General features: G+C 41.7%; 2 protein-coding genes across 9 annotated transcripts; both read left to right on the top strand.

The window, feature by feature from the left end:
- The first annotated feature begins 11,947 nt into the window (after nt 1-11,947).
- Nucleotides 11,948-131,574, top strand: CHRDL1 (chordin like 1). Of its 8 annotated transcripts, none has more exons than XM_057495220.1 (13): nt 11,951-12,365; nt 15,861-16,009; nt 47,712-47,824; nt 50,412-50,505; nt 85,991-86,136; nt 87,595-87,688; nt 101,861-101,928; nt 114,656-114,824; nt 118,231-118,425; nt 123,716-123,883; nt 125,950-126,039; nt 129,192-129,300; nt 130,119-131,574. In XM_057495220.1, exons 1-13 carry the CDS (start codon nt 12,214-12,216, stop codon nt 130,189-130,191), a joined length of 1,620 nt encoding a protein of 539 aa, XP_057351203.1. In that variant the 5' UTR covers nt 11,951-12,213; the 3' UTR covers nt 130,192-131,574. The 8 variants fall into 8 exon arrangements, with proteins under 8 accessions (XP_057351204.1, XP_057351203.1, XP_036768540.2 ...); XM_036912645.2 differs by having other exon boundaries at nt 11,953-12,365; nt 118,231-118,440; XM_036912646.2 differs by having other exon boundaries at nt 11,954-12,365; nt 85,994-86,136; nt 118,231-118,440.
- Nucleotides 28,775-30,622, top strand: LOC130681734 (ubiquitin-fold modifier 1-like). Its single transcript, XM_057495222.1, has one exon. The coding sequence runs from the start codon at nt 30,100-30,102 to the stop codon at nt 30,352-30,354; it is 255 nt and encodes an 84-aa protein (XP_057351205.1). The 5' UTR covers nt 28,775-30,099; the 3' UTR covers nt 30,355-30,622.
- Nucleotides 131,575-133,258: the final 1,684 nt, after the last annotated feature.

Below are 133,258 nucleotides of genomic sequence, written 5' to 3'. Positions count from 1 at the left end.
TCCTCTGGTTTCACTAACTATTAATATGAAGATAACTCTTATTTTCTTCTAAAAAGTTTACAGCCAAATTGGTTTGTACAGGGTCATTTTTCCAGATCTATAGCCTGTCACTCAGATGGCCAGAAACAGCTGAGATGTTAATATTTAATCATGAAAAACCAGCAGGATTCCTCTGCAGAGCTAAATACAGTCAATTTTTGTTATTTTTCTAAATATTATTGGCTTGGCTGTTTCTGCTTGAGAATGGTTTCTAGGGTCATGAATATAATCAGACAGCCCTCTTCTTCTAATCCAACCTCTAAAGAGAGAAGGTGAGTCTATTTATTTTTTTAGGAGTCTGTGTATAATTTTTGGCTCCCTGCCTATTTTATTTATTTGCCTGTGAAACACCACGAAGATGGGGAGGTGGGGAGAATGAAACATGGTGGGCACAGATCTGGTGGACTAGGACACTGGCGAAAGGGGAGTCAGGGGATTCATTATCAGGAATTGTGGGGGACAGGAAAATAAAGGCAATAGTGTGCGCCAAGACATGTGTATACCCGTGGCCTGCAGTCTTGAACTCATGGAGCCACAAAATGGGTGGGACAGTGAGGGGGGTTAGAGGACAGGTCTTAGGTGCGTATAGATGTGGGTCTGCCTCCTGGCTATACCCCTTCCTAGCTGTTTGACCTTTCTGATTTGTAAAAGTGGGTGACAATAATAGTACTTACCTCATAGGGTTGTTCTGAGAATAAAATAATACATGTAAAAGTCCTTAGCATCATGCTCAACACTCAGTGAGTACCTAATAAATAGTAGTGGTTTGATTATTAATAATAATCACAACTCCACAGAATCCCAAAGCTAGAAGGAACCCCTGAGATTATTTAACTCAGTTCTTTGGTCATATAGATGAAAATGCCAAGCCCCAGAGAGGTGAAGAGACTTTGGCAAAATTGTGCTGAGGGTCACCTTGGTCCTCTGTAGTCTTACTCCCTGCCTTTCCCCATTCTTGTCCAGGTACAAAAAGCTCAGGTGATTCCTACTGGGGGAAGATTTCAAACCCTAAGAACCGCCTACCCTTTGGGAAGATCATGGCCTACAAGAGTAGCAAGCGCCGCTGGAGTTACCTTTTTCCTTGCACACTTCCTGCCCGCCCACTGCATGCCGGCCTTGTACTGGATGCCGTGCTCTCTACTCAGGGAGCCTGCAGCAGGGAGTGCTCCTGGCTTCAGGGCCCCCCTTTGTAGAGCAACAGATTGGTTTTGTTTTTCTCATGAAGATAACATGATGCTTTTTCAATAAGTTTCTCCTCACCACCACTAGCAATGATGATTGCATTTTGTGATGTACTTAGTGTGTTCATTTCTGATCCAGCCTGACCAATAATCAAATAGAAAAGATGCCAGAAGGCCCAGTGGCACAGGGGACTGTAGGCCTTCTGCTGGGCCCGCCACTAACCCTTTCACTGTGGATTGTGGGGAGAGCCCAAGGGCCCCAAGGGAGGGGTAGGAGTGGTGGAGGCTGCAGGGGACCCTTGGGGAAGCTTGAGATGGCAGCAATTTACCCAGAGGCAAGGAAGTATTTCACTGCTTTAGCAATGGTCCAGTTGCACACTGCTGAATGTCAGCTTGGATGTATTCAGGCACGGCTTTCGGTCTGGGGCTGACAAAAGGAATCAGCCAGAAGCCAGAGCTGGGCCTGGTACTCTAGAAGCTCACATGTTAGGCATCTATGCCCATGCCAGGGTTCTAACACAGCTGGGCAGAAGCTTCAAACCTCTATATGCTGACAAGTGAGCAATTGACAGCGATGCATCGTCCCCAGGGCTGAGATGTCTCCTTGCTCCCACCGCCTAGCCTTCAGGGGTTTGACTGGCAAACACCTTTGGGCAAGGAGCCTTTAGATCTTGTACTTTCTGCTTTTAGATGAGGTGCGTTTGTTTGCAATGGATTGATCTAGTTTTGTTTTGAATAAGAACTGAAGGGAAAGGCGCTGGTCTGTGGCGAACACCAGTATTTTTTTTAACCCTAATGATTTGCCTTATAGTCACTCTCATGTTGTAAGTTCTTCCAAGCAACTGCAGAAGCTCGGGGTCTCAACAATGCCTCTCCAAAGGCATATTTAGCCCATGTTATTTTGAAAACAGTCGAGCTTGTCAAATGGGCTGCCTGAAGATGATAATTAAATTAAATTAAATTAATCCCAAGGACTACTATTATGGGACTGGCTGATTACATAAGTAGCTAAGACCCACTACCATTTTCCCTGCTGGACTTGGAAAGGATATTTTTATTAGGTATGAATAACTATAAGAACAGCATAGGTCTGTCCACGGAAGGAACTCTTCTTCATATGCAGCTTGAACTGAGAGGCAGGATAGAGTCCCCACATGTGCTCTGGCCTGATGGCCTCCCCCCTCCCAGTGCTCCTTGCTGTGCTGTGCCACAATTAATCAAGCTTTCTAGGTTTTTAGTTAATTTCAGGATCCCAATAAATTGGTTTGTACTGGCATCAGTCCAGCTCTGATAATTTCACAGCCGTGTGCTTGGAAACTGCTGCAAGTTTGCACAGGACTTAGCAAGCAGGGAGCAGGGGGAGAAAGCATAAAAGAAACTCTTGTTTGGCTTAAGTTCCATTAATATTGGGGTGAGCTGAACTCTAAGTGACAGAAAAACATGGCTGAGCACATGGACTTTGTAGCTGGGAGTGGGTTTCTCTGTGTTCTTTATGCCCTCCCCCAACTCATGGTGGATTCGAAAACAATAAAATTAAATAAACCCGAAGCTTAGTTTGACATTTCTCTTTGTCTGATTGTTCTCAAGTTTTTGTCTCTGATTTCACAAGAGTCCCTTGAGGAGTAAGCTCTGGAGCCCATAATCTAGTAAAAGGTTCGTTTGGGTTTAGGCCTTTTATTTTTAAAGATAGGACTCTTGGAGATTTTTTTTTTCAATTACAGGCAGTTTCTATGACTGAGAGCTTACCAGGAAAATTTAAAGGCTGCAAGAGGAGGGGTCTAGTAAGAATAGACTTTTGAGGCCCCCTGTGTAAATTGCTGCTGTGGAGAACAACCCCAACCCCCAAGTCTTGCAGGCTTTCAGAGGTTCAGCAATATTTCTGGTACTTTGGTTCTAGAATGCCCTGTAGCCAGAGAAACACAGTCTAGAAGGGGCCAATAGGCTGAGGGAGCAGGTACCTGGAATATGATTTTACAATCAAAGACTGCTAGAGCATAACAGAACCTGAGAGGCTATGGAGTTCAACTCCTGCATTTTACAAACGGGGCAGCTGAGGCCCACGAAATGCAGGAGGGTGACATGAGACCCATCCAAGGCAGAGGCAGAGACAGAACAAGAGCCAAGAGTCCTAATTCTCTGTTCAAGGACCAGTCGAAGTTCTGAGGCTGCTTCTCTTGTTGCAAGAACACCATATTTTCTCTAACATGAAGAGGGGAAAAGACTGATTTCTCCTCTTGGAAAAGACTTGGACACTTGGTTAGAGGGCCAATGTGAGAGTGGCTGTTTAGATTTTCAGATTTTCTTGGCAACACTCCCTGGACGTGCAGATTCCCTGCTAGGTTTTAAAATCATCCAAACACAGAGAAAACTGGAGATGAGTGTTTGACTGTGTCTACATGATGCCTAAACAGACAGTTGATTCAGTCAAAAAATATTATTCATGTTGCTGGTTTGGCAGCACAGCCAGTTGGTGGACTGAATCTTTCACTTTTTAACTCCTTGAGAGGCAGTATGGGGTAGAAGGAAAAGCCCCAGGCTGGCTGTCAGAAAACTTGGCTTCCAGACCCAGTAGAGCCACTGACCCCCACACCCTCTGGGCCTCAGTTTCTCCTTCTGTAAGTGAATCAGATTTGGACTCGTTGTCTGTAAGGTACCTTAGAGTTTTGACCTTCTAGGGTACTATTCTGTGCTCACTCAGTCATTTTTCATTCTGGGATGGCAGAAGGTGATGTCCTTGCTTGTGGCCTTTGCCATCTGCACAAGGTCAGCAGACCCACAGTTCTCAGTTTGAGGAGAGATTTCTGGATGTAATTCATGCCCTATTTCTATTTCGCTCCCAATTTGGCTTCTAAATAGGCAGCTCACTGCTCTCCCTGGTCCCTTTGGTTAGTCTCCTTCTCATAAGAAGAAAAGGAGTCCAGTAGTCAGTTGACAGGACAGACTGAGCAGAACCGTCAGGGGTCTGTACTTTCTCATCTGACCTCAGCAAGCTAGTGCCAACCCTTCATCAGCCCATACCTTCCAGATTATCCGTGCCCAAAAGCTGAATAATTGGCCTGTGGGATTTTAAAAAAGAGGTAGGGAACAAGAAAGTAGTGTTGTCTTAATGACGGGTTCTCTGTCAGGTGTTGCATCTGACTCTTTCTGGGTTGAATTTTGACTCTCAGCCTGTGAATAAGATCCCCTGGCTCATGCCCCTGACCATCCCATTTACTTGCTGAAGCTTTTTCGAGTGGATTCAAGCCAGTGGTGTTCAGGAGCCAGCGCTCACCAGCTTGTGAGAGGCAATTGTTCATATCTCTGACCAACTCCACATTAAGTGACAACATATTGGTAGTTTGAAGTTGGCCATCTTGGGGATATTTATGTAACAGAAATGGGAAATTGCTACAAATGAGGATTGTTTTTCTCCCTAGAGAGACGGTTGTCAAACAGTTATCACTATACACCGTGGTTTAAGCTCAAATGCTCTAGGGGCTAGACAGGTCATCTGAATGAGTAAAATAGGCCTAAGGGTAACAATAGGGATACAACAGAGAGTGGTGGGGACTGTGGCAATTGGTGTAAAAGCAGCAGCCACTACTCTGTTCCAGCCTATATTACCATGCAGAGAGATGTTAGCCCAGTGTTGCCAGCAATTCCAATTTTTCAGAGGAACTGGAAATCAAGGCTTTTGTGTGAAATCTCCTAATAGCAAAAATTAGGTTTGGAACTAATTCAAAATTTGAAACAAAAGTCCCTTTTCAGTCCAGGAAAAACATGTGGACAGGCTCTCCTCGGCCTTTAGGTCAGCAGTTTGCCATCTTTGCTTTCTGGATCCTCTGTTTCCTGCTCTTATTCCCTGGGTAATAGCTCCTATGCTGAGTTCCGGCATCATTTCCTAATGAGAAACAAACTTTCTTTCCTTGAGAACTGAAAGAACAGAGAATTCGGATCTGAGACTATCCAGGTGGCTTCTTATGATCCTACTCTGGCTTGTGTCCTGTTTTCTAGTCCATGTGCCATGAAGCTGCAGAGGAAGATCTTAGGCTCTATTTGCATCTAACATTCGGTGATATTTTCCCAGCACCAGGACAATACCCAGTGCTTATGCACCTGTGTGTGAGGAGAGAGAAACTTCCATTTTGTCACCATTCTCTTTACTGTTCCACTTGAAGTCATGCTGGCACTCTCCTCTCTAACTCACTCCCTGCCTGGAAGAATAGAGTAGGAAACTGGGCTAATTATTGGTTTTCTCTACATGCTTCTATTCCCACTTTCTTCTAATGACGGGCAAACTGAAGCATGAGTAGCTAATAAAGGACATCACTGAATGTGGAATAGCTCTCCCATTTGGACTAAGTGAATGGGGGCAGGGAGGGAAAAGTGAGTATGGAAACAACTCATGAACATGTACTATGTGTCAGGCATTACGCCACATACTTCATTGTGGGGATTCATTATGGGGATTCAATGAATCCCCACAGCAACAGTGTTATCATGCCCTTTTTACGTATAAGGAAACAGACGCAGTGAAGTTATATGACTTGTTGGGACTCAAATTCAGCTATGCTTGACTCTGAAGTCTTGGCTCCTTTGAATGTATCATGCTACCTCCCATAGGAGAGTTAGATGCTGTGGTTAAGACAATGAGAAAGTCACTTCTGCTGGTTCTGCTGAAAAATAATAATGCTACCTAGCTTTGGAGTCAAAGCAAATATGCTGGGAAGTTCATGGTGATTCTAGGGAACTGTGCGTGCCTTGGGATCCTGTAGTGAGCTAAGTCAATGCAATTTAAAGTGCTTAAATATTCCACAGCAATAGAACTTCTGGGGAAGGTAGTATCTATCCAGCCATATTGCATTTTTCTATGCACAGTATAACACTTGGACAAATTCTATTTCCAGTTTGTTTTTTATATGACATCTCTGGTTAACAAGTTTTACACACCTTTGTAAGACTGTTCAAAAATGTACTTAAATTATGTAAAACAAATCTTCAGTCAGAAGTGGGTGTGTGTCCATTTGACTCATTCACGGTAATTGTGGGCTCACTACAATTTGGGTCCAGGAATGCACTCCCTTTCATCTTTCAGATATTTACTATAATCTACACACTGTAATGAGTTTACCTTGATTTTTAAAATAAATAGGTTTCTGAAATTGTCTATAAGCCAAATCTTGCTTTTTCAATGGCCTTACAATAAATCTGGAGATGTGTCCTTTGGGAAAAGATCACTTAAAATGTTCCCACAAGTATCTTAAAATCCCTTAAAAGGAAAATCATCTCTATAAAAATACTATTCAGATATAACACCAAGCACAAATTGAAAATACCTTGGGTCTTTTTGTTTGATACTGAAAAGCATAAATTGAAAATGACAGCTTAAATAAAAAGAATACATTGAACCGTATAATAGCCGCTTCGATTAACTCTGTTTCCAAGATACCATAAGCTACTCTCTCTGTTTACTTATCTGGTTTTCAGAAAGCACTAGGAATCAGAATTGTTTTCACTGGTGGTATCAGGCAGGATTGGTCAGGCTGTGTTGCATAAATAAGCAACCTCCAAATCTCAGAAGCTTAACATACAAAGTTTCATTTATCACTCACTTTAGGTACCCAAAATGTGTCTGCTGGGACAGAGAAAGACAATACTATATGAATTTAGTTACATATGGAATCTAAAAAAACAAAACAAAGGAACAAACAAACACAACACAAACAGACTCATAGACACAGAGAACAGAGTGATGGTTGCCATAGGGGAGAGGGTAAGGGAATGGGTGAAACAGGTGAAGGGGAAAAAAAAAGTAGTAAGAATATTTGATATCTTGATCTGGGTGATGGTCAATGAGTGTATACACAGGTGAAAATTCTTCAGTCTGTACACCAAGTAAGATTTGTGAATTTTATTGTATGTACCTCAGTTTAAACACACACACACACAGTGAGTCTGCTGGGGACTTTGTTCATCTTATTCACTCAGAAACCCAGGCTTCATTAAAATATATGTTTTTATGATTCCCATGGTAGAAGGAAGGAAATGGGACAAATCATGCACTGGTTCTTAAAGTTTCCACTCAGAAGTTACACATCACTTGTGCTAAGATTTCAATGGCCAAAGCAAAATTAGATGGCCATGCTCACCCCCAAAGAGGGAATGGGGATAAAGTTCTACCATGTACCTGAAAGGGAGAAAACTGGAAATATAAGATGACCTATACTAATGACAACCCATCCGGTACTCCAGCACTTTTTAGAAATGACTAGCAGGAAGAAAATACAACAAAGAGATAAAAATTCAGTAACAAACAAGAATACAAGATCAACACACAACTATCAGTTGCATTAATATATATGAGCAATGGACAATGGAAAATGAAATTGAAAACACAGTAACATTTACAATTGCATCAAAGAAAATGAAATACATAGGTATGAATCTAACAAAAGTGCATACAGGATCTACATGCTAGAAACTACTAAGTATTGATGAATGAAATTAAGGAAGACCTAAATAAATGGAGAGCCATACTGTGTTTGTGGACTGGAAAGATTCCACACATCAAAGGTGTCAATTCTCCCCAAACTGATCTATATGTTTAATGCAATTCTTATCCTAATATGAACAGTTTTTTGTGAACATAGATAAGCTTATTCTAAAATTTATACAGTAAGGTACAGGACCTAGAATAGCTAAAATAATTTTGAAAAAGAAGAATAAAATGGGAAGAGCCACTCTACTTGATATTAAGTATCTGTGTGCGTCTGTAAGACTATAATAATTAAGGCCATGTGTTATTGATGGAGGAATAGACACAAAGACCAATAGAACAGAATAAAGAAACCAGAAATAGACCCACACAAATATGCCCAATTGATGTCTGACTAAGTTATGAAAGCAATTCAGTGGAAAAAAGATTTTTTTTCAACAAATGATGCTGGATATCATAAGCAAAAAAAGTCAACCTTGACCTAAACCTTATATAAAATTGACTCAGAATGGAACATAGATTTAAATGTAAAACTTAAAACTATAATACTTTTAGAACAAAAACATGAGAGAAAATATTTGGGATCTAGGGCAAAGCAAAGAATTCTTAGCCTTAACATCAAAACATGATTCATAAAAGGAAAAATTAATAAATTGGACCTTATCAAGATTAAAAACTTTGGTTCTCTGAAAGCCTATGGGAAGAGGACCAAAAGACAAACTATAGACTGAGAGAAGATATTTGCAAACCACATAAGCAACAAAGGGCTACTATCTAGAATATATAGAGAACTCTCAAAACTCAACTCTAAGATAACAATCCAAATAAAAAATGTGCAAAGTATATAAAGAGACATTTCACTGAAGAGGACATACAGATGACAAATCAATACATGAAAAGATGGGAGCTATCACTAGGTATTAGGGAACTGCAAATTAAAACCACAATGAGATATCACTAGATACCTGAAAGAACGACTAAAATTAAAAATAATAACAACAAATTCTGACAAGGATGCAGAGAAACAGGATCTCTCATGCATTGCTGGTGGGAATGAATATAAATAGTGCAGCTACTCTGAGAAAGCATATGGTGGCCCTTCTTACAAAACTAAACATGTAGTTACCATATAATCCAGACACTGTTTGGGCACTTATCTCAGAGAAATGAGAACTTACGTTCATGCAAAATCTGTAGACAAATGTTCATAGCAGCCTTATTTGTAACTGCCAAAATCTGGAATCACCCCAGGTTCCTTGCAATAGGGGTTAAATAAGCTGTAACACATCCATACCATGGAATACTACTCAACAATAAAAGGAACAAACTCTTGATACCTGGAACAACTTCAATGGATCTCCAGAGAATTACGCTGAGTGAAAAAAGCCAATCCCAAAGGGTTACATACTGTATGATTTCATGTAATATTCTTAAATGACAAAATTATAGAAATGGAGAACAGTTTAGAGGTTGCTAGCAAGTAGGAAGAGAGGGAGAGGAGATGGGTGAGATTTATCAGAGTAATGCTGGGGATCCTTGTGGTGGTGGTGCTGTTTGGTATCTTGACTGCAGTGGTGGTCACATGAGCCTAACGGTGATAAAATTTCATAGAACTACACACACAGGCAAATGGATACATGTAAAACTGGTGAAATTGGGATAAGGTGGATGGATCATAGTGATGTCAATTTCCTGTTTGTGATATTGTACTACAGTTATGCATGATATTATCACTGAGGGTGAAGGATGTTCTGCATCTCTGAATTATTTCTTATAACTGCATGTAAATCTATAATTACAGTTGACCCATGAGCAACAGTGGGGGTTAAGGGCAGTGCATTGAAAATCCATGTATAACTTTTGACTCCCCCAAAACTTAACTACTAATAGTTAATACTAATAGTTAATGCTAATACTATAATACTAATAGGTAATACTACTATTGACTGGAAGGTTTACCGATAACATAAACAGTTTATTAACACATTTTACGTTATGTGTATTATATACTGTATTCTAACAATAAAGTAAGCTAGAGAAAGGAAAACGTTTTTTTCAAATTGTTGTAAATCCCCCCAAAATTTCCCAATATACTTATTGAAAAAAATCTATGTATAAGTGGACCCATGCTGTTCAAACCCATGTTGTTCAAGGGTCAACAGTATCTCAAAATAAAAAGCTTTTAAAAAATGAATATGAGATGATCTATGCTCTAATCCCCAATTCATAAATTCAAAAAAATAAAGCATGAAGATAATCAACAGTTTATTTTGAATAAAACCTGGTAGGAAGTCTAGGTTAGGGCTCACCCAAATTGGAGGAGAAATCAAGACTGGAACTAATACAAGGACCACCAGCATTTCTACTAGTGAAGAACTGTTCAGGGAATTTCAGCAGCCCCCTATACAGTTGCCAAGTGTATAAGAGATCCTGAGCAAAAACTGCCCAGTTGAAAGGCACCATTTGATCATAATAAATTGTTTTAGTCTTTTAAGCCAATAGGTTTGGGGATGGTTTATTATGCTGTAATCAGAATATGACATCAAGCAAGGGGAGTGCATAGTTGCAGCCAAATAGAAGAGCTTTGAAATCTCAGTGAGTCTACCGATTTTAAATGCTCAGATCTGTGTTTGTCCCAGGCTGTTCCTTAAAACCCATTTTCCTGAATACTGTCTAAACATGTTGGGAGTGATGAGGGGCGTTGGGGAATGCAGATACAAAGGAAATTGAACCACCAGTCCTTGCCCTTGAAGAACTCAAATCTAGTGAGAAAAAACATCAGTGCATTAAATGGCTCGAGAACAGTTATAAGGCAACAAGTCAGCAAGTTCAAACTAATATACTACAGCACAAATTGAATGCATGTGGCAATGTATGGCTACCCAAGCAGCAGGACAGAGCTAGACATTTTGGGCCCTGAAGGCAACATTTCAGAAAGGGCCCCCTTTCCTTTGTTCACAGTGAAATCAATGTCTTCAGCAATGCAGGAACTGGTTGGAAGATATTAACACTTCTGAAAAAAGACAAAGGAGGTAAGTTCCAGAGACAGTGATTCTTGTTTTAATTTTCCTTTGTTCTCTGTTCCTGATATGTGTGTTTCTGTGACAATTTCCCTGAGCATCAGTTTCCTCCTCTATAGACAGGAGATAACAACCAGAGAGTAGTGGGTCAGAAAGTCAGGAAATCAAATTTGAATCTCAAATCTATCATTTACCAGCTGTGTGTGACTTTGGATACATTACCTGCACCCTGTCCCCCCACCAATTTCTTCCTCTTCAGTGACTTGAAGAGGTTGAGCTGAGTAGTCCAGAAGATCCCCACCGACACCGACATAGAAGGCCGTAGTAGACAGTTCACAGTTTGTTGCGAGGGCTTAAAAGTAATGAGGTATATGAAAGTACTCTGTACGCCATAAAGTGGTATATGGATGTTAGGAATATCAGTCATACCCAGTTACGGCCAAAAAAAAGCCCTGCAGCTCTCCTTCAAATTTAGGGGCTTAAAATGTAAATAGGCATTGTCTGTCAAGGCAGCGCCAGTGCTTTCGGGCCCTTAGAGGCTTCTGATGATCCTTTGTAACTATTATTAATCGAATAAACACAAATCTGGACTACGCTGTCTCAGGCTCACCAAGGCATCAGCAGTGCTGTTTTGATTTCAAGGCTGGGTTCTTGGCCCAACTCGGAATCATAGGGACTGCTAGACCAGTGGTGGTGGCTCTGTGGGTCACTTTAAGTTTTCTTCAAGACCCTTAACAGTAGAGACTGTCTCCATGGTGCTTGGGAACCCTCTTTGTGGGAGAAAGCAGATTTCTAAGTGGTCCCCTCTCCAGACACACACGTGTGCACGCAGAGACACACACGCATCTCCACCATGTCTTTAAGGACACCAACACTTTGTCACTTAACTAGTTGCAATGTGGATTTGGGAAACTCCTCGAAATAAGTAGCTTGCTAGGGCATAATTTGCGAGGCCAGCTCATCCTGCGATCCACGCGCACCAGCTCAGGACCCAACCAGGTGCACCCAGAGAGGCCTTGTGCCAGAGAAGAGGGGTTGCATGCTTCCAGGCAGGGAAGTCGGGGGGTAACCGGGGTCTTCAGCGAGGGCGTGAGGGGTGGGGAGCTCCTAGGTGCATCCAGCGCAGAGGGGGAGGAGGGGCCGGAGGAGATGTGCGGTCCCTTTAAGACCCCGACGCTCGCTTAGCCAGAGGAAGGGGGTGCAGTGGGGGCGCTGCGTGATGGGAAAGTCGCCGGCTGAGTCTCACACTTTCTCCGGATTTCTTAACTTTCGGGTCGGGGGAGCAGGAATAAAGCCGCCGAGCGGGGCGCGGAGGGGGCGCGGGCTCGCAGCGGCTGCGTGCTCGCAGACTTCCCGCCTGCGCCCAGCGGCCGGCCTCTGGGGCCAAGTGGGGAACGGGCGGCGGGCAGGCAGGTGGCCCCGGGCCGCCGCGCCCGCGCCTTGGCTCTGCCCCCGGGAGCCGAGCTAGCCGCTGCTCCCTCGTGGTGTGAGGGCGGTGATGTTTTTCCTCCCACCCACTTTTGAGTTCCCCCTCCCCCCTCGCGCGCACTCTAGCTCTCGCCACAACCTGCGAGCCCCAGACCTCGGAGGAGCGTCCCGACGAGCTCGGAGCGCGTGCACGCGTGGAAGACGGAGGAGGCCAGTGGCCAGGTCAGTGTGCAGTGCCCGGCGTCCACTTCCCCTAGCCATCCTTTCCAGCCTTTGCACAGGTGGGGTATCTTCTGTTGATAGGAGCCGCCCCTGTAAGTTCCCCCAGGGCGCCCTGGACTCCCCGGACCTGCAATCCCAACTCGCCGTCGGGTCCAGCTGCCGGCGTCCGGCTGGAGGTGGGGTCCAGGGCGCCCCACCAAGGCAGGTTGGGGACCTCGAATTCGAACTCACCACTTGCCACTCCCCGCCTGCCTACATATCTCCATGCTCTGACGCTTCGGGGAGGCCACTGGGGTAAGCTACCTAACGGGTTCTATAGTCTCCTTAGTGATCGCCTGTGTCCCCAGCCTTTTTTCTCTCTTGCTGAAGTGCCCTGGACCAATGGGTGATTAATTCGTGCTAAAGTTAATGAAACAGGAGGACGGGTGAGAGGCTTCTCTATCCCAGGGACATCTGCCTCACTTTCCGGCCGAAACATCGGGGTCAGAGTTTGAGACACTAGGCTCATAAAGCAAAGAAAAATTGCCAGAGTTTAGGGCCTGGAAGGCCTGTCTTCTAGTCCCTCCCGGTTCTGCCACTAACTCTGAGTGAATGGGTAATTGAATTCTCTGGCCTCCGGGGTGCCCATTTTGAAGGTGGAGCTGTTGTGGGGAATAAAATGAAATGATAGATGATAGCAAGGTGTTTTGCAAGTCAAACGCAAGACATTGTTTGTCAGTCCTGGCAGCAAGGAAGGCAGACGTTGACTCTGACAGGAGACACCCTGGGCTCCCAACTGCCTCTTTTCAGTGGCAACCCCACAGCCAGTGAACTGAGCGTTTCTTGTTGGGTGGTAGAGTGGGGAGAGGATTTCAGTTGATGGACTCGGGCCTGAGACTCCAGTGTCGTCCTACTGTTTCTCAGAAAGAGATGGCTGTCCTGGAGGTTGTCCCACAGACGGTAGTGAATGAGATTACAAGGTCAGTCAAGCCTCTTGGGAGGATTAAAGAGACACTGTGGTGCGTGAAGAACTGGCTGACAACGCTCATCATCCCTTAGCCTTACTTTGGGAGTGCCTTTTTGGTTCTGTTCTACCCAGGAGACCTCTTCTGAGAATGGATGGGCTCCGGATATTTGATGGCCCAAACTGCCTTGCAGTTACAGCCGAGTGAGGAGCCCTGGCTCCCTTTGCTTGATACAAATGAACAATGTGATTGCTTATTTCATGGAGGCACCTTAGTCAACACATTTCTTTAGGTTCTGAGTTGTTTCTTGTTCTCCTATAAAGCCAACTCTCTACCACTTCCCCACTGTTAATTGCAGGGTTTTGTTTTCTTTGTAGCTTTCTTGTTGGGGCCTGGATTCCCCCCCAAAGTGTCATTGGCTACATTTCTAAGTAACCTGTAAAAAAGCCAGTGCAAGTTCAGTGGCACAATGGCCTGTGTGAAGCAGACAGAGAGTTAATGCAGAAATAACTCCAGTTAACTGGGTCAAAGTATAATTTGAAAAATTAAGGACAGTTTGGCTCTTTGCAAATATAAGAGTCAGTATGTTTGCTGAGCAATACTTGCTTGTGTTTATTGCTGCAGTCCCACAAAATGCCTTGAACCACTGTCCTCCCCCAAAATAAAAAGTTAAAGGGATAAAGAGAAATAGAACGGTAAGGAGGCCTGAGGAGGGAACCCTTCTTGGTTTATATTTCTGCACAGAATACAAAGGCAGGACTTCAGGATCTTGTAAATCACAAGCGAATATTTATAAAGCCATTCATTTTGTGATATTCTCTATCATAGCCTGGGAGGCCACACAGATGACAGGAGGACTGAAAGAGATTAATTGCTCTCTCGTCCCCAACTTTTCTGTTTGCTCATAACATTAGTGGGGACCCAAGAAAAGCAAAAAAAAAAAAAATCTAGGAGCTGTTTTTTTGCCAGGTTGAGCTCTGAAGCAATGCTACTGTTCACCAAATTGCCCAACCATGGTGTAAGAAAAACTACCCTTTTGGTTTTTACGTGGGGAGACCCAAAAACTGTGGTCTCAAAAATACCTGCTGAGATCCATATGTGATTGTGATAAATTGGATTTCGGTGGTTAAAATATCCTTCTCATTTGGAGCCTTGGGGGATAAACTTATTAAAGTAGGGTCAGGGAGAACCTCGCTGGGGTAGGTAGCTGCGTTACACTGTTCATGGAATGATTTGCTTCCAGGGAACCTAGTAGCTCTCAGAGGACAGTGGCATTCTGAATGATTGAAGGCGGACCACAAGCTTCCAGAGGGGACTAAGACGGCAGAACCCAGGCCTTTGGAAGGCTAGCAACATGTCCTAGGAGAATTTAGTCGTAGTTTAAGGAGCAGGGAGGAGGTAGAGAAGGCAGGTGGTGCTGCCAATTCTCACCGATAGCACAAATTATTCTCTATGATCAGTTCTTTTATTTGAAATGATGGATTTCAAGTTATGCAGACAACTTCATAGCATTTAAGGTAGGAGCTGTGGATTCCACATCATGGCCCGAAGACAATTCAATTCTCTAGAATAATCATCTTGCGTTCTTTGTAACTCTTTATACCCAGTTTGTAGGTCAGGCTCTACAAAAAGATGAATGAGCTTGGATCCCATCCAAGTTTAACCCAATTTTTGAAATGTGTTGCTTCTCAAATATTTAAATAGTTTCAAATCACCCATTGGAAGGGTTTTGCAAATTCTGAAGTCCGTGGCAATGACCTGTGACTGTAACAAACTTTCTGTCTTGAAAGGTTCAGAAGGGTTAAAATTGCCACCCCTTAGACTGGAAATGCAAATCTCATATTATTAAGAATTGTAATTGCTTGGATGGTCGTTCTCACGGCAGTGCAGTATGAACACATTACCTATTTAAATCTGCCTAACTTCCCTTAAAAATGGCCCATTTGAAATTTCCATTTCACAAGGGACTTCATGTGAGAGGACTATGTCCGAACCATTCATATGTTTAATTGCACCGTTTGCTCACTACAGCTGTCTTTTCTAGCATAAGTCGTCTAACTGCAGAGCCTTATGTATCGCATATAAGACTCAGGCGAAACATTGATCAACTTGTGCCTCCTCCCTGCAGGATTAGTAATAGTAGTCTTGATGCTAAGATTAGTTAACTTTCATTTCAGAAATTGGGTCTCACGCCTATCATTTGTATCTTGTTTGGCAAACTAGCTGTTTTGCAAGCCCCAGTTTCCCTTTTCTACCAAAGCAAATCTCTTGAGAAACCAACTCTAATTCTCCTAGAAAGGAAGATTTCAACGTTTATTTTTGTTTTCCTATGACTTGCCTCTAAGAATTGAGCCTTAGCATTGGATAGGAATGCATGTTCATCTGTTTGAATTTCTCCCCACAGCACTTGCAAGGCAGGAGAGGCAATTTCTCTCTTACACGGGAAAACAATGCTTGCAATTTTTCTTCCTAGCAAGTTAGAAGCCTAAGCATCAGTGATCTCCCTCTGTTTCAGAGGATTTAAGTCTTTCTTCTGCTTTCTTCCCAACAGCTTGAGTACATCCGGCCCTGAAAGTTTTGAGTTACCTTTCGCAGTGGCCAAAATGAGGAAAAAGTGGAAAATGGGAGGCATGAAATGCATCTTTCCCTTGTTGCTGTTCTTTCTTTTCCTAGAAGGAAGCAAAACAGAGCAAGTAAAACGTAAGTGTCTTGAGTTTAAATAACAAGATACTTTCTTGTAATATCTTTGAAAAATGTGATTATAATCTGTAGGGACTGTGATTTAGCCCAAGTGTGGCCATGCCATTATTCTAAGTGAAGGAAGTGAATGTCACTGGTTTATGCATGAGTTGATGAAAGAATGAGAACTTTGAATTGGGCCAACTGAATTTGGGGCTGTTTTTCTGATTATCATATAGTTTTCATCTCATAGAACACATGCCACATTAGCCTATTTTCCTTCTCCTGTTCTAAACTATACAACTCTCATTCCATTTTACGTAACTCTAGAAATATCTGACAGATGAGCTGGATTTTTTCCCAAATTTCAGACTCTTCAGCAAAGGTTTTCAGTTTATGAGAAAGAGTAACACAGAGAAGGAAAAAAAACAAACAAAAAAAAGCAGGCCCTGCCTATTCCCTATGCCGAAAAACGAGGAAGGCAAAAACCTTTGCACGAACTGGATTCCAATGAAAAATCCTTTGAGGAAATTGGGAGTCCAGGGACCGTGAGCAAACTGGATGCAATTTATTGAAAAAGAACGTCCCCACAAAGCCAGGGAATATTTCTAGAAAGTCAGCGATCCGTGTGATGGGCTAACATATGGGAGAAAGCAGAGTGGCAGCAAGGGGGCATAATTATGTGGGAGATTTCTGAGTCCCCATTGACATTGCTGCTCCTGTTATTTAGGAGCTTTCCACCATCTTTACGAAGTATGAGCCTCTCCTCTGGGCCACTTGCAACCACCTTTGAGGTAGACATTTGCTCTAAATTTGAAGGAAAAGCCATAGCTCCAGTTCCCCTTTTCTTCTATGCCAGAAGAAGCATGAAGTGGAACTGGTCCAAGAGGGGAATTCTCTGCTCTGATGAACTTACTCATGAGGAGAAACTGTGCGGCTATTCTTGGTGGGAGCTGAAGGCAGCATATGAAGCCCATAACTTATAAACATTTCTCTCATCAGCTTACATTAAATATATCAGGCATGAGTCTTGGTGACAGGGAGAACAGTGCCAAACCTATTTTATCCTTACATGTGTTTGTTTCTGTCCTGCTACGATTTTCATAGTAAACTTAGTCTTCTTCCTGGGAGAAATGAGGCTTTTGATTAGGCTTTTAAGGGTGAGTGATCTGTGGTGATACCTAGCATGATCGAGACACACAAGGAAGTTTAGCAGGGCAGCATATCAGCAAGGAAGCTCCGATCAGCCTCTCGCCTTGTAGTCCTCAAATAACTTCCTTCTCCTTCCACTTGAATATATAGTCCATCTCAGAGCCCTCTTCTTCAGAAGTCCTCTTTGATTTAAGTGGATGTGACAGAAAAGTCCATCTACTCTCAGTCCAGCTCACAATTAGTTGGGCTTAAAATCCTTCCTCTCTTAGGAAGAAACATTCCTATGACCTGTTACTGAGGGCTCCTTGGGGGAAGCTTGCAAGTCTTAGAAGCCCGTCTCTTCTGGGGAGTCTTCCATATTTATGAAGAATTGAGGAGTGTCCATGCAACTTAAAGCTTAACTGACAAACCAAAGAAAAATACAACTTAAAAATTATTTAGAGACCCCAAACCATCATTTTCTAACATTTCTTGCTGCCTATGAATTTGTCTGAAGCCCTTTAGATATTCAGTTGTTGTCAAAATGATTGTTTAACAGATGGCCTAGGGCAGCAGCATTGGCCTAGTGTTGCAGGCATATAGCCAGATAATGAGGCTAAGGTTGTGGTCATTCCCTGAATTGAGCCACTCAGCATCATTCATTGTGGCCACACCCAAGCTATCTGGAAGACATGTGCAAAGTAATCTCCACTAAAGGGGAAATCTCAAAGCATATGCCTTATGTATGTTGCCTTGATAGACACACATACACACACACACACACACACAAAATGCATGCATAGAGACTTGTTATAGTTCTAACAGTGAGAAGTTAGAAGCAGTGGAAATGTTAACCCATTGGAGAATGGTTAGATAAATGACCCAGGTAGTATAATATCAATGCTGCCATTAAAAACAGTATGTATTAAAAATCTGATAGCCTTAGAAAATGCTGATATTAACTTACTTTTTAATTTCCTAAATTAGAAAATTAATAATATTCATACAAAATGATATGGAAGTATCTATCTGAGCTTTATAAAGAACATGTATCCCTCATCTCCCATCCTACTCCCCAAGGGGGCAGGCATTGCTAATAGGTTGCTATGTGTTCTTCCAAACTTTTTTTCTGTTACAAAAACATACGTACATGTCTATAGGGTTTTTTCTTTGGCAAAGTGGGATATTATGTGTATTTTTTTGTCACTTGCTTTTATTCAGTAATGTGTCTAGGATATCCTTCCGTGTCAGAACATTGGAATATAACAGTGCCATATTTTTTCTAATGCCTGCATAGTTTCCAATTGCATAAGTTTATTATGCCATGATTTATTTAACTGGTCCCTATTTATAGATACTAAGGTTGTTTCCAGTTTTTGCTATTACAAGTAAGGCATTAATGAACACCTTTAGGCACTTAGGCCAATACGTGTGAGAAATTATTGGGACAAAGTGTATGTTCAGTTTTAATCTTGGTAATAACTGTCGAATTGTCAAATTGACTTTCAAAAAGTTGTGTCAATTTATACTCCTACCATCTATGTAGGTGTGTCCATTTCTAATTCCTTCACCAAAACTATTATTATTATTAGTCTTTGTATCTTGGGGCCAATTTAAAAGCAGAAATCATATTTCAGTTTTGCTGTGATATTTTCCTACTACTGGAGCTTATTTTCAATTATTTTTCATCCAGTTGCATTTCTTCAGAGAGTTGCCTGTTCTTTCATTTGGGTCGCTTGTCTTACTGATTTGTAGAAGCTTATTTATTAACATTTTGTTATTTCAGATGTTATTAACCTTTTGTATTTCATATATTATTTTCCCAGTCTGCCATTTGCTTTAAACTTTAAATTGTATTTTCCCATACAGAAGTTTAAAACTTTAAAAATTTTTGTGTAATCAGATCTGTCATTTGTGGCCTCTGGATTTCTTCTTATTCCTAGGAAGGTCTTTCCCACTCCATAGTCTTATATTTTCTTCTACTGCTTCTGTAATTTGCAATTTGACCCATAGTTCTCTATTCCATCTGAAATTTATGTTTCTGTGTGATGTGTAATAGAGAACTAACTTTTTAAATCTTGGGGTAGTATGTTCATGATTGTTTGTCTTTATGTTCTGTTTATTCCAAAGTTCCAATTGTCAAGTATTACTTTTAAAACAGGGAAAAAGTTCTTTAATGTAAAAACGACATCTTATTTCCTATATTTTACTATCAAGTTCTATAGAAGGGTAGGTATGGGGGTGAAAGAAAGAAGAATTTTTTAAAACACGGGGGAAACTTTGGAAAATGTGTACATGCAAGGGATAACCTGCATGTCTCTCCTTGCTCCCTGATACCATTGTGCCCAAGGAAGCCAAGATTTTTTTATCTTTCATGGGCTGGTTCATACGTAAGTTTCTAGGTCAAAGTGAATGTTCTGTAGCCTGCTTGCTCTCCTGTGTTGGGCAGCAGGGTGGAATGAGGGGGTTGCCATTATAGTCAAAGATGTTCACTCAGTGTAGAATCTGAAGAGTTCTGGAGAAAATGCTGTATTTGCAGAAAGCTGTTTTCACAAAGGAAGGTAGAGATGAGTGCTGCCACTTGCTAGTAGCTCATTAAGCATAGTTACCTTGCTCTCATAGGAGGGAAAACAGGCTCAGGAACCCAGGAAATGCTGCTGGTGCATTACAATGGATGAAGGAGCCATGTGTGGTTTATATAAAAGTTTGTTACTGTCTAGAATCTGCAAGGTTTGAGGTCTTTAGCTGGGAAAAGGTCTTTCTGTTCAATTCTATTATGCTGTGCTGCTAAAGCTGTAGTCAAAGAGGCTAGGAAGCTCTTTTGAAGCTCAAAGGAGCATAGCATTTAGTGCCTAATATTCATGCAGATATGGGACAAATAGGCTGAAGAGTTTGTCTCTTTTGGCAGATCTAACTTAGGTAATGAACTATTGATTGACATGATATAGAAGAATTGAATTTTTAGGAATATTCAGTTATGTATTTCGAATGGATCAGCCTGTGCCAAGTCTAGCAAAGGTTCTGAGGAGAGAAATTCATGTATTACATGGAGCCCATTCCTGCTTTACAAAGTGAGTTAACTAGATCTTTCAAGGGACTAGGTTCTCACTCATTTTTCTCCTCAGGAGAAAGGCTTCCAACATTCATATTTGGCTGAAAATAGGCCTCTGACCTTCTGACGCAGGGTGAGTCACCATGAGATTGAAGAGAAGGAAGAAGATACTTAGAAAATTTGTCACATGTGAAATAACATGGCCCTATGGAGCCTACCCAGAGCCTCTCTATTGTGAAAGCCAACCAGAAATGCTTGAGTTTTCCTCCTCCAGATTCTGGCTTGGACATTTCAGGTGATGAGTGGACAGTAGAAAGCAGCAAGCAAAAGAGTAGACCGATTCCCATCTTAGAAGTTTATGCAAGTGGAAGTAAAAAAGGGGAGAACGCCTGAAAATCAAAGCTTAATGCTTTTTGAAGCACATTCCCAATTAATTTTTAGGTTGGGTGTGGAGACACTGGAGTCAAGCTTAGATCCAAACCCCAGCTCCATGATTTTCTTATGTACCTTAGGAATGTTTCTCTACTTTGCCAGCTTTAGTTTTCTTATTGGTACACTGGGGAAGATAATAACATAATGACTGTCACTGTGGTCATTTGAAGAAGAAATGAAAGTGTGTACATCCGGTGTTTTGCTGGGGCTGGCACTTAATTAGCTTTTGATAAGTGGTAGCTATTAGAGCAAGTCTCACCAGCCAAATACTATATGTCCTTAATTCTGAGATGAGAAACTTGAAACCCAATGACAAGTGATTGTTTACAAAGATAGACAGACAGTAAGGCCAAGTCAGCACCAGAACTAAAACTCAGGTCTCCAAATTCAGCGTTCAGCTTGCCTCGAGCAGTTCTCTGAGGAAGCCAGTTCATTCTCTTGAATAGAAGCCCCATCCTTTGTACATGGCAGCAGCTTAACACATTAGAGATGATCCAAGTGAATGAATAAAGAGTTTTGTAACCAGAATTCCTAAGAGAGGTAGAATCCTATTTGGGAGTTAAGAGATGGAGAGTAGGACTAAAGTTATTCAGGAACCTAAATAAACTAAGCCAAAGGAAATTTGTGAGGAAGGTTAAAAATATATGCCTTTATATCCATGCTTCTTATATTTCCCTGACTTCTCAGTAGGATTGGAATGTCCTCATTGTCTAATGGAAAGAGGACTGTGCTTTAAGTCAGGAGACCTGGTTGTTGGTCTGTTTTGTGACTTCTTGTGTGGTATTGGTTGATTCATTCATGTTCTCTGAACTTTTAAAGATTCTCTACTCAGAAACTGAGAAGAACTCTCACTTTATGCACAGCAAACTAAAAGGCTAAGGAGGTGGGACAAGGGAAACCAAGGCTCTGGCTTTAGGTACATGGAGCACATCTGGACTTTTATCACTGTCACAAGGTCGTTGCAAAGAGTATATTATTCATTTAAGATTTATAGCCTGCCTGCTTCTAAAATGATTAGATGCAGGTTATCTATGAAAAAATAGTTGCAAGATAACATTTTTAAAGATGAAACAAAAGAGAGACCATCTCAAGAGAGTAGAAAGAGTAGATGTTTTTAACACCTGGTTGAGTATATTATAGTAGTCATACTCTTAATTTAGCTATGCTTCCTGAAAAGATAAAAAGAGAAACTTTGGATTTGCAGACAAGATAAAATTAAAGTTTGTTCTGAAGAGATTATTCCCACCTCCCACCCGCTCAAACAGTATTGACTGTGGGATGTTTGAATAAAGCATATTCTGAGTGGTACAAGGACACCATGTATAACCTTGGTTTTATAGAAGAAAGAAGAATTGTGTCTGGCATTTCTTTATTGACTCTGTAAAGGAAGAGGGCAAATAATAAATTATAACTCAAAGATCTTTCTGTAAGAGCTAAGGAAATGTGGTATTTTAAAGTAGATGTTCATTGCTAAATATTCAGAAGATAATAAAAGTGTAAGGAAAACAAAAGTCACTGGTAATCTGAACATGTAAGCTTACCCAGGTTAATTGGTATATATACTTTGTCTTTTTTTCTGTGCTTAGCTATACATACATATTATTTTACAAAAAGGAAGCACTACCTTTTAACCAATTTTGTTTATTACATCAATTCACAATTGAGTGTCTAAAATCCACCTGTAGTGATTTAGCTCATGTTGTCTGAAGTGAAAGCTGGGTGTTTTAGACATCAGTTGCAGGGCATGCAAAACTGATTCTGTTGTGAAAAGTTCAAGAGCACAACTTGAATTCTTGACCAAACAGAAAGTGAACCTCCTTTAGCAGAGACTTGCCCAGCTGAGGTGCTGATAAGAAGAACAATTTGTTTTTTCAAACAAAAGCTTTGATTTCTGCCCAAAGTCCTATGCCAGATGACATGTAAGATATAATTTTAGCTAGAAAAATATTCGGATCAGGTTTCACCAGCCAAGCATCCTCTCTGTAAAAGGATCTCTCCATGGCCTTGTTAGTAAAGACTAATGAGAATACCACCAACTCCCAGTTATCCATGCTAATGGGAGATAGAAGGCCACAAGGAATTGGAATTTCATAGAAGTCTCCAGTTCTCATCTTAGCCAATGGTGCTACCTTGTTTAACTGTCAAACCTCTTTGAAATATGGACCCTTTTCTTCTCATTGAGTTTGCCCACCCTCTACTAGAAAAATGAAATAGCCACAAGGCAGGTAGTGGGAGGGCCATGCTGTGCATAGGCCACTCAATATATATTAAGTTGAATTAACTTTGAGCAAACAATACAAGAAGTAGGAATAAGACAATTAACTCCTGGGTAAAGGAAAATAAGCTGTTATTCTCAGGATGGAGAATTTGGCTTCTTCCTGGTTTTCCTTTTTCACTGGTGTTCACAGCATGGAAATAAAGTCTTAAAGCCCTGAGCAAATCTGAGTCTTCAGTGCTAGAAATCCAATTGCCAAAGAAACAGAAGATATTTTTCTGTAACTACTATATCTTGCCCTCCCTCCATTCTGCTTCAAGCTTGATAAATGATGGAAGAGAAGTACTTGTGTTTTTTATTTCTATTCACTATTATAGTAGCCTTTTGAAAAACAGTTAAAAAGGAATTTGTTTACTTGATTTGTTCACTCATATAATGAACAGCAAAAATTCATCTCTCCCTTTCCACTGACTGTATGTGTTATAATGAAATAAATATTATTGCAATCCTTATGTGATGATGTGTTTACAGCAATAGCACTTATCAAGAACAGTTCATGGGAATGTTTTCTTGCTTTTAGACTGGTGATGAAGTTATTGACCTTTTGACCTAGTCCTGAACACTAGACAGCAATGACTAGGCAAAACTTTGACGGCGTAGTGGCACATCTGTGTTGTTTACTTTTCCTCATTGTTCCTGTTAACAGGGGCCCCTAAAGTAGCAGGGATTCCCACTTCCAATTAGGAGCAGCTGACCATTTGAAAAATAGCTATGATGATGCAGGTTGAAGGTCCATCTCAAATTTTAGTTGGAATTCCTTTGGGACCAAGTTATATTTGCAGATACCATTAGTTAGTTGTAAGTCACGCATTCTCCAGCTGGTATTCTCAGTTACTGGCAAGCTATAGGTTTACTTTTCTTGCCTGTGTGTCCTAGAATTTGGTGAGGCCTCATTGCTTCAATAAAATCAGCTCAGTTGTACTTCTTGTCCAGAATGATATACTGGGACCTTAGGTGTGGTCGACTACGGTGTGTAACTCAAATTTCTCCCCTGTGTGATGCCAAAACCTTTTTGAAAGTTCAAACATACAGGCATGTGCTGAAATTGACTTTACGGTAGCTTCTGAAAATTGGTAATTGTTCAGCATACTCATGTTAAAATCAGCTGTAATTGTGCTACCCACTCAATCTTGAACAACCATGGTAAAATATGCCTTCAAAATTAGACTGTTTGCTTCTGTTAGATGCTTGAAAAAAATCAGTATTAGTAATTGCAGAAACATTGTTTAATAGCACCAGTGGTGATACTTACTGTTCAGCTCCTTGTCTGCCTCCAGTTCCTGATTTGCTCCTTCCAGGAGTTTGCGGATTTCTGTCTGGGGCATAATTGCTCAGATCCCATATTGCTGAAATGATAGAACCAGTGTATTTGATGAAAGACAATTGCTTGCATTTACGGTCAGGTTTCCATCAGAAGTTAGTGTTTGAGGAAGACAGTTTCATCCTCAAGAAGCATAGTTTGCAAGGCACTGGTGCCCTAATGTGGGGTAAATGCTGTGTGAGGATTATGAGGAAATGCTCTTAGGTGTACAGATAATGAAACAGGGCTTTCAGCTGGGGTGATCTGTCTTCCAACTAGATTTCAAACCCCTTCATATCATGGGTGCTATTTTATACTCTATGCCTTATTACTGCAGTAGATACCAAAAAATGCAAAAGTGGGAGACCTACATCTTACAGCCATGTAGCAAGCAGGAGGGGCAGAATTCTGTAATGGTTACAGTCTTTGGTTCTGAAGCCAGACTACTTAGGTTTGAATCCCTTGACCAGTCCTGTAAGTTTTTGCAAATTACCAAACCTCCCTGTGCCTGAGACTCCTCATCTGTAAAATACCATGAATAATGGGACCTGCCTTATAGGCTTGTTCCGGGAATTTTGTGAATTCATCTATGTAAAACCCTTAGAACAGAGCCTGGCTGAGAGGAAGTGTTCAACAAATGTTAGTTGTTTTTGTTGTTGTTATTACCATTCTCATCTGGTTCTGTGTTGTTGAAGACTTGGTTCCCTGGCTGCTTTTTATGTGTATCACCTACCAAAACTGGAGCAAGAAAGTTCAGAACACTCAGTCTACACACTTTGTCTGACAATACTCTTTAGAGTCTGAACTTAGGGGAAATTAAATATATTGGCTGAGATGAGTTATTTGGATTGTCTGTGGATTTCATGAATCATGGTGAGCTCAGATATATTGGAAGGATCCATTTCATAGTGTTTGTGAAATAACCTGTTGTAAAGACATTTCAGAGAAGAGATGGCAACTTGCTTACAAGTGATATATAAAGAACACCTTCCTTGTGGCAAAAGTATACACTGTTTCTTGGGAAACAGACTTTCCTACAAGTTAGAATCTTCAGCAATTTGGATGTGCATTTAAAAAATATGTAAATGCACTTGAAAGCCACATTTTGATAGCTTATTTCAGCACTTGCTTAGTCTTTCAGAGATCTTTATTTTTCATTATCCCATTTCTTATTTATCAAGTAACAAAGGGATAAATCACCCAACCGTCTAGATCACAAAACTGGTAGTTGAAAGCTCATCCAGTTTCATACTTTAAGTAGGTACATCAGATGTCAACCTCTAGGTGAGCTAATCCAAGCAAGCAAAGTAATCCAGAATCAAATGGGTAACACGCAAGGTCCCATCTTACTTTGCAATGTGGATTTAAATTGACAAAGTAACTTCTGGTTTACCTCCATTCAAGAGTTAGTGGCTGTAGACCCAAATGAACAGAACATTTATTCTAACCTACTAATGCCATTTAAATAGCCCCCTTCATGGATTTGCTTCTAAGGGTATATTCAGATTCTTTCTGAAATGTCTAGGTAAGTTGTATATGTGAAATGCAAATCACTTATGCTTGAGAATCAGGCTATAAATTTAATCTCCTCTTACCAACACGTAGAAGGTAGCAAATGGTGCCTCATTTAGGTGTTTGTTTGGGAAATTCATGATCATCTCTCATCAGTTAAAGATGCTGGGATTATTAAAATTTGTAAAGTATTTCCTACTCCATTCTAGAATATTGTGGAGCAGAAGTCTAATTTGTGACTGTACCAAGAAAATTGTATTTCTAAGACTTGGCTAAAAAACACATAGTTTTGCCTAAAAAGTAATTTTGATTTTCGGAGTTCTTTCAGTGAATAAATGGCTTTGAGCACCCACTCTTAGCCCAAAAATGTAGATTAAAATAACAATGTTAACAATAATGGTAGTATCATGAAAAGGGAAATAAAAATACTTATTAAAAACAAATATATATTCAACCTTCCTGATAAAGAAAGAAAGAAATACTGGTTCCATTTTTCTCTACCAATTTAACAGTTTTAAACAATTAAAATATCCACTTGTGGGCATTCTCACCTACTGCTAATGGGAAGGTAAATTAGGGTAGCTTTTCTGGGAGGCAGTTTTACATATAGATCAAGAATTTGAAAGCATTCAAAACATTTGACCCAGTAACTCTGTTTCTAAGAATTTGTATTAAGAAAATAACCAGTGCTGCATACAGAGGCTTATATACAAGGAATTTACTTAAATTTTTATCATGGACTTTTTTTAGAAAAAGAAAAGGAAGCAACCTACTACCCCCAAGTAGGGGATCAGTAATAAATTATGGTTTTTACTGTATTGGTTGTAGAATCATGGAGGAAATATTTAGTGGCACAAAAATGTTCATGATATTTTAATTTTCCAATATAGTTTACAAAATGTATATACTAAATGCTGTTAATTTTGTAAGGAGACCCTTTTACACACATTTTGTAGAAAAAAGACTGAAAAGAGCTTCCAGTTTCTGGTCTGACATCTAAAGAGCTTAGAAGTTTTCACTCCCATTATCACAAGAAAAAAGGTGAAGGAACTGAAATTCAGCAACTCCTTAAATCAATCAGAAAATTGAAGTCACAGGGCAAACTGCCCTGTGTTTTTTACCTGAAAACTGGAAAGACAGGCAAATATATTCACCACTGCTAGATCCTGGTAGGAGCACTTAAAGAGAAATTGGCAAACTGCTGGAAAGGATGTACGAGCTTGAGAAATAAAAACCCCTTTTCATGAATTTTACCTCCAGGAACCCCACCAGTTTCTTAGGTAGATTGGAGAAAAACTCCTTCCTGATTCAAGCAGGGTAGGGAAACTAGCCATTGTGAAATAAGCCCAAAGCTGTTTGTTCTCCTGAACTAAGACCTGCCTTCAAGGGAAATGATTTTACCAGAGCATAATTGATTTGCATTTTATCATAGCCTAACCAACCTGGGAGAAAGAAAATACCCAATTCCACTAGCCTTCCTGTCTTACCTACAGTGTGTGGGTGAGAAAAGCTAATTAGCACTTTTGAAGGTCACAGCTCAAGGTCACAGGCTTGCTAAAAGAGTGAAAGCTAATCATAGGATTATAGAATCCCCTTACAGTCTACTACCATATCAGTAGGGCCCCTGTGTAAAGACAGGAGATTGCAGCTGAAAGAACTGCAAACCCCAGGATTTAAGAAGGAATATCTTCTTAAACCTTCTGAAACCAACAGAATTTGGGGGGGATAAACAAGGGTATTAGAGCAAATTTTAGCCTCTGACACCACAGCTACAACAAATCATAAAATTAGCCTAACTTCTAGCTAGATTAGCACAAAACCTCATAGTAAAGGCCTTTTTACCTCAATCTCTTTTACCCAATACATCACGTTTGACTTTCAACTTTCAAAAAAGTATAAGGCATGTTAAAAGCCAAAAAGTACAAACCAAAGGACAAATCATCCTTCAGAACCAGTCTCAGATATGGGCAGATATTTTGAAATTATCACACCAGAAATTTAACTATGATTAATATGCTAAAGACTCTCATGGAAAAAGTGGATAATATGTGAGAATATATGGGTAATGTAAGTAGGGAGATGGAAACTCTAAAAAAGAATCAAAAGGAAATGTTAGAAATCAGAAATGCTGTAACAGGAGTGAAGAATGGGCTCATGAGTAGACTGCACATGATTGAGGAAAGAATCACTGAACTGAAAATACACCAGTAGAAACTTCCCAAAATGAAATAAAAAGGAAAAGAATGAAGAAAATGACACAGAATATCCTAGAACTGAGGGGAAATTACAAAATGTTTAACATGTATAATAGGAATACCAGAAGGAAAAGAAAGGAAGAAACAAATGTCTGAAGTAATAATGGCTGAGAATTTTCCAGAATCAATGACAGATACCAAAGCATAGATCTAAGAAGGTCAGAGAACACACAGCAGGATAAATATTAAAAAGATCTGCACCTAGGCATATCATATTCGAACTGTAAAAAATCAGAGACAAAGAGAAATCTTGAAAGAAGCCAGAATAAAAACACATTACCCGTAGAGGAACAAGGGTAAGAATTACATCTGATTTCTCTTCAGAAACCATGCAAGCAGGAAGAGAGTGAAGTGAAATACAATTGACCTTTGAACAACATGGAGGTTAGGGGTACTGACCTGTGCTGTCTGTCAGAATCTGCATATAACTCTTGACTCTCCAAAAACTTCACTGCTAATAGCCTTACTGGAAGCCTTACCAATAACATACACAGTCAATTAACATATTTTTGTATGTTATATGTATTATATACTGTATTATTACAAAAAAGTATGCTAAATAAAAGAAAATGTTTTTTCAAATTATTGCAAATCTCAAAAAAAATTTCCAGTGTATTTATTGAAAAAAAAAACCCTGCATATAAAACCCCACACAGTTCAAACCTATGTTGTTCAACAACTGTATTTAAATAGTTGAAAGAAAATCCCAAGTTAGAATTCTGTATCCAGCAAAATTATCCTTCAAAACTGAATGAGACATTGTTAAAAATTGAAGGAATTTGTCACCTGCTAAATGTTAAAAAAAGAATTCTCCAGAAAGAAGGAAAATTATATAGGTCAGAAACTTAGGTCTCCATAAAGAAAGGAAGACCATTAAAGAAGGAATAAATGAAGATAAAACAAAATCTTTTATTTTTCTTATTTTTCATTGATCCAACAATAAAGTTTGTTCAAAATAATATATTATTCATAAAATGTGTTGAGTAATTATAGTCTATGAAAAAGTGAAACGAATGATAGCAGTCTTACAAAGGGTAAGAAAGAAGAATTGGCTGTACTCTGTTATGAGGTACCTGCACTCCCTGTGAAATGGTAGTGTTATTTGAACATGGACTTGGATTAGTTGTAAGTGTATATTGCAAACTCTAAGACTACCAGTAAAAGTTTTAAAAAGTATAATTGATGTGCTAAGAAAGAAGTGGAATAATAGAAAATACTCAATTAAAGCCAGAGAAGGCAAAAAATAAAAATAAAAAATGGAACACACACAAAAGAAAAAAATAAAGGTCAATGAATATAAAAAAGTTACAAATATGGTCAATATTAACCCACCTTGTCAATAATCACTTTAAATGTGAATGGTTTGTACACACCAATTAAAAAACTCTAGAGACTATCACAGTGGATAAAGAAACAAGACCCAACTCTAAGTTGTCTACAAGAAACCCACTTTAAATATGAAGGTACATACAGATTAAAAATAAAGGGTGGAATGGAGAGAGATACAGCATGCTAACACTAACCAAAAGAAAGTGGACATAGCTGTATTAATTTAATTAATTAAGTGTATGCACTTAACAAGGGCAACAAAATATGAGGCAAAAACTGTTAGAACTGTAAAGAGAAACAAATCTATTATAGCTGGAGATTTTACACCCTTCTATTAGTAATTAACATATCTAGATGGCAGAAAATCAGTAAGGGTATAATTATACCAAATAGCACCATCAATCAACTAGATCTAATTGACATCTACAGAATATTTCATCCAGCAATAGGGGAATACACATTCTTCTCAAGTTCACATGGAACATTTACAAGCTAGATCACATTCATGGGTCATTAAAATACACCTTAACGAATTTAAAAGAATAGAAATGACACAAAATATCATCTCAGATCATGGTGGAATTAAAATAGACATCAGTAACAGATAGCTGTAAAATCCCAAAATATTTATAGAGATTAAACAATATGCCTCTAAATAGTACATGGGTCAAAGAAATAGAAATCTCATGAGAAATTTTAAAATACTTTGAATCACATGAAAATAAAAATACAATTTTTCAAAATTAATTGAATGCAGCAAAAGTTGTGCTTAGTGGGTGCCACCGGCAGTGTTGGCAGGGACTCTCCATCCAGACTGGCTTCACCATGTCCAAGGTTTCCTTTAAAATTATGCTGATGTTGGAACCACGGCTGCCATACAAAGTACTCACTGTTCCTGAAAGTACACCTTTTACAGCAGTCTTAAAGTTTTCAGCAGAATTTAAAATTCCTGCAACAACAAGTGCAATCATTACCAATGATGGACTAGGAATGAATCCTACACAGACCACTGGAAATGTTTTTCTAAAGCATGCTTCCAAACTGGGAATTATTCCTAGAGATCGTATTGGAAGTAGATAATACCAGCTATTTGGAACGTAGGATTACCTTTCAAAATAAATATTAGTATTGTTGTAAACACCAATAGTATATGAAATAGTGAAAGGTGACTCTGTCATTCTGTATTCACACTCTTCATGTGAAAAAGATTAATGCTTGTGTGTTGAAGGTACCATCTCAGAAGATCATAGTCTTTTCATTGATACCTCTCAGCACACACAAGTAGTTCATTTGGGGTCAATGGATTATCCAACTGTGTTTTATATCTGGAGGATGCTTCTGAAAATTCTTTTTGAGAACATTTGGAAAAATTTTTAAAGTTTGCTGAATCTTCCTATTCGTCTTTGACTTAAAATTCATAAAGGATTATGGATTATACATAGAAGTTTGCTTGATAGCATATGACTTGCAGACTGAAAAATAGTTGAATTCTTAATTATAGATTGTTTATGATAAAGAATATAGCACATCAATGAAAACTTAATATCTTAACTTTCTATCAGTGGGTTTTTTAAGTTTCAAATTCATGTATTCATACAAATTTTAATTTAATATCAAAGTGCCAGAAATTGAATTTTTTGATCTAACCCTTATGTCCAGAATTGTTATCTAATACCAAACAATTTTAACTATGATCTTACAAAATCCAATACTTGTAATGGTGGGAATTGAAAATAAAGTTGAAGCAATCTTTACTGAATTATGCATTCCTTTATCAGTCTCTTTTAATACAACCTTTAAAAACAGGAATACTCAAGAAACCATTGTCTTTTTTTTTATTTTGAGAGGGCATTTCTCATATTTATTGATCAAATGGTTGTTAACAACAATAAAATTCAGTATAGGGGACTCAATGCACAATCATTAATCAACCCCAAGCCTAATTCTCAACAGTCTCCAATCTTCTGAAGCATAATGAACAAGTTCTTAGATGGTGAACAAATTCTTACATAGTGAATAATTTCTTACATGGTGAACAGGGCAAGGGCAATCATCACAGAAACTTTTGGTTTTGATCACGCATTATGAACTATAAACAATCAGGTCAAATATGAATATTCATTTGATTTTTATACTTGATTAATATGTGAATCCCACATTTCTCCCTTATTATTATTATTATTATTTTTTTTAAATAAAATGCTGAGGTGAAACCATTGTCTTTTTGAGGAGAATATTTCTAAATAACATTCAGGAAGAGATTATTGTAAAGGAGATCTTAAGTTCAAAACAAAGCTCAAGGAAATGCTAATTGCAAATGCTGATTAATTATCCTTACTGAAAACCCAATGCTGAGGAAGTGTTAAGATGAGTCACTCAAGTGAATGAGAAGCCAGGAAAGGGAAGATGGTGAAGCCCAGATGACTAGGCTTCCAATAAGGAGAAAGAAACAAAAGACAACAGTGAAGGAGAACAGAAAGCTGAAACAGTCTCACAGAAAAAGCCAAATGGATAGGCAACACTGCAGAGGTTATGTTGGAAAGAATGAATGGGAAGACAAAATATTTTCCATTGTCATAAGGAGAAGGCAATTAGAGAAAGTAAAGTATAGGCTTCATCAACATTAGTTTTCAAAATTCCCCTTACGAGAATCTAAAGAATGATAGGCAGGAGAGAAGATTTTATTTGCCCTTACAGAGGAAACCAATGTGTATGCAACTCCGTAAGATGAAATGAAAGCTCATAGTGATTGAGAACTAGTGCTTGACCTACTCTGTTCTAGATAGTGAGCTCTCTAGCCTTGTGTCTGGCAGGCCTTTTGTCTGTCATGCACTTTCTAGACCTGGAAATGTAGTAGGTTTCAATAAATATTTGCCTACTATATAACGTATTCCTAAGACAAGTTTTTATCTAAGTATGTTTCAGTGTCTTCCCTATCATAGGCCCTAAGTTCACTGGAAAAAAGCTTTTGAGGAAATGTAACAGAATAAGCATCTGAAGGGTGAAATTGGTAGTTGAGTTAAAAAATTAAACCAGATACTGTTCATATATTTGACAGATGAACAGCAGGATTCTGAATTGTAAAGGAAAAAAGTCTTTGCTGAGGTAGAAAAGTCTACTTCTCATGTTTGGGGAAGTTTTTGTTTTCATAAACAAAATTTGATGCTCAGAGACCCCTGGTCCCTAACAATATTAAACATCAGTTAACCAGAAATTGATGAATATCATTTCTGAATTTTTTGTTAAGTTTAGGTTTCCCCGCATTCTGTTTCTAACACAAAATCTGCCTGCTGTGTTACATAAATATGTTTATGATGTCCTGTACCATAAAGTAACTTATTTAGTATTTTTTGTTTAGTTTTGAAAATTTTATTGTAGTAAGTTCTTAAATTAAATATATTTTTGTAAAGAACTAGACATTTTATTAAATAAGTGTGATCTATAAGTTCTTTATGCAGAATGTTTTGAAGTATTATATTTAGTTTAAATGCACTACTGGTACTAATTAATATCAAAATATTTTGTTATACCATAAAAAAGTTGTACTTACGGAAATTTATATCAGAGTCAATATATAGAAAAAAGAAAGATCTAATGTCAACAATCTAAGCTTCACCTTAGAAGCTAGCAAAAGAAGAGTACATCAAGTCCAAAGTAAGTGGAAGAAATGAAATTTTTAAAAATTAAAGCAGAATCAATGAAAGTGAAACCAGGAAAATAATGGAGAAAAAACAGTGAAACCAAAAGCTGATTCTTTGAAGAGATCCATCAAATTAACCTCTAACCAGTTTAACTGAGAAAGAAAAAAAGAGAAGACTCAGGTTGTTAATCTCAGAAATGAAAGAAAGGTCATCACCACTGATCCCATGGAAGTAAAACAGATAATAAAAATATATTATGAACAACTCTGTCCACAAATTACAAAATATGGACCAATAACTTGGAAGATAGAACTTACCAAAACTCACACAAGAGATAGACAGTTTGAATAGGCTTATATCTATTAAAGTAATTGAACAGACGTAACTCTGGGGGGAAGATCCCAGGGCAAAATACCTTTGAAACTGAAATCAGTCAAAGGGAGAAATAAAGTGGGAGGAACCCATTTATTGCTTACATCCATTTATGCTCGCCCGTGTCTCTCACAACCCGACTGCAGAAGAACGGACCCCACTCAACCTCTCCAGTCCAGATATGCCCTCCTTGCCATTGTAATTAGCTATTGATATGGAGCTGGACTACTCCTTTCCACCCCTTGGAAACACCTATTGATCTAGAGATGCATTAAGGCCAGGCAAGAGATTCTGGAAATATTGCAGTTTTACCCCAATGGATAATTCATAACTTTCCAAAACATAAAGCGCTTGGCTGAGATGATAAACTGGTAAATTTTACCAAGCATTTGAGGAAGAAATAACACCAATACTGTATAGCCTGTTAAAGAAGATAGAAGCAGAAGGAACACTCCCTAATTAATTCTATGAAAGCAACATTACCCTAATACCAAAACCAGACAAAGACATTACAAGAAAGGAAAACTAAAGATCAATATGTCCCATGCAAAAATCCTCAACAAAATAATAGCAAGTTGAATCCAAAAATGTAGGAAAAATCCACAGACAAGCGTGATTTCCATGTATGCAATGCTCTTTCAACATTCAAAAATAAATTAATGTAATCCATTACATCAACAGGCTAAAGAAGAAAAATCACATGATCATATCAATAGATGCAGAAAAAGCATTTGACAAAATCCATCATTATCCAACAAACTAGGAATAGATGGTAATTTCAACTTCATAAAGAACATCTACAGAAATCTACAGCTAACATAATACTCAATGGAGAGAAACTAGATGCTTTCCCTTAAGATCACCAGCAAGGCAATGATGTCCCCTCTCACTACTCCAATTCAACATTGTACTTGAAGTTCTAGTTAATGTAATAAGCTGGGAAATGGAAAAAGGACACATAGATTTGGAAGGAAGAACTAAAACTTCCTTTGTTCACAGATGACATGAGTATCTATGTTAAAAAACAAAAACAAAGAATCAATAAAAAACCCTGCTGGAGTTGATAAGCAATTATAGCAAGGTTGAAGATACACATTAATATATAAAAGTCAATTGCTTTCCTATATGGCAGCAAGGAACAACTAGAATTTGTAATTAAAAACACAATGCCATTTATATTAGCACTAAAAGACCTGACATTCCTAGCATAAAAATCTAGCAAAATGTATATAAGAGCTATATGAGGAAGACTACAAACCTTTCAGGAAAGAAATTGAATAAATGGAAAGATATTTTATGTTCATGGATAAGAAGACACAATATTGTTAAGATTACCAGTTTTCCCAACTTGATCTGTAGATTGAATATAATAGCAATCAAAATTCCATCATTTTACTTTGTGGAAATTAACTAAAAGATTCTAAAGTTTATATGGAAAGGTGAAAGATCCAGAATTGCCAACACAATATTGAGAAAGAAAATAAAGTTGGAGGACTGACACTACCCACCTCCAAGACTTGCTATAAAACTTCAGTAATCGGGACAGTGTGGTGTTGTTGAAATAACAGATGGATCAGTGGAACGTAATAAAGAGTCCAGAAAGAGACCCACACAAATAAAGTCTACTGACCTTTGACAAAACGAGCAAAGACAGTTCTTTGGAAAAAGGATAATCTTTTTAACAAGTGATGCTGGAACAGATAGACATCAACTTGCAAGAAAATGAATGCAGACAGTGACCTTAAATCTTTCACAAAAAATAACTCAAAATGGATCAAAGGCCTAAATATAAATTTAAAAAGTATAAAACATGTAAAAGACAACAGGAGAAGAAAATCTGGGTGATCTTGGGTTTGGTAGTGAGTTTTTAACATCAAAAGCATGCTCCATGAAAGAAAAAAGTTGATAAATTTGATTTCATTAAAAGTAAAAAATTCTTCTCTGGCAAAGACACTGTTAAAAGAGTGAAAAGACAAGCCACAGACTGAGGAAAAATATTTGTAAAACACATATCTGAGGGAGGACTTGTGTCCAAAATATACAAAGAACTCTTAAATCTCAACAATAAGAAAATGAACAACCCAAACAATAAATGGGCAAAAGAGCTAAACAGACACCTCACAGAAGAAGATACAGATGGCAAATAAATATATGAAAAGATGCTTAACATCAGATATCATTAGGATATTGCAATTTAAATCAACAAATGAGAAGACACTATACACCTATTAGGATGGCTAATACCCAAAATACAGATACCACCAAATACTGGTGAGGATGTGGAACAACCAGAACTCTCCTTCATTGCTGGTGGGAATGCAAAATGTTTCAGTCACTTTGGAAGACAGTTTGGCAATTTCTTATAAAGCTAAACATAGCCTTACTATACAATCCAGCAGCCATACTCCTCTAAGTATTATCCAAATGAGCTGAAAACTTATGTCCATACAAAAACCTGCATACAAGGATTACAGCAACCTTATCCACAATTCCAACAATTGGAAGCAGCCAAGATGTCCTTCAGTAGGTAGATTTATAAACAAGCTGTACATCTATACAATGGAATATTATTTAATGATAAAATACCTGGTCCGTCAAGCTATAAAAAAACATGGAGGAACCTTAAATGCATATTGCTAACTGAAAGAAGCCAGTCTAAAAAGACTGCATGCACTATGATTCCAAGTATGTGACATCTTGAAAAGAGAAAGGTTTAGAGACAGTAAAATGCTTAAGAGTTTTCAGGAGTTCGGGGAACTGAACGTGGAAAGAGATGAATAGGCAGAGTAGAGGGGATATTTATGTCAGTGAAGTTATTCTATATGATGCTGTAATGGTGGATATGTCATATACTTGTCATAACACGTCAAACTATACAAAACAGAGTGAAGGCTCATGTAAACTATGTGCTTCAGTGAATATATCAATGTTGGTTCATTAATTATAACAAATGTACCACACCTAGTGCAAGATGTTAAGGGGAAAGTAGGGGTGGGGGCCACGAGGGGGTATATGGGAACTCTGTACCTTCTGAGTTGCTTCCAGGGTTTGCTGACTATGAATGGAGCCACCTTAAACTTTTATGTACAACTTTTTGTTTGAATATACATTCAAACTTAAAACTGCTCTAAAAAATAAAGTCTATTAATTTAAAAAAAGAAAAAAAAGACTGGAGGGATAGTACCCTAATACTGAAAGGGGTTATCTTCTGTTGGTGGAATTGTGAGTGATTTTTCTTTCCTCTATGTCTTTTTTATTGTTTTATTAAGGTATAATCTACATGCAACAATATTCACACTTTTTCTAGAGTAGTTTTATGAGCTTTGACGAAACATTTTGTTTTGTAGGCACTAGCATAATCAAGATATAAAATGGTTCCATCACCCCCAAAATTTACTCTGTGCCCTTTTGTAATAAAATCCTTCCTGCACCTCAGTCCTTGGCAGCTATGGATCTGTTTTCTGTTCCTATATTTTTGCACTTTCCAGAATGAAAATAATTGGAATCATATAGTATGGAGACTTCAAGTCTGGCTTTTTCCACTTAACACAATACCTTTGAAATTCATCCATATTTCTGTGTTATCAGTCTTTCATTTCTTTTTATTGCTCATATTCCATCGTTTGGATGTTTGTAAATTCATTAGTTGAAGGACATCTGAGTTGCTTCCAGGGTTTACTGACTATGAATGGAGCCACTTCAGACTTTTATGTGCAAGTTTTTGTTTAAATATACATTTTTATTTCACTTGAGAAAATACCTAGGAATAGGATTGTGGAGTTGTACAGAAAGTGTATTTTTAACTTTATAAGAAACTGCCAAGTTGTTTTCCAGAGTGGCTGTATTATTTTTCATTTCCACCAGCAAAATATGAGGATAGTTCCAGTTGCTTTGCATCCTCACCAGCACTTAGTATTGTCAACTTGTTTGAATTTAACCATTCTAATAGGTGGGTAGTGATACCTCATTGCACTTCCCAATGACTAATGATAATCTGTACAACTTCTCTGGTGAAGTGTCTATTAAAATTATATTCCCATCTTAAAAATTGGATTATTTCCTTATTCTTAAGTTTTGAGATTTCTTTATGTATTCTGGATAAATGTCCTTTATCAGAAATGTGATTTGCAAATAATTTCTCTCAGTCCATGGCTTTTCTTTTTATTCTCCTAGCACTGTTTTTCAAAAGCAGAAGCTCTTAATTTTGATAAAGTCCATTTTATATGGATTGTGCTTTTGGTGTCATATCTAAGAAATCTTTACCTAACCCAAGATCACAAATCAGTGTTTTCGTCTAGAAGTTTTAAAGTACTAGGGTTTACATTAAAGTCTATTGATGATCCGTCTTGAGTTAATTTTTGTATATGGTATGTTATATGGATTAAGGGTCATTTTCTATTATGTTTTGCATAGGACTAGACATATGTTTCAGCAGCATTTGTTGAAACGATTATTGTTTCTCCATTGACTGGCCTTTGCACTGTTGTTGAAAATCAATTGACCATATAAGTTTGGGTCTATTTTTTAACTCTTCATTCTATTCTGTTGATATTGTTGTCTGACCTTTTGGCAACTACATTGTCTTGAAAACTATGTTTTACATGAAGTCTTGAAATCACATAATGTGTGTCCTCCAACATCTTTCTTTTTCAAAATTGTTTTGGCTGTTCTACTTCCTTTGCCTTTCCACATACATTTTTGAATTAGATTACCAATTTTTACAAGCTGTTCTGCTCATGTTTGGATTTGAATTGCATTGAATCTGTAAATCGCTTTGGGGAGAATTGACATCTTAACAATATTGTGTCTTCAGTCCACAAACAAGATATGTCTCCAATTTTTTAGACTTTCTTTGATTTCTCTTATCAGTGTTTTGTAGTTTTCTGAGTGCAGATATTATACATATTTTGTTAGATTTATACCTCAGTATTTCCATGTTTTGGAGGACCTATTGCAAATGATTAAAATCTAACTTTTAAATAGATTTTTGGGATTTTTCTTTATAGACAATCATATCATCTATAAATAGAAACAGTTTTATGTTTTATTTTCCAATATGTATGCCTTTTACTTCTTTTCCTTTCCTGCTTTCACTGGCTGGAATTTCCAAGAGTGGTGGAGCAGACATCCTTGCCTGTATAATTACCAATCTTAGGGGAAAAACATTGTCTATTGCCATTAAGTATGATGTTAGCTGTAGGTTTCTTGTAGATATCCTTTATCAGGTAGAAGTAGGCCCCTTCCTAGTTTTTTGAGGGTTTTTGTCATGAATGGATATAGAATTTTGTCAAATACATTTTCTCTACCTATTGTAATAATTACATGGTTTTTCTTCTCCAGTTTGTTCATATGGTGAATTACATTGATCCAGTTGTGAATGTTCACTTAATCTTTAATTTCCAGGATAAATCCCACTTGCTCAAAAAGTATTATCTTTTTTTTATGTATTATTGGATTCAGTATCTACGTTCATGGAGAGATTGGTCTGTAGTTTTTTTTCTTGTCATATCTTTATCTGGTGCTTGGTATCAGTGTAATGCTTATTGAATCAAAGGTTCAGTTGGGAAGCACTGCCTCTTCTTCATTTTTGGCAGAATGCGTGATAGAATTCATCAGTGAAACCATCTGGCCCTGGAGTTTTCTTTGTGAGAAAGTTTTTAACTACAAAATAAATTTCTCTAAGAGATATAGGACTATTCAGGTTATCGATCTCTTCTCAAGGGAGCTTTGGTAATTTGTATCTTTCAAAGAATTCATCCATTTCATCTAAGTTGTTAAGTGGTATAAAGTTATTCATAGTAGTCCCTTCTTATCATTTTAATGTCTGTAGGATCTATAATGAAGAAGTGCTCTCTGTTGTCCCAAATATTGGTAACTTGCATCTTCTTTTTATCTTTGTTAGTCTTGCTAGAAGTTTATCAATTTTTTTGTTTTCTTTTTGGAATTTTCCTCACTTCTTTTTTTTTGGTATCATTAATCTATAATTACATGAGAAACATTATGTTTACTAGGCTCCCCCCTTCACCAAGTCCCCCCCACAAACCCCATTAGAGTCACTGTCCATCAGCGTAGTAGGATACTGTAGAGTCACCACTTGTCTTCTCTGTGTTGCACAGCCTTCCCCATGCCTCCCCCCAGATTATGCATGCTAATCATAATGCCCCCATTCTTTTTCCCCCCGCTTATCCCTCCCTTCCCACCCATCCTCCCCAGTCCCTTTCCCTTTGGTAACTGTTAGTCCATTCTTGAGTTCTGTGATTCTGCTGCTGTTTTGTTCCTTCAGTTTTTTCTTTGTTCTTATACTCCACATATGATTGAAATCATTTGGTACTTGTCTTTCTCCGCCTGGCTTATTTCACTGAGCATAATACCCTCTAGTTCCATCCATGTTGTTGCAAATGGTAGGACTTGTTTTCTTCTTATGGCTGAATAATATTCCATTTGTATATGTACCATTTCTTCTTTATCCATTCATCTACTGATGGACACTTAGGTTGCTTCCATATTTGACTATTGTAAATAGTGCTGTGATAAACATAGGTGTGCATATGTCTTTTTGAAACCGGACTCCTGCATTCTTAGGGAAAATTCCTAGGAGTGGAATTTCTGGGTCAAATGGTATTTCAATTTGAGTTTTTGAGGAACCTCCATACTGCTTTCCACAATCGTTGAACTAATTTACATTCCCACCAGCAGTGTAGGAGGGTTCCCCTTTCTCCACAACCTTGCCAACATTTGTTGTTTGTCTTTTGAATGACGGCGATCCTTACTGGTGTGAGGTGATATCTCATTGTGGTTTTAATTTGCATTTCTCTGATAACTAGTGATGTGGCACATCTTTTCATCTGTCTGTCGGCCATCTGAATTTCTTCTTTGGAGAACTGTCTGTTCATATTCTCTGCCCATTTTTTAATTGGATTATTTGCTTTTTGTTTGTTGAGGTGCGTGAGCTTTTATATATTTTGGTTGTCAACCCTTTGTCGGATCTGTCATTTATGAATATATTCTCCCATACTGTAGGATGCCTTTTTGTTCTATTGCTGGTGTCCTTTTCTGTACAGAAGCTTTTCAGCTTGATATAGTCCCACTTGTTAATTTTTGCTTTTGTTTCCCTTGCCTGGGGAGATATGTTCATGAATAAGTTGCTCATGTTATGTTCAAGAGATTTTTGCCTACATTTTTTTCTAAGAGTTTTCTGGTTTCATGACTTACATTCAGGTCTTGAATCCATTTCAAATTTACTTTTGTGTATATGGTTAGACAATGATCCAGTTTCATTCTCTTATGTGTAGCTGTCCAGTTTCGCAAACACCAGCTATTGAAGAGGCTGTCATTTTCCCATTGTATATCCATGGCTCCTTTATCATATATTAATTGACTGTATATGTTTGGGTTAATATCTGGACTCTCTATTCTATTCCGCTGGTCTATGGGTCTGTTCTTGTGCCAGTACCAAATTATCTTGATTACTGTGGCTTTGTAGTAGAGCTTGAAGATGGGAAGCGAGATCCCCCCTGCTTTATTCTTCCTTCTCAGGACTGCTTTGCCTATTTGGGGTCTTTTGTGGTTCCATATGAAATTTTAAACTATTTGTTCCAGTTCGTTGAAGAATGTTGTTGGTATTTTGATAGGGATTGTATTGAATCTGTAGATTGTTTTGGGCAGGATGGCCATTTTGACAATATTAATTCTTCCTAGCCAAGAGCATGGAATGAGTGTCCATTTGTTAGGGTCCTCTTTAATTTCTCTTAAGAGTGTCTTGTAGTTTTCAGGGTATAGGTATTTTCACTCCCTTGGTTTGGTTTATTCCGAGGTATTTTATTCTTTCTGATGCAATTGTGAATGGAATTGTTTTCCTGATTTCTCTTTCTGTTAGTTCATCATTAGTGTATAGGAAAGCAACAGATTTCTGGGTAATAATTTTGTATCCTGCAACTTTGCTTAATTCCAATATTAGTTCTAGTAGTTTTGGAGTGGAGTCTTTAGGGTTTTTTTTGTACAATATCATGTCATCTGCAAATAGTGACAGTTTGACATCTTTGTTACCAATCTGGATGCCTTTTATTTCTTTGTTTTGCGTGATTGCCGTGGCTAGGACCTCCAGTACTATGTTGAATAACAGTGGGGAGAGTGGGCATCCCTGTCTTTTTCCCAATCTTAGAGGAAAAGCTTTCAGCTTCTCACTGCTAAGTGTCATGTTGGCTGTGGGTTTGTCTTATATGGCCTTTATTATGTTGAGGTACTTGCCCTGTATGCCCATTTTATTGAGAGTTTTTATCATGAATGGATGTTGAATTTTGTCGAATACTTTTTCAGCGTCTATGGAGATAATCATGTGGTTTCTGTCCTTCTTTTTGTTGATGTGGTTGATGTTGATGGATTTTCAAATGTTGTACCACCCATCCTTGCATCCCTGAGATGAATCCCACTTGATCATGGTGTATGATCCTCTTGATGTATTTTTGAATTCAGTTTGCTAATATTTTGTTGAGTATTTTTGCATCTATGTTCATCAGGGATATTGGTCTGTAATTTTCTTTTTTTGTGGTGTCTTTGCCTGGTTTTGGTATTAGAGTGATGCTGGCTTCATAGAATGAATTTTGAAGTATTCCCTCTACTTCTATTTTTTGGAAAACTTTATGGAGGATGGGCATTATGTCTTCTATACATGTCTGATAAAATTCACCGGTGAATCCATCTGGCCCAGGGGTTTTGTTCTTGGGTAGTTTTTTGATTACCGATTCAATTTCTTTGCTGGTAATTGGTCTGTTTGGATTTTCTGTTTCTTCCTTGGTCAGTTTTGGAAGGTTGTATTTTTCTAGGAAGTTGTCCATTTCTTCTATGTTTTCCAGCTTGTTAGCATGTAGATTTTCATAGTATTCTCTAATAATTTTTTGTATTTCTGTGCAGTCTGTCGTGATTTTTCCTTTCTCATGTCTGAATCTGTTGATGTGTATATATTCTCTTTTTCTCTTAATAAGTCTGGCTAGGGGCTTATCTATTTTCTTTTTCTTTTCAAAGAATCAGCTCTTGGTTTCATTGATTTTTTCTATTGTTTTATTCTTCTCAATTTCATTTATTTCCTCTCTGATCTTTATTATGTTCCTCCTTCTGCTGACTTTGGACCTCATTTGTTCTTCTTTTTCTAGTTTCCATAACTGTGACTTTAGACTATTCATTTGGGATTGTTCTTCCTTCTTTAAATAGGCCTGGATGCTATACACTTTCTTCTTAGAACTGCCTTTGCTGCTTCCCACAGAAGTTGGGGCTTTATGCTGTTGTTGTCATTTGTCTCCATACATTGCTACATCTCTGTTTTAATTTGGTCATTGATCCATTGATTATTTAAAAGCATGTTGTTAAGCCTCCATGTGTTTGTGAGCCTTTTTGTTTTCTTTGTACAATTTTTTTTCTAGTTTTATGCCTTTGTGGTCTGAGAAGTTGGTTGGTAGAATTTCAATCTTTTTTAATTTACTGAGGCTCTTCTTGTGGCCTAGTATTGGTCTATTCTGGAAAATGTCCCATGTGCACTCAGTGCCTCTGTGTCCTTACTTATTTTCTGTCTGGTGGATCTGTCCTTTGGAGTGAGTGGTGTGTTTGAAATATCCTAGAATGAATATATTGCATTCTATTTCCTCCTTTAATTCTGTTAGTATTTGTTTCGAATATGTCGGTGCTCCTGTATTGGGTGCATATATATTTATAATGGTTATATCCTCTTATTGGACTGACCCTTTTATCATTATGTAATGTCCTTCTTTATCTCTTGTTACTTTCTTTGTTTTGAAGTCTATTTTTTCTGATACAAGTACTGCAACACCTGCTTTTTTCTCCCTATTGTTTGCATGAAATATCTTTTTCTATCCCTTGACTTTTAGTCTGTGCATTTCTTTGGGTTTGAGGTGAGTCTCTTGTAGGCAGCATATAGATAGGTCCTGCTTTTTTATCCATTCTGTTACTTTCTGTCTTTTGATTGGTTCTTTCAGTCCATTTACATTTAGGGTGATTATTGAAAGATATGTACTTATTGCCATTGTAGGCTTTAGATTCGTGGTTACCAGAGGTTCAAGGGTAGCTTCTTTACTATCTAGCCGTCTAATTTAACTCTCTTATTAAGCCATTATAAACACAGTGTGATGATTCTTTATTTCTCTCCCTTCTTATTCCTCCTCCTCCATTCTTTATATGTTAGGTGTTCTATTCTGTACTCTTTTGTGTTTCCTTTGACTGCTTTTGTGAGTAGTTGATTTTATTTTTTGCCTTTGGTTAGTATTTGGTTGTTCTGCTTTCTTTGCTGTGATTTTATTTTCTCTGGTGACATCTATTTAGCCTTAGGAGTGCTTCCATCTGGAGCAGTCCCTTTAAAGTATCCTGTAGAGGTGGTTTGTGGGAGGCAAAATTCCCTTAACTTTTGTTTGTCTGGGAATTGTTTAATCCCTCCTTCATATTTAAATGATAATCGTGCTAGATACAGTATTCTTAGTTCAAGGCCCTTTTGTTTCATTGTATGAAATATATCATGCCATTCTCTTCTGGCCTATAAGGTTTCTGTTGAGAAGTGTGATGACAGACTGATGGGTTTTCCTGGGTAGGTGACCTTTTTCCTCTCTCTGGCTGCCTTTAATACTCTGTCCTTGTCTTTGATCTTTGCCATTTTAATTATTATCCGTGTTGGTATTGTCCTCCTTGGGTCCCTTGTGTTGGGAGTTCTGTGTGCTTCCGTGGTTCTGAGAGACTATTTCCTCCCCCAGTTTGGGGAATTTTTCAGCAATTATTTCTTCAAAGACACTTTCTATCCCTTTATCTCTCTCTTCTTCTGCTGCTACTCCTATTATGCAAATATTGTTCCATTTGTATTGGTCACACAATTCTCTTAATATTCTTTCATTCCTGAAGATCCTTTTATCTCTCTCTGCCTCACATTTTCTGTATTCCTGTTCTCTGATTTCTATTCCATTATCAGCCTCTTGCACCTCATCCAGTCTGCTCTTAAGTCCTTCCAGACATTGTTTTATTTCTGTATTCTCCTTCCCTACGTGCTCATTTAGCTGTTGCATATTTCTCCGCAGGTCCATCAGCATGGTTATGACCTTTATTTTGAATTCTTTTTCAGCAAGAGTGGTTAAATCTATCTCCCCAGGCCCTCACTCGGGGTTTGTCTGAGTAATTCTGGACTGGGCCAAATTCTTCTGCCTTTTCATGGCGATAGAGGTAGCTGTAGGCAGGTTGCACGTGTGTCAGCTGGGAGAACAAAGTCCTTTCCTGTTTACTGGTTGCCTTGCCCTTGTCCGTTTCCTGTGTGTTGGTTACCCGCACTCTTGTAGCAGCGTCTGGATTAATCCCCTAAGCTGCCATGGGCAGGGTCGCCGTCAGGGTAGCCCAGAGCCCTGAGGGGCATGGCAGGCACGCCGGGTGTGCTCTCCTGTGAGAGCAGTGCACCTTCACGCCTTGCCCTGGTTTATTCTGCCTGTGCTGGGCAGCTACACACTGGCGCTGTCCTTTGGGTCTGGCCCTGGTGGCTGTGCACAGGGAGGAGATTCTGGGTGGCTTCTAGGGGCGCAGCCACTCCTGGGCTGCTCCGCCGCTGCAGCCACCATGCCACTGCCGCGGGTGTGCGCGGCTGCTCCTGGGCCGCCCCGCCACTGTCACTGTCTTGCGCGGCCACTCCCGGGTTGCCCCGCCACTGCCTCAGGCGCGCGCAGCTTCTCCCCGCCGCCGGCGCACGCTGCCACTCTCAGGCTACTGGGATGCTGCGGGGGCTGCGCCGTCTGGGGGAATGACTGGCAGGCTGTTTGTCACCATGTGAGGCTTCAGAACTGTGCTGCCTCCCAGGGGATTAGGGCACCTGGATTTCCCTGGGATTCCCAGCTGCTTGGCAGCGTGTGCTGGGATGATTCCATCCAGCTGTGAGGTCCCTGTCCCTTTAAGACTTTCAAAAAGCACTCGCTTTTCACTTGTCCCAGGGGAGCTGGTTGCGGAGATGCGCTCGCCGATTTTGCTTTTCCGTTTCTCTAATATCCAGCATACTGTGTATCTGCGCTCCCGGTACGGATTTCCAGGGCTGGTTATTTAACAGTCCTGCACTTCCACTCCCTCCCCACTCTGACTCCTTTCCTTCTGCTGGTGAGCTGGGGTTGGGGGCACGCTCAGGTCCCACCGGTATGCGGCTTGTATCTTACCCCCTTCGTGAGGCGCTGGGTTCTCGTAGGTGTAGATGTAGCCTGGCTGTTGTACTGTATCCATTGGTCTCTCTTTTAGGAATAGTTCTATTTGTTGTATTTTCAAAAATATATATGGTTTTGGGAGGAGACTTCCGCTGCCCTACTCACACCACCATCTTGGCTCCTCTCTTCAAAGTTTATCAATTTTATTGGTCATCTTAAAAACACAGGTTTTGATCTCATGGATTTTTTTCTATTGATTTTCTGTCTTCAGTTTAATTGATTTCTGTTCTTTATTACACCTTCCTTCTGTTCACTTTTGGTTTATTTTGCTGTATTTTTCTAGTTTCTTGAGCTGTTGATTTGAGACTTTTCCCCTTTTCTAATATAGGTACATAGTGATATAAATTAACTCTAAATACTTCTTCAGTTGAATCCCACCAACTTTGATATGCTGTGCTTTCGTTTCATTTAATACAAAGTACTTTCTAATGGTCGTTTTGGCTTTTTTCTTCAACCGACAGGCTATTTATAAATTGCCAGAATGTTCTTGTGCTGTAATTGTCTGTAATGTTTCTTCCCTCTCTATACATTTAGGTTTTTGTTTTGTTCTTTTTGTGTTTGTGAATGTTTTCTGATTTTATACATGGAGTATGCACTACTTTTCTAATTAGAAAATAATCAATTAATATACAGTAACACTCCATAAAGAGCTTCATTTAATCCTCCAACATCTGCTTGAGAAACATAGAATCCATATTTAACAGATGTTGAAAACTGAGATGGAGAGAGTTCAAATGCTTTGCTCAGTGCCACAAACTAAAGCTCGTTAGGATTAAAACCCAGATTTTCTGATTTCTGGTTCATCATTCTGAAGAATCTGGAAGTAAAGACTTGAAAAGTAAATCGGAGTTTATCTTATGAGTAGTTGGAAAGAATCAGTGGAACCGTTGAAGCAGGAGTGTCTTCCGACAATTATCTTGGTGTAATTTTAGTGTGAAGTTTTGGTTACTAGTGAGGTTGAACATCTTTTCTTGTTTATGGCCTTTTCCCATTTCTTCTTCTCTTAATAGCTATTCAGGACCTTAGATCATTTTTCCATTGGATTGGTTGGTCCTTTACTTATTCATTTAAATGACTTAAAAATATTAACAGATACCAATACTTTATTTGTTGAAATACCTTCTTCTGGAGTCTTGCTTGCCTACCTTTTCTTTATTGTTTCAGTTTTGATTAGGGAAAACTGTACTAGAGAATGAGGGAAACTAGTGTTTGCTATAGAGAAATCTTGATTTATTTTGACCTTGTGTAATGGGAAGCAGCAAATAGAAAAGGATGGGATTAGAAGACAAATCTCATGGTTTGAAAATTCATTTACCAATCATCTTTCAGTTGCTTATATTTGTTGGCCACAGTGTGCTAGGCCATGTGATAGAGTAGAAAATAAAAGTTGCTTACTTTTGAGGACCTACCCTGAAGGAGAAATAAGGCATGTAAAAGTAAGACAAGTAACATAGTATGTGCTTAAGTAACCATGGTACAAGATAAGCTATGACTATCAAAACTTCTATTCCAATAAAGGGAAGGAGCCTTTACTTTTAAGTTAATAGGGAACTGTGTATGTAAGAAGGCTATAGAATGAATGATAGCCAGGACTATGGGTATTTTTTGCTCACCATTTTACCTGCAGCACTTAGCATAGTGCCTGACAAAGAATAAGGACCCAGATATTTGTTTAATGATTGCATGATGTTAGCATGTGTGGGCAAAGCCTTTTATAGGGACCTAACATAATGTGTTCAGTCCATGACTCCTACATCACAATCCAGCATGTCTGGGAATGATAGATCAGCATTTCAGACATTACCTTGCATTTCTAAAGCAAGGGAGCACATCCTATTCCAAAAGGACACATGACACGCTTCCTTTTCTTACCATTGTAACAGAGCAGTAGTCAGGATTTTGGCTTCGCTTAGGCAATGCTGGGTTTGACTATCATGTCTGTTACTGGTTATATGACCCTTGATTTCTCTTATCTATAAAATGAGACTGACAATAGTGCCTACCTTGCTAGGCCATTGTCCGATGAAATGAGCAAAACATGTAAACCACTGAGCCCATAGAGGGGATTCTATAAATACTCCCTGTGCCTCTTCTCTTGATATGCATTAAAACAAATGGAGCCTGTGATTGCCTTTGTATTTTATGACTTGGTCTATGTTTTCTAACATGGAGGCATATTCTCCATCTCTTCCCCTCACAGATTCAGAGACGTATTGTGTGTTTCAAGACAAGAAGTACAGAGTGGGTGAGAGATGGCATCCTTACCTGGAACCTTATGGGTTGGTTTACTGTGTCAACTGCATCTGCTCGGAGGTACAATTGCTCATGGCATGTGATTTCCCAGTTTGTTCCTCAGCCTGCCGCGGTGCTTTCAGTGCCCAGATGGCCAGTAGGCACGGGTGATGAAAGCCAGGAAGGAGTTAAGAAGCAGATTGTAAGAAAAAGTATACATCTCCTGTCCTTTTTCTCTATTGCCTTTTGGCTTGATTTTCACGGGGCCTCTGAGTATTTGCTGAGAACAGATGCTTATGGTCTCTTAGGTGAATAATGTGGGACGTATTGGGAGAAGGTAGAATACTTTGATAGTGAAAACGGGGGAAATATAGCTCAATATAATGCCTGGCTTACAAGACAATTGTTTTTGAAAGCCATTTTGAAGGCTGGCCTTTTAGAGAAGAGAGGACAGAGCACATACCAGGTCATTGGCAGAGCACAGTTTAAAGTTGTCTTAGTCAGTAATTATAATTAGGATTGAGGATGTGAAACCTTGGCCTGTACCTGGAGAGGACTACAGTTCTCTTGGCTTGGCCTTGGCTCCTATCCAGTCACTCAGAGAGGCATTTGGACACTGTAAATGCCATCTTTACAGTAGACAAAGTGGGTAGTCTCATCTTTCCATGGCCCAGGACTGCAGCTGTGGTCTGTCTTTCTGAGCAAGCCTCTACTGTCATCTGCTAGGCCAGGGTTTCTCAGCCTCTGCACTGCTGACATTTGGGAACAGATAATTCCTTGCTGTAGGGGCTGCACCTTATAGGATTTTCAGCAGCATCCTGGCCTCTACCTCCTAGATGCCAACCATACAAGCCCAAATTGTGACAACCCAAAGTGCCACTAGACATGGCCAGAGTTGCTTGGGGAGCAAAATGAGCTCTGATGGAGAACCAATGTCCTGTCCAGTTGGGATGAGAGGCCTTGTACTAGGCCTTGAGAAGTGAGAACTCTGAACACATAGAAAGAATCTTCAAGACCAGCCTGTCACTTGAGACCTCGTGGAATCACTGCAATATGCCCAGGTGGAACAGAGGCAGCCACTTGCAAGGCCAATTCTTTTGCCATTTAAATCCAGAATATTAAGCCTGTGGAAACCTAACCTTCAGGCAGCATCCCGAGGTGTTAAGAGGCTGCAGGGCTCTAGAGTTTAAGACCAAACTTCCATTCCTGGCCCTGCCTGCTCTGAGCCATGTTACGGTGGACACCCTACCTAACCTCTCCGAGATTCCTTCAGCTTCTTTTTCTTTAAGATGGGATAATGCTGTTACCTATTTCTCAAGGTTGTGGTAAGGATTAAATTCACGAATCCATTTCAATCACTTAAAACAGTGCTTGGTCACAGTCAACATTCAAGAAATATTAACTGCTCTTGCCGTTATCATCATCATAACGATCATTATGGTGTTCATTACCTCTGTTCATCTGTTAGCTCTAGAACAGAATTCAGTACAAAGCATTAAGCAGGAATCAGTTTAGATCTCAGCCAGGAACGGTTGTTTCTGATGGGCTTTGGTGATTTCCCTTCAGGGTGATAGCACCTGTCTCAGAGGAGTGTGACCCTTAAGGAAGTTCTGCAGTGTTTCCAAATGTAACACTCCGAATGTTTATTGGAGAAGGTACATGAGAAAAGAAACAGGTTTGTAAGGTGGTTCTGATTTGGATAAAAGAAGTCTGCCCCTTTAAGTGGCTGGAGTAGGTACTTGATAGAGCCTCTTGGGATTGATTAACTGCCTGGTGTGGCATGACTGTGTCCTATTCTTGACCCAACACATTGGAAATGGACAGCTAACCCCTGGGGGCGGAAGCTTATCTGTCTGCAGGGCAGTGAAAATGTTAATATGGTCCCAAGGCCAACAGCTCATGTGCTAGGCATCTCTTCATCCTTTTCATCACCCTATTCCCTGACAAGAGCCTTGACAGATGCACATAACCCTTGCTTCAAATGAATTATGGATGGAAAATGTTAATGCAAAATTGATTTCCAAAGTCTTCCTTTGTTGTAACAATGGATGAGAGCTGTCAGAGCTGGGGATCTTGGCACTGTAAGTCAGGCAAGGACCCAGTCGCCCCACCCAGGCACACTGGGCAGTCAGTTCGATTCCAGACTCCAGCTTGTTCTCAGAAAAATTTGGGCTGGAAATGAGAAGAGGCATTCAGCCTACCAGACCAAGGCAGAGTTATATGGAATCCAGGATCCATGTGCTAGGGATATCGCCTTGCCCAGGGGTGGGTAGCGACTCAAGGACCCATTGCTCACCATCCCTTCCCTTTCCTTCCATGGCACTGGGTAGGTGATTATGAAATCAGACTAGGCTCTTGGAAAAGGCAGGCAGCTAGAGCTGGGGGATGGTAGAAATGCTACAGATCCAGGCCAGAAGAAGCATGAGGCTTTGAAAACTGGAGCAGTAATGATCCCAGCCTTAGAAAAATATGCCAGTAAGCTATCAAACAACCCAGCAGAGGTGCTAGTGATGAGAAGAAGAAAGAAAATGCTGATTTCATTCTGCTTCTTGGGAATGCATTATTCACTGTCTTGATGAGTCCCTACATGACTGTTTCCTGAGCTGACATGATCCCAGTGACCTTTGAAAGACATTAATTCTTTTTCTTGGTTGCACCTCTCTTTTAGAATGGCAATGTGCTTTGCAGCCGAGTCAGATGTCCAAGCCTTCATTGCCTCTCTCCTGTGCATATTCCTCATCTCTGTTGCCCTCGTTGCCCAGGTAAACCAGTTCACCTTTTTTTTGTCCCAGCTGTGGTTCTCCTTCCTCTTCCACCCAACCCACTCCATCTTCCTAATTCCCCAGAAGGGAAACTTCCAGACAGAAATAACAATAGGACACTTTTAGGCAGCCTGCACTGGCCCCTAAATACTCTTTATAGCCCAAGTGGGGCACATTCTAGGCTCTAATAAGTTATTGGGTACCCAGTAATAGATTTTCATTGGGCTTTTAATCATTTGAAGATGGATATCAATTGGGGGAAGGGAATTGTGGCCCAGAGATTTCTGCCGTAAACAGCCTCTTCCTGCCATGGGCACAGGGCACCAGGGGAGTTGTAGCAGCATGGCATGTGTCCTCTGCAATTAGTGCTGGAATTGCATCTGAGCATAGCTTCTAAATGACGAGGGGCTGTTCATAAATCATAGGAGCTGAACCAGTGAGGTTTATGACAGTATAAAGCTGCCTGCCTGCGTGCTGCATAGGCACCTCCTCCAGACTGCACAGTTATTATGTACACGTTGTTAAAAGCAAATCTAAGGGGGAAGTGGGCAGTGACTTTTTCACAAGGTTGTTAGGACGTCTACTTTCATGGTTTGCGGCTAAGGTGTTTGTCTGAGGCAGGGGCTCCCTCAATGACACTTTGTTCACATCTGACTGAGGCCTGGCCCCCACACCAGAGGCGTGCAAGCATGGAATGATTCACAGAATGCCTGTGGGCCCGACAGCAGTCTTAGGAAAAGCTAAGTGACAGTCTTGTGAGCTGGGCAGCAGCAGCTTTGTAGTCCTGTAAGTCAATTCTCTTTCCCCTTGGGACAGAGGTTCTTGGGTTGGGGTCTGTGGGTGGGCTTTACAGGGTCAGCAAACCCTTTAAAGTTGTTGGCAGTTTTTACCGTAACTATGTATATGTGTAAATTACTTTAGAGAGGATCCATAGCTTTATTGGTATTCCTGAAGGGGGCATACATGATCCTAAAGACATGAAGAGCCACTACTCTAGGGCATAAATGATGCTTTTGTAAGTAGTACAGAATTTCCAGAACTTGTAAGAGAGAAACCAAAAGTGTCAGGGCAACAATGGTAGGAATGAGGTTCCATGAAAGTTCAATTAACTGAAATGTTACAGGAAAGGAGTTTTTGTTCAATGGAGAAGAAATGCTCAAACCCTTTTTGCCACCACTTTCATAAAGTATACTTTCCCGTGTCAGTAAATAGACTCCGATGAACACAGGGTTCTTTCCCAGCTGGCAGATCATGCCCTATCACAGGCTGATCATTTAGAGTATTGGTGATAATAACATATGCTTCAAGATGTAAAAGACTCACCTGGCATATAATCAGTCCAAAAGCTGTCCTTTGGAAGAAATCCCTAAATGAGGCTTAATTATTTTTGTACATGTTTATTTGCTTCTTCTACTTAAAGAGTGTGGTATGGGAGGGGTTTTGGTAGATAGGAACACAATTTCTTAAAAAAAGACTAACTGGACAGCTTTTTAAAAAATCTGCCAGGTTGCCTGTCAAGTAGCATAATAAAAGCTTTTTTCCTCAGAAGTCAACAAAAGTGGTCTAATGTCATAGGAATTTATCTAAACTATGTAGAGATTGATCCACCCTGGGAAAGAGATTGAGGCATGTCCCAGACACAAAGCAAAGGCAAAAGAACATAGAGTGGAATATGGCTGTCACCTACATAACAGGTGCATAACAGGAGGCAGGTATTGAGGAAAAGGTAAAGTATAAACTGGCAGTTCTTTTCATAGAAAAAGAAAGTGTTAAAAAAAATTGAGGTCATAAGTACCAGAAAATTGAGAGATAAACATATTGTCTTTAAGTCTGAAAAAGCCCATTTTATGGAGCATAGAAACCAGCTGTTCATTTTCTTTCCCTTCTTGTTCTTGCATGTCACTTCCTTGTGAGTTCATTTTTCTTCTTCTTAACTATAACCATTAATGGTTCTTTCTGTGGGTAATGGCACCAAATTCCCTAATACTTATATGCAAAAATGTCTTCATTTTGTCCTCATCTGTGAATGATAATTTGGCTGGGTATAAAATTTTAGGTGCCTGTTTATTTTTCTTCAGCACTTTGAAGATATTACCAAATGGTTTGTTGACTTCCTTTGTTTATGGATATTCTGCTGTTTGATTGTAATTCTTTTGTAAGTAACCTGTTTTCTCTTTGTATCTTTTAAGATTTTTCTTTTTTTCTTTGATGAGGTATGTAGATATGTGGTTTATTTTTATTTAGCCTGCTTAACACATTATTTTTTTCAGTCAAAGGACTCAAGATTCTCTAAAATTTTTAGTTATTATTTTTATGAAAATGACCTCATCGCCTTCTTTTCTATTATCTCAAAGATGCTTTTGGCATATGTTGTTACGGCTCATTTAATTTATCCTCTCTGTCTCTTACTGTCTCCTTTATTTTTTCTATCTTGGTATACTCCCTGTAATGGTGAATTACTTTACTTCTGCCCTCCATTTCATAAATTCTTTCTCCAGCCTTTCCATGCCTAACATTTAGGCCATCTTTTGGGTTTTGTTTGTTGTTTTATTTTCAATAACTCTATTTCCCCCCACGGTTTTGAAGTATATTTAAAAATGTCTACATGTTGCTGTTTAATAATCCCTTGTTATTATTTCTTGGGATTTTATTCTTTTCTTTATTTCTTAATGTCATTTAAAGTTCAGTTCAGATTGTTCAAATATCTATAGTTTTTCAAGTTTGAATTCTTGACAGAATTTCCCCATTTTCAGAAATTTTTGTTTAAAGTTCCCAGGCCACTTGCAGACTGTAGTTCTTGCTCAGCTATCTGGCCCCAACTGTCTGTATCCAGTCCTAGCTGCCAGTGGATCATATGTCTTTGGGCCCCATTTATTGCTATACTTTCTTTCTATATTTCATTCCACAGAGTCTTCTTTTGTTTCTGAGTGTGATTTTGCAATTTTAAAGTTTGATTGATTGATTGATTGATTGTTAGTTGTACATTTCATCTCTCCCTCTTCTTTGTTTGGAAAGAGCAGGGAGTTTTCTCATGTGCTCTCTCTGCCATATTGTACTGGAATGCAAACCAGCTATTCTTTCTTTCTACTGAAGATAAAACAAGAGTAAACAGGTTTAAACCATAGCAGAGAAGAATGGAGTTTGATAAAAGGATGAACTTTGGCACAGAGTAGTTGTTAAATCCTAGAATAAATGACTAAGGAGAATTTTAGTCTCTTTACAGCATATTTCTGGAAATAAAAAGGTACCCACCCATCTGAGATAGAGTTGTCACTGATCTGCTTTGAGACAGGGCAATGGCTTTGATGACTTCTCTGTATTCCTTCCACCCCAGTGATTATTCAGCATGAGGAAACTCATGCCTTCAAGGCCACAGGAATGTTTGGTCAAAGGAAAGCACTCTAATTTTCTATCTTAACCCAGTGGAAGTCACTGTGATGGAAATGTCCTCACTTTAAAACAGAAGGTTTAAAGCAAAGATGATGAACAAACTGTATCAAAAAGAGACACAAACAAGGAAATCATATACCCAAGGTTTTGGCTTTACATACTATCCTTTAGCAGTATTGACTTCTGGGAATATTCACCTGGGAGGACCTGGTGGGAGGGTTCTACTAGCCACTCCTAGAGCTCATCTTCCATTGGAGGAGACAGAGGAGGTTTTGTCACCCCCGCCCCATTTGTTTCTGTGTTTGCCGTGACTTATGCTTTCCAAACTTCCTACCTTTGAAATTTCCAAGGTTCCCACCTGCATTTGAGGTTGTCTCCTGCAGCTCCCGCTGAACCGTAGAAATCAGAGGATGCAGACAGTTTCTCCAGAATTACCAGAGAGAAATCTATGCTGATACCCATGAAGAGCAAATGAAAATTTTTTCATCAGCTCTTCCTCAAGTCTCTCTGGCAGAGGTCCAGTCTTGGTCACATACATCAGGGCTCTACAGGGCCCAAAGAGGCTGTTGCCACATGGAGGCTAGAACATTCTTAATGGAAAATTCAAGACTGTGCAGAAGTCAGAAAGGGCACTAAATCCATCCCAGTCTTTAAGCAGGTCTCTCTTTAGTCCCCAGTAATGACAGATTTATAGGAATGAAATTCCTTATCTTCTTTTTTGGGGGAAGTGGAGTAGTTAAAGGGAGAGGGAGAGAAAGAATATGATTTATTTTCTTTTGTTCTTTATACTTAAGTTCATTATCAAAAGGAGACTTACATAGTGATTAGTGACCAACAGCCTAAACCATGATATTATCTAACAGGGATTTATATGCCATTCTTAATGAATTTGCTATTCAGAATTAATATATTTGGGTTTCCTTGGAGGTATTCCAGCATTCCTGGGTCATTAAAGAGTTGTTATAAAATTTCCAAAATAACTATTTGATCTGTTACCAGATATCTGTTAATCCACCATGTGCCCTTTTGGCTAGATGTAAAAATATTTAGTTCTATGGTAAGATTTTATCAGGGACAGTGATACTGTGGTTTTACCAAGAGAAGCATCCCAGGCTTTTAAATTACTGCTAGGTTAAGGAAACAATCTTTCCAATGATGCCCTGCAGTCTGTGTGTTCCCATAAGGAGAAGCTGGGACCTCTCTGCCATTTCTCTAGACAGTAGTTGGGTTGTGAGCTAAACAGTGAATGTAGGCATTTTTGCTATAATGCAATGTATGCATTTCTGAATATCCTCACATTCTGCAAAATTGTACACTGAAAAATAACATGGCTTAAGGAAAAAACAGGGTTGGAGACAGCAACTTGAAACTTCATGCAACTTTGTAACCAGAGTACTAATAAAACAACTACATTAATAAAATAACTAACATGATTTAAAAAGGCATCTTAGATTTCTAAAAAATAAGAGGCTATTACAGAAAGTAAAAGCTTCACCTTTTAAAATGGTGACATTAGCTTGAAGGAAGGGTTGAAGCTGCTGAATTATAGAGACAAGAGAAAAAGGCACAAAGATCAGACAGAATCATGGAATAAACACTTTTAAGACAGACTGTATGGCCAAACTGAGCCAACAGGAAGAATGTGGGGTGAATGGGAATAGGGTAGAGTAGTGTATTCCTTCGTGGTTTGCTGATTTCAGTTGTGTTAGTGTACTTGGCATTAAGCTATTATCACTTGATGGCATAAAATATTAATTTGCTGGGAAAAATCATGTGTGAACTGATGCAATTTCTATTTTGTACCAACATCATTCTCTTATTTGCCGCTTGCCTCTGAACAAGTTGGGATTGCACAGACCTGTGCTATGGTAGAAACAGAGTATAAGATGAAGTAGATACATGGCATTTGGCCTTTGACAGTTTCAACTGAGGGCTGCAAGTCACTCACCCACTCTGAATCTGCTTTTGGGTCTGTAATCACTGACCTGTCTGCATGTGGTGTCCCCCTTGCCTCCCATCCCATACATTTATATAAAAAGGAGGTCTAGATCCATCACTATGTCTGTGTCCATGCCTATGACTTCTTGTCTTATAGTAATCAAGTAAACAGGCCTGTTTTGCGCCTTTCAGTTTTTTTTGTTTCTTACAGCAAAAGTTCAAGGGGGGATTTATTTAGTTATTTTATTATGGTAAAGAATGCATAACATAAAATTTATGATTTTAAAGCTGCAATTCAGTGACATTAAGAACATACACAATATTGTGCAATCATCACCACTAATCTAGTTCCCCAAGTTTTTCATTACCCCAGAAGGAAACCCTGTGCCCATTAAACAATCACTCCCCATTACCCTCTCTGCCTGCCAGCCTCTGGCAGCCACTAATCTGCTTTCTGTTTCTAGGAATTTTCCTATTCTAGACATTTCATATAAATGGGCTCATACAATATATGGCCTATATTGTGCCCAGCTTCTTTCACTTAGCATAAAGTTTTCAAGATTTATCCATGTTGTAGTATGTATCAGTACTTTGTTCCTTTTCATGGCTGAATAATATTCCAGTGTATGGACAGACCACAGTTGGTTTTATCCATTCATCAGTTGATTGGCATTAGAGTTGTTTCCCCTTTTTGGCTATCATATTGACTAGTACTGCTATGAACAAGTTTTTGTGTGGCATATGTTTTTGATTATTTTGGTTATATACCTTGGAGTGGAATTTCTGAGTCATGCTAATTCTATGTTTACCTTATTGAGGAATGTCTTCCAAATTTAAATTTAAATTAATTGGAATTTTTAAAATGCCAAATTTTAAAGCTGCTCCATTTACTTTGGTTCATCTCTTTGAGTACCCACTGCCTGCCATCCTCGTGGTTGCCACTGATTGCTGCTGTTGCCATTATCCATGTCTGATCTCCACTGCTCTCTCCTCTGTTCTTTTGTTCTTTTTTGAATTCTTTATTTACTTGCCTCTTGGATTTTATTGGCAAAAGCCAATTCCTTTCAAACAGCAACAGCTCATTAGCATATTCTTTTCTCTCAAGGCAGCTAGGATAGCTAGAATAAAAGCAAGATGGTCAATCAGGCCATTTTTTTGCCTGCAAAAATTAATATATGGTTTAAAAAAACCTCTTTCTGGGTCTAGAGCTCTTCAAAAGCCCGAGGAATCTGGAATGTTGGTCTCTGGATAGCAGAGATTTTACTTTTTTATTATTATTGTTATTTCATTACTAGTATTCCTATACTGATTGTTGAGAGGTAGCCACACATACATTCACTGTTGATCACTAGACCCTCTGTGTCTCTACTGTCTGCTTTTTTACCTTTTCGACCCCTTTCACTCTCTTCCACGCTTTATTTCTATTATTTGGCTCATATACTTGGTCCTTCAACACTGTACAGGGTATGAAGGGTTAAAACCTTCTTCAGGAAAGTGGACCCAACCTGCCTCCTGCCAGGTGAGGTGATCTTTGTCTCTGGTAAACCCTGGGGATTTAGTTGCTTTTTGAAAAGAATGTGATTTCCTGTTGACATGCTAGAGGCCCTTATGTTATATAAAAACAAGACTTTTGGGAAAGCTATGATTTTCCTTTGTAGTAGAGCAGAACTCAGTGGATGTTAACCAAAGCTGGCCCTATGCAAAGGTGAAAAAGGTGGCACTTCATTGAGGGATACCAAGAAGCCCCATTTGTCCCAGAGAACTCTTCCATTTGCTTTCTATATTTAAAAATACTGCCACCATTACAATGACTCTTCTGGGTTAAAGCAGTGTTTCCCAAAGTTTGTTGCGAGGAATACAATTTTATGGGATGATGATGGGGTTTACAAGGGAGAACATCTATGGGCCAATGAACTTAAGAGTTTCCGGATTAGAGAAAGTTAAACAGGCTTCTTTTAATGCAGGGCTTCTCAGAGCCTTCAACAGATTAATGTGCATTATGAATCTACAGAGAGCTGTATGGGATGTAGTATTTTCTGAATTTTCTCAGCCATGGAATCCATTTTCTGTTGAGTACTTTAAAGGATTAGTGTTCTTTAATATATGTTTTAGGAAGCCTTGGATTCTGCCATTCACTTTGCAGAAATTATTTATATTATAGCAATTAGCTGTTGGTATATGCAGAATCTTAGTTTGGAAAAGTTCATTAGGGTAGCAGGCCATTTTAGAACAAGACCCCAAAGCAATGTCACTCAAACTTTAGTGTGCTAAAGGATCACTTTGGGAGAGTTGATAAAATTTTTTTAGGATTCCCAGATCCTACACTAAAAATTCTAAGTCATTTCAGTTGTAATGGGTATTCTGCACTTTAAACAAGCACCAATTAATTCTGATGCACTCGGACTGTGGACTGAACTGTGGTAATAGATCCCAGGGAAGATCTTGGTAAAGGAGGACAAGAGCACTGCCTACAGAGAGCTGTGCTGACCAATATCTTGGAGTAGAGGGCGCTGCAAAGGGCCAGGGGCAACATGACAACATTGTTTCTCTGATAATGGGGAGCACAAGCACCCCAAAAACATACTTTGGCTGTGTGACACTTCCCTAGGACCAACCCTGCAGTAATATGCATACTGTGTTCTATCTGGCCGACCTCGCTGCTTTCCCAGAGCTCCCACCCAAAGCCTTTTTCTTCTGCCGTCTTCCACATTCAGAGCCCCTGGCTGTCATGTCCAGAAAGAAGGACCCTCCGTGGGGAGCTCCCGCCTCTACCCCGCCCATTGTCCATGACTTGTTGTTGGCGAGAAATGAATGGCATTTCTCGGAATTAGCCCAGGAATTTCTGCTGATAAACAAATGAAACTCTCAAAGGGAAAAGCAATCAACATAGTTTGAAATAAAATCAGTGTTTTCAGCTTAGTCTGTTTTCAACTTAGTTTGACATAAGAGTCTCAACTAGGGTATTTTAAGGAAAGGTTTAGTAAAATGTCCCTTAGTGAGCTTTCCTCCTGGTCTCAGGGCTGGCCCTTAAACCAGGGCCTGCTTTCTGAGGAGGTGGAGCAGGCGATTATTACCCTGATTTCCTGTGACCTGTGACCCCAAGGCCTGTCTGGCTAGCATTGTGTCAGCCTCCCCTCTCCTCCCTCACTTCCCTCCCCCAGGTGCCTGATAACTGAAATGCTATCATTGTTACAGCTTCATCATTTTAATTTAGGTTTTGATGCCTGATAAATTCATCTATCTTTGAAAGTGGTAACTTACCTCTGTTTAATCATTTTTAATTTAATCTGTCCACAGGATCTAGAAAGCAGAACTTGATAGTAGAGAGTAGAGGTGGGTGGGGGAGATGGCTGGGTGCCTGCAGGAGTCAGAGGTGGGGAGTGGTTGAAGGAGGAACATCGGGAGTCAGGCTGTACCTTTCCTGCAGTCCTGCAGAGCCCCAGGCCTCTCTGTAATAGCGAGGCTAAGTTCTTTATTCGAGGCTGAGGCGCAGTGGTTTCTAGGATGAGTTGCCAGCTCTCGAGTTTTTCACTTTGGGGTTGTTAATTTAAAACCAATATGTTCCAGAAGTAACCAGATATCCCCGCTATCTGTTGCCTAGAGCCAAAGGGTTTCACTTCAGGGTTTTGGATGCAAAATAACTATAACCCAAAAGGTTTACCAGATTATTTGCAGCCACTAAGATAAATAACAGTCTTTATTAGAATGATTTTTATCTGATTTTTGTATTTAGATTTTTACACTGTCAGCTATTCCCTAGAAGTGATCTTAGAAACTGGCAGCCTTAGGGTGTCAATTATTGAAATCTGTTCCAAAATCCACCTCCTCACAGGATTCCATTTTTGGCCATCAGAGCAGTCCACTTTATAAATGTCTTGATATGTTGTCTCTTGTCTTTGCCACATGTCTGCTGGGTCCCAGAGATGGAGAAGTGGCTCAGCAATAGCTGTGAGGATGCTGAAACAGTGTTTTGAGGGCTGTCCTCCCCGAATTGGAAAGAGACTATGAAGTATATATACTGTATCTTTAAAGAAAGGGGTACATCAAAGCTGTCTGCAGGGGGCGGGGGCAGGAAGAAGGTTGCTTGTTTTTTTTTAATTGGGGAGAAAGGAAAAGATATCAGACTTTGCAGTAGTCTCCAAAGAGATTACTTTTGCAACACAAAGACAAGAGAAGTGTCCCTGCAAGCTCTATTTTCTTTTTTTTAGCGAATTTGAGCAGCTTTGATTTTTTCACATTCACAAGATCATGCTGTCAGGGATCTAAGGCCAAATCAGAGTCCACACTCACCAGCATACCTTTTCTATGGCATGTTCCTTTATGATTTTAAAAGGAGAGAAATGGGGGTTGAGAAGGAGGGAAATTTGGCTTGCTTGCATCCTTGCTGTGTTTCTTTGTTTCCCTTCCTCCCGCTCTCCTTCCCTCCCGCTCTCCTTCCCTCCCTCTCTTCCTTCCTTCTCCTTTAAAAAAAAACTCTTACTTAAAAAAAAATTATTGCAGTAAAATATACGTAACATAAAACTGCCATTTTAACCACCTTTAAATGTACAGTTCTGTGGCATTAAATACCTTCACATTATTGTGCCCCCATTACTACCATCCTCTGGGGAGTGTTTTCATCTTCCCCACCGGAAGCTCTGTCCCCAGTAAACAACTTTGCATTTCCCCCTCCCCCAGGTCTTGGCAACCATCATTCTACTGTCTGTGGCTATGAGTTTGACTACTGTAGGCGCTTCATGTAAGTGGAGCCATACAGTAATATTTCCTTTCCTGACTGGTTTATTTCATTGAGCACAATGTCTTCAAGGTGCATCCATGTCGTAGCCTATCTTTCTTTTCTAAACAGGGAAGAGGGTGGAGAAGAAATTAGAGAAGAGCCTGGTGGTAGAGATGAGGAAGTGAAGTGAGGAGATAACCAAGGGGTCTTAGAAGAATCTAGCAAATGTTGGTTTTCAGAGCACATTTTTCATAGGATAAAGAAGACTCCTGAGACACTGTGTCTTCTTGAACATGACAGCCATGGCAAGCGATAACTAGCAGTAATGACTGAGTGACACTCTGGTTTTGAATGACAGATATATTCCTTATTAACGTTTTCCAGGGGTCTTCAGAGAGCAGCATCTACTAGTTGCTGGTTACTGGCAGGTTTTGTCATTTTTGAAGAAATCCATAGGGGTAGAGCTGTGTCCCTGTTTCCCTTTATCTGGAGAACTGCATTTCCAAAAGGGCTTCCTCTGAGATTGCTTTCTGAGGGAAATCCTGTCCAGAGCCATTCAGTATGGTTTTACTTGAACAATTATTAAAGGATCAGAGTATCAAGCCCATGAGGCAATGTTGAAGGAAAAGTATAATTATTAAGCCTGGTGAAGGAAAGACTGAAGGGAATTCAACAATCTTTAGAAAGATAAATGGGTCTTAAAGGATGCTAACCAGCTTTCTCCTTCCATCTCCAAAGTGAGGGGAGGGGGCATGGGCCCAAATGAGCCTCAGCATAAAAAAGTTATACATGGGGAAGGACTTCCAGGCACCAACAGAAGTCTTTCGAAAGTGAGGCTAGTACAGCTCACGCTTAACATTAAGTAAAAAGCAAGACACGTGCATGCACAAATGCATAGAGTGCGTTTCAATTAATATGAAGTTCACAACAGGCACAACTGTATTGTTTAGGGAGGTGTAGAAATTTGATGAGACTAGTGAAAAGCAAGGCAATGATTATTCGAAAAGTCATGACTGTGGTTTCCCCTTGTGGGGAGGGAGGAGGCCTTCTGGGATGTTGGCAATGTCCTCTTTCTTGACCAGCATGGTAGTTACAGGGACGTTTGCTTTATAGTCATCAAGTCAACTGGACATCTACGTTTTTGGTATGTAAGTTATATTTCCCAGCACAATATGTTTTTTTGTGTGTGTGTTTTGTTTATTTTTAATTTTGGTACCATTAATATACAATTACATGAGCAACATTGTGGTTACTAGATTCTCCCCATTATCAAGTCCCCACCACATACCCCATTACAGTCACCGTCCATCAGTGTACTAAGATGCTATAGAATCACTACTTGTCTTCTCTATGCTATACTGCCTTCCCCATGCCCCTCCTACATAATGTGTGCTAATCATAATGCTCCTTTTTCCCCTTCCCCCTCCCTTCCCACTGCCCGCTACCAGTTGCTTTCCCTTTGGTAACTGTTAGTCCATTCTTGGGTTCTGTGAGTCTGCTGCTGTTTTGTTCCTTAGTTTTTCTTTGTTCTTATGCTCCACAGATGAGTGAAACATTTGGTACTTATCTTTCTCTGCCTGGCTTATTTCACTGAGCATAATACCCTCTAGCTCCGTCCATGTTGTTGCAAATGGTAGGATTTGTTTTCTTCTTATGGCTGAATAACATTCCATTGTGTATATGTACCACATCTTCTTTATTCATTCATCTACTGATGGACACTTAGGTTGTTTCCATTTCTTAGCTATTGTGAATAGTGCTGCAATAAACATAGGTGTGCATATGTCTTTTTCAAACTGGGCTCCTGCATTCTCAGGGTAAATTCCTAGGAGTGTAATTCCTGGGTCAAATGGTATTTCTGGTTTGAGTATTTTGAGGAACCTCCATACTGCTTTCCACAATTGTTGAACTAATTTACATTCCCACCAGCAGTGTAGGAGGGTTCCCCTTTGTCCACATCCTCGCCAACATTTGTTGTTTGTCTTTTGGATGGTGGCCATCCTAACTGCTGTGAGGTGATATCTCATTGTGGTTTTAATTTGCATTTCTTTGATAATTAGTGATGTGGAGCATCTTTTAATGTGCCTTTTGGCCATCTGAGTTTCTTCTTTGGAGAAGTATCTGTTCAGATCCTCTGCCCATTTTTTAATTGGATTATTTGCTTTTTGTTTGTTGAGGTGTGTGAGCTCTTTGTATATTTTGGATGTCAACTCCTTATTGGATATGTAATTTACGAATATATTCTCCCATACTGTAGGATGCCTTTTTGTTCTACTAATGGTGTCCTTTGCTGTACAGAAGACTTTTAGTTTGATATAGTCCCACTTGTTCATTTTTGCTTGTTTCCCTTGCCTGGGGAGATATGTTCATGAAGAAGTTGCTCACGTTTATATTCAAGAGAATTTTGCCTGTATTTTCTCCTAACAGTTTTCTGGTTTCATGACTGACATTCAGGTCTTTGTTCCATTTTGAATTTACTTTTGTGTATGAACTTAGACAGTAATCCAGTTTCATTCTCTTGCATGTAGCTGTCCAGTTTTGCCAACACCAGCTGTTGAAGAGACTTTCATTTCCCCATTGTGTATCCATGGCTCCTTTATCGTATATTAATTGACCACATATGGTTGGGTTAATATCTGGACTCTCTTTTCTGTTCCACTTGTCTATGGGTCTGTTCTTGTGCCAGTACCAAATTGTCTTGATTACTGTGGCTTTGTAGTAGTGCTTGAAGTTGGGAAGTGAGATCCCCCCTGCTTTATTCTTCCTTTTCAGGATTGCTTTGGCTATTCAGAGTCTTTTGTGGTTCCATATGAATTTTAGAACTATTTGTTCCAGTTCATTGAAGAATGCTGTTGGTACTTTGATAGGGATTGCATTGAATCTGTAGATTGCTTTAGGCAGGATGGCCATTTTGACAATGTTAATTCTTCCTCACCAAGAGCATGGGATGAATTTCCATTTATTAGTGTTCTCTTTAATTTGTCTTAGGAGTATCTTGTAGTTTTCAGGGTATAGGTCTTTCACTTCCTTGGTTAGGTTTATTTCTAGGTATTTTATTCTTTTTGGTTCACTTGTGAATCAAGTTGTTTTCCTGATTTCTCTTTCTGCTTACTCATCATTAGTGTATAGGAAAGCAACAGATTTCTCTGTATTAATTTTGTATCCTGCAACTTTGCTGAATTCAGATATTATTTCTAGTAGTTTTGGAGTCGATTCTTTAGGGTTTTTTATGTACAATATCATGTCATCTGCAAACAGTGACAGTTTGACTTCTTCCTAACCAATCTGGATGCCTTTTATATCTTTGTTTTGTCTGACTGCTGTGACTAGGACCTCCAGTACTATGTTGAATAAAAACGGGGAGGGTGGGCATCCATATCTTCACAATACGTTTTTAAGTGACACTACATTTTCATTTTCTTGGAATGGTGATGATTAGAGGCAGAAGTGACCAGAAGACCTTTAAATGTCAAGCATAAGATTGTGTATGTGCATATGTCTGCTTGGGGGCGTTGTTTTTGTTTTATTCTTTATAATACTTTGGTTCTCTTAGTATTTGGTTTTGGGGGTTTTTTGGTTTTTTTGTCTTAGGTTTTGGGGGTTTTTGCACAAAGAAGAAAGCTACCAAAGTCTGGAGAAGGAAAGGGTATGCTCTCTGTCTTCCAAGTACGACCTTGGAATTTGTAAGAAGGCATTTGGGGACCTCTGGGTCTTTGACCTCCAAGCTGCAAAGTGTATCAGTATGTTGGCAGTCTGTATCACTAACTGAGACCCATATGGCTTCCAAAATCAGAAAAAAGGAGAGAGAGAGACTGATGGAATACACTCTCTCAGACCAGGCAAGTCTGTAGCATGGGGCGGGGGCAGTGGGTGGTGGTGATAAGGGGAAGAAAGGCACAAGGCCAGCAAAGAGATGGTTTCTTACCCTGCTTTCCCCCCAGTCCACTGTGGGGCTCTCAGAGAGCTAGCTAGCATCTTTGTGCCTATTTTCTCAACTTGTAAAATGAGAGTAATAATTCTTACCTTTTCCAAAGGTTTGCTCTGACAGTGAAAACAAAGGTGATGTGGAAAATTGTTTTGGAAAGGATAAAGAGGTATATATAAGCAAGGTGGTGTCCAGCAAGGGAAAGAAGGAATTTCAATCCTGAATCCCTAGTTTGCTTGAATCATTAAGACAGAATGTGGGCAAAGCCTGAAACGTTGGCATTTCGTTCGGTACTTGTTCCCGTAGGTACCAATGACAGCAGTCCCATAACCAGGCACTGACCATATGTCTCCAGCCTTAGGGAAAAGCTGTGGGGGGGGGGTCTAAAGGAAACAGGTGACAGGTTTAATTAATATCAGGTAGAATGAATAAAATAAACAGCCTCACCTCTGCCTTTCTTTTCTCTTTCCTTCTGATTAGATTTTCAGAGGTGCTCTGAGTGGGTGTACTGCCCAGTAATGGTGATATTTTCCAAGCAGAATGAGCCCTCACAGAAACATGGGTAATGCTGAGAATGCACTCAGAGACAAGGCAACAATCTTTGGGCTGCCTTGAAGGCTTGACAGAGATTTTTTCTTTTTTTTGGCCAGGCCTGACCCCCACGCCTGTCCCCAGTCATAAAAACATGGAGCCAGAGTCTTTGCTCTATACTGTTGTCCGCTGATTAGGCTGCTGTAGTTCATGTTAGCAGACCAGGACTGCCTTAGCCCCTACTTTGTTTTACAAATTCATGTTCTGACTGGAGCCTGTCATCCAGTCTGTCATGCAGGAACACAGCACGACCCTGCTGCAGCGGGGCCTCTCAGACCACAGGGATCAGAGAAAAGAGCCATTGCTATAGTTCTGCTTCCCAACTAGGGAGGATCAACTCCTCCCTGCCCAACTCCTCCCAGGGCTTTGGAAATGTTGGGGAACTGTTTTGGTCGTCACAGTGGGGAATGTCCTTGGCATTTAGTGGGCAGGAATCAGGGATGCTAAATATTCCACAATGAGTAGGAACACAACGCAACGAGGCGTGTCCCACCCCAAATTCCAGTGGTGACCCTATTGAGAAACACTGGACAGCAGCCTGACTCAGAGAAACCCAGAGAAGGAAGTCTCCTAGCCAGAAGGTGGTGGTGCATGTCCACTCATTCATTCATTCACACACTCTCATTCCTTCATTTCATAAATGTGTACTGAGCACAAGTTTTGGGCCAGGTTCCAGATATGGGACTGAGGTTTTAAAGTCCCTGCCTCAAGTAGCTCACAGGCATAACAAGGTCATCACACATAATGTGATAAGCTCTCCAGTAAAGGTGTGGACAAGGACTGGGCAGGCACAGAAGGGAGAGAGAGAGAGGGAGAGATACTTTATAAGAGACAGGAGCCAGGCTTCTCAGAAACGAGTCGATGCCAGAACCGGGTTCTGACAGATGAGTGGGACTTTGCCAGATGGGGAAAGGAAGGGAGAGGACTTGGGGAGTCATGTATGGGACCATGACTGGAGAGAGTGCAGTCCGTGCCAGAGGGAGGAGGCTCAAAAGATCAGGTCGATGGAAGCCCAGTCTCTAAGAACCTTGGATGCCCCACAGTTTAGACATTATTTTGTAGATCCAGCCCACTGCAAACATCAGGAGTAGGGACAATTTGTCTTTAGTGCTTGCAGACATCTTTTCACACCCATTTTCCCCTCTCTCAGTCTCCCACATGCTCTGCCCTCTGCCAGCCACTCAGCTCTCACATAACGAACTAACATCTGATGAGAATGAGGCTGGGTTACCCCTTCCAGGGGGGGTTCGCGCTATAGCAGCAGGAAGACTGATGCTTAACTGAAAGAATTCAGTACAGACCAAATTCTAGATATCAGTGGAAATGAGGGTGGGAGGGACCTTGAGGAAGTGAGCACTGAGGAGACAGTTCAGAGGGCCTCCGTTAAGTTGATGCCCACTCATTGCAAGTGAGGACATACGTACATGAGGCACGTGTCTGAGTGGGTGAGGTTGTGTCTGCAAGGGGATAATAGTCCCTTTCGCAAAGGACTGTTGTCAGAATTGAATGAATGCATGCATGTAAGGCGCTTAGCACCATGCCTGGCCCTTAGTACACCCATACCATTTTAGAATGCAGGCCAGAGTGCAGTCTGGTGAAGTGGAATGCATGGGCCGGGATGGAGATGAGGATTTTATGCTAAGACACAGTGGCTGTATCTGGCTATTTTCAAATATTTGCCTGGGCTACGCATCCTAACCCTGGAGGACAGTATAATTATATGTCAGCATCTCACTTATCAAAATGTAAATGTTCTCGAAGGGAGCCACAGCATTATTTTGTGTGCATGTGGTTTCACTTCTCCAGCTGCACTCAGAGAGCTCGGCAGGTGGGAAGTTGTTGTTTTACAGATGATGCAAACCTGCCTCGAGGCCCAGGTCAGCAGGCATGTCCTCACGTGTGGGGACACAAAATAGAAGAACCACAGCACGTAGGGCCAGATCCGGGAGATGCATTAGAAAGAAATTAACTTGGGACGGGCTGGCTGAGGGAACAAAAGTCTTAGTGGGAGAAGGATGGAGCAAAAGGGAAAGAAAAAAACAACTGGGAAGGACAGGATACAGAAGATCATGCAGCTGGCCCCAAACTGAACTTACAATGTTTGCTGTGTTCTCTTTGGAAGCGCAGTTCACTTGTCCAGCATTCAGTGGAGACCCCTTGATTGACACTGAGTTAGGCACATGTTCAGTGTGAGCGTGCCTTCAGCTATTTATTTGATTTTTTTAAATTGCACCCTTTGCAGTAAGACTGGTGTCCTGGGGCAGTGAGTTAGGTTGTTAAAATAGCAGCCATTAACACTGTTATGACTCTGTCCTCCCTGCCCCCTCTTTAAAAGAATTGGGCATGAGATTGTTTGACAAAAGTGAAATTCTCCTCTCCCCACAGAGAAACAAAGAGTGCTACCCTGTGTCAGAGTACAGTTGCCTGGCCCTCATCCCGCAGCGTCCAAGTCCGCTGCCCCCATGTGCCTCCACTCACAGGCATGTGACCCCACAGACGCTCTCTCCGCCTCACTCTCACACCCACACCCACCCCACAAGCTACAGGAACCCTAGGGAGCCCTTGTGCCGGTAGTGCTGTTCTTTTGTTTTGCTTTCCTCTATTGGCTTTGTTTTTATTTGAAATCAGTCTTTGGGATTAAACTGGACGATTTTTTTCATGTTATGAATAGTGCTGTGGAGGCAGCAGGTAAGGACTTTCTCCTCAGTCTTGGCCATGCTTGCTTCTCCCAGCTAATACAATGCTGACCCATCAATCAAAGGGGTGTTTGTGGGACTTTACATTCCATACTGCTTGGCCGAATCGCCAGGGAGCTCTACAATATGCATGCATTGCTGGATTCTCTAGATTATTCATAGGTCTGTTTAAAAGGGAATGTCTCATGCGAGGACTGGATAGCTATGGAGTTCCCAAAGGTCCTGGGGAAAGGTCAAAGGAGCAGAGTCAGTGCAGGGCATGTGCAGTGGCAGAGCTCCCTAAGCAGGCAGTCATGGTGGCCAGAGTAGAGCCCTACTCTACTGTCCAGGAAGGTCAGCACCAGTTACGACTGAACAGCCATGATGAACCCAGTACTAGGAGGGTCTGTCTTTTCTGGATGTCTTTGGTGCTGGTTCTCCATACCACTTCTGTCCAGTAGAACTTCTTGTAATGATGGGAAGAGTCCATCTCTGCACCATCCAGTATGACAGCCACTAGTACATGTGGCTCTTGGACACTTGAGATGTGACTGGTATGACAGAGGAACTGCATTTTAAGTTTTATGTAATGTCAGCTAGTTAAATTATAAATAGACACATGTGACTAGTGGCTACTGTAATGGCTGGCATGGCTCTAGACCATTCATTGAATACTTTTCTGCTGCAGTTTCTTTCATTTTGTCCCTTCCATCTGTCTGTTCAGTGTCTTGCAATTAGTTTATCAACTTCCTGAGGGCAGGCATCGTATGTATATTCTGCAACCACAGAAAATTACATCTTGAAGATATTTTTTTTTTGTCCAGCCCCTTCTCCTCACATTTGACAAATGAAGAAACTGAGAAAGGCTCTCTAATGTATCTGAAGCCACAGTGCTCATTAAAATTAGCTGAGCCTGGAACCCAGGTCTTCCTGCCTCCTGGGCTGTGCTTCTGCCACATCTTCCTTGTAGATATGTCTCAAAAGCGTAAATAATTCTCTTCCTTTCCATTCTGTCCACTGCTTATAACCAACATTAATCCCTTGATGTTTGGAAATAATTTGGGCCCCAAGTCTATCTTTATCTCCTCATGTGCCAAGGCACCATGTAGGTTCCAGAAAAATGTTTGTGGAATAAATGAATTCTCTTAAGACTTCCCTGTTGTCTATTTTCTTTTATGTTATATTTCCCAAGAAAATCCGTTTCTGTCTCATTCAGTGCCTTTGAGTCAGCAAGTGCTCATGCTGTCTCAGCTCCAGGGGATGGGGCCCCCACTTTGCGGTTGTGGCCATGGCCTGAGCAGGTGTTTGAGTATAGACAAGAGAACCTTGGGAAGCTGCCTGCCAGCCTCATGAAAAGCTGTAGCACTTTGGGCTCCAGGCCCTATCTGTATATTGAATTCTCTGACTTGCTAGTAAGCAGGTACATCAGAAATAATGCCCTCCCTTCTCCACTTTTGCTCTGGTAAAACACAATCACCTAAAATGAAAGGTACCACAAGGAGGACTTGGTGGCCATATCTTACTGGTCCCTTTAGACATGGAAAGAAAACACCCAGTCCATACTAACTTCAGAATCAGCTGCTGAAAGAAGAGACAATTCAACTCCTAGGTCCAAGTAAAGTATCTCCTGGTCTCCCTCCTCCTCTCTCAGTTTCCCACCCCAAGCCTTTGTCCCCAACCGAGAGCCAACCAACAGTAACTCAGCAATAGTTGAATTGAAGCACAACCTGTTAACAGCCACCAAAGACTGAGTTTCAGCCAAGCAGCTGGCTTTTCCAGGCAGCCCTGCCAAGAGGCAGGCCAAGGCGAGGGAGCAAATGGCCTGTACCCCATCAGCAGTGGATTGGCCAGCCTGCTTGCTGGTACCACCTAAAGAAGAAGGAAGGATCCAGTACTGAGAGAGACAGCTTCCAAGGACCCGCCCAGCCCTAAAAATCTTAAGCCCAAGTATAGTCATTGGATGCCAAGGACACTGGAGAAAGTCTTTGGAGCATGTAGAACACCAAGCCAATTGGAGTGCCTTCTAAGCCAGCTCAGGATTCCTGGCATTCCAGCCATGCCATATACTCCCCCACCCCCAGAGGGCAGCCAGTGGCCACAGCAGAGGCTACATCCAGTGGGCTGAGACCCTCACCAGACCCTCCATGAGCCTGCTTTCTTGCTTACAGCCTGCCTGCTTGCCTTTTGCTGAGTTCAGGGAGGTGGACAAACCATACCGCCCAATTTAGCCTAAGAATCTCACTTGCCGTGGAATCGCCAGGCAGTGAATCATTTTAAGCAAGTACTTAAGCAACTTTCCACTGAGTCATCCTGAGGGCTGTCAGGTTCACTAATCCTGACATACACTGTGTATATCCTTTGTTCAGATCCTGTCCCCATCCTGATACTGGGGATAGGGGGGTGGGAAGCAACAGAGCTTTAAAGATGTGCTTATTGAAACTTGTTTATATCAGGGCTCCCATTGCCTCTTTGTCTGTAAGAAGGCCCAAAGCATTAATTACAATCCTGCTAGTACTAACTCTTGATCTGCGTACTGTCAGATGCAGAGCTACCAAGAGAATGTACTCTTTACTCTGAGTGGTAGTGCATGTTGGATTTCTTTTCCAGATACTCCATGGATCTATTTCCATTTGGGGGCTTCTAGACCAGGAGTCAGGAATTATTTTTCTGTAAAGAGCAAGATAGTCAATATTTTGGCTTTACAGGCCATACAATCTCTATTGTAACAGCTCTTCCATTGTACTCCAAAGCCAGCCAGAGACGATATGTAAATGAGTGGGCATGACTGTGTTCCAGTAACACTTTATTTACAAAAACAAATCTCAGGTTAGATTTGACCTGTGAATCCTGTTCTAGACACAGTGGGCTAAGTCAAATTAGTGAGGCCTGGTTTCAGTTGCTCGGATACTTTATGAGTATCACTTTGGGGAAGGGACTGCTGTTGTCCTCCATTTGTTTTGGAAAGAGATGTAAAAATGGTGGGAATAGTTTTCATCTTTCCATTTTGAATATGAAAATCCATTCTTCTCAAATGTTGGATACCGTATAACAATCACAATAGGCTAACCTATGATGCAGTCACAACCTACAGATCTCAGTGGCTTAAAACAACAAAAGGCTTATTCCTTACTCACACCACATGTTTGTCTCAAGTTCTCAAGTTAGCACATGTCATTCTCATCCGGAGACCCTGGTTGGCAGAGCATCGCCATCTGGAATTTAGTTCAGTGGCATAGGTAGGGAACGGAGCAAATTGTGCCCTAGCTCTTAAAGACTTCTGCCCAGAAGTGACCCAGTATTTCTGCTCATATGTCATTGGCCAGAGCAAGTCACATGGCCATGCTTTGACTTTTAGAGGACAGGGAAATGCAAGGGAAGGAGGACAACTGGAATACTGATGAATAGCCCTAATGACCACCACACCTTCCAAAAACACCTTTCCAGGTTTCTTTTTCATGTCCATCCTTGTCTTGCCCTTATTTAGGTTATCTGGCCTAATTGTCTCTTTTGCCTGACCCTACCTGCATTTCCTCAGCCCTGCTGGTCATTGACATTGACACATGGGGGAACAGCTTAGGAACTAAAGCACTGGGACGGTAATTATTCCTTAAGTGCTATGTAGACCAGCCACGAACATAAAGCCAGACCTCTGTGCCAGGTCCTACATGCCACTGGATCCAAGGATTGATTGCCGTCAGGCAGCAGGCTTGAGAACAGTTGGACCTTCCAAGCTTCTGTGTTTGAGTTCATTTTGGTTTGCTTTTAATGGGAATTTGAATCAGAGAGGGAGTTCTAAGCATGCTGACTCCAGTCAGTTCCAGCCTTTGGTGTTATGGGGAACAGTTGTCAAGATGGAAGAGGGAGGTGGAAGGTGAATGGTAGGAAGTATAGATGATATTCATGCACTTACAGGCTAAAGTGAAACTTAGGCCCATGATTTTGGAGGAGAGAATATATCTGTAAAGACAAAAGAATTAGTCAGGTAAACCAGTTGCTCTAACAACTTCAACATCTCATTGGCTAAACACAAGAGAGGGAGAGCTGTGGGGAGAGAGAGCTCTGCTTCATGCAGTCATTTGGGGACCCAGACTCTTTCCACTGTAGTGGCCTTTCTGTCCTCTAGGGCCTCAGAGTCCTCTGCATGCAACCCTCAGTCTAGGGAAAGGAAAGGAAAATGGTGCAGGAGGTTTTGCAGGTCAGTCTTTGTAGGCACGCATGTCATTTCCTATCACATTCCACTGACAAGAACTCATTGATATGGCCCCACCTAACTGCAGATGAGCAGTGAAGTGTAGTGGAACTGGGTGCTGGGAGCTGTGAAATGTAGTGGACCATGGGGATGAGGAAAATAGGTTTGATGAGCACACAGCATCATATGTACTACTGTGTAATTGTTTTAGGCAAAGGGGAGTTTTTGTAGGAAGAGCTCAAACTGCATAGACTGAAGTCTTCACCAGTATCCTCTCAATATTGAAATGTTTGCCACTCACAGAGCATTGTAGGCTTTTGGGGGGTGGGGGTTAGAGACTAATCCTGCCTTCAGATAACTGTATTATAAATAAAGATAAATGCAACTCTCCCAAGCCTTACATTTTGCTTTATACTTCACGTGGCATCTGGACCCATAGGTAAGTGCAGTTACATTCCTCCTGGTACAGAGGTTTGGAATGTGTCTCCAAGTGGCAGAAAAATGAAAGACAGGACATTCAGTGCAATGATCATCAGTGTCCCTGGCCAATTCATTCAGAATCCTAAATTATTCATACATCACTCTTAGAAACCAAAAGGGATAGCTTTGAAAGGGGGAACTTTTTTCTCTGGCTACCAGGACACTCAGAATCCTTTAAAGTTCACATATAATACTTATGTTAACTCTATTGGTTGGTATTTCTTACAGCTACTTCTTGATTGAGGCTTTTTTCTATTTTACTTTTGAGCAACTTTATAGTATATACTTTTGGCTGCAGAAAGAAAACAATGAAAGTATTTTTTTCTTGTTTCATTTAATGCTAATTGTGAAAACTGATAGTTACGAAAAAGATACTCTGTGCTTATGGTGGCTTCCTGAGCAGTTGGTTTTATCAGGTGTAGTTTGGAAAAACAACATCAGGTGGAAGAAAGGCTCAACTTTCTAAGCCAAAATACATGACTCTTTCAAGGGCAGCTAGAGCTTTCATGACCAACCCAGAGCAGTTGGTCAGAATGGAGAAAGCCCTTTTGGGTTCCCTTTTGTCCTAGCTGTGTCCTGAATATTTAGGGATCAGATTGTTTGTACTTACTATTCCCTCTAGCCATGTTTTCTCAACCATTTGGGGGCCAGAGAATTCTCTGTTGTCAGTCGCTGTCCTGTGCATGGCCGATGTTTAGCAGGATCCCTCCACTCAGCCTCTGTCCACTAGGTGCCAGTAGCACCCTCCCCCACTCTTAACCACCAAAATGGTCTCAGACATGGCCACATGTCCCCTGGGGGGAAAACTGCCTTCAGTGGAGAACTACTGCTGTGGTCTTAAGGTATTTGAGATTTTGCATTGATACCTTCACTTCTCCAGGATCCTGGTCTTGAATTAAATGTATTTTGTCATTTTTCATAGAGATGGGACTTGAGACAAAGGTTATGAGTGGCAGGGAGCACGGTTCTGAGATTGCATGCATTTATATTCCCGGGGGGCATAGACTGAGGCAATGTGGAGCAAACATCACATGCACATTGGGATTAAAAAGCCTTCTCACTCTACTCATTAACCTCTGAGAAGCTGACTCACTTCTAGGACATTATTGAAGGTCTGGAGTCAGATGGGCTGTAGTACCAGAAGACCTAAAGCGGTGCCTCTGAAACTTTAATGAACGTACATACGTACATGAGTCACTGGGAAACTTGCTGCAACACAGATGCTGGTTTAGAGGTCTGGATGGGAGTCTGATATTTCTGCATTTCTAATTAGCTGTCCAGTGACACTAATGCCGCTGGTCCCCAGACCATGCTTTGAGTAGAGGGTTGGTGGCCTCTGAGGAGAGGAACTGGCCATCCAATGCAATTCTCAAGTGTGTAGAGGGAATTGTTCTCTTTCAAGATTATCTCATTGGCCCCATAACTAATAAGGTAATGTGTGGTTTTTACAGGTCCCGTCTCTCCACTGTTCTCAAAAAGGCACAACCCAAGGTTGTAGCCATCTCCTCCTACTCCTGTCACTCTCACTAACCATTTGAGGCTAATAGGAAATGAGGTAGGCAAGTGCTTCCTTTCAGTCACCTACCTTATACTTTTAAGTCCTTCTATGTGTCTGTGAAAGCAAGAGTGGTTTCTTTTGAGGAGGAAACAGCAAGAAGAACTCAGGAAAAGCAACTCCAGGGACAGAAGGGACTTTGTGCGGGTGGCTCTTTCATCACAACTGTAGCTTCATGTAATGTGATCTAGATCTTGAGAGCAATACAGTGTAGCTCCACTTCTATGGCCAGAGACCTTGCATTCAGCTCCACTATGACACCTTCCTAACTTTAGTTTCCTCATGTATAAAAGGACACAATAATGCCTACATCGTAGGGTGGCCTTAGGGAGAACAGAGCTAACACACATGAACACGTAATGGTTAGCACAAGTCACTCCATAACAGTTGCTGATGTTGCTCTAATTGTTAGAACTGTGGCTCTCAAATTCTTCTCTGCCTCCAAATTGTCTACATGTACCACACCTCCATCAGTGACATCTCTCATTGTGCTCGGTGATTCCAGCCAGGGGTGGGCCGACGTGTAGAGCTTAAAACCACTCCCACCGGAGACAGTGGTCCTCTTGAGACTTAAGAGGTCCCCTTTTGAGAATTACTGGTCCAAAGCAATGATTGAACTTCATATGGCATTTCCAGCCTTGTAAGTCCAAAGATGGCAGCACCCCTTATTTACTGGCTCAATCTCTGACCCCTACAATCACCTCTCTTCACAATAACTTTACTATGAAATGAGGAAAGTGGCCATCATATGAGCCTCTGGCTGCCAAACGAAGAGTCCCAGTTTAAACTGGAAATTTGCGTTAATCCTTGACATTTCTTTGTTCTCACCTCCATTCACTGAGGAATAGTTGCTCTCCCATGGCGATCAATGTTGCAGTTCTTCGGAAGGTAGATGCCCTCATGCGTCCTTTCCGTTCTCTGTTCCGTACACTCTTACTCTGTTACCCTTTGCCCAGCAGGGACTTTGGCTTCAGTTCTTAGAGGATTTCCTGGGAGGAGAAGCATGTACTCTCTCTTTTCCTCTGGGAGCTACCTCCTTTGTCTCCAGGCAGAGGTGGACTGCCTTTTCCTAATAGCGCTCACTCCCGCTGCCCCAGCAGCCCCGAGCCTTCATTCGCCACCGCCTTCCCTGCAGCCTCTGCCAGTGGCCTCCAGGGACCACTTTCTGAAGCCTGCTGCTAATACTTTTCCAAACACAACAAAAAGCGTGTTTGGGGATAAGTTTTCTCAATTAATCCTCAAGTACTGAATGCCTCTTTTCTTCCTTCAGCAGGGAATATGATAGCAATAGCCTCTTTCACTAACCTTCTGACAGGTCCTGCCTCCAACCTCGTGGTCTCTCCTCTGGCCGTCCCAGAGTCAGAGACCACAGTCGTTCAGAAAGGTAAATTTCATCAAGTTAACTTCACTGCTGAGATCACTTCACTGGCTTCTCTTCAGATGCAGGAAAAACCCAGACTCCTGGGCTTGACTTCTTTGTATCCTGAGCTCCACATGTCACTGGGCTGCTGCTGCGAGTGGCAAACTGTATGATTCAAGTTCATAGCACCCTACAGTGTTTCACAGTGGACGTTTTCTCTTGTTTTACAGGGCTCACCGATGAAGGGAGGGAAGGGAAAGAAAAGATGTAGGAGAAAGGTGTGCAGCCACCTAGGAGAAGCACGTTAGCTTTAGCTGAAGGTTGAGTGACTGCATGTGGGAGCAGGCAGGGTCCTGAGCTCAGTAGTTTAGTGTCCACAAGATGGGAAATATCCAGATCCTTAAGATATGTAGTTATTAGATGTGGTGCAGGACAGCACTTCCCAAAGCGTCTTCCTGGGATGTTCATAGCTATTCCATAGACGAGGGAGGATAAAAAGAGTCCAGTGGTTCAGTAATGTCACCCAGGGAAAATGCTGAGTTGTCATTAGGTTTCTTTACCATGGGACTTCTGAGCTCCTATAACATGTTGAAAGAGATATTGGGAGCATAGAATATGGATATTTTCCCAACTTTATCTGAAGCACAGAATTTTGTTTTCACAGAGAGTCTTGTGGACTTGAAGTGCTCTGCAGAGCAGACTTGGGAAATGCTGGTGTAGGCAATACAAAGGAATGCTCCCCACTCTCATCCAGATGCCTTGCATTGTTTCTGCAAATTCTGCTTGAGGGTAGTGACTTATTTGTCCATTTCAAAGGGTTATTGATCTTCCAAAAAAAAAGCCTCGTTCCCAAAAGAGTATAGCTAACCAAGTAATAGTAGAACTCATTCTTAATTTATTAAGGGAGAACAGGAAGGCAGTGAGTGACACATGTTAACTACAAACCTGTCATTAGCAATTAGATATCATGTGGAGTAGTTGATTTAGTATTTCCATTTCAGCTACAAGTCCCGTTTGTTACACTGTTGAAGAATTAGAAAATTTTTAAAGTGATAGTATAGTAAGAAAAGAGCCAGACAAACCTATCAGATCCACTGTATGAGGGGTCCTTTTTGTTAGGCTGTGTAATCCAAGTTCAGATGAAGGCTTGAGATTCGAGAACTGGCCCCTGAAAATAAAAAGATTTGTTTTATCTTCTTCCCCAATTGTTGGCTTGGATTTTAATGGACTTCTCTAGGCCTCATGTTTTGTGGCTCTAGGTACAATTAAGAGACCTAAGTTTGAATCCTTGCTTTGGCACTAAGTCACAACGTCCCCTTGGGAGCTCTGAGCCTCATTTTCATCTGTCAAGAGAGGAGGCCCTTTCCAGTTTCCTCTTGGAGATATGCATGGGAAACCCTAGGAGGCATATGTAGTGAGATTGGAATGGTCCATGAGCTGAATAATGGAGCTGATGATACAGCTGTTCAGTCAACTGGAGGAAGACATTTTGACAGAACAGAACATAGAAGTTACCTCTAAAGATTGGATTATGGGAAGCTTTCACCAACCAGTAAGTGCTCCCAACACACCGAGAGCTGAAAGTGAACATGCGTGACCCTACAGCCCTAGAAATTCAGCTTTGGATTGAGTTGCCTGCAGTTTTGGTGCTGCTGAGGTGAAACCCACAGGCCCCTTGTGTTGTATTAAAATAGTGAAGGCACCTCTTGTGAGTCAGGGGACCTTTTGAGAATCTGATAGTACTCGTGCACTCTCTTTCCAGAAGAATGCATATACCCTCATAGACTCACAATTCTGTAATACTTCAGAATCCCTTCCAAGAGTCACTTATTGCTCTCCAGCTGTCTGGGGCTTAAGTGAAGAACCAGCATGGCCCTGCTTGTGCATATTTATATCTTAATACAATTAGTAATACACTTTCAACATTCGAGCATATTTCACTATTTGCAAGTTTGTTCCTCTGTTCCAGTGCTCAAGCCAGGAGGGAACAGAGAAGTCAAGACATAAGCCTCACCTCCTTTGCACTTACTGATCACTTAGCAAGTAGTATACTTGTTATCAGAGGCTGGACTGTGGGGAACAGATAGATAGACCAGTAGAGCAGCCAAAAGAAAACACACAGCAGTAAGAATGTGTTTGATGGATGGTGAGGCTGGCGGGAGGGGAAGGGTATGAGTAAGCAAAGGGTAGTTTGTGGGGGCGGTTGGGTACAGCATGAGTCAGAGCTGAGTTGGCAAAGAGCACAGGGTGGGCAGGGGCCGGCTGGTCTGAAGTAGCAGTGGGGTGCATTTTTGAGATGCGCTTCATCGCCCTCGCTGGGCCATGCCATGATGCTGCTCCATACTTCAGGCTTCAACCATTGGAGGCTTGCCACAGACCCGTGACTAACCCCGCAAGGCTAAGCCTGCTACTGGAGAGGCAGCAAATCACAAGCTGAGGGGCCTTTTCTGAGCTGACAGAACCTTTATGGAATATAATAAGCTCTGGGCACAGGATGGCAAGAGCAAACTCAGTCACAGATATTTGTGCCTTCTCACAGAATGCACTTAAGCTGGAGCTAATCACGATCAATTGGCTGTGTTGCATGTAGCTTCTTTTTTCCCTAAGCCTTTTCAAAAACATAGAATCTTGTTTGTTCTTAACGACGTCCCTGTGAGGTAGAAGCAGGTGAAATAATGATCCGCAGCAAACGTACACATACTTACACATGCAGAAAGTTCTTTAGACTAAGGCCCAGAGATGCAAAGTGACAGCTGTCCATCACACAGCAAGTCAATCACCCACCCCAGCCAAGAGCACCCAGGCTTGCCTTCACCCCAGTGCTAGTGCCCACTCTCTGCCTGCTTCCTTAGAGACACAATCTTCTCTTGCACAAAGCCTCTCCTTAAGCCACCCTTCCCAGCATCTGTGTGCCAAGACTGCACATTCGGGCAGCATCAGCTACTGACTGACAGCCATTGAAACGCCAACGGAAGTGGGGTGAGAAATAGCCTGCAGGTGGGTCCCGGATGAGGAGGGGAAGAGCTGGGATTACAGTGGGGTGTGAGCTTTCAGCGCCCTCTTCCACTCTCTCCTCTCCAGCTGGACCGGCAGATGACTGTTTCCTCTCACTCAGCACCTTCGTGGTTGGGACAGGGTGTTGTGTCTGTCTATTGAGCTGCAGAGTGATCTGCTGAAGCTGCTGCAAAAATTTCTTGGCCTGGGAGCCCACTGGGGCTTGAGCCAGGGGTGGGAGTTGGGAGGCCACTAGTCCTACTGAAGGTGTGGGCCCACACAGAACCCCCTCCAAGATTTCAGGCCGGAAAATCCTCTCCCCACGGGCCCGCTCCTTTAGTTAGTTCAGCTGTCTGGCAGACTCACCCCATCTCCCATGGTGGGTACCCCATGGCATGGCCAGGAGGTGTTGGACAAAATTATGATTTAGGATTGCCCTCCTCAACCCCTTGGTAGCCCTCCCTTTCTTTTTCATTTCCCTTTCCCTTCCTTACCTGCCTCTCTGTCACCAGGGCACACAGCACATTTATTTTGTCCAGGCCTACTCCACTCTGATACTCAGCCTTTGTGTCTGCATTCTGTAGGATGTTTACCAGTTTAGTTTTTTTGGTAACAGCTAATTGAGATATAATTCACATACTACTTACCCTTTTAAGGTGTACAGTTTAGTTGACTTTAGTGTATTTACAGTATATTGCAACCATCATCACTATCTAATCTGGGATATTTTCATCATCCCCAAAAGAAGCCCCATCCTCACTGGCAGGCAGGCAGGCACTTCCCATTCTCCACCCCTACCCCACAGTTCCTGGAATCTGCTGATCTTTCTGCCTCTCTGGAAATAATTTGCCCATTCTGGACATTTCATATAAACGGGATTGTACGATATGTGATCTTTTGTGTCTGGCTTCTTTCCTTAGGGTAATGCTCTCAAGGGTCACCCATTATAACTGAGTAGCATTGCATTGTATGGATACACAACATTTTATCCAGTCATCCATTGATGGATCCTTGGGTTATTTCCACCTTTTGACTATTGTAAATAATGCCGTTATGAACTTTTATGCACAGTATCTGAATTCGTTCTTTCAATTCTCTTGGGTATATACGTACCAGTGGAATTACTGGTTCATAGGGTAACTCTATGCTTGGCTTTTCAGGAATTGCTAAACTGTTTTCCACAGAAGCTGCACCATTTTACATTTTTACATTCCTGCCAGCAGTGTATAAAGGTTCCATTTTCTCCACATCCTTGTCAACACTTGTTACTATTGTCTTTTTTATTATAGCCATCCTACTAGGTGCAAAGTGGTATTGCGCTGTGCTTTTGTTGTCCACCCCCCTGACCCCAAGTCCTCTTTACTGGGGACTGTTCCAGTCTTGGGACTCATTACTGGGAACTTATTAAGCCTCTGAGAAAGGTAACTAATACTAACTAATGCTTGAACTAATTAACTAATGCTAACAAATGTGAACTAACACTTGAACCAATTAACTAATGCTAACGAATGTGAATTAATGCTTGAACCTGGGGCATGTCAGGCACTTGACAAAACAAAGAGGAAGAGAGTTCAGAGTGAACTTGGCCCCTGTGGCAACTCTGCTGTAGCAGGAGCTCTCAAGGGTCACCCATTATAACTGAGTAACATTGCATTGTATGGACACACCACATTTTATCCAATCATCCATTGGAGACTGGAGACATGAAAGCATACTGAGAGAATATCATGGCTCAGAAGTGACTTCCTAGTGACCACTCAGAATCTGGCAATTCTTGAGAAGTTCTACAGGGAAGTGGAAAATGGTTGTCTTAGTTAGGGCTGTTGTAACAAAAGTACCATAGACTGAGTGGCTTAAGCAACAGACATTTATTTCTCTCAGTTCTGGAGGCTGGAAAGTCCAGGATCCAAGTGCCAGCAGTGTACACACTTTAAAAAAATTTGTTTTAGAAAGCAGTGTAACAGCCCCTGCTTTCCCCAAAAGTCCTGAATAGTGTTAGTAGGAGAGAACCACCTCATCATCTTCAGACTAGGAGCAGAGAGTCCTAGCTGGGGGCTGACCCAATAGGAGGACTAGAGCTGGGCTTCTCTGACCAGCTTTGCAGAATTCATTTCTTTGTGGTTGCAGCAGACCCCAAATGGTCACCTACTCTAGCCCCTGGCCTGCCAATAGAGCTTTTTTGCAAACATAAGCTCTTCAGATGTAATTTGGGGGAATATTCAAGTTTCATATTTAATTACATATTTAAATATCTGTAAATACTCAAATTTCAGTTTGGGAATCTAGGAATATTTTGAGTCTTTAACGTGAATCCTTAGTGATGCAGTAGATATGCCTTCCCACTTGACATAGTTTGGCAACTTGTGAGTCTGGCCTCTCTTCCATTTTTAACCTTTATGTGTTATTTAAATATTTTACCACTTAACACCTTTTTATGCTGAACCCTCCAATGACAGCAGGATTTTCCTTGAAGCCAGGGACATGTCTTATTTACCTCTGTTGCTCTAACCTAGGCACAATGCCAGCTATTTTCAACATACATTCAAGGACCTATTAGTGCCAGGTATAGTCAAAGACCTCCATTAATTGTTGAATGAAAAAGGATAAAAGAGGGAAACAGTGTCTTAACTGTCTTTATCCCCCCAGCACCTACCATACACATAAGCGCAAAACAAATACCTTTTAATTAATTGTCCAGTCATTGATGGAAATTCTTTCAAGTTCTTCAAGCTTATAGCTTTCTTCTTTGCCAACACCCCTTATCATTTATTGTGAACTGTTTTATGTACCAGCTACTTTGGGGCTTTTCAAATAAATGACCTCTAAACCTCACAGCCATGTAAGATAACTGGCACACTCATCTTCATGATGAGGAAACCAAGGCACGAAGAGATCAGGTAGCCTTCCCAAGGTCACAGAGCAGAGGCAGGCCCAAGCTGGCATTTGTATCTAGTGTTTGTAGACCCCGGAGACCAGGCTCAATTCTTTCTGTTTGCATGTCTGTGAGATCTGGAGCTGAAAAACATTGCATACAAACAGTGCCCTATTCCCAGATTTCCTCTCCCAGCCCCTTTGCCATTCCCTTCTCGTGACCTTGAGATCTAAGGCCAGGCCCCCTGGACTAGGTAATTCTGTTTTGTTGGATGTGTGTATGCGTGTGTGTGTCTGTCTGTCTCTTGGTAATTAAAAGGGCCATACTTCTTTCAAGCCTCTTATCTTCATCTCGGTATCTCCCCTCCTCCACCACCTTCCAACTGGCCTGTGGGTGTTGCTGGAACTGCACTAGGATGACAGAGAACCAGACCGAAACAGCAGCATCAGGCTCAGCCACTAAAAGCAAAGCAAGAACAGAACCCAAGTGACAGCAGCAGTGGCCAGAGGAGGGAGGGCTTGGAGTTGAGGTGATTAGCAACTGATCCCTGGGAGTGCTGGAGAGGTTAAAATTATCTCATAAACATGGGGAGCTGATTAGTCTCCTGACATTCAAGCAGCCTTTCTGACTAGGCAAGGATGGCCCCACTAAGAAAACAGAAATTTGAGGATAGGGAGAATGGAGAAGACAGCAACCAGCACGAAGACTTTGGGCTCCCAAGGGGAGGGTGGGAAGCAGGGTAGTGCTAGGAGGGGAGAGAATGGTGTACCACCGGAAGTGGGGTAGGGCCACAGACTTTGTGGGGAAATTGGGCAGCTTCTCTGAAGGGGAAAAAAACAAAGCCTGCAGCCAAGTTACTCACACTAAGATGTTCATGGCAATGTGTAGCCTCTCCCAGAAGTTTTGGGATTATAAAATCTGATTGCAAAAAGGCAACCATTTACCCCAGAGGAATGGACTTCTGATGATGGCATTTTAGGCACCAGGGAGCAAAAAGGAGGTAAGAGGTATTTCGGATAAGGGAGTGTTCTCTGAACACTCCAGAAATCATAGTTCTGCTTGCACATAAGACCACCCCTCACCAGGGGAGAAGAAGCAGTTCCTTTTCCTGGCACAGCTGGGGTCAGATGGCCCAGTGCTTATCTGTTTGCCCCCTGCCCCATGTCCTTCCTCCATTCCTCAGAGCAGGAACATTCCCCTGGGGGGCCCTGAAGCCAGCTTTGCTTCACACTGATTTTTCTGCCAGTTTTTGGCCAGGAACACTAATGTATTCCAAGGAGAGTTGGTTAGAAGCCCAGCCACCTTGGAAAATCTAGGAAGGGAGAGGCTAGAAGACAAGGTGGCTCTTCTTGCTTCCATGGTTCCTTGCATGCAAGGGGAGATTTAGGTCACATGGCCTATTCTTAGATAGAAAAATTGAGGCCCCAAATGGTAACATGGCTTGTGCAAAATCATGGAGAGTGGATACCCAAGCTGAGAATGGGATTCAGTGATCGTGCCCCCAGTTTTTAAAAATTCTTTTCTTTGGTAAAAATTGTATCTGTTTGAGGTGTACAACATGCTGATTTGATATGCATATATATATTGAAATGATGCCTATAGTCAAACTAATTAATATCATCTCATCACATAGTTACCATTTGTCTTGTGATGCGAGCACCTGAAATTTCCCCTGAGCAAATTCCCAGTATACAATATACTATGATTAACTAGCATCATCTTGCAGTACAGTAGATTTCCAGACTTACTCATCCTACACCATGGCCAGCTTTGTACCCTTTGACCAACATTAGATTTCACACATAAGTGAGGTCATGCAGTTTTTGTCCTTCTGTGCCTGGCTTCTTTCACTTAACATAATGTCCTCCAGGCTAATCCATGTTGTTGCAAATGGCAGGGTCTCATTTTTAAGGTTGAGTAATATTCCATTGCATATATGTGCCACATTTTCTTTATCCATTCATCTATTGATGGGCACAGGTTGTTTCCATGTCTTGGCTATTGTGCACAATGCTGCATTGAACATGGGAGCGCCGATATCTTTTCCACGTACTGGTTTCTTTACCTTTCTGCCCCCGAGTTTTAACACCCACTCTGTGAAAAGAACACAAACTTTCTGGCAAGAAAACTATTATTTCCAAGTTGGCTCTCCTATTAAATAGCTGTGTGGCATGGGAAAATTTGGGGGGATGATAGTAGCTTTATTTTCATGATTCTGCCCCCCCCACCCCATTAGGGATATTAGAAGAATGAAATAAGAATAAATGGGAAGGTGTGAAGACGAGTTTATTATGTCAGACTAGTAGTAAGCATGACTATAATTGGTTTCTTTGATTGTTTTTCTTCCTCTCTTGTGCTTTCTCCCCATCTCCTGTTGAGTAGATAAAGAGTCCACTGTCAGGTTACTCTGAAGACCATTGCAAGGCAAATTTCTCAACGGCATGCTTCTCCTGGAAAACCTTACCCTGCAGTTGCCTCACCATTGATTCTTTGGTGGAAGGCCCAATTCAAAAATCAATCCATAGTCTTTGGAGGCAAAACCATTGCAACCTGTTTTTTCTTTTGGCATTCAAAAGATTCACCAGCTCCTGGCACATGGCAGATACAATTTTGTAGGTCATCCTAGTATTCCTTCACCACAAAATACTGAGATTTGTATAACTGGAGCCCAGGGACCCAGTGGCCCTGCTCTTGTCCTTTCTCCAGTGAGTTTCTCACCTGTCTACCAGCTGCAGGTGTCTCCTTATAAGTACTTGTGGGCAGGAGCAGGGACTCATAACCCAGATCAGAGGGTCAGTTAGTATGAGGTAAACTCTTTCTAGGAGTTAAGGCTCCCTCTTTTTAAGGCAAAATTAGGGAATTTCCTTTGTATTCTGTAAGGGGTCATTTACATGTAGTTAATACCCAAGGAGTGAGTTACTCAGAAATTGAAGCTAAATCCTTTTATATAGTAAAGGATAGAACTGGGTTAGTTAATCCGAATCAATGAAGCCAAAGAAAGTGCAATGTGTTTTCAGCATATTTTAGGCCAAAACATTCTAGGGAGACAATACAGCTTTCCTGTTTCATTGGTTTTGGGTTTTAAATGAAATGGTCCCTTCTTGTTAAAGGTTTGGTGTGATTGGCACCCTCCTTGATAGTGGCTAGGAGGGAAGATTCTAGAGTCAGTCAGACATCAGTTCAGATCCTGGTGCTACCACTTAAGCGTGTGACATGGAGCAGGTCGATTAATTTCTTATGGCTTAGTTTCCTCCTCAGCAAAATAGGCATCATCATAATGTCTACATCAGACATTATGAGTAAGACCCAATGAGATAAGGTATGGGAAAGCACTCATCATTCCACCTGGCATATTATTTAGGGTTCAAGAAATGTTAGCCATTGTTTTTTTTATTATTGTTGTTGTTAGTCTTTATCATTTTCACCTACATCCTAGAATAGTTTCATTCTGTTTTTTTACATCATTGTACTGAGAGGTACAGTTTACCCATAACATGAACTAATTTTCATTATAATTTTGACTGATGGGAAAGAAAGGATGGTGTAACTCTAAGCCTCCCTCCAGTGAAACGCACAGCCCCCCTGATTTGTCCTCTTCTACTGTCCCACGGCAGGTACTTTCCAAGCCCTGCTTGTATCTATTGTTAATTTGTACATCAATGATCAGTTTAATCTAGGGGTCTTGCTCTGGGGTCAAGACAACAGTGACCCCGGGGGGGTGGCACGTGACAGCAGACATGTATCCAGCACTTCAAGGAAGCTCCGTGAGAAGACTTTTTGAGAATATTCACTTAGACTCAATTCACCAAATGTCCTGACTTTCTGCTACAGGGCAGCTCTGTGCTAGACTCCACAGAGAAAAGACACGTGTAAGGCAGAGTCCCAGTCCTCAGAAAGCAATACAGACGCATGTATACATAGGCTGATGGAAAGAAGATGGAATTTAGGGTCAGAGACCAGATTTCAATTCCTTTCTTCATCACACGACTTTGGTGACCTGAGATAAGTCACTCAACCTCAGAGACGTGGTACCCTCAAATGAAAAATGAAGATAAGAATCTGCCTTACTTGACTGACAGGGTTGTTCTATGGCTCCATTGTATAATGTATGTGAAATCTCTTTGTAAATTGCTGGCTCCATGCCTATAATTCAGAATAAGAGTTACAATAATATTCAGCTGCCAAATTGTGTACTTCAGACATCAGATGCCTTAAGCATCCCAGATGATGGGCTGGAGCTCTTAGGGAATGCTTTTTGGAGGAAAAGGGACTTCAAAATCAGATAGGACTGCAATAGGTAGAAAAGAGCAGGGGGGGGGCAGTCTTGGTGGAGGGATTAAAAATAAGTAACGACTCCAGAGGTTGTAATAAACATCCAAACACATACCACCTGGTATAAAACATGGGTGGGGATAAAGTTACAGGGTACTTATGATAGATGGTTTCTCTTCTATAAAGGACTCCCTCTGTCCAGGCAAGTGACCTACCTTATTCATCTAGGTGTTAGCTCCATCATTGCAGGGGCCTTGTCCTTCTTCTCTAATCTCTCTGTGCCCATTGAAATGCCTGGCACATACTGAGCACTCAGTAAATGCTCAACAAATGAAAGAATGGATGGGTGCTCACGTCAGTGGCTCTTCTTGTCTGGCTGCTTCAGTATTATCGAAGGTCATCCGCCGCTGAGTGAGAGCCTCCCTTTAACTCCCTCTACATGGTACAGCCCCATCTGCTGTTAGGATTTATGAAATTCTTTGCAATAATGCTAATACTCTGGGTGCTTTTTCTCCACCTTGTCCCAGAAGACTCCTTACCCCCAGCGAACAATAAGGTGACCAGCAAGTCATGTGAGTACAATGGGACTACTTACCAACATGGTGAGCTGTTTATGGCAGAAGGGCTCTTCCAGAATCGTCAACCCAATCAGTGCACCCAATGCAGCTGTTCGGTAAGACCCTGCATCTTAAGGTGCCTGCTAGCACCTACCCACATAGGAGGGCTTCCTCTGCACTTACACTGTTAGTTTGAGCATACACTGTTGGGTGTGTGAATGGAAGATGAATTGCATTTAAATCATAAGCCTCCCTGACAATCCAAACTCCCTGATCTTCTTCATCCGTCAACAACTCTGTTGAAGAGGTCAAACCCAGTTGTATCCTGGTCTTGAGGCTTTAGGACAGCTTAAGTGGACAAAGTTGAGTGGGTGGGCTCAATCTGCACTCCTTTTCACGATAGTTACACCACCAAAACCTTCATTTGAAGGAGTCACTTATTTTGAAGCTTTGGGGATGCAATGGGTGGAAGAGCCACAGGCACCAGGCCATTAGGGCCACTCAATGCAATTCCCAAGAAAATGGGGTGTCTCTTGGTTCCCATCTCTGAAGTATTCTACTGACCAGTTCATCCCTACTGCCCAGCAATGAGAACTCTCTCAACAAAACAGGGGTATTCCTGGGACATTACTTGTCAAAAGAACTGTGTATCCTTTAGGAATAAAGTATACCGATTGTATCTTCATCTAATTGTGCAGTTCAGAGAATGCAGAACCAAAAAATGGAGTCCAATGGGTGTTTAAACTGAAGTGTGCAGGAGTGAAGTTAGAAGTTTAGACGACTTTTCTGCCTGTAAGTGGCATTAAATGCTGGATTGCCAAGGGAAGGAATAGAATCTCTTCCCATAGGGATTTTTAGCAAAAATGTAGTATCTCGATGGTTTGGGAAAACTTGGTTGTGGCCTTGCCTTCCTAATGACCTTTCAGGAGCCTTTCTAACCCCAGAATAATACGCTTCTAAGAACTAAGGACAAGGTTTAAGGAATAATGTTTGGAGTATAGGACTTTAGGGAATGGAGATGATACAAAGACAGACTTAACAGCAAGTAAATTTGATCCTCTCCTTTACCTTGTGCTGAGCTGAGCCGTCAGTTCAGATCATCCTGTATAATTTTGCATTACCCAAGAGAGCTTGTCTCCCTGGTTTGGAAGGGAGACTCTCGTGAGTGTTAACAAAAGTCAGCTATTACCCAAGTCTGCATTCCCTGAAATCCCCTACGTCCAGCCTGTGAGTGATGGGGACCATCAGATACAATGAACAGAGAAAAGAGGAGCAAAACTCTATATGGTGGTTTGGAGGCCCATGGCAGCCCTCACACTGACTATTTTTTACTATCTTAGACCAGGATGACTGGTGAAGATCGCCCACTCTTCTGTGACTTAGTCTCTGGCATGGAGAAACAGTAAACAGAAAAAAAATAATACATAGCAAAATTTAGGAAGGACCTAGAAACACTATGGGAGAGAATTGGGAAGGGTGTGCCATGTTTTGAGCCTATACTCATCCTGGGTACCAAGCTGAGCCTTTCCACTTATCCCAGATCCTTCTGACCTTAATCTGTTTCTCCTTGGCAGGAGGGAAATGTGTACTGTGGTCTCAAGACTTGCCCCAGGTTAACCTGTGCATTTCCAGTCTCAGTTCCGGATTCCTGCTGCCGGGTATGCAGAGGTAGGTGACCCGTACCCCAAGACCAGGGGTCGTCACAGCCAAGGTCCAGAGCACTAAGCTGGAGGGAAGAAGTTATAGGATGTGTTGGTAGGGGATGAGTAGTTGACTGATATACATTACTACCAGCTTGATCTTCCCAAAAAGATAGCCTTAACCATGCTACACCCCTACTCAAAAGTCTCTGTGCTCACACATACTGCCCTTACTATGTGCCTCTCACAGTTCAAAACCCTTTATAGATAGAAATGCACTTAATCCCATGACAACCCTGTGTAATGAGCACAATTATCATTCCCATTTTATGGATGATGAAACGGAGGCAGAGAGAGGTTAAGAACCTTGTCCAAGGTCATGTAACTAGATGCTAAGTCGAGGAGCTAAGATCTGAATCCTGGCAGTTTGGCTCCAAACTCTAGGCTCCTAACCTCTCCACTCTGTCACTGAAAGGGTCAGCTCCCTGTTGCCAGTAGAATACATGTCCACCCCTTGACTCAGACAGTGAAGGCCTTCTGTGCTCTAGCCTCAACCTACCTTCCTAGGCCCACGTTCTTCCATTCATGCACCTCAGGTTCTACTCACATTGTTCCTATCTCCCTTCTCTTTGACCGTGTGCTCTCTTCTCTGCCCATCATTATTTCTCAAACTTCAGCATGCTTCAGTATCACCGGGAGGACTGGTTGAAATTCAGGTCCCCAGATGACAACGTTAGAGATTCTGATTCTGTGGCCTTGGGGTGGGGCCCCTGGGATATGCATTTAAACAGGTCCCAGAGTCCATTCGGATGCAGGTGGCCCATAGACTACCACTTGGAGAAACCTTCCAGAGACCAGGTAGACAACTAGCCTCAAACAGTGGTTTACATCCAAGTTCAGTGCACCAAGACCAAGCCTTTTACAAGTCTGAAACCTGAGAAAGCCAATAGGAAAGTGACCAATGTCAATCTCTGAATGGTCAGAGCCTCTCATTTCAGCCATATGGCAATCAAGTTTGGGGTAAATCAGTGGCAGATATTTCCTGATAAGGAACTGGGAGGACAAGGAGACAAAATGGCTACCTATGTAACAACTACACATGCACAGTAAGGGTTGGGAAGAGGGAATGTTGCCTCTTTCCGGAAAACCCTTTCCCTCCATCTCTGCCTGTGGAAATCCTGTCCGTTTCTCAAGACCTCGCTCAAAGGCAACCTCCTCAGATTCTAACGCAGGCAATCTTCTGGGCACATTTTGATAAACACTAGATGGAAGTCTTTCTTCTCTGCCTTCCCAGCTCCGTTGCATATTTCTCCACCCCTAAATCCTGCCTATCATTCAAAGGCCCGCCTAAATGCCACTGCCTCCATGAAGCATTTCTTGATCTTGTAAATCAGGAGTAAACCTCCTTCCTATCTAGTACTCCTTGGCACTTAACCTGGGCTTCTCCGGCACCTTTTACCACCGTGTCACTTTTTGTCTTTCATTGATTGTAGGTTACCCCGGTCTTACCATCCCTACCAGTGCATAAGCTCCTGAAGCTACAAACCAGTCCTGGTTGACCTTTTTCCCCACTGCACTAAGTACGGAGTAGGTACTCTTTGGATGGATGCATATTAGCTTGGAAATATTGCTAGAAAGCTAGTCATGGTTTGAATTAGAGTCTATAATATAGGATATCATTGTTGTGTTCTCTTGCTCTAAATTACTGGCTGTGGTAGGTTGTACTGACTATACATTGGTTCATGGTCAGTAGGAAATCACTTGGTATGCTTACTGGTCCCCAGGGTGTTTTTTCTCCCCCATCCCACTTCAAGTCACTATAATTAATATTTCTTTTTGAAATAAATGACCTTGCTCTGAGTACCAGTATGTGTTCATCCCTTTTAATATGCTCTTTGTCACGGTCTCCATAAATCAGTATGGATTCAGTTTTGGCCTGATTTTATTTATGCTCCAGTTAGGCCTGGATCTTCCCATACAGTTTTTCACAGTGTGTGTGTATTTTACCTTACTATAGTTATTAAGCATAAGCCAGGCAGGATCAGTATTTTGTTCGCATCTTTGTCCTAACTTATTTGAGTCTGCTCCAAAGGGAAGGGAGTCCATACTGAGCAGAGGTGTACACATGAGCTGCCATATTAACCAGCTAGTTGCTATACTCCAGTTGTTAGGCTGAGGTTGTTTTGTTTGGGGAAAAAGATATGAGAAAGCTGAACTAAAAAACAGTAAAAGAAAGGAAACACCAGAAAGACCTAATGTTGCATCTGAGAGGCAAGACAGTGCAAAGGACATGGGCACTGAAGACAGGAGGACCTAGATTTGACAGTGCAGAGCCACCACCTACTAGTGATGTCACCTAGAGCAAGCTTAGCCACTCAGCACCTTGGTTTTCTCCACTGTGAAAATGGAGATGACATATCTGCCACCCATGTAAAGGTTGTAAAAATGAACTGAGCTGACGCAGAGGGCCAGGAGAAGGTCTAGTACAGAGCGAGTGCTTCATCAGTGATAATTATTAGATATCATATGATAGTTACTATAATTATCACCCAGAGTTAAGTAGAATGTGTAACTTCTCCTCCATCTCTGATAGTCTTGCCTTTATATTTACTCAATCTCAATATACAAAACTTAATTTCTAGTCTTTCTTGCAATAACAGATCCTGGGACTGACTTCTCAACAGCTCTCTTGTTACCATTTAAATTTCTTTTCCTTTATTATGACCTCAGAACAACAGATAAAAGCCTATTTTTATGGATTATGTATTGTCCCTTCACATACTTGACAATTCATGAGGTTCTTTCTCTGCCACCTCTTCTCCAACCTCAATAAACCATTCTCTTTTGTCTTTCCCTATAAAGACAAAACCTTACACTTTCATAAAATTGACACTTTTTCTCTTTCTCGCTGCCTCTAACTTCTTTACCTCTTTCAGCTATGTATAATGTGATTGAGTCTCCTTTGAAGTTCTAATTTTTCAAGCACCTCATCCTTTTTTTTCCCTTGAAACAATGTCTGTAGAAAGGTCTATCTTGTATAAGCATCTTACACAAACAGCAGGGAACCCAGGCACACTTCTCTCCTATACTGGCCACCCGAATTATAGGCAAAATACTGTGGAAGCAATAGCCTTCTGAATGCTGAACTTGAGCACCTTAATATATAAAGGGCCCCACTGAAACCGGCTGTCTGCACTGTCACCAGACACTAGTGTGAGCCTTTCTTCGTGGGTCAGCAACAGTATCAGTTGTGCAGTGAATCTCAGCCTCGGTCTCAGCCGGGTTGTTGAGACATGTCTCTGAGGCTAGGACATTAGGGAGACTGTTGGCAGGACGTGTGTCTTTGCTGGCACTCCAGGAAACCCTGTTTGGACTGGAAGCGCAGCACAACCAACCACTGGAACCTTAAGGGAAACTATCAGGAGAAAACATCTCTTCAGAGATTGTCTGACTGCCACATTCTGGGCAGGCAGGCTTCCAACCCAAACCCACACCCAGCGCGCCTCTACCGTTTATCATTTCTGCTGCCCGACTCCTGCCAATCTTGCCAAAGCCAGGGGGAAGGCTATGTTCTTGGATTCTAGACAAGGGAGAGATATTTGGGGTAGGCTGTTGGCTGTATTGAGAGCAATTGGTAGATGGTGTACCTATGTAGCACATATTATGTGCCAGGCAGTGGCCTAACCACTTACTTGTGTGTGTCATAGCTCATTTGATCCTCACAACAAAGTAGGACCAATTATTATCCCCATTTTACAGAGGAGGAAACTGAGGCAGAGAAGTTAAGTGATTGACCTGAGGATACATGTTAGAAAGTGGCAGAGCTAGAATTTGAACCTTGTTGGCCTGGCTCTAGAGTTCCAAGTTCTTAGACTACCTGGTGGGAGCTATTCACGGGCATTTGATTAGGGCCTCTTCTAATACAGGGGAGAAAGCAGGGCTGCAGTGGGTGGGGGGTGCATGTCACTTTGGCATAGGGAGATGATCCTAAGAGTGTAACCACACTGCCTGTTTTTCCCCATCAAGTCTTTGACCTACCCACTCCCAACTACAGGGGACCACCTCTTTCCACCTTTCTCTCTCTAGGCTTAATGACACCCAAGTGTCGGTATCTACCTTCTTCATTCCGCAAACATTTGGCAAGCAATAGCTAAGTACCTGGCACTGTGCTGGTGCTGGAGATACAATGGTGAACAAAATGGACATGAAACCTGCCCTCACAGAGTTTAGTGAGGAAGACAGGCATTTATCAAATAATGGCACAAGTAAATAAGAAATTGCAATCATGCCACATGCTACAAAGGAAAGGTTATAAAAGCCAGTCATTGAGAGGAGTTACCTGGTCATGGAGGTAAAGGAAGACTTGTAGGACTGTTCTGTGGACTTAACTCATACCACGTTCCTCTTCGCTGTCTGCCTCCTAGGGTGGAGGAGGATTAACTCAATGGTTAGGGAGCTAACTAGTGGTGATCCTGTCCTCCCAGGGTCCCCAGCTTCTGATCTCACCATGAAAGCAGCTGTCTCATGCAGTAGGAGTGTCTGTACTGTTTGTCCTGCATTGTACATGCCGTGTAACTCTCTAGTCTAGACTTTTCTACTTAAGGAACTACTTGATCATGTTGGCCAGTGCCTCCCATTTCTCACCACATTATCCAATCTCAGTTCTTGTTTTTAAAGGCCCTCTGTAAAACAGCCTGACCCTTCCTCAACCTAGTACCCATCCTCATTTCTCTGACATGCACACCTTCTCCTCTAGGCTGGTTGTTCTGTTGTCCTACAACATGCCATGTTCCTTTCCACCTTCGCTTCTGTTATGTGCCTCTCTTAACTCTTAACTCCCACGAGCTTGGAATAGCTTCCTTCCTCTCTTCTACTGTTTAGGATCCTACCCATCTTTTAAGAGCACCTCTGAAGTCATACCTCTTCTAACTATCCTTGCCTGATCACTCTAGTCCTCCTTGATCTTCCTCTTGGGGCACTTCCAGGGCTTAGTCTGGTTTGTAGAGTCCAGCATTTATGAAAAACTAAAAATATTTTCTTGTGCTGTTCATTGTTTCATGGGTCTTGTTGCCCTAGCATGGTATTACGCATATATCTTGAGGTTAATTTATTAAAAAGAAAGAGAGCCACAGTTACAAAAAGCTCTTGGCAGTGCTCCAATGCAGTCCTGGCTCCGGAGGCAGGAGAAACAACTGAACTCACAACTTACTCAACCCAAGCTCATTTCCCAATACATCTCCAATGAACCCATGGAGAAAATTGCATCTTTTTTTATGAAATGGAGATATTTCTGCTAACTACTTCAAGGTAACTGAAACTGGAAGTAACTGTTTAAAAGTAATTTGTCAGTGTTCAAGACAACTTCCATTTTACCTAAGACTTTGGATTTCTCTTTCCAAAAAACACCAATATTACACCTCAGATGCCATCTTGGATGACACCCAGAGATGCAGAGAGAACTGGTGTGTGAGAGATTTCATTTTTTTAACATCATAAAAGCATACCAAGTTTTTCAAAGTGTTCAAAATCAAAGAAAACTGGAGAAAATAACAGCAGATCCAACTACAGATCCTCATATGTTGGTCTAGAGTTGTTTTTGGTTTTGCCCACATTTTCTGCAGAAACACTACCACCTCCTGGTCATGATAGGAGGGAAATATTGTTAATGAGAAAGACTAGTTAAAAAATAAAAATAAGCTCAGTAATTTTTGGGTTGGTCTGCTGTCACCTGAACTTTAAAATGTACTGAAACACTCTGATCTTTTCATAGCTACAGAAGAGTCTGATCACTGCTAGTAATCCCTTTCAAAAGTGAATCACTAAAAAAAAAATGAATCACTCATGTTCATGAAGATGGGACCACCTTAGAGATTTTCCATCCTTGACTACTTCTCTTGTAAATCAAACTGGAAGCCTTTTATCCCCATGGAAATGTTCCAGGTTGTTTTTATTCTCTCTCTATCCCTGGCACCCAGGATTCATCCTCACATGCTTACTAGCAGTCCCAGGACTCCCACCCCTCTGAGGTCATCATGTTCCTTCTTGGCATTTATCTTTTCCAGAATGTTTCTTCTTAGACAGAAAGCCTTTCAGACAGTGGACGGGATAGCACTGAGTTTCATACTGAGCTTAACAAATTAATAGTGATGAATCCTAACTGGCCATCTGGGATATCCTGTCAAGGTCAATAATGCCCATCCTGTTGTGGGATTGGAGAGTTTCTCATGTGTATCTGAGTCTGGTTCTACGATGAAAATAAAGAACTCCAGTGAAGCATTTCAGGGCAATTATTTCTCCACAGGTGGTTAAAGCCACTCTCCCTTCAGCCTTGTCCTTCTAACTACTTCGAGGGATGCCATGACCACCCATAAACACACTACTGGATATGCCTGTTACTTTCATTAGAATCGTCTGCAGGAGCTTCAATTCCAATATATATATAGAAATTAATTTGATTGGTGGACTGGCAGTATAAAGAGAGGGAAAAGGAACATGATAAAGAGGACCAAGGCCAGGCAGAGGAATCATATTTGAATATTACTTACACTACAAAAGTAAGAACTTACAAAGTCCAGGTCTCCATAGCCCAGGCAAATTGGACAGTTGGTATAGTTATCCAGCTGATTCAAATAAATTGCTGGAATGACTGTGCCCACTTTTCTCTTGGCTTTAGCTATTAAAGCCAGTCCTCTGTGGATAGGGCCAGGACACCAAAGTGGTGTTCATGGAAAGAAGAAGGATTTTAATAAACTGACTGCTTCTCATTCCCAGGTTGGCCAGGCGGTAAACATTGGTAGATTATTGAGTTCCCTTGCCCATCCTGCTTGTTATTTTCCATTTATGGATGTAGTAGCACAGGACTCTACTTTATTTGGGCACTTGGATTTTTACCACGCCACTTTATGACTATATAAATTGCACTGCCTCCCAATGAAACTGATATCTGTCCTCTTTAAGCTTATTCTAACTAAGAGAGAAAAAAGGGCTTAATTAAAATGCAAACTCCTTTTTCTAAAAAGATGAAAATAAAGGGGAGGACTAGCATAATAATGAGAATCTAAGCCCGTCTAGAAGGAATGAGCTGAAGGAATCTCTGTGGCTGCTTTTTTTTTCTTTTTTGGTGGGGGAGGGTCTATCTCCAGGACCCTGGTTTTAGAAATGAAATGATTCCCATTTCTATGTGCAGGCATAAATTTTCTCTTTCTGCTAGTCTTTGTTTGTTTAATCCAGACTTTTCCTTTTGTTCAATACTTAGCACATTTGTGGGAGTCCCTTAAGTTGGGTTTTCCCCATGTGCAAGCTACTGTTGACAAGGAGGAGGAAGTGGTGGGAAAGGATGGGAAGAAGAGGGCAGGGGAATAACAGCTAACACTTATATAACACTAGCATGTGCTGGGCACTGTTTTAAGCTCTTTGCATATACTAACTCATTTCATCCTCAACAACCACACGGGGTAGGTATTATTGTCTCCATTTTAGCAATAGGGAGAAAATGAGGCACAGAGAGGTTCATTCACTTGCCCAAAGTCACACAGGTAAGAAGGGGCAGAGAGATGTGGACCCAGGCAGTCTGGCTCCGACTTCTATGCTGCCTGTCAGCTTGGGGATGTGAAGCAGCTTTGGGGACTCTGTTAACTCCGAGGCTGCGGAGAAGAATAGACTTTGTGATGACTCTGCTCCCAGGGGCCACACATATCATAACATTTCCAGCAGATTCATTGGGACTACTCTGGGATGCAAGGACCCCATTTCTAACCATACACTTGAATCTGTGTAGCCATATCTCCATTGAAAGAGCTGAGTCATAGACACCATCTAGCTACTAGTTTCTTTATTCCCTCCTCCATGATTCCCTCATGCAAACAGGTGCAGTCTTGGAGTGCAGTTTTTAAAAAGTACAGATTTCATCCCTGTGACTAATTTATAACTGAGATTTTGTGCCTCTTTAACCGCTTCACCTATTTTACCCTCCCATCCCAACCCCTCCCCCATGGTCACCACCAGTCACTTCTCTGTCTTTGAGTTTACTACTATTAAGTACATCATAGAGAATATAGTCAATAATACTGTGATATCTTTCTCTGTTGACAGATAGTAACTACACTAGTTGGGGTGAGGATTGAATAATCTAGATAACTGTCAAATCAATAGGTTGTATACTTGAAACCAATATAATATCGTATATTGCCTATAATTCAATAAAAAATTGAAATAAAAATTTTTTAAAAACTGTAAAGGAATTAGAATATAAATTTTAAAAATAGCATAAGAATAGGGAAAAATGATTGAAAATAAAGGAAAAGTATGAATTTCTGAGTTTTCTTGATAAATGCTTTTGCACGCCCTTCAGATTTGGCTGGCTACTGTTGGCAGGAGTTCCCCATTGTCTATGTATTCATATTTCTCAAGCAGATATTTTGTTTAAAATGCTAAGAGCTTGTGTTGATGGCCCTCTTGATTTCATGAGAAAGTATTTTCTAAAAAACATGACTGTCCACTTCACGAGACACTGGGGGACTTCTTGCAATATGGTATTACTGGAAGCTCACATGTCTACCAGTGGGGAATCCTTATACCAGTGTTCTTTAAAGCTTACCTCAAATTTCAGCACTCTTGCTCCTTATCATCAGAATTTGTAGAATTAGATGTTTGGCAGAGGCCCCCGGAGTCATCGGCTTCCACTCCCTCCTTCATCCCCAGCTTGGGTATTGAGTACTGGCTCTAAAGGGGCCCACCGCAGACCCTGCACATGGTAGATGGCGATTTCACCATCAGTTTCTTCTTCTTACCCTCTCCCAATTTCCCTCAAAGCCCTTTAACTATTTGCCCTGATTCTGCTGACTTCAGCTTGCTCCTCATTTTGAAAATACAGAGATCACTTTTTCTTGTCACAGAGAGCACTTGCCCATGTCTTGGGAATTCATTTAATTTCTGTTTGCCTTATGATGAGAGTAACCATGTCATTTATCATCCAAACTGAGACCTTTTTGAAAGTAAGAGGGGCAAACTTGATAATTATGCCTGCCACAGAAATCAGGACTTATGGGCACTCGATATATGATGTTGTGTATGGTTCAGAAGTGGCCACATGCTGGCGCAGTTTTGCTGTCTGACGCTTATCTTCCTGGGTATCTCATAATCTCATTGTTCACTTCATCCTTTTGAGAGGACATGGTTTACTTCTGTGACCCACTCAAGCCAACCAAGATTAATGGAAGCACTGGGAGAAATAAACAGTCTGAATTTTAGCCTAGCTCTTGACCATTTTTCAAATACTTGTTCTCCATTTCTCCCATTACCAGAAAGCCAAGTCATTCCAGCTCCATAGGGTACCACTCAGAATATAATTGAGGCTTGAATAAACAACACATGTGGCTTTTAAGGTTAAATGAATATTGTTTGACATACAGTACACTAGAGTTGTTTTTCATTTTGGTTTTTAAAATTGGTTAAAATTACATCTTGTTGCTTCTCAGAATTAACTGGAATCCATCTGTCTCCATTAGGATCACTGATTTTTTTTTTAAAAGCCTTGGCTGGAAAAAGAAGCTTCCTCTCCCTCGAGATAATTTGTCCGGTGAATCAGGAAAAAAATAAAGAAACAGGCTTTTTAGGGTACTCGTGCCTACTTTCTTTTATGTATTTTGTTTCTTAGATATATCTAAGTTATAACATCTAAGATTGGAAACAGACAGACTTATTTTCAGTGGCCCAGACAGACCCTCCCCAGGTCGAGAGAATCTCTTACAGCCAGACAGAGCGTGAACACCTACGATCATTCTGCTTTAACTATTGTTCACATTATGTGTAATAACTAAAACGTTGAAACCTTTAGCAGCTACTTATAGAACATTTGAGTTTAGAGAATGCCATTTTGGTGATGTTGAAACCTCAAAAGCAACAAAAATACTTGTAGTTCCTTCTTGAGAACATATATATAGAAGTAATGGCAGCAGCAGTTTCTAATGAGGTGAAATAGTTCAAATTTAGACACATACCTGTTTGCTGAGGCTTACGTGATTGTGACCCATTCATCTGAACCTGTGTTACAGGGTATTAATAGTCTGCTCCCATGCTTGATACTGACTTGCCTTATCACTTTGCCATCTTACCCCTCTGCTCATTTAACAGGGACTATGCGCGTCTCTATTGCTTTGAAATTCTGAGCGGACTGAGTGGACTATAAGTACTTAAAGACACTATTTAAAAGCCCTTTTAAGACTCTAGGATCTAAATGCAATAAATTGAACTTTTCAGAAGGTCATTCTGAGTAAACATTTTATATCAATACCAATCATTACATCTAAAGTAAAAAGGACAGTTGACAAGGAGAGCTATTCTATCATCTTTCTTTTGTAATTAGTACTCTTGGTTACTTGGGTTAGGCTTGAACGCACATCCTATAGCTTTTACATTTTGTTTTGCCATTTGCTGGTGAATCTTTTCTGGTTTCAGTCTTCTCTCTTGTCCCATGTTTTCATGTGACTCAAAGACATAGTTGAGACCCACCACTGCCAGCTGTAACGGAACAAGTAAATCCAGGTTCACCTCCACTTAGTCACTGTCAAGGGCAGTGCCATTCCCCAGCTTGCCTGATTTGTAACACTAGACTCATTTTATATGTTTTCTCCTTTGCCTTCCTCCTCCACTACCAAATCCTCCCTCAGGGTCTTATCATTTCCTTTGTATCTGCAGCAGTCTGATGTCCTCCTGCTTGTCCACTACGTTATGGATTCTCATGGTCCCTCACCTATTAATGCAGCAGCCTCCTGGTTGCCTCCCAGATTCCACTTGCTCCCCAGCTAGTCAACACTCCATTGCCAGGATAAGTTTCCACAAATACCATTTTTACCACAGGAACCTCAACATAGAAATTGGTAACAGGATCAACTGTGAATTTGTCAGTCCCCTTTTGAAGTCCATACAGCAGTTATTTACCACCCTTATTTACGTTAACAACCCATGCCCTTCCTCCCCTTCCCTCTCCCTTGTTCTCTCTCCACCAGCCCCATTTCTCTTGTTTCACGTCTGAAGTTTCCACCCAAGCCACACCTTGCTTGCTGTTCCCAGTACATGACTTGCTGTTTCCAAAGTGCTGGTCCTTTTCAAATGCCATTGCCTTCAGCTGAGATACCTTCTGCCCACACCACTGTCTGTTCATGCCCTGCAGTACCTACTTCTAAAACTGTGACTTAATTCTTTTGGGAGGCTTTCCACGATTCAATCTGATGCTAACTCCAATGTATTCAGTGTCTCCTAAGCACACGTATTCCATTTGTATTTCCAGTCATTACTCTGTATGTGTATTTTCAGGCTGTTCCCTAGATTGATTTCCCATCTCCTCCAAACGGGGCATAAACATCTTGAGGATGGGGCCTAGCCTGAATTCTTTCTTCCTGCTGCCTTAGTATCAGGCTGTCCACCCAAGAAGTATTCAGTGCATGTTAACTGACTTTTGGATATTGTTTTCTAGACATAAACAAAGGTGAAATCATCTTCACTCTTACAGTATCAGTCAGGGTTTCCACATGGTCTGCATGTAGTCCTTGTCTACCATCTTCACTGAGACATGCAGTAACCAGGAGGAGACAAGTACACTATGAGTCAAGCACTTGATTCTGTATTTTTGATGGCAGTCCAACTCAGTACATATACAGAGTACCTGATGTGTACCCAGGAATAGATTAAATGCCCCAGTCCCCTTATTCTCAAACTCTTGCACACATCAGAATCCCATGGAGGGCTTGCCAAAACACAGGTCACTGATACTCACCCCAGAGTCAAGTGGGGCCCCAAATTTTGCATTTCTAACAAGTTTTCAAGTAATGTGGTGCTGCTGATCCAGAAACCACACTTGGAGAACCAGTGCTCTTGGCAATGCGGGGGTGGTCCAAGACATGGTCTCTGGTTTCAGGGGATTTGCAGTCTCCTCAGGAACACAGGGGAGGCTCAGGAAATGTTTAACAGCAGAAAGTATTGTACTATGTTTTAGTATTCATTCATCATTCATTCAAGAAGTGGTGAATGAGTGCTAACTACGGGCGGCCCAGCACTGTTCCAGTTTCCAGGGTTACAGTGGTGAACGTGTTAGACAAAAATCACGGGAATTCTTTGGGAAATTTCTCATGGGAAAAATCTCAGGAACTCTAGTGGGAGAAAGCAGACAATAAACAAAATAAATAGAATGTATTAAATGTAAGGCAGTGTTACATGGTTGTTAAGGTAGTGTTACATGGGAAGAGGAAAAGCACAAAGGGGATAAGAAATATTAGAGGAGGAGTTGACATTTTAGATCGGTGGTCAGAGAAGGCCTCCCAATTCCATCATTTGACAAGTATTTGTTGGGTGACTAGTATGTGTCAGGTACTATTATAGATGATAGTGATACAGCCGTGAATAACACAAATATAAAGCCTTCTCTTATAGAATAGACACACTTATTTCAGAGTTAGGAAATCTGGGGCCTGGGATAGTAACTTTCATCAACTCATTATGTGACTGTGAATGGCTGCTCATTCTCTCTCAGCCTCTCCATCTGTTAAATGGAGCAACTGGGAAAAATGATACTTGAGGTTCTCTACGTCCCTAAGGCTGCAAAATGCTCAGTCCTTTAGGCAATTGGAAATACATGAAAGCCGTGGAGGAAGACTTTGTAGAGGAGGGAGAACTTAAATGGTTTTCATAGTCATACAGTAATTATGGGGTGAGGGAGGTGGGAAGGCAATTTCAGAAGAAGAATAACATGAGCAAAAGCATGGAAGCAAGAATGGAAGCCACATGCTCAATGAAGAGCAAGAAGATCAAAAGGTTCCCATTGTAGAATAGCTGAAATAGTTGGGTAGGAGATCGGTACTCATAAAGATAAGGTGAAGGTCAATTACAGAGTCTTGGATGGGAACCTACTGAAGGGTTTGAGTGGGGAAAGATACAATTATACAAAGTGGTGTTTTAGGAAGATTAACCTAGCAACCATAGTTAAATCTTCACAATTCATTATTTTTTTTCCATAAGGTGATCTTTGCATCATAAAGGGTTAAAGCCATATTTTGTTAGATGTCACTGATGATAGATAATATTGTTATCAAACTAATTCTGAGGTCTTTTTCAGCCTAAAAGCCAATGATATTATGTAATTTTCTGTAACAGTACTACCACATACTTGAAATAGCAGTGTGTGACTTTTTAGACTTAGGTTTTGAAAGATTGGGAGATGAATTAGAATAGAAAATTCTTAAACCTTGTACTTTTTTGTATTCCTTGTTATCCCATGAAATACATGGTTGAATCAATATTTGGTTTATTCTTGGGCAGAGAGAGCAATAATGATAGAGATATTCCTGCATGCCCACACACACACACACACACACACACACACACACACACACACACACAGACACACACGAGCAGTACTCATTTAGAGTGGCACAAACATCCTTAAGACCAAGCTCTTCCCATCTGCTTGCTTGATCATAACACAAGGTAATATTCTTGGAAATTTTCCTATTGTTTTTATCTTTAATCAGCTGAGGAATATCCATATCTGTTTAGTGTTTGTTGTTCTCAAGGCTGAAAGTGGGCTCTTCCTCCTAAAAGCAGTTACTCTGGAAGACAGCAATGATAGGGGTTCATGTTCAGAGTAAACATAAAGACCTAGAGAAAGGCATCTCAGGCAAAAATAAAGGAGTGCATTTTGGATAATGGTTATATAAACACTCCAACCACAGCAAGTTTTACCTTAACTTTCAGATCAGGTTTTGACTTCTGAGAGACAATAATAGTGAATTCACCAAATCATGACACATCGAATCCTTAAAACTCTTCATTTTTTAAGGGTAGTTTAAACACACTTTAAATATCACCTGCAAAATATTTAACTGTCCCTGTAATGAAATAAGCAAAAGTGACAATGATGGCTATGTTGTAGTGGAAAGTGATTATTTTCCCTTTTATTCTCCAAATCTTGTACAATGGTCCTGCAAGGTCTATTTTAGAAAGTGGCAACTTTCTTCAGAGTTGCTTTGAAAAATGAGGCATACCAGAGAGAAATCTCTGTGTTGCTTTTTTTGAAGGATAGCCACAACAGCTGAAATGCCTACAGAATTGAGGGGCCATAGAACCAAAAATGTTCCTGGGTCACAAGGGCAATATTATTCCCTTCTACCTATGTATGATTCTTTCTGTATTTCTTTTTAACAAACAGGAGATGGAGAATTGTCGTGGGAACACTCTGATGGCGATATCTTCCGGCAGCCTGCCAACAGAGAAGCAGTAAGTGTGAATAGCTCAATTCAATTTTTTAAAAAGTCCAAAACCAATGACAAAATTAGAAAATCACTGTTTTGTAACCTCGTATGATTTCATTTTTCAATCCTGATTTTGTTCCCCTAACGAAGAGCAAATCAATGGTAAACCCGTAAGAGGAAAGGTCAATTGCAAAATTTGCCAAGAGGAATCAAGCTGTGGTCCCCAAGCCTGGGATGACTCACAGTGCAGTATGATTGAAAGAGGCGAACACGGCAAGCCGCCTGGTATGGGGTTTAGAAAGTGCACAGCACTGCCTGTCTAGCACACATGTTGTCCCCCAATCCCTCGGGAAAAAGAGAATTGACCATGAATTGAATCATGTGTTATATTGGGCCTGACTTCTAATTTAGGGTATCAGAGAACTCTGAGGATGGACTAATTACCAGATCACATTAAACAACACATTCCATTTGCATTCAATGTAATAATACCATTGTAGTATTTAAAAAGTCCTTTTTTGAGATGCCTACTGAACTATTTCCAATTAACATAACACAATGCCTGGATTTTGTTTTGAATTATTTCACAAGAAAGGGAATTGTGGGGGTGGGGGTAGACGGGAAGGTAGATGGAAAAAAATAGTGTGAGTAACTCAAATAATTCAACACTCCACAGCATCAGGCCTAACTTTCCTTCTCCATGGCTACTATCCCAGAAACATCATAAAGTGGCCCATTTCTAAAACCGTTTTTCTTCCCTTTCCTCAGATATTTGAATGGCATCATCACCAATCTGTAACCATTTGGGTGCACTGTATAACTGGCAACCAGGGTCAGGACATGAACACAATCATAGACTTGGCCGTTAGGGCCCTTCTTCTAGATTAGAAATTGGTAGCCTTTTGGGTTGACTTGCCAAATCTTTTTCTATAAGGAAGGCAGGTCACTACCCCTGTCCTCACTCGTGAGGACCTTCTGTGGCTTTGTAAGGTAGGCCAGCCCATCATTTGGCAGAGGCACTTTGAGCATGTCCATGTTAACCACTCCCATGCTGCCTCCCTCTGAGCCTTCGACTCTGAGTCATACAGGTGGAAGAGAGAAAAGGTATCAGGCCCGATTCTCCTTCTTCACCCTGCAACATCTCCTTTCCATTCTCCGCGCTAATCCCAGAATGACCATTACAAGTAGGCATCTCTGTATGTATAGTAATAGCATCTCTTATTCCTTGGTATTTTGAAGTACTTAACAAAATAACATCCCTCTCTAAAAACTGTATGTCTAAGTCGAACACTTCAAACTTGTTAAAGTCTGAAAAGATGTTCCAATTCAAAGAATCTACCAGACTAACGGACTTACAGAAGTGTACAGAATGTACACAGGCATTCATGGCACATAAATGGGCATTAATTGTGCCCTTGTAGAAAAAAGTGAACAAGGCATTTAGGGCAGCATAATTTTCATAAGAGCGAAACAAACAGAGACAACCTAAGTGCTAGCAATAGGGGCTTGGACAAACACACCCAATCTATGGGACATCGTGCGGTTGTTAAAATGCAGGACATCAGAATGTAGAAACCAGTGGAGCGATCTCGAAGATACATTATGCAAATAAAACAAAGTGCAGGATATAATTTATACTATCATTTGTTTATGTAAAAATCCTGTGTGTGCATGTATGTAAATGCACATGAAAAGATCTGGAAGGTCACACACCATGTTAAAAGTGGTCATCTTAGAGGGGTGCAAGTGAGCAGGAGGAAAGTTAGAGTTTGATTTTGTACTTTATGTCTTCTGTATTATTTGATGTTTTTCAGTGAATGTGAAATAGTCTTATAATAAAGAAAATTTCAATGATTTTTAAGGCCTTAGGAGTTAGTTCTCCACAGGCATTGGCTATAAGGCAAGAGCCTAGGAATTTTAGGGTAAACCTGAAGGTAGTGTGTATGTGAGGAAGATGTTGATAGGTGACATAATAAAATGATCAGTACAGACATCACAGTGTTCTTAGGCCATGCTTCCCAGTCAGCACATATGTCACTTCTGACTCACAGGCCCCCAGCTTGCCAACACCCTCAGTGGTGAGAGGAAGTCATTTATATTTGCTTTATTCTCTAGTCATATTATTTTCTAGACATTGACATTTTGAAATGAATGTAGAAGTGTCATCGGTGGGGTGGAGAGTAATATTCTGAATATCTCAAACAAGCAGCACTCCTGCAAGAGAGGGTGGGCTTTCCAGTTTGTGGGGTAAGAGACCCTGAAGAAAGAGTTCCTCTGTCCAGCTCTATCTGCTTTATAGTCAGTGAGATTCCTTCCAGATTCTGACAGGAGATGATGTCATTCTCCATTTTCTGTGCTGTGAATTTCCTCTTTTTCTCAGCCCCAATTTTAAAAATTGTGGTAGGATGCTGAGAGTGGCTAAATTAGTGGCTGTCAACCAGGTGCCACTCTCAGCCAAATTTAGGTCTCCATCACCTGAAGCTGGTTGTCTTAGCCCCCGACACTGTGCACTGTGGCCACCTCAGCAATCTTGCTGGTGATGCCATTAATTAGCCTTTCTTCTTGACTCCGTCTCATGCTACCCCTGACTCCGTTCCTTGCCTTTCAGCTTCATTGTTCTTCCTCAACTGGTGGCGATAGGGCTGGACTTAATCTAGTACTTCCTGTAGCAAAAGAGGTCAGGTACAGAATGCAGGCCCCTGAAACAGTTACCGATTTTTCAAAGGAGTTCAAGATCTATCTTCAGAAACAAACATTTGTGCCTGGTAGACCAAACTGTCCAGATGGTTCCACTTTATTATAAATATTTTCCTTTGTTCTAAAAGGGTAGATATTATGGGATATGATTTGAATAATAAATAGCACCTGTAGTGATGGAAAAGTATGTGCCCGGCACATAGTAGGCACCCAGCAAATATGTGTTGAATGAATGGGTGTAGAAGGCAAAGTGAAATGTGTGCATGTTGGGAAGGGTAGTTTTTCATTAATGTTAATGCACAGGAATTTGTCCTGAATCAGAAATTCTTCAAATTTGTTGTTTGTTCTTGACCAGCTAAAAATTAGAAGGTAGGAGAACCCTTCTGAATATTTTGTGCAGACCCCACTTTCTGCACAGGAGAAGAAAGGCAGCCCCAACAACAAATTCCCAATTCAGTAGACTGTGCCTTTAGTAGACTGTTCCTATTTTCAGGGAACCATGAAAACCTCAGTTCAACAGAAACCCCGCTGATTGGTTTATTTTGCTAAGTGGGCTGTAAATCGTCAGCTTTCCAAGTTTTACAGAGTGCACAGAAAGAACCAGTGGGTCATCAGGGGGAGTGTGTGTGTGTGCTTGACTGGCATGTGGGGAGGGAGAAGTAGGCATAGGGTGGAAAGTCAGAACACGAAAGCAAGCATAGTTTTGTTTTGGACAACAGCCAAACTCTGATTTTGTCCCCAATACATGACTTAGAGATTTACCATTGGAAAAATGAATGGGTTTGAGATAGAAACAGTTTGAAACAGATACAAATCCCTGTCTCATTCCCACTGGCAGAACAACAGGTTGGGAAGGAAGCTGGCCTAGATAGGGAAACTGCCTCCCAAAGAAGGGTAGTCCTCGGTTACTGGTGACCACCATACAGTGTGCTCAGGGCTGTGTGGCATGTGTGGATCGCATTCTGAAGACATTTTTTAAATTACACTTTCTCTTGTGATAACTGTAGATTCACTTGCTATTGGAAGAGGTAACAGAGAGACCCCATTTGCTCTTTACCAGGTGTTCCCGGGCAGTAACATCTTGTAAAACTCTACTGCAGCATCGCAACCACGAAGGCACTTTGAAGGCCCTTTGCGAACTCTTGTGCTTGCTGTCTCTGCCAGTAAAACCCTTCTATCTCAGACCTTAGATCAGGGAAAGAAGAAATTCCTGGGGAACTTTTACTGGGGCAGGAATTTTCCAACCCCAGAGAACTGTGTAAGAACCACCTCAAAAGCCTGACATATTTATCAGTAACTCATATAATACCAAAATATTGAGCAAAATAAGTGAGAGCACAGCTATAGGGTCATTTCCACCTAACTAGTTTGACCTGCCCTCTCAAGCAACCTATTCACAGCCAGTTTTTCCAAGATCAGCTCCTGTTTCACTTACATCTCCAAGGTGGTGAGCCTTTTTCTCCTCTGCTCTAAGTTACAAGGTCACAATGGCCCCTCCTACGCCTCCTTCATCTTTTTAGAGGAGTGACTCTGAAAGAGCCATTACTTTTAAATCATAATCACACATCACCACCCCACCCCAGGCCGAAACAGATGATCCTTTATGTCAGTGATTTTGAGCCTTGGCTTCAGATTCAAGTGCCCTGAGGAGCATATCAAAATCCTGATGCCCATGCCTCACACCCCAGCCCAATTCCACCCGAATCCCTGGGGGTGGGGCCCAGGTATCAGTGCTTGTAGAGCTCCGCAAGTGGTTCTGTGGGCAGCTGAGGCGGAGGCCCGTGCTGTGTGTGGATGGGGACACCCAGCAGTCTGCTGTCCCTGAAAGAACTTTCCTTGGGAGCAGCTTTTAGCCGGATGTCTGTGGACAACTGAGCTTGGCCAGACATCGTCTCACCCACTTATTCCTCCTCTTCTTCCTCTTCCTCATCCTATTCATCTTCCTCTCTCCTTTCCCCGACTCCCACTCTCCTGCCATCTCCAAAAACTCAACCTTCATTGTCACTCTGAGTTAAACCCACCCTCCTCCCTGGCCTCAGTTTCTCTATCCCAAAAATAAAAGACTTACACAAGGTGAGATGGGGTGGGGGGGACCAACTGGTCTGTAATAGGGCCTCTGATCAAAATCCCTGAGGGTTTTCTTTTTTGTGTTGAATCGTTTTTCTACCCTTACTGTATGTCCAGGGTCTTGAGTCCCTGGTACCAAAGGACAGCTTTTCATTTTATTCTTACCCTCATGAATCAGAGAACTTCCTGTACTTGCAGCTTACCCCGGATCAGCTACCTTCCCTCTCAAACTCTAGCCCTGTTGAACTGCCTCCTTTTAGCATTAGTAGGACACCCACCAGCCAAACTATCCTCTCTTGTGTTCCTTTGGCAGAACTTTGCCAAACTCCAGAAAGGACAGAACAGTCTGTAATGGCCTTTGTGAAATGTTGAGTGAAAAAGACATATGAGCCATTGTGGGAATGAAAAAATATTTTCACTGAGAATCCCATCTGTGTGCATGATAATAAATTGATGCAAATTCTTACTTGTGTTTGAGTTTTTACAGCAATGCACAGCACTGGCTCTTCTTAGGTAAAGGGAATAATGTTCCCTTTCCCTTACTGCAGCTCCTGTTTACTCTCCCTTTTTCCCAACAATGCCTGCCCCACCAAGAGAGTAATAACAATTCCTAAAGCTAAACTTGTGATGTGTGTGTCTATGGAACATAACTGTAATAAATAACTCATGGAATGGCGGGTCATGGGACCCCATAACTACCTTCTCAAGTTTCCCTGCTATTTCTTTTTTTTTTCATATCATTAATCTACAATTACATGAAGAACATTATGTTAACTAGGCTCCCCCATTCACCAAGTCCCCCCCACATACCCCTTCACAGTCACTGTTCTTCAGCATAGTAAGATGCTGTAAAATCACTACTTGTCTTCTCTGTGTTGCACAGCCCTCCCCGTGCCCCACACACACTATACATGCTAATCGTAATGCCCCCTTTCTTTTTCCCCGCCCTTATCCCTCCCTTCCCACCCATCCTCCCCAGTCCCTTTCCCTTTGGTAACTATTAGTCCATTCTTGGGTTCTGTGATTCTGCTACTGTTTTGTTCCTTCAGTTTTCCTTTGTTCTTATACTCCACATAAGAGTGAAATCATTTGGTACTTGTCTTTCTCCACCTGGCTTATTTCACTGAGCATAATACCCTCTAGCTCCATCCATGTTGTTGCAAATGGTAGGATCTGTTTTTTTCTTATGGCTGAATAATATTTCATTGTGTATATGTACCACATTTTCTTTATCCATTCATCTACTGATGGACACTTAGGTTGCTTCCATATCTTGGCTATTGTAAATAGTGCAGCGATAAACAAAGGGGTGCATCTGTCTTTTTCAAACTGGACTGCTGCATTCTTAGGGAAAATTCCTAGAAGTGGAATTCCTGGGTCAAATGGTATTTCTATTTTGAGCCTTCTGAGGAACCTCCATACTGCTTTCCACAATGGTTGAACTAATTTACATTCCCACCAGCAGTGTAGGAGGATTCCCCTTTCTCCACAACCTCGCCAACATTTGTTGCTGGTTGTCTTTTCTGTGGTGGCGATCCTTACTGGTATGAGGTGATATCTCATTGTGGTTTTAATTTGCATTTCTCTGATGACAAGTGATGTGGAGCATCTTTTCATGTGCCTGTTGGCCATCTGAATTTCTTCTTTAGAGAACTGTCTTTTCAGCTCCTCTGCCCATTTTTTAATTGGATTATTTGCTTTTTGTTTGTTGAGGGGCATGAGCTCTTTATATATTTTGGATGTCAGCCCTTTATCGGATCTGTCAGTTATGAATATATTCTCCCATACTGTAGGATACCTTTTTGTTCTATTGATGGTGTCCTTTGCTGTACAGAAGCTTTTCAGCTTGATATAGTCCCACTTGTTCGTTTATGCTTTTGTTTCCCTTGCCCGGGGAGATATGTTCATGAAGAAGTCATTCATGTTTATGTCCATGAGATATTTGCCTATGTTTTTTTCTAAGAGTTTTATGGTTTCATGACTTACATTCAGGTCTTTGATCCATTTTGAATTTACTTTTGTGTATGGGGTTGGACAGTGATCCAGTTTCATTCTCTTACGTGTAGCCATCCAGTTTTGCCAGCACCATCTGTTAAAGAGACTGTCATTTCCCCATTGTATGTCCATGGCTCCTTTATCGTGTATTAATTCACCATATATGTTTGGGTTAATGTTTGGAGTTTCTAGTCTGTTCCACTGGCCTGTGGCTCTGTTCTTGTGCCAATACCAAATTGCCTTGATTACTGTGGCTTTGTAGTAGAGCTTGAAGTTGGGGAGTGAGATCCCTCCCACTTTATTCTTACTTCTCAGGATTGCTTTGGCTATTTGGGGTCTTTGGTGGTTCCATATGAATTTTTGAACTATTTGTTCCAGTTCATTGAAGAATGCTGTTGATAATTTGATAGGGATTGCATCGAACCTGTATATTGCTTTGGGCAGGATGGACATTTTGATGATATTAATTCTTTCTAGCCAGGAGCATGGGATGAGTTTCCATTTGTTAGTGTCCTCTTTAATTTCTCTTAAGAGTGTCTTATAGTTTTCAGGGTATAGGTCTTTCACTTCCTTGGTTAGGTTTATTCCTAGGTATTTTATACTTTTTATGCTATCGTGAATGAAATTGTTTTCCTGATTTCTCTTTCTATTAGTTCATTGTTGGTGTATAGGAAAACCACAGATTTCTGTGTGTTAATTTTGTAACCTGAAGCTTTGCTGAATTCCGATATTAGTCCTAGTAGTTTTGGAGTGGAGTCTTTAGGGTTTTTTATGTACAATATCATGTCATGTGCAAATAGTGACAGTTTGACTTCTTTACCAATCTGGATTCCTTGTATTTCTTTGTTTTGTCTGATTGCCGTGGCTAGGACCTCCAGTACTATGTTAAATAACAGTGGGGAGAGCGAGCATCCCTGTCTTGTTCCTGATCTCAGAGGAAAAGCTTTCAGCTTCTCGCTGTTCAGTATGATGTTAGCTGTGGGTTTATCATATATGGCCTTTATTATGTTGAGGTACTTGCCCTCTATGCCCATTTTGTTGAGAGTTTTTATCATGAGTGGATGTTGAATTTTGTCAACTGCTTTTTCAGCATCTATGGAGATGATCATGTGGTTTTTGTCCTTCTTTCTGTTGATGTGGTGGATGATGTTGATGGATTTTCGAATGTTGTACCATCCTTGCATCCCTGGGATGAATCCCACTTGGTCATGGTGTATGATCCTTTTGATGTATTTTTGAATTCGGTTTGCTAATATTTTGTTGAGTATTTTTGCATCTACATTCATCAGGGATATTGGTCTGTAGTTTTCTTTTTTGGTGGGGTCTTTGCCTGGTTTTGGTATTAGGGTGATGTTGGGTTCATAGAATGAGTTTGGGAGTATTCCCTCCTCTTCTATTTTTCGGAAAACTTTAAGGAGAATGGGTATTATGTCTTCTCTGTATGTCTGATAAAATTCCGAAGTAAATCCATCTGGCCCAGGGGTTTTGATTTGGGTAGTTTTTTGATTACTGATTCAATTTCGTTGCTGGTAATTGGTCTGTTTAGATTTTCTGTTTCTTTCTGGGTCAGTCTTGGAAGGTTGTATTTTTCTAGGAAGTTGTCCATTTCTCCTAGGTTTTCCAGCTTGTTAGCATATAGGTTTTCATAGTATTCTCTAATAATTCTTTGTATTTCTGTGGGTTCCGTCGTGATTTTTCCTTTCTCATTTCTGATTCTGTTGGTATGTGTTGACTCTCTTTTTCTCTTAATAAGTTTGGCTAGAGGCTTATCCATTTTGTTTATTTTCTCAAAGAACCAGCTCTTGGTTTCATTGATTTTTTCTATTGTTTTATTCTTCTCAATTTTATTTATTTCTTCTCCGATCTTTATTATGTCCCTCCTTCTGCTGACTTTAGGCCTCATTTGTTTTTCTTTTTCCAATTTCGATAATTTTGACATTAGACTATTCATTTGGGATTGTTCTTCCTTCTTTAAATATGCCTAGATTGCTATATACTTTCCTCTTAAGACTGCTTTTGCTGCATCCCACAGAAGTTGGGGCTTTGTGTTGTTGTTGTCATTTGTTTCTGTATATTGCTGGATCTCCATTTTAATTTGCTCATTGATCCATTGATTATTTAGGAGCATGTTGTTAAGCCTCCATGTGTTTGTGAGCCTTTTTGCTTTCTTTGTACAATTTATTTCTAGTTTTATACCTTTGTGGTCTGAAATGTTGGTTGGTAGGATTTCAATCTTTTGGAATTTACTGAGGCTCTTTTTGTGGCCTAGTATGTGGTCTATTCTGGAGAATGTTCCATGTGCACTTGAGAAGAATGTGTATCCTCTTGCTTTTGGATGTAGAGTTCTATAGATGGCTATTAGGTCCATCTGTTCTATTGTGTTGTTCAGTGCCTCTGTGTCCTTACTTATTTTCTGTCTGGTAGATCTCTCCTTTGGAGTGAGTGGTGTGTTAAAGTCTCCCCAAATGAATGCATTGCATTCTATTTCCTCCTTTAATTCTGTTAGTATTTGTTTCACATATATTGGTGCTCCTGTATTGGTGCATATATGTTTATAATGGTTATATCCTCTTTTTGGACTGAGTCCTTTATCATTATGTAGTGTCCTTCTTTATCTCTTGTTACTTTCTTTATTTTGAAGTCTATTTTGTCTGATACTAGTATTGCAACGCCTGCTTTTTTCTCCCTGTTGTTTGCATGAAATATCTTTTTCCATCCCTTGACTTTTAACCTGTGCATGCCTTTGGGTTTGAGGTGAGTCTCTTGTAAGCAGCATATAGATGGGTCTTGCTTTTTTATCCATTCTATTAGTCTGTGTCTTTTGATTGGTGCATTCAGTCCATTTACATTTAGGGTGATTATTGAAAGATATGTACTTATTGCCATTGCAGGCTTTAGATTCATAGTTACCAAAGGTTCAAGGTTAGCTTCTTTACTACCTTACTGTCTAACTTAACTCACTTATTGAGCTGTTATAAATGCAGCCTGATGATTATTTCTCTCCCTTTTTATTCCTCCTCCTCCCTTCTTCATATGTTGGGTGTTTTGTTCTCTGCTCTTTTTAGGAGTGTTCCCATCTAGAGCAGTCCCTCTAAAATACCCTGTAGAGGTGGTTTGTGGGAGGCAAATTCCCTCAACTTTTGCTTGTCTGGGAATTGTTTAATCCGTCCTTCATATTTAAATGATAATCATGCTGGATACAGTAACCTTGGTTCAAGGCCCTTCTGTTTCATTGCATTAAATATATCATGGCATTCTCTTCTGGCCTGTAAGGTTTCTGTTGAGAAGTCTGATGATAGCCTGACGGGTTTTCCTTTGTGGGTGACCTCTTTTCTCTCTCTGGCTGCCTTTAATACTCTGTCCTTGTCCTTGATCTTTGCCATTTTAATTATTATGTGTCTTGGTGTTGTCATCTTTGGGTCCTTTCTGTTGGGAGTTCTGTGTACTTCCGTAGTCTGCGCAACTATTTCCTCCCCCAGTTTGGGGAAGTTCTCAGCAATTATTTCTTCAAAGGCACTTTCTATCCCTTTTTCTCTCTCTTCTTATTCTGTTACCCCTATAATGCGGATATTGTTCCTTTTGGATTGGTCACACAGTTCTCTTAATATTGTTTCATTCCTGGAGATCCTTTTGTCTCTCTCTGCATCAGCTTCTATGCATTCCTGTTCTCTGGTTTCTATTCCATCAATGGCCTCTTGCATTTTATCCATTCTGCTTTTAGATGCTTCCAGAGATTGTTTCACTTCTGTAATCTCCCTCTGGACATCATCCCTTAGCTCTTGTATATTTCTCTGCATCTCCATCAGCATGTTTATGATTTTTATTTTGAATTCTTTTTCAGGAAGACTGTTTAGGTCTATCTCCTTCACAGGTGTTGACTTGTGATTTTTGTCTGTCTCAGATTCTGCCTTTTCATGGCAATAGAGATAGTTTGCGGAGCTGGGGCAAGTGACGGCTGGGAGAACGTCCCTTCTTCTTGGTTTGTGGACTTCCTCTCCTGGGAGAACAGCGACCTCTAGCGGCTTGTGCTGGGCAGCTGTGCACAGACAGGGCCTCTGATTCTTGCCCGGCCACTATAGAGTTTAGCTCCGCAGTTGCTGTGGGCGTGGCCTGCCTCGGGCTGCTGCTCTGATATGGCGGAGCCGTGTCGGAGGGGAAACACCTGGGAGGCTGTTTGTCTCCGTGAAGGGCCTCCAAGCCGCCCTGCTACACAGGGGGATAGGGTACCCAGAGTACCCTGGGATTCCCAGCTGCTGGGCTAAGTGTCCCGGGATGCTTCCGTCCAGCTGTGGGGTCCCTGTCTCTTTAAGACTTTCAAAAAGCACTGGCTTTTCTTTGTGCCCGGTGTGCCGGCTGCGGGGACCCGCTCACAGGTCTTACTGTCCTGTTTCTCTAGTTTCCAGCACCCCATGCACGCACTATGTGTCTGCGCTCCGGTGCAAATGGCTAGGGCTGGGTGTTTAGCAGTCCTTGGTTCCCTCTCCCTCCCCGCTGCGACTCCTCTCCTCCCACCGGGAGCTGGGGTGAGGGGCGCTCAGGTCCCGCCGGGCCGCGGCTTGTATCTTACCCCCTTCGTGAGGTGCTGGGTTCTCGCAGGTGTGCATGTAGTCTGGCTGTTGTCCTGTGTCTTCTGGTCTCTCTTTTAGGGAGAGTTGTATTTGTTGTATTTTCAAAAATACATGTGGTTTTGGGAGAAGATTTCCACTGCTCTACTTGGCTCCACCCTCAGTTCCCTGCTATTTCTATCACTGACTATAAGGATCTTCCTTTTTAATTGTCTATGAGATTTTTTAAGGGGCCCCCTCCTTTACACTAACATTTGCCTCTGAAACACAATGATAATGGGCTGTAAGCCTTAGGTTCTGTTCTTCATTCATCCTGCTCTCTCTACACTGACTCTAACCTCAGCTCCTGGGAGAGGGCATGGGTAGCAGAACAGTGGTCTCATCATGTGTCTTGAGTGCTTATTGAAGGAGCAATGACTGGATTGTTTGTACTACAAGACTCTGTGCTTTTATTAAGGACCAGGCTTTTGTTTATTCATTCAATAAGTGTTTGATGAGCACCTTCTAGATGCTAGAAACTGTTTTAGCACTGGTGATATAGCAGTGAATGAAACGAAGTCCTTGCCTGTCTGCAGCTGACATTCTAGTACCGTCATGCACAGTCAGTCTTTCATTTACAAGGTGTCTAGGGTATCTGTGCCCTGCTCTATGACCCCATGCCATTGCCTGTGTTTGGAATCTCAGTATGTCTTTCTGGGACTGTGCTTGACTCCTGCCTCTTCCTCCTATCCAGTTCACCCTATACATCATCAGGGTTCAGTGACTGGAAACACAGTTCTGATGATTTTCCTGCTTTTAAAACAACACCCCCCAAAAGCTTCCACAAAAGCTTCACCTCTATGGCCTGCCAAATAAAGTCTTCCCTCTTAGACTGTCATTCAAAGTCCTCCATGATCTGGCTCCAACCCACTTCTGGAATGTTACCCTTCAACTGTTCCCTTTTATGAACTGACTCTGTGTTCTCTGCTACACCTTCTCCACTTGAAATCTCTGCCTGGTAAAAGTCTATCCACCCTTCGTGGTCCAGGTCACAAACCCTCCCCAACTAGAAGCTCTCTTTCTCTTCCTCGTGTGCACTGCATTTTATGCTTCTGCAGCCTCGGTTACATTCTGCCTCATGCTGCAGGCTGCTACCTTAACTCTTAAACCCAAATGTGAGATTCTCAGGAGCAGGAAGGACACTTTACCCATTCGGCTGTTGGCTCCCTCAAGAGCTTGTCTGTGAATTGAATCCTGTCTTCTGCAAGAAGAGAGAAAAACCTCAGCATGTTGCCAGTGCATCCCCATTTCTCTGTTGGCATGGGTGGACATGCAGTTAAGATCAGATCTCATCGCTAAGAACCATCAAATGCCTTCTAATGTATGTAAGTCCATTCCTGCCTTCTTATTGGTGGATTTTGGGGTCTGAATTTGTCCTTGTCATTTTAGAGACATTCTTACCACCGCTCTCACTATGATCCTCCACCAAGCCGACAGGCTGGAGTTCTGCCCCGCTTTCCTGGGGCCAGAAGTCACCGGGGAGCTCTGATGGATTCCCAGCAAGCATCAGGCACCATCGTGCAGATTGTCATCAATAACAAACACAAGCATGGACAAGGTAAGAGGCATACCATGTCCACGTCAGGGATTCAGCATCCCTAGTCTTTGGATGGCTGGAGCTGGGAAGGGGCCCTCTCTCTCATGTATATCATACCTTTGCATGTGGATTGCTCACCATCAGGTCTACAAAGTGAGTATGGATAGGGGACTCTAGGAGACTCTCAGAACTTCCCTAAATACAGCCCAAAGAGCATAGTTTATATTTCAGGTGTATCTGTCTTTTATTAGGACAAATGGCAAGAAAACAGCAAACCTGTTTTCTTTTTTGAAAATGCTTCCGGCATTTTTTCAGTTGCTCCTGGGGGTTGAAGGCTGTTTGGGAAAGTTCATTGGGTCTTTAAAAGAATGAGTTGTTTGCTTTCCAGTAGGTGCCCAATATTCAAGGTACTCAGTGCCGTATGCTTTTGAAGCTCTTATCCACACTTAGAAACAGCAATTTTCACACCACAGTGCACCCTAGATTCTCCTAGTGCTCTTGATGAAGATATACATTCCAGGACCTACACTCAGAGATTCTAATTCATATGAGGAAATTGTCTTTAGAAGTGAGTAATCCAGTAAGAAATCCAGAAACCTCCTGGCTGCAAACCGGGAGGACTAATGAGGTTAACACCGACATGCAGCCCACTTAGTTGACCAGCTGGCTGCAGCAGGCGCCCACTCACATTGGCAGCCAGCCCTTCCGTCAGAGTTCTCTGGCCTCCCCATCCCAGTAGTGGGGGTCGGGGAAGGAGAAATTCAATCAAACAATTGACTGCTGCTTACTTTTTTAGGCATCATGACAACCAGCTCTTTGAGCAAGAGCTCAGCTGGTTCCTTTTTATGAAACCACAAACATGTTTTGTTTCCTTTAAAGGAAAAACAAATCAAAGGCTGTTCTCTGAATGGGTTAAAAGTAATAAATTATTAAACCAAATGATTGAATAACATGGGTGAAAAACAATCCGTTACAAAGAACTCCTACTATAAATCTCAACAAAGCTAGTCAAGCCAAAGCTAGTTGATCACATCTGTTACTAGTTAGATGTAAATTTCAGATTACAGATAAAAAAAATTAAATTGCTTTTGAAACTAACAGGCTTAAAAGAAGAACATTCAAAATAAAACTGTTAATAAAAAACGGTGATATATTAGAAGAATTGGAAATATTTACTATCGATCTGGGTTTGATTTGAAATTTATTATTGTTAAATTCCAAGGCATTCTGATATGAATTTATGAAATGAGGAGGAGGAGTAGGTAAAGATGCAGTTTGATTTTCAATCCTAAATTGCCTCCAATAGATTCCATTTGCTCTGAAACTATTTCAAAGCCTTAAAAAAACGTGCAGGGGAAATGGACTTTGAAAATCTTAAATCCCATAATTTCCACAGGCCTCTTCACTTTGAGGCGGAGGCTCATCCCTTGATTTTCTTGGTGTCCTATAAAAGCCCCAGCTGGTTTACATTTATTCATTGCCCCCATTGATTTGGATGCCGCAGTTCTTTCCTGCCCTTTCTATTACAGTTCACTGGAGAATCACTTGCCCCCACCCCCAATTTCCATTGCCCCAGCTGGATGATTCAAAATCATCTTGAGAATTTGCTAGTGAGGAGAAGGCTGCATTTCTCTCCGGACAATTTTCCTCCCTCCCCCATGTTGCACTTCAGAGTGTAGGCTCTTATGCACCCTAGATTGTACCCTTAGTCCAAATGCTTAGGGGAGAGGGAACCTAGGGCTGGCTACTTAGGCCCTAGTCAAAGGGCCTACTTAGTCAAAGAGGAGAAGTGATAGGACTCCACCCTTTTGAACTGGAGTCGAGCCTAAATTTTCTTGAAGCAGACTATGTACACATTTGGTGGCATTGTCTGGAAGGGCATGTCACTGTCTGGGGAGGAGAGAAAAGAGGCAGGAGAGACAACACATTGAGTCTGCCCTGTCATGTGGTTCGTCCATAGCACTGAGCCTCTCAGTTCAGGTATCAAGCCCCTATTCTAGCTCACTATAAGGTTGGGAGCTCCTCTGCTCCAGGTTCTCAGGTTCTGGGAAATCCTTGCATAGAGTGACCCATGAGAGTACCTAGTACTCTAGCAGCTCTTGCAAAGGACCGGAAAAGGCAGCCAAGAACATCCATATTTCCTAATGCGACCCAGTGGACTCAGTGAGAAAGAAATAGCCCAATGATTCATCCTTCTGAGGCCATTGTCTCCCAGCCAAATCAGTCAGTTCCTAGAAACGCCCCAAGTGGGGCTATTTCTTCCACCCTAGCCCCACCTTAAGTGCTACAACCCACCCTAGAGATGATGTTGATTGGGGTGCCGACAGGGCTCCCTGGGTATGATGAAGTGATGGGAATAATGAGAAACACACCCAGTCCCAGTTATGGCCTGAGTCTCCAGAATGTCTCAGCCCTTTGAACGAGGGAGAGAACGGATGCACAGATCTCCCCACTCGCAGCCCGGTGCAGTTCCTATCCGAGAGCCTTGCTCCATGCCTGATGGCAGGAGCCAGATATATTTTGGTTGGTTTGCATTGAAGGATGTTACTGTGGCCCCTTCCCTTCATAGGCCCTTCAGCCTGCAGCCCAGACACTTGCTCTTGAAAGGCCCCTCAGAAAACATGGAGCCAGTGACTTGACTTCCACTCAACAAGTGTGAGACCATCGAAGGATATTCACAGGGCAGGCAGTGATTGGCTGTAGCCAAATCTCTAGAGCCACTATGAGGTGTGGGGCAGAAGATATTGCCTGAAGATTGGAGTCACAAAAGGCTACCCTTCACCACTTACCTGGGAGGTGTGGGTCCCTTCCCTCTCCATCTCATCTGAGCACCTTCCTTACCATGCCCAAGAGTAGGCCAGCACCATGAACTCCATACCCTCTGTGTTCGTGCATCAAACTCTCATAGCATTTGATATTCTCAATAGATTTGCATAAGTATCTGGAAAAAATTGGCCCTTTGGGAAGAGCAGTCATTTCTGCATCTAGTCTCCCTGGAGAGCAAATCTCTCTGGGAAATTTTCATGCCTAGAAGTCTATCCACTTGGGCCACACAAATCCTTTGGAACTGTAGGCATTAATACTACATAATACTAGAAGTTCCTTATCTCAGGAAAGAGAGAACTTTGCTTTCATGCGTTCATTCATTCCTCCATTTAAAAAAATATTTACTGATGGCCTGCTATGTGCCAGACACTTGTGAGCATTCACAGGCCACTGCTGAAGGACCTGAATAGTTGCTGATGGTAGAACCAAGGCCCAAGCTGGGCTTTTCTTGGTACAGAGGCTGCTCTGTAAATATATCTCCATAGCCATGAGAAGAACAAAAGATGCTCGATGCATTAAGGGGTTCAGGGCTTGGTTTCTGAGCACAGGGGCCCATCTCAGCTCTCTAGCCTTATATTTCCAGTCCTGTGTTGTCTTCCAGTGTGTGTTTCCAATGGAAAGACCTATTCCCACGGCGAGTCCTGGCACCCGAACCTCCGGGCATTTGGCATTGTGGAGTGTGTGCTGTGCACTTGTAACGTCACCAAGCAAGAGTGTAAGAAAATCCACTGCCCCAGTCGATATCCCTGCAAGTATCCTCAAAAAATAGACGGAAAGTGCTGCAAGGTGTGTCCAGGTAAAAAGGCAAAAGGTGCGTTGGTTGGAAGCCCTGCCTTTGGTTGACTGAGATCCACATAGTCATTGTCAGTGTTCTTTGAGCATCAGAAACATAACCAACCTGCCATATCACTGTAGTGAAATAGTTCTATTAATAATGAACTCCATTCTCTCCTCTCTTGAAGGGCTGATAAGGTGGTTCCTTGGAAGAAATTGCTACTCAGAAATGGGCTGGGGATTTTCTTGTGTCTATACCTTTGACCCGTAGACCCTGAAGGGCCAAACTAAAGCCTTGCTTTTCTAAATAATAATAGAAGAAGTCAGTTATGGTGATTACTGGAAGAACAGTAGAACCTTTCATGTACATCACTGTTTTTCTCATCAAAGCACAATCTCATCCATTACCTTCTTGAGACAGGGTGAGACAGGTGAGGTATGGTGGAAGGAGAATGGTTCTGGGCCTAATGTGAATTGCTGTGGGTAACCTTGGAAATGTGTCAGATCTGTTCTGGCCTTCATCAGCCTCATCTGTACAATGAAAAGTTTGGAACAATTCTTCTCCAGGCTCCCTTCCAGCACTATAATTCTATAATGATATTATGGTTTCTCTATTAAAGATAAGAAAACTGAAGTGTATAAAGGAGAGCGACTTGCCCTGAGCCACACTAATAGATAATAAAACCAAGGCTTGGAACCCAAGACACTTCCAGCCTATTTTCTTTTCCAGGCCAGTAGAAAATATTAACTGATTTTTTTAAAAAAGCAAATTGATTACTTAAATGGTGGTTTTAACACATGAGCCAGGTACAAATATAATCTGTAGTACTGGAGTTGACAGAATATGGGATTGGTAAGCGAACATTCTGTGAGTAGCAGGCAAACATGAACTTAGTCAATGTCTGTTTTTTGAGCATCTTCATGTAGGCCAATGGTCCGAGCTTGTCTACACATTGGGATCTCCCAGGGAGCTTCTAAAAACTACCTGTGTCCCATCCCCAGAGATTATGATTCAGTTGGTCTGAGGTATGACCTGGGCTTTGGAGTTTTAAAAGATCCCCAGGTGATATAAATGTGCTGACAAGCTTGGGAACCGAGGCTGTAGGCCCAAGGTGGTTTATGGTCTTGCTGCTGAAAGTGTGGTTTGTGGACCAGCAGAACCTGGAAGATAGTTAGAAATGCAGACTCTCTGGTCTCACCCCAGACCTACTGCATCAGAATCTGCATTTTAACAAGATCCCCCATTGATTCCAGTACACATTCAAGTTTGAGAAGCCTTTACTTATGGCACAAAGAAAATCTTAAGGTAATGACCCTTATCTTCCAGAGTGAACAGGGGACAGGGTGTGGATAGGAAGGACAAGCTATCTGATTGGGAGTAGAGAACTGGGGCATTAAGTTGATGAGGAACTGTACTCATTAGGGGTAGGGAGATAGCACATTCTGAGGATGGTATGGACATGGGGGCCACCCAGCTGCAATGACCTGTAATGACTTCCTAGTCTGTGATCTCACTGGATCCCCAAACCCTTTAGTGTCATTTAGGAATAATTCCACCAACACGATTTTCTCTTTGGTCAAGGGTCTAACGCCTGTAGTCACATAAGATAACACGACAATTTCAAAGACTAACAGTCACCTAAACTACTCCAGGAAGAGAACTCCTCCCACTATATAACATGCCAATTGGAGTTTCAGACCTTCCGACCAAATCCCATTTCATTGTGTGCTTAGGATTTTCTTGATGCAGGAGATTCAATAAGAAGTGACCAAATCAAAAAGGTGTAAGAACGGGATACAGAACAGGCATTGCCACTTAAATAACTGGCCTCTCAGGTTGGTAATATTTATTAAAACCTTGATGTTCATACTCTTTGGCTAAGCAGTTGCACTCCTAAGATCTTAAGAAAGTAATCAGAGAAACACAGATATGCAAAAACAAGGGTTTTGCTGCAATGCTGCTCACAGCAGTGGAAAATTGGAAGCTGTCTGACAGTCCACCAATATGGTTAAACAAATTACGGCGCATCTGTACTGTGGCATATCATACAGCCATTGAAAATCATCACATGCCAAGATTTAATGGCATGGAAAGATGTTTGCAATGTATTTAGTAAGTACAAACGGCAAGCTGCAAAGCAATATGTGTATCATGATCCCACTTCTGAGTTTAAAAAGAAAGCACTTATAATACACTTAGACAAAAAGACAAGACTGGAAGAGCACATGGCAGAAATGTTAACAAGGGCTGTCTTTGGGTTACTGCATTACAGGTAATTCTTATTTTCTTCTTTTTGTTTATCCATTTTCCCCCCTAAATTTTCAACAATGTGTATTATTTTTGAAATTAGAAAAAATAATAAAAGTTAATATTTTAAAAATTGCCCTCCAGAATCCCAGTTGGCAATATATTAAGAGCCTGATTGACTCAGCCTGTTTCTCTGGCAGGGCTGCTTTCCCACTCTGCTCAGGTGTGTGGAGATGGAGGGCATATTGGGGCACACTGAAGGAGCATTTCCATCCATTCTGTGTGCTTGTCTTTCAGTGAGCCATACAGGGCTGCAAACTGACTCCTGTCACGTGGCCTAACAGGTATCACTATCCACAGAGGCCCGGGCACCTGCTGCACACACTCAGAAAATGCAGGGCATCAGAGGGCGGGCACTCAGTCATGCAGTTCAGTCTGGAAGTACAATCTGTGTGTGAGGCACTTCCAAGCGCTGAGAACAGAGGTGAACAAGACAGATGAAGGCCACATGCTGGCGCTGTCCTTACGTTCTAGAAGGGCAAAAAAGACAATGAACTCAGAGCAACAGGGCAATTCTAGGTAGGGATGAGTACTATGAAGATGACAGGATCGGGTGATAGTGAAGGGGCCCTTTGAAAAGAGTGGTCAGGGAAGGCTGCCCTGAGGAAGTGATACTTGAGTAGAGTCCTGAACGATGTGAAGGGTGGAGAAATGAGAAGATTGTAACATCACCAGACTTTTAGAGAGTAATACATGACACAGAGAACAAGGAGCACAGAGGGAGGAGGGAAGAAGATCGGTGGAAAAAATGAACAGTAAATTCAGTTATTCATGTTGAGAAGGGAAAAAGGATACATAAAATTCCCTGATGATCCAGCCAAAAGTTTCATTATAAGAGATGACTGCAGGCTCCTCGAGCAACAAACTGGGGCCAAAATAAGGGATGCAAGTTTCAGCTCTCTGTCTTGCCTTTGCTATGGAAGAGGGTGGCCTTGCCCTGCCTGTCAGTGGCCACCTTCAGGGTTGTGTCGGACTTCCACCTCCTGAAGTTTCCTCTGTCACCTCTCACTCCCGCACACCAACCCATACCACCTGATACCTGGAAGGGCCATAATTACACATCCTTCTGGGTCACAGCGTAAAAAGCCACTGTTAAGGTCTAAAAGTTTCCTGGGCTGGGATAATACATCTCCTTCATCAGTCATCCCCACTTCCATAGGGAAATAGTTTCCCCATTTCTTATTTCTGGAGCGCTCAAGACAGGAGCATTCTCATGGGATGTGGGAATGGCCAGAAATGACTTCAAGCATGGCATGCTGCCCTGGAAGGAAATGAAACTAGGTGAACATGGTGAGATCTGAAAGCACCTTGAGGGAGGAGGCTATGGAATGAGGAGGATGTTGCCGAGTAGGTAGTTCTGTTTATTCTTAATATTTTCAAGTGCCAGCCAGGGTTGAGTCACTAACGGATTTCGTTGTTTGTAGAGCCATTCCAGTGAGTACATCTCTTGGAGAGGAAGGGGTGGTGGTACAGGGCAACACTTCAGGACATTGGGAGGACGTGAAGCATATTAGAGGTATTTCCAGTGTCATCACGGATTTTATATGGCAGTTATAGCTGTAGCTGGTCTGAAGCTGGTAAGCAAAATTTAGCAAATGAACTCAACTCTCATACTGAAGGTTATAAATAATAGAGGTCCCCATCTACTCAGTGGCTACCTTTCCCCTCCACCTGTTTAAGTGCTAGCACACATCCCTTCATTACTTAAGCATATCACCAAAAAAGACTTGCCCACCAAGTAATTAAATAACTAAAAAGAAGAGTAAAAGGAGAAAGGAAGCTGGATTCTAGGGTAATTTACAAACCGAGTAAGCCAACCAGGGATCTTGAAGAGAAGACCTGGGCTCTGTCCTGAGGGTGATGGGGTGGAAAAGCTAATCAGGTCAGCAAGAGACATGCAGTAGCACATTGGATTACAGCCTTTGGGCCAAAGGCATCCTACTGGTTAACAGTGAGTCTTCCTGATTAGAGTCACAGATCCCAAGCACTCAGCCCTCAATGGTGTCATCAGATTTTCTTAGAGATAGCTCCTGCACATAGAGTTTTCAGGGTGTTCATAGCTTCCCTTTGTGGTTCCTGATTTGAGTGTACACTTTAAATACACAGCTGGAGGGTGCCAATTACAAGGCCAGCAAACAAACCTAGCTCATGGATTACTAGCCAGAAGAAATATTTTCTGGAGGGGGGCTGAGGAAAGAGGAGGGTGGAGCAGAATGGGGAGCATCAAGGAGCTGGTACTTTTATGCCTAGAAGCTGAAATCTAGCAGTTTCATTTATACTTTAAATGATCCATAGTTGAAGGATTTCACCAATTTTTTGTGCGTCTCTCCCAACCATTCATTTGGCACAGCACACACATGACTAATCTGACATCTAGGTTTTGGCCCTGCTGCTGATCCGGTATTATCATTCCCCTTACAAACAAATCAAAGAGCATTCAGAAATGTCAAGCCAATTTGGATAGAGCCTTTGGGCAAGTATATGCACATAAATGAGTGTCATAAATGTTTTCTAAGTATACCTAAGTGATGTCAGGAAAGTTAACGGAGGCCCTCTGTCAGTCCATTCCCTGGGTCTCTATTGGCAACAGAGCTAGACACACCATGATCCTGACCCAGGATGGAAAACCCTATGTTCTCTTCAGTGCCCAAGAGATTTGTACCTGGCCACCACATTCTTCCTCTTCATGCAGGTCCAACTCTCATATGGTGGTGGGTGAATCCAGGTTAGTTTGTGGGCCAGTGTTCTGTGGAACTATGGATTCTGTCATCACGCAGGCTTAAACCGAGTCATGTGCTCCGTTGTTACTTGGTGATGGTTACAGGGGCAGCCTAAGCTGAAATAATGAAATATGTGGGAATTTCTCTCCCTGTAGGAATATTCTTGTTGATTTCCCACTTTTGATAAAAGATCAGGTCTTACAAATAATGAGCTACATAAATGCAGAAGTCGCTTCTAATTTTTGGAAAACTGTGACAAAACCCTGCTTGCTTCCTGATTCCAGAAGAGCTTCCAGGCCAAAGCTTTGACAGCAAAGGCTACTTTTGTGGAGAAGAAACAATGCCTGTGTATGAATCTGTGTTCATGGAGGATGGGGAGACCACCAGAAAAATAGCCCTGGAGACGGAGAGACCACCTCAGGTAGAGGTCCACGTGTGGACCATTCGGAAGGGTGAGCAAGACAACATTACTTCCTTGTTATTTCTTTTTGGTAAGGGGCCCACTGGGAAGGAGGGGAAGACTCACCTTCATTTTGCTTCAGCCTGTTCCTCTGTTCAGGTCAGAACTTTACCTGATTGCTTAGAAACTAACACATGACTACCATAGTTGTTATTATGGCTTTTAATTTTAACCATGGCCAGGGCTAAAAAAGTTAAGTCTTGACCCTTGGGGTTTGTTGACTTTCTCACAGCACCAAAGGCCTGGAGGAGTGGTTTTCAACCCTGGCTGCCCGTCAGAATCATCTGGGAGAGGTTTTTAAAAATACCAGATGCCTGGGCCTACCCCCAGAGGTTCTGATCAGTTGGTCAGGAATGGAGCCTGGGCCAAAGTGTTTTTCTTAAAGCTCCTCAGGTGATTCTGCTGTGCAGCCAGCATTGGAAACTCCCAAGCCATCCTTTCTGATGGTGGTCTACCATCCTTTACCATACAGAGCTCCCTGAACATGAAAATCCAGTCATTCGGTGCAAAGCCAAGTCTCTCAAATCATGCTGTGTCCTCTGGGGCAGGACAAATTTAAAACATGCCCTCAAGAAGATCATACAGTCTCACTGGAGAAACAGTCCCAGTCCTGACGTCCAGTTCTCTCTCTGATTACTCTCACTGCCTACCACAGCAAGCCACCGTGTGTTCATTGTGATCCTACAGCTATACAAACCCTCCCAGAGATACAAGACTTGGGCTGATCTAGTCTGGTCAGGTTTTCTAGAGATCCAAGCGCAGAGGAAGTGATGTGCATCCTTTGTGGACTGGCTCCCGTGGAAGGCTCCAGAGTGTTCAGGTTTTCATATGCTTCGGCACCATACGAGGAGTGGCTTTAAAGTAAAGCACAGCTTCCTGACTGCATCCAAGAGAAGTGAATTCAGTAGGTCTTGGGGAGGGGCTCAACATGTGACACACGGCCATAGCCAGGTGATTCTAAGCAGGTGGCACTCAGACCATCCTCGGAGAAGCAACTGCTCTAGTTCTTGTGAGGGCTTCTTTCCCTTTTCACAACCATCTTTCTTTCCCAAAAGGACAAGCTCCTCTCCCTACCTGTTAAAAATATGCTAGAGCACACACACATTCTCATCCACGTATGCTTGTGCTTTCTACCTAGGAGTGTCGATTTTCCATCTCTAACTCCCTAGCTCCTCTGTGACTGGCCATCTAGGCCTAAGCACTGTTCTGTTGGCTTTCCTAGCAGTGGGCCCTCTGTTTGTCGCCCCACATCTCACCCCACAAAGGTGTGTGGATGTTTTCAACTTGCTTGTGTAGCATCTGAATAACCTCCTGTTCATTGTGCTAGGCAGTCAACATGTTTGCTTGGTGAGCAGAGAAAACCCCAGGCCTCATCTGCATTGCTCCTTATAGACCTCTTGGGAGTTGTTTAAGTGGGCTGGTGACATGGTGCTCTTTACCTGCAAGGCAGATTTCAGCTCTTTCCATGTGATTCTGACAAAGGCTAGTCAGGCAAAGTTCAGTCTATGGGAGCCCTTTTGTTTTAACTCCCCCCATTAAACTAAAGGAGCCACAAATATTTCCCAAAGAAAAATATGCTCTTCCATGAGTTCAAGAACAGGAACAGCTTCTCCATTTCCACAGCCTGTCTGCAGCCCACTGCTGGCTCTCACTGCTTAGCCAGGAGGGCAGCCCAGTGGTTTGGCAAGGGCATGGTGTGCCCGGACTTGGGGCAAGCACAGAATTTCCAGTACTGCCTTTGGCTGTAGAAGCTCCAAGCAGCACCCATGCTTAATTCCATGAGGCTCTCCCTAGAAGGGAGTCCCTTGCTCTGCAGCGCTGTCTCCCTTATCTCCATCCTCTGGAGAACCAAGGGGAGGCCAAGGAGCCAAGGAAACAGATGGAGTTGATTATAACCCTTGAGCCATCCAAGTTCCTGGTTAAGCACATTACACAGCCCAGCTCCATACTCCTAAGCCCCAGTTATGAGAGGATATGCTCAGCCCAGGTGGAAAAAGTGGAGGGGGGTTCCAGGTAGAGAGCACCTGACCACCTGCCCCACTTCTTGCTTGGCCCCAGGCATTCTCCAGCATTTCCATATTGAGAAGATCTCCAAGAGGATGTTTGAGGAGCTCCATCACTTCAAGCTGGTGACTAGGACAACCCTGAGTAAGTGGTACCTCTCTTTCTTTACTCCTCCCTGGAAAACAACTCCAGTTTTCAATGTAGCCTAGCCCCAAATCAGGTCCCTCCATGTTATCCATGCACATTAACAGCCCTCGGTACCAACATCAGAGGCTGTTCTGTCTCCTCCAGGTGACTTAGCAGTGGATGGGGTGTCTATGAACAAAAAACCTGAACCTGGTGAATACAAATCCAGAGGTAGCCAGCATAAGCTACCTCAGGTTCAAGGTTTCCTGAATATCTTTAGTGAAACTGCTAACCCCAGAGTCTCAAGAGGGTCAGAGACAGCTCACAAGATTCCAGGTCTTGTATATTTGTGGAGACTTCACATCCGGAAGGCTATGTCCTCTGGTGGTGGGGCTGAGAGACAGAGTAAAAAATGAATGCATATCAATGCCCTTGTTGTATCAAAGCTCTGGGTGACTCTATGGAACTGCCCCTGGGTGGTCATGTTTCTTTAAAGGCATTCAGGTGCTCACGCATACTTGCAGCTCTCCCACTTTCTACGCTAGATGGAGCCGAGGAACTAGATGCTACTAGACACTGGGGGTGGGGACACTCCGGAAGGAATAAAAGACACAGAATTTTTATCCACAGAGAATTGTAATGGGCGAGACAGAACTTGAAAATGCCTTCACTGTGACTTAGTATAGTTCTGAAGAGTTAAATACCTAAGTGCTCAGGGAGATCTGCAAAGAACAATGAGATGAGAGTCAGGTGGGCTTAGTCCAGGAAGGCTTCGGGGAGGGGGTGTGTTTTGAAAGACAAGGGTGTGACTGGGCAGCAGGTCAGGAAATCAGTCCAGGCAGAGGGTGCAGCCTAAGAGAAGACTCAGACAGGAGCAAACAAGAAATGCGGGGGTAGGTGAGGAGCAATTACAAAGGCCACATAGGGTACACTGGAAGTTGAGAAGAGTTGTAGGTAGGAAGTAGTCAGGGGGCCCAGAAGGAGCCAGCGAGAAGATAAGATATAAGGCCAGTAGCATTGGTACTTGCTGCAAACTTAAAGTGCAGTAATAGCAAAATGGTGCTTTGGGAAGATGTCTCTTAACTGTCAGGTGGATTTATTAAGCACCTACTTTGACAAAGCCATATTCTGAAGAACCCAATACGCCATGCTAAGAAGTTGAACTTGTTCTCCAGACCAGAGAACTTCAGGGTAGATTTCTGAGCAAGTAAATGAAGCATTCAGATCTGTTTTTTAGTAAGAAGTACTTGGTATGCAGGGTGGAGGGTGGACTATCAGTGAGAGAGCCGGTGATGGTCTGAATTAACTGTGTTAGGTCGGTTAGACAGGGAAGGAGAGGTCACTGTGAGGGACATCTCTGGGGTCAAATCATCAAGATCATTATCAAAGAGGGAACTGGAATGTAATGGAAGAGATAAATGAGCTTGGAATGACTCCAATAAGAACTTTATGGACTGGGTGAGTGGTAATGCCATTCCCCAATGGAAAACTCTGGAGAATAAGCAGGTATTGGTGAAAAGAAAATGAATTTCACTTAGAGCATGTTTAGATTAAGATGCTTAAAGGCCATTGGAGCAGTTATCCAATAATAGGCTGCCGGAAATCGGGCTGATGAAGTCACTTGATTATTCTGCTGGTGACTGATAAGACCATAAACTGGATGGGAGAATTCAAATGGAGGAGCTGGGAGTCCTCACATGGGAGTTAGGAGTAAAGGAGGCAGCCTAGGATCCCAGGATCAGTGATGTGACTTTTGAAATTACCAGTTAATTTCAAAGAACATGTTTTTTGTTCATCCTGTGAGCAAGGCACTGGGAGAAAACAGGGAAGGATGATTTAAACTGCCTGTAACAGAAAAGACTTGGGGTGTATAACGAAGGAGATGGTGTGTGCCCCTATCTGTGAGACTGAAGGAAGTAGGTAAGGAGATGATCCTGCAGGGTCACCTAGGGACAAAGAAGAACAATCCTGACCCCTTTATACAATATGCCTAGCAGATCCTTGCACACACTAAGGCTTTCACAAAAGCTGGTTCCTTCCTTGAGCGTTCTCTCCTTTCCCATCAAGTCTGAGAGAATAGGGAAAATCCAAGGGGGAAAGGAACAGAGAAATTGAGTCTGTAAGGATGAGAGCCATGTTCTTATGTGGCTAGGGAAAGGGAAGATGTTCAAAATAGGTTCTAGATTAAGAGGAGCTTGCTGACCTTGGACTAGGAGTTCTCTGGGTTTCAACACCATGAAAGCAGGATTAAAAGACTGAAGAGGATATCCACGGTGGGCAGTTTGTTGTGAAGGCTATTTGATAGGGCAGGACCATAGCAGGGAAAGGAAGATCTCGTCACTCAAGCACCAGGAATGTTAGAAATGAGATGGTCCAGGGATGAGACATAGGGGGGCTTCTGGTGCTGAGCACAGAGCATCCACTCAAGAATGTTTGACCAATGAGCCTGACAGAATGGGAAATAGGCAAGTCGGTAAGGACGCGCTGGAGGTGTAGACAGTTCCATGGAGGGCGAGGAGAAAACAGGAAATGGAAGGGATCCAGCCTGAGTAGAAAGGGATCACATAGGGGATATGAGAATGGAATTCTCTAGGGAGCCATAGGAGGGGACTGAGGGATTCTGAAGAGGGGGTAAAGACAGCATGTGTGCATGGGAGAAAATGGAGGTGAGCAGTTTCTAACAAAGGGCGGCAGGAATAGAGAAAAGAACAGTAAATAATCAAGTAGCCCAAACTGATATAAGGGCCCCCCAAAGAAAGCAAAGCCTCAGTAACACCCAGGTACTGTTTTCCAAAATGCCTTATTCAACCTGGTGCCAAGTGAGCCACCTAAACAGCTAACAACCTGATAGTGGAGCATTTTGCAAGTGCTAAATATACTGTAAAAATTGCAAGAATAATACTTAGCTTTTACACTTGAGGCAGTTACATATTATTCTTGGTATTCTTACACATGCTGTGTGTTGAAAGGAAAACTCCATGGCCCATTTTCCTATCTGTCCCCAGAAAAGTGTTTTAGGGACTATTTTGCCAAAACCACCTGACATTTGTATTCCAGCTTCCCTGGTGGGTCCGGGAGTGAGTGGTAAGCATGGGGGGTGTATTGCTTAAACTCGTGACTGGCTGTGGTCTCCTCTTACATCTCCGGGCCACTTTGTGTTTGCCTTTTAGGCCAGTGGAAGATATTCACCGAAGGAGAAGCTCAGATCAGCCAGATGTGTTCAAGTCGTGTGTGCAGAACAGAGCTTGAAGATTTGGTCAAGGTTTTATACCTGGAAAGGTCTGAAAAGGGCCACTGTTAGATGAGACAGACAGTATTGGATAGGGTAAAGCAAGAAAACTCAAGCTGCAGCTGGACTGCAGGATTATTTTGCTTAAGTCAACAGTACCCTAAAACCCCAAATTCCAACACAGTTAATTATTCACGCCATGCACAGCATCACTCGCTCCTTTATGTGGAGTGGTGTGTCAGCCCTTAAACATCTCCTCCAAAAAGACTAGAAGAGTCTTGAATTATTCATGGGAGGAAGAGGGATAGAACACCACCACAGCACTCTAGTTTCTGGGAGAATCACATTTCTTTACAGGTTAAAGAGGAAACAGAACCCCAGGGTCTCTATCTGGAAAGTCATTCCAGTGAAAGAAGGAGGAGGGAATTGCTTAGTAGGAGTTCTATAGTACAGAGAAAATACTTGGATGAAAGTGTAATCTTCACATTTTAGAATGTCTTGTGTTTTTTACAAAAATGAATTCCCCATCCTCACATACACGGACATGCACACACACACACACACACACACTAAACTACAACCTTCATTCTGAGGCAAGGCTAATATACATTCTCCCTTCCTTTCCATTGCCTGGCTCCCAAGTAGCTTGGAGGTTGTGGATATCCAGGAGGATGAATAAGGAATTGTGAGCAGAGGGCTCTGTCTGTCCTCAGGTCAGTGGGGTGGTGGTTGAGGTCACTGGCTATGGTGGCAGGGTGAAGAATAAGAACACCATTTCATGGTCACATTCAGTTTGAAGCAGTAAATAGCTTTTCCCTAATGATATGACTTTTTCTTTTCTCCATGAACCTGTGGGGCCTCCATAAAGAAGTTGGAATTGGGGAAGATTTTCAGAAATTAAGTCCATATTAGACAAAATAATTCTTGATGAAAGGAGCTGATAGAACTCAGCAAGTCCATCTCTGTGTTTTCAAGTCAATAAAACTCACCAATTCACAGCTCAATACTCATTCATTTTCTTGAGGCCATAGTTCTTCAGTCCAAAAATACAGGTTTAATATTGAATTCTAGAAGCTCCTTAAAAGGGCAGTTTCCCTTCTCCAATTACAGGAGCTGATTTTTACTTTGCAAAACAGATCATCTTTACGAGCTTCTCTGAATGTTGACTCTTTAGTTAGGAGAATTAGTGCTCATTTGGGGAGATAGGAATTCTGACAAAGGTCTTTATCCTCTAAACCTTCCTCCCATCCTCATCTCATCACCAAGCATGGGCTTGAATCATGGATCTTACAGAAGGCTGCTCTGAAAATGTCAATTTGCAGCCCAATACCAGAGCAGAAATTATTCTGAGACCTGGCTTTAGAAATCATCTTTGTGGGAAAAACTATAAATTCTCCACAGCAAGGATCTCAAGCCTGCCTTCTATATCTGTTGCCTCTGAGGGGCATGAATGAACTCTAGTGAGTACTTAGAAATATTAAGGACCCAGAAATCTCATATTTCCTACTCCATGACCATAGGTGAGAGGAACATGTTTTTCCTTAGAGTATTTAATACCAATAGAGAAAAATGTAAAAGGGTCCAGTCTTTGCGGCAATCTAGCATAAAGGAGTCTGTTCTGATAAAAGATACAGGCCCTGTGTCCAGGCCTTCATGAATGAGCGTCCCACCAGCCCCTCTCACACACCTCCTCCTCAGGAAAGAGAGGTAGGACATCCGGGCTGAAAGGCCACAGAGCATTATTGCAGGAAAGGTGTTAAGAAGCTGCTGCCTGCCTCCCAGAGGTGGCAGTATTTCCATAGGGTGGAAACAAGGAACGGGATCCTGAAGCAAAGTGGTAATTTCCCCTCCTGATGACTCACTCCAAAGCCTTCCCACCCAGGTGTTCTCTGAAAACTCAACCTTAAGGGAACACCCAGAGAGCTTCCCTAGATAGACTCTTGCCCCCAGGAGCTGGGACACACCCTTACAAACCGCTGTGTGAGGCAGGAGCTGGGGCGCCGCGCTAGGCCAGCACAGACACCCGCCGGTGGTTGGTGTTGTATAGGCCTAGGCCGCAGGAAGAAGAGGCCAAGCCACCTGTAGTTAGTAGAGAGGAATGGATGTGGTTCTTCTTGTGTATTTATTTGTATCATAAACACTTGGAACAACAAAGACCATAAGCATCATTTAGCAGCTGTAGCCATTTTATAGTTAACTCACGTAAAGAAGTAATTACCCTTTCACTCTTCTCACAGGACATGTACCTAAATATGGTACTTATTTATGTAGTCACTGTATTTCTGGATTTTTAAGTTAATAAAAAGGCTAATTTTGAAAAATCAGGTGCAGTGCTGCTGTGTATTTGGCCGTCGGATCAGTGCTGAACTTGGACTGGGTACCAGGTGATGGGTGGGCCTGCCTGTTTCACACGCCACTTGGCATTCCTCTCACACTGTAGCTTTGTGGTCCCACTCTTAAAGTGGGACTTTTGCTGTCAGACTGCCTGGGTTTTTAATCCCTGCTCTGCACTTATCGGCTCTGTCAGTTTCCCCGACGATAAAATGGAAATAAGTGCATGTGGAGTAATCAGTGAGCATTCATTTGCAACCATGGATGCTCAAGAATGACATGGCACTGAGAATGGCCATTGAGTTCTGGCTCCCCTTTTGGCTAGGACATTTAAGAGATTGGGGACAGAAGGCCATTCATTGATGGGGGTTTCAAGAGGGCCTCAGTTTGGTCTGCTCCTCAGTGGCACATTAGCATGGGGAGCAGCGTAAGAGTCTGTCACATAGGCTGATCCAAACCAAATTCCCTCAAACCCCTCCTGATACCATCTAGATTTGTGTTATCACAGAAGATAGGAGATGGCTAAAATGTCAAACAATTAAAGGACAGAAAAGTGTGCATAGGGGTTAGCAATACAGAAGTCATTGGTAATGTGTTGGGGTAGTGATAGGAGCAGAGGCCAGAAGCAAGCGGGAAGCAGAGGAATTGGAGACAACAGTTACAGACATCTCTTTGGAGAAGCTCAACTACAGAGAAAGGAGTGATAAGGTGAAGCACGTAGCTGGAGAGGATATGAGGGCCAAGGACAGTCTTGTCTTAATTATGGGAAATAGTTGACCATGCCTGAATACTTAAGGGAGGGATCTTATAGAAAGGAAAAGATTGAAGATAAGGGGGGAAGGGGGCTAATTTGTGTGTGAGGTGCAGGAGAAGGCATGTCCCCATGGTGAGCCCTGGAAACTCAGTATTCCTGACCCACAATCTGGATAGAAGTTTGGCCTTTGGTTGCCAACCACATACTGTGAATTAGTTTTACCTAGTTCCCCTCATCTTTGTTAGTTTGGTGCCCCTTTTTACCCTGCATACTTTCTTCTGGAATGGCGGGCTATAAATCCCAATATTACTCCACCTTCATTGGGGGAACCATGCTTAACTCAAAAGACACGCCTTGGCTCCGTTGGGCAGTCTTCCCTTTCCCTGATCACCCACACCCACATTTCACTGAGTCCTGTCAATTTGGTCTCCTAAATGCAGTGCACGTTTGTTGGCTTGTGCCCTTATCTGCTCTTGCAGATCTTTTCCTTTCTGCAGTCTGCACCCCCTAGTGATTCCCAGGACACCCCAAAGATCATCTCACATGGGCTCAAGGACAAGCCATGCCGGCTGCCACATGTTATTCCCCCTTTTATTCCTTTCTTGCTCTGCCCCTCTGTGATGGGTACCACTAGGAAGAATGGCCCTGTACAGCCTCTCCAGCTGCCCAGCTCCTGGCGGTCCCCCTCACTGCCAGCCGTGACATAGCCAGTGGGGGCTCCTGCTGGCCTGCCGGAGCCACCGTGATGCTGTGCTCTGCACTCTTCAGTGTCCCCCAGAGGCACCATATCCTGGGCATGAGTGGAGAGAACACCCTGCTCCCTCCACATTCTCAGTGTTTCATGTTGCCACTTTATATTAAACCAGTTCACACAGAATTCTTTGGTGCATATTAAGTGGAACAAAGCAGGGTCTTGTGCCTCG

Source organism: Manis pentadactyla, chromosome X (genome assembly GCF_030020395.1).
Source record: "Manis pentadactyla isolate mManPen7 chromosome X, mManPen7.hap1, whole genome shotgun sequence".
Taxonomy (NCBI): domain Eukaryota; kingdom Metazoa; phylum Chordata; class Mammalia; order Pholidota; family Manidae; genus Manis; species Manis pentadactyla.
The sequence above is the reverse complement of the archived record's forward strand: the minus strand, read 5'-3'. Positions and strand labels throughout refer to the sequence as shown.

What these genes read in the sequence shown, in the direction of transcription:
- LOC130681734 (XM_057495222.1), top strand. Translation starts at nt 30,100, where the DNA reads ATGTCCAAGGTTTCCTTTAAAATTATGCTGATGTTGGAACCACGGCTG.
- CHRDL1 (XM_036912645.2), top strand. Translation starts at nt 12,214, where the DNA reads ATGTTTTTCCTCCCACCCACTTTTGAGTTCCCCCTCCCCCCTCGCGCG. An exon ending in CGGAGGAGGCCAGTGGCCAG is followed by an intron (nt 12,366 to 15,860) that starts GTCAGTGTGCAG and finishes TCTTCCCAACAG; the next exon opens with CTTGAGTACATCCGGCCCTG. An exon ending in GCACCCAATGCAGCTGTTCG is followed by an intron (nt 86,137 to 87,594) that starts GTAAGACCCTGC and finishes TCTCCTTGGCAG; the next exon opens with GAGGGAAATGTGTACTGTGG.